This window comes from Jaculus jaculus, chromosome 1 (assembly GCF_020740685.1).
Source record: "Jaculus jaculus isolate mJacJac1 chromosome 1, mJacJac1.mat.Y.cur, whole genome shotgun sequence".
In the NCBI taxonomy this organism is placed as follows: Eukaryota; Metazoa; Chordata; class Mammalia; order Rodentia; family Dipodidae; genus Jaculus; species Jaculus jaculus.
In genome coordinates this window covers 34,391,775-34,534,273 of record NC_059102.1, presented here as the reverse complement: position 1 = coordinate 34,534,273, position 142,499 = coordinate 34,391,775, and the positions used below count along the sequence as shown (strand labels likewise).

Below are 142,499 nucleotides of genomic sequence, written 5' to 3'. Positions count from 1 at the left end.
AGTAACCAACATCAATGGCCAGACATGTCCCTGAGGCCACTTTGGCTATTCAGCCAGCTACTGAGTTTCCAGATGAATGCAGCCATGTGAGAAAACTCAGATGGCACCACTCAGAGCAGAAGAAACACCCATCCTACCCACATAATCATGAAAAATAAAATATTATTGTTTAGCCAGGCATGGTGATGTATTCCTGTAATCCCAACACTTTTTGATGGGGTATCCAGGAGGATCAGGAGTTCAAGTTCATCCCTGGCTACATAGCAACTCTGAGACCATCCTGGGATACATGAGAGCCTGTCTCAAAAACCAAAAAAGGGGGCTCAAGAGATGGTTTAGTGGTTAAAGGCACATGCTTACAAAACTTGACAGCTTGGGTTCAATTCCCCAGTACCCACAAAAATTCAGATGCACAAAGTGGAACATGCATCAGAGCTCATTTGCAGTGGCAAGTTGCCCTATTGTGATCATTTTTTCTTTCTTTCTTTCTCTCTCTGTCTCTCCTTATAAAATTTTTGAGAAATTAGACTACTCATTTTTTTAAAAAAATTATTTATTTATGAGAGAGAGAGAGAGAGAAGGACAGACAGACAGAATGGGCACGCTAGGGCCTCTAGCCACTGCAAACAAACTCCAGGCACATGTGCCATCAAGTGTATCTGACTTATGTGGTTTCTGGAGAATCAAATCTAGGTCCTTAGTCTTCATATGTAAATGCCTTAACTGCTAAGCCATCTCTCCAGCCCCCAAAATATTTTTTTAACACCAAAAATGCTGGGTATGGTGTCATACATCTTTAATCCCAGCACTTGGGAAGCAGAGATACGAGGATCACTGTAAGTTCATGGCCACCTTGAAACTACATAGTGAATTCCAGGTCAGCCTGGGCTAGAACAAGACCCTACTTTTATACCCACCCCCAATAAAAAGGTCTGGAGAAATGGCTTAGCTGTTAAGGTGTTTGCCTGCAAAGCCAAAGGACCCAGGTTCAATTCCCCAAGACCCACATAAGTCAGATGCACAAGGTGGCACATGCATCTGGGGTTTGTCTGCAGTGGATAGAGGCCCTCATCCTTGTGCACCCAGTCTCTCTGTCTCGCAAATAAATAAATAAAAATATTAAAGGAAAAACACCAAAAAAGAGAGCTCATGCCTATAATCCCGGCACTTGGGAGACATCTCTATGAGTTAAAGGCTAGCCTGGGCTACAGAGTGAACGCTAGGTTAGCCTGACCTACAGTGAGATGCTGCCTGAAATAAAAAGAAAAGAAAAAGATTATTGTTTTTCTGGGAATGTAGCTCTATGGTACAGTACTTGCCTACTAATAAAAAAAAAAAAAGTAATCCTTGGCTAGGGGTGGGGGTGCACCCCTTTAACCTCAGCATTTGGGAGGCAGAGGTAGGAGGATCGTCATGAGTTGGAGACCACCCTGAGACTACATAGTGAATTCCAGGTCAGCCTGGACTAGAGCAAGACCCAACCTCAAAAAAAAAAAAAGTAATCCTTATTTACAACCACCAAAATCTTGGGTGATATATCACATAGCAATGGATAACTGAATATGGCACATAATACTATCTCCTTACTCTGCTAACAGGAAAGCTAGTTATAAGGGGTCAATCAAGTCATCCATCGATAATCCACTAATGAGTGACAAAACCAAAGCATTCTGGCTCCAGAAGTCATATCAACCATCAATAGAGAATGTCTGGCTGGGACTGCAGAGATGGCTCAGTGGTTAAAAGCACTTGCTTGCAAAGCCCAATGGTCCGAGTTTAATTCCTCAGTACCCACGTAAAGCCAGATGTACAAGTGGCATGTGCATCTGGAGTCAGAAGAGGCCCTAGTATACTCACTCTGTCTGCCTCTTTCTCTCTGTCTCGCTCTCAAATTTTTATTTATTTATTATTTTAGAAAGAGATAGAGGCAGACACAAGATAGGGTGAGTCTGGTGCACTAGGACCTCTAGCCACTGCAAGTGAACTCCAGATGCATGCACCAGTTTGTGCATCTGGCTTTACGTGGGTACTGGAGAATTGAATCTGGGTCCTTAGGCTTTGCAGGCAAGCACCTTAACTGCTGAGCCAACTCTCCAGCCAATTTTTAAATTTGTTTTTTAATGTAATATTTTTATTTATTTATTTGGGGGGGGAGAGAGAAACAGGCAGGAAGAGAGAGAGAGAGAATGGGTGTGTTAGGGCTTTTGGCCACTAAAAATGAACTCCAGATGCCTTTGTCACCTTATACATCTGGCTTAATGTAGGTCCTAAGGAATTGAACCTGGGTTCTTTGCCTTTGCAAGCAAGCACCTTAACTACTAAGCCATCGCTTCAGCTCACATTTTAAAAATTAAGATATGGGCTGGAGTGATGGCTTAGTGGCTAAGGCCCTTGCCTATGAAGCTTAAAGACCCATGTTTGACTCTCCAGATCCCATGAAAGCCAGATTTACAAAGCACAAGGTCACACATGCTCACTTGGTGGTATAAGCATCTGGAGTTGGATTGCAATGGCTGTGGCCCTGGCATGCCAATTCTCTCTCTCTCTCTCTCTAAAATAAAACAAAATGAGACAGAATTCTAGGCTGAAAATGAACCCCTCAAAGATGCCCATGTCCTATGGGCTGAGGAGATAGCTCAGTGGTTAAACATGTTTGTTTCACCAGCGTGACAATCAGTTCAAACCCTCAGCACCCACATAAAGCTAGCTATGAGTGCCACAGACATCTGTAATCCCACCACACCTCTGACAATGAGAAGGGAAGTCAGGAGAATCTTGAGGCATGTGCAACCAGGCTGACCTTCCTGGCAGCAAGAACAAGATAGAGCCTGTCTCAAAAAAAAAAAAGTAGACGTTGAGGATCAACACTCCAAGATCATCCTCTGATCTCCACACATGCACCATGGCACTCACCCATACACACCTAAGCATATACACACAAATGCAAATATTAAATAAATATAAGATATCCAGGTCCGAGGACCTGAGACTATGTTGGCGATCATGGTGAAAGAAACATTGCAAATGTGATTATGTTAATGGCCTTAAGATGGGGAGATTCCCATGGATTATCTGAGAGTGCACAATGTGAGCGCAACACCTTCACGAAAGGGAGATAGCAAGGTCAGAGTCAGAGCAAAGGGTGATATGACATAGGACCATGAGCCATGGAATGAGGACACCTAAGTGGGACAGACAGAGCAAGGACACAAATTCTCTGCTGTAGCCCAAAAAGGAGCTGGCCCTGGCTGCACTTGACTTTAGCCCAGGGAGACCACAGACTTTGGACTTCCAGCCTCCAGAACTATAAGATAATACATTTTATTGTTTTAAACCCTCGGGTCTGTGGGGATTTGCCCTAGCAGCAACAGGTAACTGAAACACAAGGCCACTCCTACTTAGCAGAAGCTGGATCCTGCCTGAGGCACCACACAGGCCAGTCGCCTTATTGTCTGCTGTGCTTTCTGGTTCTTGGAAACCCCTCTCTGTCTTGTCTTCTCTCCCTTCACTGCCCCCCTATTAGTTTAAGCTTGTTTTTCATTTATAAGAGAGAGGGAGAAATGGTGAGCCAGGGTCTGAGCCACTGCAAACAAACTCCAGATGCACGTACCACCTCTTGTACATATGCCACCTGCGCCACCTGTGCCCATGCATCACTTGTGTATCTGACTTATGTCAGTTCTGGGGAATGGAACCTGGGTCCTTAGGCTTCGCAGACAAGCACCTTAACTGCTAAGCCATCTCTCCAGCCCGGTTTATTTATTTACTTTTATCTGCATGCATGCACTCACACACACATCCACATGTTTGGCAGGGCAGCCAGGGGCAGGGCATCAAGGTCTCTAGGTACTGCATGTCCAACTTTACACAGGTGGTTGGGGAATTGAATCTGGTTGAACCTGGACCATAGGATTTGCAAACAAGTGCCTTTTTAACTGTTGAGCCATCTGCCCAGCCCTTGTTTGTTTGCTTTTAACAGGGTCTTACTGAATAGCCCAGGTGGCTTAGAGCTCACTATGTAGTCCAGGCTGGTCTCCCATTTACGATCCTCTTACCTCTGCCTCCCAAGTGCCAAGAATAGGCTTGCATTGAAAATATCTTTTCTCTCTCTCTCATTTGTCTACCTACCTCTTCCAGGAAGTCTCTGAACATCCTGGCTCATGCTGCTCTGCCGTGCCTCTGCAGCAGGCCATGTTTCACACTTTCTTACTCAGCACTTACTAATATCAGGGCTAATGTGCTGGCAGGCAGCCCAGTGACATCCTTATGAGTATGAGTCATGGAATCCAAGGGCATGCGGCTGCAGAGGGCCCTTGAGAATCTATCCCTTCATTTTATAGATGATGAAACTGAGACCCAGGGAAGAAAAGAAAGCCATGGACCCAAGGTCACATGGCTGAGGCTCAAAGACGGGGCTCCTGGCTTCATACTTATAAGTTCATTCATTCAGCAAGTACTTACCAAGTCCTCATTAAGCTATATGCTGGGGAACCACCTCCATCACAAGCAGGTAAGACGCTTGCTTTCATAAGGAAGTCTCCAATACATGAGAATTGCTATGTCATTATTCACCATGATACATCCCATAAGGCAAGCTGAGGAAATACAAAACATGGGAAGCTATTTGAAGCAAGTCATGTAAAGCTTCTCTGAGGAGGTGGTCATTGCACTGAAACCAACAGTACATAGAGCTAACTAGGGCTTTCTAGGAGCAGAGAAGAGGATAGAAGTCTTGCATGCAAAAGAAATGGTATGTACAAAGGCCCTGGGGTAGGACAGACCAGAAGAAAGGATGAGGAGAGAAAGTCAGAATGTCTGGAGGTCCAAAATGACAGGGAGTGAGGTAAGAGTTGAAGGTTTCAGAATTCCACAGGGCTCAGACCACAATGACATAATCATACTTGACTTTTATGGTTTTTCCTCCCACCAGGGCCTTCACTTATCTCTGTAGGCATGTTAGAGATCATTATTACAGGGAGTTTTATGCCACTCTGTATTCCACTCTGTACACAGCCTTGTACCAAGCAGGTGCTCCATAAATATGTGTTGATTAACCTCCCAGCAGCGGACCATGCTGTAGATCGCTCCCTCCCCCTTGCTCTCGCTTTGGCTTCTGCACTGCCTCTCTTGTGCTTTGACTGCTCCACCATTTCCATTCCCCACTGTCTCACCTTCATCCTCACCCTTCTTTTCACCCCCTACACACACACACACACACACACACACACACACACACACACACACACATCTTGTGGCTTTCAATAGTAGAGACCTCTTCCTCCTGGGATGAGCTTCAGTTCTATGATGGCTGGGACCTTGACTGTTCACTGTTGAGTCCCCAGAGCTATTACAGCACCTGGCACATAGCAAGTACCCCATACACCTTATTTATTTCTGTATTTGTATATTTACTTATTTAAGTACTGGAGGTTGAACCAAGAACCTCACACATGCCAAGTGTATTCTCAAATACTGAGCTACATGACAGGCCCTTATAAACTGTTTGATGTCAGTACATATTGTCTGACTATCCAGAGGAAGATCAAGACCAAGCAAAACTAATCTACGGTTACTGATGTCCAAATAGCACCCATTTACAGGACATAATGACTAGAAAGGAACATGGGGAATTTGGGGAAGAGAATCTTGGTCTATATGGCCCAATGTCAATGTGTGGAACAGTCACAGGATTAATGTTCTCTACTGTGGATATGGTATATCTTTCTTGAAATCTTTATTTATTTATTTAATTTATTTATTTAAGAGAGAGAGAGAGATTGGATGGGCGCACCAGGACCTCTAGCCACTGCAAACGAACTCCAGACACGTGTGCCACCTTGCCCATTTGGCTTATGTGGATCTTGGGGAATCAAACCTAGAGCCTTTGGCTCTGCAGGCAAGTGCCTTAACCACTAAGCCATCTCTCCAACTCTGGATGTGGTATATCTTAAGGGGAAAAGGGGTGCAATGTCATTGCTCTACTGAGAAAGAATGTCTCACTTCTTTATGTGTATGATGGGTGTGTGCGTGCTCATGCATGTGAATGTGAACGCAGGCATACGATGGTGCACATGTGGAGGTTAGAGGACAACCTTGGGTGTCAGTAGTCACTTGTTCAGTTGTTCACTGGGCTGTGCTCACCAGGCTACGTGCCTCACAAACTTCCTACTGAGTCTCCTGTATCTACTTCCCTTCTTGCTCTAGGCACCGGAAAATTACAGACACTAGTACCGTAGGGTTTGGCTTTATATGGTGCTGCAGAGAGGTATTCATGTTGCACAGTGAGCCCTTTAACCACGGAACGATCTCCCCACCCTCGGACTGTCCCATTTCTAGCTGCCTTGAGGCACACGTCACTGAAATGCTCCCAGCTCCCGCGACTGCTTCCCTGTGCCTAATGCTGTCATTGCTCTGTTCCCTTATATCTCAGCTGCCAGAGTCAACCTGATGCCACACACCACACTTCCTTATCTCCCGCCTCACCCAGCTTCCTAAGACATGTGAATGCAAGTGTTCCTGTGCTCACACAGAATTTCAAGATGGCCCCACAATGTCCACTTCCAGCATCACTGATGCAATTATGTGAGGAGGCAAAAGGGAGATGATCTGGGGGTCAAGGCCAATAAAAGCCCTTTATAAGAAGAGTTTTCTCTGGCAGCTGACAGGAGAGGAAGTTAGAGATAGTCAAGGTTTAAGGTGCCACACTGTCTCCAGCTTTGAAGACAGAAGAGGCACACATGAGGACCAGGCAGTGGCATCTATTACTTTCCTGCAGACAGCTATCAAGGACACGGGACCTCACCTCATACAGTAGCGAGGAGTGAAGATCATTGCTCAGTAGGAATAAGTGGGGATGCAATCTTCCCCTGAGAAGAATGCCTACCAGCTAAGGCCTTGATCTCAGCTTTTGAGGCAGAGAGAAATCAGCTGTACCTGCGAGAGTCCTGCCCAGCCTATAAAATTAAATGAGTTCATGTTGAGTCAGGTCTGATGGTGCAGACCTATAATTTTAGCACTTAGAAGGCCAAGGTAGGAAGATCAGGAAGTTCAAGGTCATTCTCAAGGTCATAGTGAGTTTGGAGGTCAGCCTGGGCTACATGAAATGCTGTCTCAAAAAAAAAAAAATCTTTTAATGTAACTACCCAGAGATAATTGCTATTATTCAAGAGTTGTGTGAACTTTATCACCATAAACTCCACTCACATCAAGCTGCTAGGCCCGCCCCCTCATTGAGATTAATCTCCCCATGCTCAAAGGGTAGCTGCAGGGATTAAATGAGATAAACACACCAAAAAAAAAAAAAAAGGCCTTGCTCCAGTTAAGAACTCCATTCTGTCAATGGTGGCTGTTGGTATATTATCACCAGTGGCTCCAAGTGGTGGCTGATTAAATCTTCAGCCTAGCCCACAGTCCCTCCTCCCATAGCTCTCCAGTCTTTTCTTCAAGCCTTCTTCTCTTGCCCCCATCTTCTCCTTCCATCTTCATCACCTTTCCCCTCATTCACATTATCACCTATTCCCAGTGGTCTCCTCACTGATTCACACATTGCCAGTCTCCATGGCTACCAGGGCTGTTGAAAACACAAGCCAGATCATGACATGTGTTGCTTGAAACTGTTTTGTAGCTCTAATTGTTCTCAAGAAAAAAAAAAAAAAATCTTATTTTTAAAAAATATTTTATTTTTATTTATTTATTTATTTGACAGAGGAAGAGGGAGAGAGAATGGGTGCACCAGGGCCTCCAGCCACTGCAAACAAACTCCAGACACGTGCGCCCCCTTGTGCATCTGGCTAACATGGGTCCTGGGGAATCAAACTTGGGTCCTTTGGCTTTGCAGGCAAACGCCTTAACTTCTAAGCCATTCCTCCAGTCCAACTTTTTTTTTGAGACAGGGTTTCATGTAGCCCAGGCTAACCTCAAACTGGTTATGTAGTTGAGGATGGCCTTGAACTTCTGATCCTCCTGCCTCCAGGGTATCAGAATTACAGGTGTGTACCACCATGGCAAGTTTATGTGGTGCGGGGGATGGAATCCAGGACTTCATGCATGCCAGATAAGCACTCTACCAAGTAAACCTCAGGCCCAGCCCCAAAACTCCAAAGTCTTACCACAGCCCTTCCGGAGCCTAGTGAGCCAAGAGCTCCAGCCCCTTTCCTTTGTTGTCTGCATTGATGTTTCCAGGCTTCCTCCTGCCCCCGAGCCACCTACCTGGCTCTTCCCTCTTCCTGGAGCATCTTCCTCTGCTCTCTTGGCCTCCTTAACAATGTGTCCTTCAGCTTGATCTAACTCACAGGAGACTTCCTCTGGGACGTGGTCCCTGGCTTTTCAGACTAGACCAAATGCTTCTTTTACAGGCTTGCAGAAGACTCAGACTGCTTCTGGGTTCACATCTCATAGGATCGATTTACATGTCCTTGTGAACGTTTGCTCTATGAGGCATGGTGTTCCCAAGACCAAGCATGGTCCCTGGCCAGAATCTGTTACTGCTTCAACAATGGGGAGAGGAAGGAGTGACTGGACCTAGTAAAGGACTGCTTCTGCACAGCTGGACCACCATCCCCAGACATCCTGGTCCCCCACTCTGCTTACTCCTGTCCTCCACCTGGCGCACCCTCTTGCCAGCTCTAGTCTTTTGTAGCTCTCACCACCTACCTCTAGAAGTCCCTGCCCAGCAATCATGACCAAATGCCTGGGCTAGCAGTACCTTCTACCTCCATCCTCCTCCCTGCCCACCACAGTCAGCTGCAGTCCGGGTTCTTTCTTTCTAGTTGTGAGCATAACACATGCACATTGTAAAAATTTTAGATAACACAGATAATGCAGAAAATAGAAAAGAAAAAACAAAACATTTCAAACATAACTACCCAGAGATAATTGCTGCTGTTATTGTATGTCTGCCCATTTTCCCATACATAATCATGGAATTTTTTTTTAAACTTTACAACAAATCAATGAGGTTCAAATTATTTCCCCTATTTTCCAAGGGAAAAAGGTACAGGTAAATTTAATAACTTGTGCAAAATCACTAAACTAGTAAGAGCAGAACTAAGGTTGAGTCCCAAGCCTGCGCCTCCCTGCTTGCTCTGGGGTGCCCACCAGGCCTGCGGGCCCTGCTCCCTTGTCATCTCCCCTGACTCTTCTTGTATTGCTTCTCTTTCTCTCTTCAAACCCCCAACTCCAGTTTCCTCTTCCTCATTCTCTCTACCCCAGCAATTCAACTTCAAGGACACCACTTTTTCACTCATTACAAGTGTAAAGGACTTGCAATAATGGAAGAGCGTATCAGTAGTGGCTCAATGAGTAACCATATATACTTACAATGGAATACTACACTGTTATGGGAAGAACTGGAGGGAGCCAGGCATGGTGGCACACGCCTTTAAATCCCAGCACTCAGGGGGCAGTGGTAGGAGTTCAAGGCTATCCTGGCCACCCTGAGACCGCATAGTGAATTCCAGGTCAGCCTGGATTGAGACCCTACCTTGAAAAGCCAAAAAGAAAAAGAAAAAAAGAAGAAAGAAAGAAAAATTACAGGGCTAGAGAGATGGCTCAGCAGTTAAGGGACTTGCCCATAAAACCTAATATGGGAGTTCAATTCCCCAGTATCCACATAAAGCCAGATGCACAAAGTGGTGCATGTCTCTAGATTTTGTTTGCAGCAGATAGAAGCCCTGGTGTTCCCATTCATATTCTCCCCCTCTCTTCCTCCCTCCTTCTTTCTCTCCCTCCCAGCATGGTGGTGCACATTTTTAAACCCAGCACTAGGGAGGCTGAGACAGGAGGATTGCTGTGAACTCAAGGTCTGCCTGAGACTACACAGAGAATTACAGGTCAGCCTGAGCTACAACCTACCTAAGAAAGAAAGAGAGAGAGAGAAAGGAAAGAAGGGGAAAGAGAGAAAAATAAAAGAAAAAGAATTGGAGAGCTCATAAGTTAGTCTAGTCAGTAATAACAGTTTATTAAATTAAGAAAAAAAGCAGGGCTAGAGAGATGGCTTAGCAGTTACGGTATTTGTCTGAGAAGCCTAAGGATCCATATTCAACTCTCCAGGTGCCACTTAAGCCAGACACACAGTGACATAAGCATGCCAGGTCACACATGCACACAAGGCAGTGCATGCATCTGGAATTCAATTGCAGTGGCTGAAGGCCCTGATGCGTCACTTCTCTTGCTCTCACTCTTTCACATAAAAAAAAGACCAGTCTTCTGGGCTTGTCTCAAAAAACAAGAACGACAACAAGATGGTGAACCACATGTACCGTTAGTTGACTATCACTTGTGAATGTAGAGAACACACACACACTACTAGTAACCATTTCTAAGAACTTTTTTAGATTTATTTTGATTTATTTATTAAAGATATCAAGAGAGAGAGAGAATGAGCATGCCAGGGCCTGTAGCCACTGCAAACAAACTCTGGATGCATGTGCCACCATGTGCATCTGGCTTGTGTGGGACCTGGAGAATTGACCCTGGGTCCTTGGGTTTCACAGGCAAGTGCCTAAACTGCTAAGCCATCTCTCCAGCACCTGAAAACATTTTAAAAATATTTTTATTTATTTTATTTATTTGTAAGCAGACACACACATGAAGGGTGTGGGGGGGGGGAGAGAATGGATGCACCAGGGCCTCTGGGCTCTGCAAATGAACTCCTGATGCATGTACCATTTTGTGCATCCAGCTTTATATGGGTACTGGATAATCAAACCCAGGTCATTAGGCTTTTCAGGCAAGTACCTTAGCTTTTGAGCCATCTCTCCAGGCCCTATTTCTGAGAACATTTAAGGACTGAAAGTGAGGAGTAAGGGAACTGAGCTATATTTTCACTCATATATAGTGATTAAATTTTTTCCATATCTTTCCATGTAATGAATTTTAAAAAAGTAAAACAGGCTGGGGACATAGTTCAGTGGCAGAGCACTTGCCTAGCATATATGAGACTCAAAGATTCATCCCCAGCATAAAATAAAATAAAACAAAGTAAAACCCAAATTTTCTCTGACAATTCCTAAACCTATCTTCATTGCATTTATGCATTTCTGTGAGTGTGAGCATGCGTGTGAACATGTGCGTGTACCTACTGTACACAAATGTGCCCTACTTCTTAAAAAGAGGCTCACATATCTACCATTTTCAGAAATTGAAGATCTTGTCTCCTCTATCAAACCAGTACAATTAGTCAAGGTCAATGATTTTCTACTAGCTGTGTAACCTTGGACAAGTCACTGGACCTCTATGAAGGCAGCTTCTGGCTCCTCCTTTGGGAGCAGAACTCTATTAGCCCCCAACTTCCACATTTTCAATTCTGTCCCCTCTGCCTTGGCAGCGCCCATGCATCCTTTAAATTCTGCTTTCCTGTGCCCTCTGAAGGAAGAGCTCTGTTAGGTTGGTCTGCTCCCTTGCTGTTGACTTTGGTCTCATAAACCCAACACCTTGAGTTGAATGATTCCTTCAGGGTTTGCCTTCCTGTTAAGATTACTCTCTGAGAGGACAGGAGTCACATGTTCATCGTATCAGGCACACAAGTGGGCACATGGCTAAGTAAATATTCCAACAGCAGACAGACCGTTACCTCCTTTGTACAGATCATCCTCCCCAGATTGATGGGCGGGCACTAGCAGCCTCCTCCTCCTGGTCGCTCACGAAAGACAAGGGACACTGGGGCACAGATTCCTCTCCTACTAATCTTACCCAGAGTCCCTCAGCCTGCCTGGGGAATCAGAACCTGAGATTTTCCTACATTTGGGTTTCTTTCACAAAGACATGGCAGGCAGGCACATTCTGTCTTCCATCCTCACCCCAACCTCACCAAGTTCCAGGCCAGGTTAAAGCTTCTCCCTCAGGGCATGGCCCCACTCAAGCCAAGGCCAAGCCCCAGCCTGACTCCCTGCCCCCAGCCCTTAGAGAACACCACAGCCCAGCCCAGCCTGGAGGGTCTGGCCCATCAATCCTGCTCCCAGGGGTACAAACCAATTTCTCTTGCTTTCCTGAGCCCGTCTCCCTGGCGGAGCCTGGAGGAGCCTTCAATCGCATTAATCCCAGCCTGGCGGCGGTGACGAAGACGGATTTCTCCACCAAACGATCCATTTGTATCTCTCTCGCACTCACTTGGTTTTTTCTGTGTGGATGTTCAAAATATCATGAAAAAGGCGTTAGCTGGGTAGCTGTGGCGCAGCAAAATAATAGAGTGATCCGGCAATGCGCTCCTGACCTTGCAGGACAGCTAATCCATCCGCACATCTATCTTAATTATTCCTGGTTACAAAAGAGAAACCCCACCATCCATTCACTCCAGGCTGGCAATTCCATTTTCCACCCTCACTCATGCCCCATCCTTTCTCCACCATTCCCCTAGCCAGATAGGCCCATTCACCATGACTATAACACTCTCCCTGCACCCAGCCAAACCTGGGCAGGCCTGAGTCCACCTTGGGGTAGTCCAGCCCACTCCTTGCTCCTTGAGATCAGAAGAGCTCTGTGTGGGTGCTCTCTTCTCCAGAACTCTGTCTAATGTCCACGGAAGGAAAACCAGCTACATTGAGAATCAAAGCTTAGCAGGTGTGTACACGCACATGCACACACACACACACTGAAAACTTCACACAAGCAGCCGCAGCCAGCCTCAACCATCCAGATTTTCACATTCAGGCCCCTTTCACACAGACATGGTAGACAGGTGCCACCTGTCCTCCATCCTCACCCTAATTTCACCATTTGTACTCCTGCTGCCTTGGCACTGACTCTGCCACAGATGTTAGGGTGAGCTTTTTGACTAAGGGCAGGCCCCATGGGGAGTATCTTTGTCTGTCTGTCTGTCTGTCTCTCATCTCTAAAGCCAAAGACCTCATTCACAGAATCCTGTCAGTCCTATTCCTTGATACAACCTAGGGCCCCAGAGCCAGAGGACAAAGATTAGCAGATGGGAGAGGAAGACAGTCAAGGATGTGGAGGGAGTGAAAGGGAAGAGTTTAAGCCAAGACCCTGCAAGCAAGACAAGAAAGAAGAAAGGGAAGGCTGGCAGAATGGTGAGAAGGTCACCAAGACTCTGAAAGTGCCTGCTTGCAAAACACAATTCTAGTTAATTGTACCAGATTCACATTGGGAATGCCTGTGCCAGTCTCTAAAGCCCTTTCTAATTCTGCCCCTTAATGTATGATTTTTCAGATCCTTCATTCTAATGATTTTAATGCAATCAGCAAAACTAGGCATGTAATTGTCTTGGCTCTGTACTTGGCCATGATGGCTCCTGGGATCCCTGGCTCCCAGGTGCCATGTCTTCCCAGCCCTCCCTCTTCTACTCTTCACTTAAGCTTCAGTCAACAAGTATATTGTGAGGCTTCTCCACAGGGGACTTCAGTGCTGGCCTCATGAAGCTCAGACCACTGCGGGAAGCATGCAGGGGGGCCAGGCAGTGGTGTCCTGGCCCAGCCTGGCTAGATTATCCAGGTTAGAGGAGAAGGAGGAGGAGGAGGAGGACACCTTTCTGGAAGGGCTCTATGACCCCTCCCCTTGAAGCAGCAGGCAGCCTGGGCTGGGCCTGCGGAGGCGGTGCGCCGGGGAAAGGCCATTTGTCCGGAGACAATGGCAGAAAAGGGGTCTCCAAGCGGCTGTTGAGAGCCAATTTGTAGTGGTGACGGCCGAGGTTGCTCCAAAGGCTGGGAACAGCTGGAGCTCCGGGTGACTGATGGGTGGGCCCAGGAGAGGGGCCATTGGTCTGGCAGACACAAAGGCCCCGATGGTGCACGGGTGGGGCCCGTCAAAATCATTAAGTGCCGAAGATGGAGCAGGCAGACCTCAGATGCGACCAGTGGGTTGGGGGAGAGGTCAGGAGTTTGCCCCTCCCTCCCTGCTGCCCCTCCTCCATCCTCCTAGCAGGGCTCCGAAAACTGGCCACCCACACCCCTATTATCATCTGATTTGCATAGCCTCCAGGTCCCTCTCCCCGCTCTTCGGAAAGTCCGGGCTCCTATTTGAGCAGCTCCGGCCCTCCTCGGGTAACCGCTCCTCTTTGGGGGTCGTGTCCATTCACAAGCATTGCATTTTCAGCCATGCCCTTCACCACTTTTCGAGGAACAAGACATTCTCAAGGCAGGGCCATGAGAGTCCTTCCTTGCTCCCAGTTCCGAAGGGAAGAAACTGAGGCCTGGGTGCCGCCCCTCCCCGGGGTGGGAAATGTCTTTTCCCCCTTGACCTTCCTCCCCCTGGGGGCGGGGGCGCGGGGAGAAGCCCAAGCTCGGCCCCATCCCTGGGAGCCCTCCCCCCGCTCCCCTGCGCTCCGGGCAGGAGTGCAAAGCAGTGACCCGGCCAGGTGGTGATGATGCGGCCGGCCGCGCTGGTCACTCTTGGCCGCTCCCCGCGCGCGGCTCGACCCCCTTCGCATGGGTCACAGCGCCAGCAAAACTCCCTGACACAGAAACGCCGCGGGGCCTGCGCGTGTCGGGAACAATCCTCCGCCTGATGGGAAGCGACAACTCTGCCCCGCCTCCCTGCCTCCCTCCTTCCCTCCCCGCCTCCCTCCCACGGCCGCCCAGCGCTCCGCAGCCCGCCCGCCCCGCCGGCCGGGGGCGCCCCAGCAGCGGACCGCCGGCCACCAGTTCGCTCCCCACCCCACACCCCCCACCCCCCAGCCCCCAGCTTCCGCACCTAGACTGCGATTGGGACCTGAGATCAAGAGTGTCCCCTGGGCCTGGTGGCTTAGGGTCTGGCGCCTGAGTGGAGGGCTGGAGAGATGGCTTAGCGGTTAAAGCGCTTGCCAGCAAAGCCAAAGGACTCAGGCTCGATTCCCCAGGACCCACGTAAGCCAGATGCACAAGATGGTGATTCTCTCTCTCTGATATATAAATAAATAAATAAATAAATAAATAAATAAATAAATAAATAAATAAAAACTTCAAGGAAGCTAGATGTGGTGGCACACACTTTTGATCCCCGGACTTGGAAGGCAGAGGTAGGAGGATCGCTGTGAGTTCGAGGCCATTCTGAGACTACATAATGAATTCTAGATCAGCCTGGACTACAGCGAGACTCTACCTCAACCAACCAAAACAACAGCAGCAACAACAAAAAGATCAGAAGGAACTAGAAAACCATGGAGGGAGGAGGAGAGAGCCAAGGCCAAAGGCTCTATGAGAGAGCCTCCCTCGCTCTCCACCCCAGGCGCAGGGGCTGCTCCTGCCCTGCAGGCAGAAGGTCTACTGTGGAAGGGCAGTAGGGGTAAGACCAGGCCAAGGACTGACCTGAACTGTCAGGGGATATTGGGTCTGGTCTCCCTTCTCCCACTTCACCCGTAGGGGCCTGGGGAGGGACACTTGCTTTAAGAGAATTGTCCAGAAATGCAAAAGTAGCCCCTCTGCATTTCCTCACACACGAGCACTCAAAGATACTCAAGGTAATGCTCGCTCACATCCACACACACTTTTATACACCTGTAAGTACATCGCAGTCCCATTACCTCCCCAGCGGTGGCCCTCCTGTACTCGGATGAGAGCCCATGGCCCTGACTACACTTCTCATTTTTGGTCCAGGCCAAACCCTTCCCTGACAGAATGCTGCCTCCATCCCTCCTCAGCTTTTTCTCTGCTCACGAGGACCTAGCTTCCCCCTCAGTATGAGAGGATTTGGTATGGAAGGAAAAAGGTGTAATGGAGAAAATGCAGAATCCTCCTCTCCTGACCATTAAACAAGAGGCCTTAGAGAGAGGGGCCGCCCTTCTTCCAGCACACTGCCAACCTGCCCAGCTCCCCCACAGAGCTGCTTCTGCCCTGCCCCACTGCCACCTGTCCTTTATGTCTTGGTCTGAAGCCAGCAGCTCCAGGAACTTCTCCTCCCCTGACTGTACCCCTCCTTCCACTGACATTCCTTTTGTGCCTTCAGCGTTGACTCTTTAAGGCTGTGCACCCTGTGGCCCAAACAAAGCAGTGGCAGTCTCTCATCTTGCCTCCTTCCAGCCCCGTATCTGCACACTCTCTGATGAATAAATGAGCTGAAGGATGCTGGTGAATTTGGCTGGCTACTGAGGAGAGCTGTGTGTGGCTGTCAAGCACAGAAGCCACCCAGTGGAGCTGATGCAGGATAGAAGAGTTGAGGCCAGCTTGGGCTAAGTAGGGAGTTCAAGGCCAGTATGGGTGACATAACATGACCCTGTTTCAAAAAATTAAAAATAAAATAAAGAAAAAATGATCACGCTATTTCTCCAAAGCCACAAAGCTGGACAGACGGTTGGATGTAAAAGCTGAAGACCCTTAGGGTATCTGCCTGAGGTCAGGGCCTCAAGGCCCAGAACCATGCAGTGGGCCAAGGGGCTGCTTTTTGGTAACCATGAGAACCCACCCCACTGCTCCAAAGTGAGGGGCATCTAGTCTTCACTCCAGGAAGGGCCCTACATCTATCTCCCTCTTTGCGACCTCTTCCTTCAGCCATATACCCCTTTCTGCTCTCTGTTCTGTCACCTGCCCAAGACTGCTATGTCCTCAGTGGTCCTTTGGCTTTGCACTCCCAGACCTTGACCCTAGTCATACTGCTGACTAACTGGTGGCCTTGGGCAAATCACTGATCACAAGTCTTCCTTGGCCTCAATTTCCCCAAGTGTGTGAGGTGGGACAGGGCTGGAATAGGTGAACTCTGGGGTTATTACCCCCAACACCCACCCAGCATCCACATTCTGTGCTCCATCACTGGTGAGGGAAAAGGGCAGGAGTACCTGACTCAGCCTAGTGAGCCTCAGGAGTTGAGGCTCAAAGAGGGCTGGGGAATGCTGTGAATTAATTACCATCAGACCTCTGCTGCTGTTCATCTCTGTAAACAAACATTTTAATATGCAGTAATTAATTACATCTGCCACACCGACCCTCCTCTCATTCATCCTTCTTCAGCTTTTCTTCTGCTTACCCCAGACCACCCTCCTCCTCCCAATTGGGGGCCTGAAACCGGCAGGACCCCCTCTGTCTCTCTCCCAAGACTTCTCAACCCCCACCATCAGATGCAGGTACTAGGATCTGCCCAGCAACTCAGGCAACTCCGCAGCTTTTTGTTCCTTTTCTGTCTCCCTAATGTCTTTTTTCCGACAGTCCTTTGTCTCATAATTCTCTTGGTCTGGACTTCTTTCCCCAACAAAGTCTGATGTCATAAACGCATCCTGGAAGGAGAGCAAAACTAGTAGATCTGCTCCAAGTGCCTGAGCACCCCGTTTAGTGAGCTAGGCCCAGGCTAATTTACAAGGATTATCCAATAGCCCCACGGAGCCCTGCTTGATGACCTTCTGACCCCAACCCTCTGCCTGTCCCACCACCGGCTTCAGCAGCTCAGCGTGGAAAAACTAGAGGGGAAACAATTGGTCAGGTGAGCCCACCGGGTTAGGCCACAGTTATTTCTCTACAAACCCAAGAGTTCCATGGTGGGATCCACCTTCCACGCAGTACACTTAGGGGCGGACAGTTGAACACTTTAGGCTTGTGAAATGAAGTGTACCCCTTTTCTGGGGAGGTTTACAGTGACCTGCGTGGAGCGTGGATGCGAGCAGGGAAATGACCACACCGGACCAGAAGTGGAACCCTTGGACGAGAACGAGATGGGGCGCGGGGTGGGGGGTCGTGCGAAGCCCAAGGTTCAGAAGGACCCGTGGGCAGAGGCCTGGGGCCCCAAGGCGTCCGGGCCAGCTTGGCCGCCGCGCAGGGGGAGCCGGGAGCTGGGTGGGCGGGGTAGGGCGGGCGCCACCAGGCGTGGCGCAGGGAACCGAGCAGAATGAAATGCAGATGCAAAACGTGCTCGTAAGAGTTTCCTCTCTCTCCCCATCTGCCAAAGCCGAGATTTTAATCTTTAATCCATGAGCAATCAGCGAGCAGCGGCGAATGGCACATTACAGATGTTTTACTGTCGCGGGCGCTCGCAGACTCCGCGCTCCGCACAGGCGCGGCGCGGGCGCCAGGCCCCTCCCGCGCCCCGCTCCTCCCTCCCCTTCCCGGTTAACCGCACCCTGCTCACCTGCAGGCCCGTTAGCGGAGGTGGAGTGAAGAAGCCGAGCCTTTCAACCTCTTCCTATCGCCCTGGGGCTCAGTCATGGGGTGAACGCTAACGCGGGCGCGGGGTGGGGTGACAGCCAGTATTGGCCTGAGGCGGATTCCTGGCCGGGTCTAAATTGAGGGGCGCGAGGACAGGGCATGAGTGTCCTGATGGACAAGCCCCTCCATTCCTCATTCCCTTCCAGGACCACGCGTCCGTCCGGGGAGGCTGGTGGCTCCTGCGATTAGCGCTCCAGATGTTCAGCTGAGCTGAGACTGCTTTCCAGATGTTGGGTACCTCTGTTACCAAGCGTGGGGCTGCCATCCCCTCTGCCTGGTGAGGGAGAAAAGAGTGCTGTGGTGGTCAGATCCGGGAGTCGCTGGGAAATTCTGATGAGGTGGAATCTTGAGGAGCAGCTGAGATTTAAAAAAAAAAAATCCCATTTGGGGGATGGTAAAAAGGAGAGAGGGGCTATGCCTAGGGAGAAGCCAGCAATGTAACCCTGCAGCCCTTATCAGATCCAGGGATAAATTCAAGCTCAGAAATTCTTAATAGTGGCTATAGCTTGCAAAGCTGCATTTGTATGATTATTATACTTGTCACTTCCGCTTTTCCATGAGGTCAAGAACTCTTGTTTCCACTCACTGTGGTGTTCCTGGGTCTCACACAGGGCCTGATACCAGGTAGGTACGCAAATCCTTGCTGAATGAGTAACTCCAGCAGTCTGCTGTCGTCTTGGATCATGTCTTCTTGAGCCACTAGGAGTCATCATGAAGTCAGTCCCTTCACCCCAGTTTAAAGGCAATCCTCTCCAGTGTCCCTCCATCAAGACCACCGCGAACAGTCGTTCTCACCAGCTCATTCGTTGCCCCCCACCCCTTCTACAGGATCTTTCTCATTAGATAGAAGGGCACACTAGACCAGAGCCCCACTGGCTAGCCGTTTTCTCTCCCTAGGACCCGGTACACCTTTCTCACTTGCTTTCACCCACAATCTTTGGAGCCCCCCCTGCCCCAGCTGATACCAGTGCTCTCTCCTAACCACACTGGTCCAGAGCCAGGGTCCATCCCTTTCCACTCCTCACCGCGAAAGACTTTGGGTCTTCTAAGGGGAGCATGTGGAGGTCTAGAGACTAGAAACACAGGTGACCAAGAGGTGGAAAAGAGGAACGGCTGCAAGGTAAACCAAGCGGAGGGAAAAAAGATCCCAATAGAGGTGGGAGTTTCTGGAAAAGGGGAGAGAGCAAGATGGAGCCTTAAAGACAGGCAGCAACAGAGAGGCCTACACAAACGAGAGAGAGAAAGAGAGACTGAGAGAGACAGAGAGAAACTGCTTGTTGGCCCAGGCATCGGGCCGGAAGGCGCCCGGGGCGCAGGCCGCAGGGTCCACAGGCGGCGAGGGAAGCTGGAGCGAGAGGCAGCGGAGCCGCGTGTGTGTTTTTATTATTATTATTTCTGATTAAAGAGGAATTCATCTCGTATCTGCCTCCTGCCAGGGGCCGAGGCGCCGCCATTGGGGTTAACGGTGCGGAAGAATACAAAAAAATTTCATTGAGGAGGATTATAAAAGTTACTAGCTGGAACATTAACAGAAGAGTAACTTGTAAAAAATGCAATATTACAATATTCACAAGGACGGCAGAGCGTGGTAAAGCTATAAAATTCAACATTAAAATCTTCCACAGCCTAGATAACCTAGTTAACAAACATAGTATTGGAACTACTTTTCTGTTGGAGCTAAGAGATCCCGGGCCGGGGGCTGATCACACCTCCGCAGGGGAGGGGGCGGGGCGGCCCAGGGGTAGCCACGCCCCCTCTGCCTCAGCCTCCGCCCCTGGAAAATGGGCAGAACCTGCAGTCAGTGGCCCTGGAATGCCTCAGGGAAGCGCTTCTCAATCTTGGGCAGGATGGCACACTTGTGAGGTCATTTAAAAATAATTTTTAAAATTATTTATTTATTTATTGAGACAGAAAGGGAGGAAGGGAAGGAAGGACAGAAGGGAGTGCAGGAGGGAGGGGGCAGCACATAGAGAATGGGCACGCCAGGGTCTCCAGCCACTGCAAATGAACTCCAGACGCATGCACCACCTTGTGTACCTGGCTTAGGTGGGTGCTGGAGAATGAATGTGGGTCCTAAGGCTTTGCAGAAAAGCACCTAAACTGCTAAGCCATCTCTCCAGCCCCCCACCCCTTCTTTTTTAATGTAAAGTACTGATCAGCAGGGAATTCAGCGTGGATTTAGAGCTCCTGAATTAGATACACATTTTTTTTTTTTTTTTTTTTTTGGTTTGGTTTTTCGAGGTAGGGTCTCACTCTAGCCCAGGCTGACCTGGAATTCACTCTATATTCTCAGGGTGGCCTCGAACTCACGGCGATTCTCCTACCCCTGTGCTGGGATTAAAGGCGTGCACCACCACGCCTGGCTAGATACACATTTCTATAATGACAAGCGCATAAAATGTATTTTAAAAGAATTTTGTGTGTGCGTTGAGAGTAGGCTGTGTGTGTGTGTGTGTGTGTGTGTGTGTGTAGGAAGATGTACTCAAGGACTTCATATCTGTGTGCATAGTACCTGAAAACACATGTGTGTACTAAGATATGCAGGGCATGATATTTTGAGACTCAGAACATGTGTTTGCAGTATTATGTGAGTTAAGTGAGCCTCTATGTGGAATATATGTATGTTCGCACACAATTTCTGTGTAGATAAGGTATGTGTCTTCACAGTATAGTTACCGACATGCATATTGTGCAGGCATATGATATTTTTGCAAGATGTGTTTGAAAGTGGTTGTGTCTGCATGGTTCTCTATGCTGCGCATGTGTCTATATGCAGGGTGTCTATATTAAAGGACATTATGATGTGGTAAACAGGACGTTAACACAGTGGGCAAAAAGTATTAGAAATATATTGTGCACACTATGCAGTGACTGTGCTTAAGAGAATAGTATGTGAGTGTGTGTGTGCGTGTGTGTGTGTGTGTGGAGCATGTGTACCTCTGTGCAGTAAGTGTAATGAGCAAAGGGAATGATTGTAGGTGTTGGGTGTATATGTTCAGATACTTTGTATATATTCATATGTCTGTTGTATATATGTATTTGAGCAGCATACATGTGCATGAAAAGCATTTGTGTGTGTAGGTACACCGACATGTGACATGCCATAGCATGCACCTGTAGACAAAGAGCATCAATTTCTGTCAGACTTCCACACCTGTGGTGGTTATGAGCATAGACTCAAGAAACCTAGTTTGGGGGGATTGACGTCTGTGTACTTTGCTGTGTTACTTAGTGTATGACCTTAGGCAGATAACCTCACCTCCTACTAGTTTAGCTTCTTCTTTTTTTTCCTTGCAAAATGGTGATAGTGCCTACTTCACAGGGTTGTTCATTAGGGTTAAAGGAGTTGATACTTGCCCATGGTAGGCATAACAATAGTTGGCTCCCTAAAAATGTCCAAAGTCTATGAATATGTTGTTTTGCAGATAAGATTAAGGATTTCAAGATGAGTCGATTATCCTGGCTTCTCTGGCTGGGTCTAATGTCATCCCTTATAAAGAGAAACACACATTATCAAAAGAGAGGCTAGGGGCTAGAGAGATGGCTCAGTGGTTAAAGGTACTTGCTTGAAAGCCTGACAACCTAGGTTTGATTCTTCAGTGCCCATGTAAAGCCACAAGCACAAAGTGGCACATGCATCTGGAGTTCATTTGTAGGGACAAGAGACCCTGGTGCACTCATTCTCATGTTATCTTTCTCTAGCCCAGGCTGACCTGGCATTCACTAGTAGTCTCAGGGTGGCCTTGAACTCACAGAACTCTTCCTACCTCTGCTTCCTGAGTGCTGGGATTAAAGGAGTACACCACCACGGCCAGCTAGCAAAAGCAATTTTCTTTTAATTTAAAAAAAAAAATTTTTGTTCATTTTTTATTTATTTATTTGAGAGTGACAGACAGAGAGAGAAAGAGACAGAGAGAGAGAGAGAAAGAGACAGAGAGAGAGAGAGAAACAACTGCATTGTAAGCACTCCTCCTTCCTAGGGCTCAAATGTGATTTTTTTTTAAGCCATTAAGGTTTTGGTAATTTGTTATAGCAGCAAGAGTAACTTATCACACTTGTACTTAAGACAGTATCAGGTATGTTGTAAGTACTTTATAAGTGTTTGTAAAATTACCTTGGAGGTAAGACTTGAGACCCTAGGAAAGGCCAAGATGGATACTTAGTAGACAGACATACATTTCCATCTAAGGCTACCTCTGGCTGCCCTATGCCCTTTTAGACTCTGGATCTTGCCAATATAAGCCAGAACAGGGGATGGGGTGGGTGATGGAAACTTCCTTAAATATCTCTCTGCTTCTTCTTCAGTCATGAAAGGTGGGGAAGGGTTAACATAGGACCAGGTGGAGAATCACTGGTTATTCCTCTACACTTGGTCTTTAGCTAGGCTTTGCAAAAGGATGAAATTGTTGTGTGTGATGGGAAACTTGCAGGGGAACTCAATGCCTGGAGAGACAATGTAGTATATACAAGTCCCAGTGGACAGAAAGTGACATCTGACCTTATACCACACCAGCCACAATCTTAGCCATAGAACTCCAGCCATCAGTGGGATAAGTTATTGCTCAAAGGCTACAGTTCTGTGGTTACCTCTCTGCCTCTATAAAGGGTGGCTTCCTTCATCTCCAACTTGGGACTTCTCTATAACATTTCCCTCATAGTTCTAGGATAGCAACGGGAACCTGGAGGCATTGCCAGGAAAGGATGGAATGATTGCATTGATTTGAACCACATAACACTTTGAATTCTTACAATATGTATACATGTGTATTATGTGATATATGAGCCCCAGTCACCTCATCCACAAAAGGGGGACACATTTTTCTCCTGCCTTTTTTTAATAGGGTATTAAGAAAATCAAAACAGAATTTGTTCCACATTCATTTGGCACTGTTCATGCCTAGGGTGCTGGAATGCAGCACCCACATTTATTTGGAAAAACATGGATACCTCCCATTGTTCTCAGTCACAAGGCAGTATAAATACATAAGAAATAAGGAAGGGTCACTCATAAAGGGGCAAAACCCTGCATTTTGTCCCAGAACAGAGGGGGGAGAGAGGGATGGTGGGAGGGAGAAAAAGAACATTGAAATGGTGCCACAGTTGGGAATTAGAATACCCAGATAAGGCTTTCCAGTCTACCACTTCCTGGACAGTGTAACCAGGCAGTTTAATTAACCTCTGCTTCAGCTTTCCCATCTATGAAATGGGATCATAATAGTGTGTCATTCGGGCTGGAGAGATGGCTTAGCGGTTAAACGCTGGCCTGTGAAGCCTAAGGACCCCGGTTCGAGGCTCGGTTCCCCAGGTCCCATGTTAGCCAGATGCACAAGGGGGCGCACGCGTCTGGAGTTCGTTTGCAGAGGCTGGAAGCCCTGGCGCGCCCATTCTCTCTCTCTCCCTCTATCTGTCCTTCTCTCTGTGTCTGTCACTCTCAAATAAATAAATAAAAATTAAAAAAAAAATAGTGTGTCATTCATAAGGTTGTTATGAGGACTATATGTGGCCTAAAGTATTCATCCCAATGCCTGGCACATAACCAGTTCTTCATCAGTGTTGCTGGTGACTATCATTCCTCCCTCTTCTGGGCAGCAGCAGTGTGGTGTTTTGGCTGGTGGGTTGAGGTTAGGACCAAAGCTCCCCTGCTAACTAGTGTAAGAGCTTGAGCAGCAATTCTCTCTCTGAAAACGAGTCTCAATTTCTTCATCCATATGATCAGGGGACTTCAGGGGGACACCCGTGAGGATCAGAGTCTAAATGTGTGGCCCCAAATCCATAGCTGGTCTTCAGTTGGGTTTGCCCAGCATGTACTGTAAAACAGTAAATCATGTAGTTAATGCAAAAACTAAAACATGTCACTGGGCATGGTGACACATGCCTTTACTGCCAGCACTTGAAAGGCTGAGGTAAGAGGATCACTGTGAGCTCAAGCCTGAGCTGGAATCAGACCCTGCCTCAAAAAAACAACAACAGGGTCTCAATTTCCTAGCCACCAATGTAAAGCCAGATTGGCATTCATTTACAACACACACACACACAAAGAAATTAAAAACAACAACAAAAACTTACAACAGGGCTGGGGAGGTGACTCAGTGGTTAAAGCACTTGCTTGCAAAGCCTAACAACCCTGGTTTAATTCCCCAGTACCCACATAAAGCCATGTACCACAAAGTGGCACAGACACATGCATCTGGAGTTCATTTGCAGTGGCTGGAGGCCATGGCATGCCCATTCTGTATATGTGTGCATGCATGTGTGTGTGTGTGTGTGTGTGTGTATCTTCTCTCTATCTCTCTTTCGGCTTGCAAATAAATAACTTTTTAAACAGCCAGGTGTGGTAATGCGAGACTTTAATCCTAGCACTCAAGAGGCCAAGGCCTAGGTAGGAAGGTCACTGTGAGTTTGAGACCACCCTGGGACTACATAGTGAATTCCAGGTCACCCTGGGCTAAAGTAATACCCTACCTCAAAAAAAAAAAAAAAAAAAAAAAAGATCCAAAATATTTTAAGACAGTTTAGCATCCTGACTCCCACTTCTGCAGACAGGATTCAGTCTGTCTCTTCTGGGGCTGGTAACCTAGCTGCACTCAGCATCTCATACATGCTAAGCCATTGCTTTCTTTAGCCCAACAGTAGTGTCCCAAATAGTGTCCCAAGAGCCATTTTCATAGTTTTTTTGTTTTGTTTTGTTTTGTTTTTTAATTTGAAAGAGACAGACAGAGAGTATGAGCACACCAGGACCTCTAGCCACTACAAAGGAATGCCAGACACATGTGCCACTTGGAACATCTGGCTTTACATGGGTACTGGGGAATTGAACCCAGGCCATCAGACTTTGCAAACAAGTGCCTTTAACCACTGACCCATCTTTCCAGCCACTAGTTTTCTTTGCTTTTTAATTTATTTCTGTGTGTGTGTGGGGGGGGTACACGTGTGGAGGTCAGAGGAATTGTCTGTGCTGCACCTTCTTTTACGACAAGGTCTTTTGCTGCTCAAGTCTGGCTTGCAAGTGGCTTAATGTGGTGCTGAGGAATACCCGGTGAGTCAGCAGGCCTTGTAACTGCAGAGCCATATCCCAGTCCCAGGAAACACGTCTTTTAAAGATGCCTTTCCAGACTAATGGTGAAGCTCTTTTAGTGGGGAGCACATGTTTAGCATGACCTAGGCTTATGAGTTTCTTCCCCAGCACTACAAAAAAATTAAATGGATTTTCCCTCTCCAGGTGCCCTGTAATTCCTTTCTGTGTTGTTTTCCCCCCAACTCTTCTGGCTACTAGAAGCATCTGCATATTTGAGCCCCAGGTAAGATGTACACAACAGCACATATGTACATAGTGTCTGGTAACAAGCAAATATTCAATAACTATTATTACTCTTTTTTTAAATATTTGTTTATTTTGAGAGAGAGAGCTGGAGATACAGAAATAGTCAGGTAGTCAGGAGAGAGAGAGAGAGAGAGAGAGAGAATGGGCACACCAGGGCCTCCAGCCACTGCAAATGAACTCCAGATGCATGTGTCCCATTGTGCATCTGGCTTTCGTGGGTCCTGGGGAATCAAACCAGGATCCTTTGGCTTTGCAGGTGAATACCTTAACTGCTAAGTCATCTCTCCAGCCCCAACTATGACCACTTTTTTTAAGGGAGTTACTCTTGTATCTTCAGCTTTAGAATGAGCCTGTTTTAGGTACAAGGTTATTGTGTGAATGAGTTTCATGTGCTTGTGGATAGGTTGCATTCTTATGATGTTTAGGAAATTGAGGTACAGAAAGAAGAATCATTGTTCAGAGCCCCTCTCTCATACTCATAGACCTCCCACGGCTCTAGCAGGAGGGAGGGAATTTCTTCAGTTATATCTTCATGAGTTAACACAATGAAGGCTAACCTGCCTATGAGATTTTTACAGTAGCCATTAGCCATCATTGTATTAAATAAATGAATTTAATTAAATGAAATTAAAAAGTTCCCAGGCTGGAGAAATGGCTCAACAGTTAAAGGCACTTGCTTGCAACGCTTGAAGGTCCATGTTCAATTCCCCAGTACCCACATGAAACCAGATGATGCGCAAAGTGGTGCATGCATCTGGAGTTTGTTTGCAGTGACAGAAGTCCCTGACATGCACCCACTCTCTCCCTCTCTCCTTGCAAATAAATTTTTAAAAAATTTAAAGCAGCTCCCCAGCCACACTTGTCACATTTCAGGTGTTCAGTAGCCACAAATGGCTAGTGGGTACTAAACTGAACACTTCATATCATAGGGAGGTGCATTCATGCATACACTGTTCTAGACTCCAATCTCTGTGGAGGCATGGACTTGCTAACTCTTATCCACCACTGTATTTGTCATGCCACATTGATAGTTGGCACACACACGCAGTACTCAGTAATGTGCCTTTTAATTAATACCTACAGAATTAGGCTGGAAAGATTATTCAGTGGTCAAAGGTGCTTGCTGGCAAAGCCTGCTGGCCCATACTTGATTCCACAGTACCCACATAAAGCCAGGTACACAGAATGGTGCATGTGTCTGGAGTTCATTTGCAGCCGCATGAGTCTCTGGCACACCCATGCTCACTCTCTCTCTAATAAATAAAATATTTTTAAAAAAATAACTAAGGAATAAATGAACGAGTTAATGAATGAATGAGTCAACCAATGCCTTACAGGAGATACAGGGTCCTCCACAGCAACCCAGTGGAACAACCTTTGGAAAGGAAACTGAGAAAGGATTAGGTCAAGAGGACTTCAAAATCTGCTGGAGACTGGCTGTTTCCAGGGGAGCTGCAGGGTCACTCCTAGGAATGAGGCCTAGAAAGGAAGCAGTACTTCATGAAGACCGAATCAGAAACCTGTGTTCTGAACTTTCCCCTGTCCCTTTTTGTGATACCTTCCTCCTTCTAACCTAGAGAAGCCTCATTAACTCCTGGATGTCAGGGCAGATCAAGGGGGACTCTTCCAAGGGCTGGATGAGCTTGCTAGCTATAGATGACCCCCCCCCAACACACACACTCAAGGCAGAGTTGTTCCAGGTCTGTGGTGCCTGCACTGTTCCCATTTGAATGGTATCTGTGCGGAGAGAAGGAAGAAGGGGGGAGGGAGGGAGGAAGAAGTAGGGTGAAGGAGGAGAGGGAAAGGTGAAGAGAATCTGGACAAGAGCAGCAGAAGGCAGTGTGCAGATCAGTAACTTGTGTGTTTCTATCTATAGATGTCTGCATATGTTTGTGGAGAATATGTGTTAGCTGTGTGTGTTGGGGAGTTGTGTGCAGTATGTATAGAGCTGTGTGTATGTATAGTTATGAAATTGTGGACACATGTGTACTGGGACTATGTGGCTATTGGGGTCATGCGTATGCATGTAGATACAGTGTGGAGGGGCTGGGGGTGTATAGGTATTATGTTCGCGTGATTGGAGAGAACTGCGTACACTGGGAAGTCGGTGTATGGCGGGATCTTTGTGGTGGTTTTATGTCGTGTGGAGGTTGTGGGTTGTACTTGCTGTGTCTAGTGAGCTGAAGAGCCACCAGGCCCCACTTCCTACACAGCCATAAACATGTCTCTTAGGTGGCTCTGGCTTCATCTCTTTAGGTTCCTGGATGTGGGCCCCAGGTGACAGCTCAGTCAGGAGTTGAGAGCCCCACTTTAGAAGACCTCAGTATTTCCCCTGGAGAATCAGGCAGCTTTGCTGTCATAAAGCGCGTTTCTTGTTTCTTGGTTTTGGTAGTGGACTAGGACAGAAACTATATGAAGATAAAGCAAAACCCCAGGAAGAGAGAAGCAAAGAAAGGAGGGAGGAAGGGAGGAAAGAAGCTGAGCCCTAGAAAGCAGGTGGAGGGGGCTGGCCAGGGGGAGCCTCGGGAGGGGGGAGGGGAAGAGCAAAGAAGAGATCAAAGACCTGGGTGAGAGATAAGAGCCCGAGAAGAGAGTGGAAGAGACTGGTGGGAAGTGAGGACAAGAAAGCGTTGGGACTGGGGGCCATCAAAGGCCAGCGAGGAGGAGGAGGAAGGGCGAGGGGGGAGGGGCGGGGAGGGGGAGGGGCGCGCGGCGGGGGAATTGCCGGGCGGGCGATCCGGCGCTCCGAGCCGCGCGGCTCCCCGGGGAGACGGCAGACACTTTGCGGAGATGTTACTCCGGAGTTGGAGACGATGATAAATATGATAATTTGTATAAAATCTGAATGGGTCTTGTTTTCAGGGAGAATGCCTCGGATGATGAATGGGCCCGGCTCTCAGATAGATGGCTGATAAAAAGTGTATTGGATTGGTGAGAGTGATTTGAATTCTCATTCGGTACCTGCAGATGCCTCCTCCTCCCTCCAGCCCGCGGTGCGGGGCGGCGCGGGGCGGCCGGCGGCCCGGCCGGCCTCGGCGGCTCAGGAGGCTTCTGAAATGACTCTAATTACAGAGTTATTAATTTTAAGAGGAGGGTGAGCCGGGGGTTTATGATTATTAATCGAGCGCTGGCGCTAGGCGAGAGGCACTGAGAAGTGCGTCGGACTCGGGGCCCCCCGGGCGGCTTCCAGCCCAGGGCAGGACCGCAGAGCCCTACCGGGTGCACCCACCCTTCTTCCAGGCCCCATCCACCAGACAGCCGCTGGCCCTAATCTGCGCGCCTGCCTCGTGCTCTGAGCCCCAGAAGCCAGCGAGCCCCCAGCTCCAGGCCCAGGATGCTCTGCAGGAAGAGGTCGGTCCCTGATTCCAGCTCTCACAAGTGTCTAGGAGTACCCCAACTCAGAGCGGGTGACAGGGGCCTCCTTGAAAGCCATATGAGCATGACAGCGACATTGATGGAGGGGGTGGCTATTCAGTACCAGGCACTGAGCCTGGCACTTCAAAGCATTGAATTCCCCAATCTTAGGAAAGAGGCTTCCCACTTCTCAGATAAAGAAACTAAGAAGCAACTTGACCTTGAGAGGAAGGCCTCTACTTCTGGGATGCTGCAGTCTGTACTCCTCTCCCCCAAACATACACGCTTTCCCTCGGCAGAGTTGGGGAGGTGGGACTGAACTGTTAAGAGACACGTGTGTCCTGTTCTCTAATTTACATCCATCCAGTCACCTTCATCCCCTGTGTGGGCTCAGAATGATTTGGCATGTTGCCTAACACCCTGTCCATCTTAAGAGAAGATTTCTTTTTTTAAGTCGGAGCCCTGAAAGGAGTCCATAAATGGTTTCTGCTCCATGGTCCTTGCTCTTTGGGAATATCTATCTGTGCAGTAACTACTTAAAGAACTCAAAGGTTATTTAGAAAAAGGTATTAAGGGCTGGAGGGATGGCATAGTGGTTAAGGCGCCTGCCTACAAAGCCAAAGGACCCAGGTTGCATTGCTCTGGACCCACATAAGCCAGATGCACAAGGTGGCCAACGTGTCTGCAGTTCATTTGCAGCAGCTGGAGGCCCTGACATGCCCATTCTCGATCTCTCTCTCTCTCTCTCAAATAAATAAATAAAATTTTACAAAAGGAAGAGGTATTAAGTGCATGTTGGCCAGGAAATGGATATATATATATATATCTTCTCTTGAAAAGGTCTAGGTCCCTCCTCCCCAGACAGAGTCATTCCTTCTACCTGGATGGGCTCAGGGAAGTCAGGAATGGTCTCCACAGACCTGGACCATTTCCAAGTTGCTTTGAGTTCTCTTTTGTTAAAGGTGACACCTGCCTACAGGGAAGGAAAGACTTCTTATGGCTTAGAGAAAGGACCTGTGGGTCAGTTCTAGGATGAGAGGGGACCGGGAAATCTCACCTCTGTGAGGTCAGTTCTGTTGACACACAAGGCTTTGGAGTGGGATCCTTTGGTCTCCTTGACAATTTCCCCAAGACTTTGGCCAGTTTAGTGGAGGACCAGCATGGGGCCACCCAGGTCAGGCCTGTGTAGGGGCATCAAGAATAGTTTTATCTATGTCTGGTGTTGAGGATCAGGCAGGCCTAATCAGAGGCTGAGCCCAGCTAGAATGATGCCCAGAGATGCCTCCCCCTTATTGAGGCTGCAGACCAAGCCTGAGGGATGGGGGAGGAGTCTGGACAGGACCTGGTTGGGGAAAGCAGTCTCTCCACACAGCAGTTCTTGGAGTGTGAGCTCCTAGCTTCTGAAGGGCTTGGTGAGAGCTGGATAGTCCAACAGCCTCACAGACTTGGCTGTCCTGCTCACAGGAGCAATCTCTGAGCTTTAAAATTTAGGGGTTCTTGGGCAGAGGAGAAAGACTATCAGGGACTGGTATGAAAATCTTGAAGGGAGAACAGAGGAGGTCTCTGGGGTTGCACTGAGTGGAAGCTGTAGAGTCCTCTCAGCCGCAGCCAGAATCTTCCTAGCAGCTTCTATTTGGGGAACTGTGTAGTGTGGTATATGCTAATGCCTGTGGGTTGTGGAAGGGATATTTGGGTACATAGCCTCCCTTTGCAATCAGTTCACTGTGTGAGGAAAAGTCATTAAAACTCTGTGGGGCTGGAGAGATGGCTTAGTGGTTAAGGCCTGTGAAGCCCTAAGGACTCAGGTTCAGTTTCCCAGAACCCACATAAGCCAGATGCACATGGTAGCACATGCATCTGGAGTTTGTTTGCAGTGGCTGGAGGCCCTGGCATGCCCATTCTCTCTCTCTCTTTCTCTGTACCCTAAATAAATAAATGAAAAGAATCAAAAACTCTCTGCACCTCAGTTTCCTCACTAGTAAAATAAAGGTAGATGAAGATGAAAGGAATTGAGGGATAAAAAGCTCTCAAAACAGTGTGTGACTTTCAGTGAGTCCACAGGCATGTTAGTTGTTTTTATTTTCACTCATTTTGTCACCCCAGATCATAAAGCCTTCCCTCTGTATTGAAAACTTTCTCTGCATATTTCTGGTGGGTTTTTTTGTTTGTTTGTTTGTTTTGTTTTGTTTTTGCCTCTGATACTCTGTAAGTATACAAGAGACTGTGCTCAACCAAAACATAAGGAAGTCTGAGGCCAGGCATGGTAGTGCATGCTTAGGATCCCAGCTACTCAGAGGCTGAAGCATAGTGAGACCCACATGTCACACACACACACACACACACACACACACACACACACACAAGTCTGAGGCTAGAATGCCTAGGGAAGGAGTTAACATTTATTGGCCAGGAATATATTAACTTACTTATCTTTCCTGTGTTCTACAGATATGGACAATTGCCCACAGTGTGGTCAAGAGATTCGACCACAAAGCAGATACATTTCCCACCTGAGAAAGGTGGAGTCCACCTGAGAACCACTGGCTCCATGTCCAATTTTTGGTCTCTCTCTCTCTCTCTCTCTCTCTCTCTCTCTCTCTCTCTCTCTCTCATTATGTTGGAATTAATGATAAGATATTCTTTTCAGTAGTGTGTGTTGTTCTGTGAGACTGCCTGGCTCCCCATGAGGCAAGAAGGAAGAACACTATAGATGGGAAGGGGTGAAAGATGCTGGGGACGGATCAGAGTTGAGATTAAAGATGCCCAGTAACCTATGTGGTGGACCTTAACTCAGCAACTCACCAATGCACACATCCAGTCTGTGACCCTCCCGCCTCTGTCTCTCCCTCTAACCTCTGTATCCCATCAAATTGTTTTACTTTAAAACTTCCCATCTTCTGCTCTTTCTCTGTCACCCCAATCCCAGTCCATACCTCCAGAATGTTCTTTCCCCTCCAAATCAGATCTTATCATTCCCCTGTTTAAAATTCCTCAGTGTCTCAACACTCAGGAGGCAGAAGTAGAAGGATCACCATGAGTTTAAGTCCACCCTGAAGCTACATAGTGAATCCCAGGTCAGCCTGGGCTACAGGGAGAACCTACCTACCTTGAAAAACCAAAATAAAAATACTAGAAATAAAATTTCCTCAGTGGCCAAACGGGGGCAAATCAAAACCCCTTAGCAAAAGTGCGGCTCTATCTAGGCCCAGCTATCTCCTTGCCTTCCTTCCCTTGCCTCCTCCACTAGCCCCCACATTGACTTCACAGAATCCCTTTCAGTTTCCCAACTAGGTGGGCTATTGCCCCCTCCCGGCGCCAGTTCTCTTGATACTTCTGCCCAAAGAATACGTCACCCTTCATCCCTTGCATTAGAGTACATCTAACCTTCCTTTCTGGTGCATGCTAGGCAAATGCTCTTCCACTGAGCTAGCCCTTGCCAGGTTACCCAGGCTGGCCTTGAATTTTGGATCTTCCTTCCTCATCCTCCTGTGTGGCTGGACCAAGTCTGGCTCACGTGAAATCACCCTTTCAAGGTCCTATTCCCTTTACCAAATGTTCCCTGGCACCCCTACCGGTGCTCCAGTCATGTTGACAGCCCACATCTTGACACTGAGTTTTTCTTTGCCAAGTAATGTCATTCTGGAAGGGGGTCGGTGTGGGATTTGCCTCTGTCTGATGTCCAGCACAATGAAGACCTAGGTTTTCTTATTACTGTTGCCCTACCTCTCAGAGCTGTCCCAGCTCGCTCCTGCCTTCCTCGTGAACCCAATCTAAAGAATTCCAGTTTCTGTATCAGTCACTATGGCCGCTTTCCTCGCAGAGGCAGGAAGTATCTAAGCCTCCCATCTCCTTCCTAGAGAACCTTTTCCCTTCCCCGCTGCACTCCAGCTCAGAGGCTGACCCACTGAGGAAAGGAGGGGCAGAGAAGAGAGGAGTGATGATTTGGACCCCATCGACCCAGAAGCTGGAAACTTTTCCCAGACTGCCAGGCTGGTAGGGATGACTTCTCTTTATCTCAGTTTTACCTGTACAGAGGTTCTCACAGACCCTGCTGGAGTCTCACGTCTTTAGCGTAGAGGGAGCCAAAGCACTGGAGCGCACAGCGTGGGGTGGCAGGGGACCCGAAAGCAGGAAGCTCCCACCCCTATTATGGAAACCTCCTCAGACTAGAGGCCCTCCTTCCCCTTCAGCCCATTCTTTCCTGCTCTCCACCGCCCTCTGTCCCCTCCCCACCACCTTCTCCCTTTCCCACTTCGCCCCCGCTCCCACCCTGCGGCGGGGGCGCCGGGTGCTGGACTAGGCCCTTAGAGCAGGTGGAGTCTGCGCGGCTCCTCTCCGTGGGTCCTGAGTCGGCTGGGGAAATGCGCCCTCCTCTGGCGCTGTTCTTCCCTGTCCACAGCAATGGCCTGGCGCGCCTGCCTAGGCGCTAGAGATCCGCCACCCGGGAGTTCTCTCTCAGCCTGCTGAAGAGTTGGAGGCTCGAGCTGCAGGGTTGAGCGCCAAGCAGCCCCAGCTCGCCCACACAGGGCCCCCCCACACCCCCTTCACTCCAAAGCCGAAAGTCCCAGACGTCCAAGCCTGAGTCCACCCCGCCCCAAAAAAGAGCCCAGCGCTCTTAATATACCGGTGCTCTCCCTCGCCAGGGACCCCAGATGTCATCGGGGCAGTGCGCCCTGCGCCCTGGAAACTTCACCTTGGACTCCTGCGCGGCGCAGGAGCGTCTAGAGCCTCGAGCGCGCTCCCCAGCCCTGGGGCCACCGCGCACCTCTGGCCGCCGCGGGGCGCTTCTCCCTGCGCGCTTGGCGGGGGCGTTTCTGTATAAAAAAAGCTTGCCTCTTTGCCTTTTCCTAGTCTCTTCTCCTTGATCTTCCTCCTAGCTCTTCTTCTCAACTTTGTTCTCCTCCTCATTTCTTTTCTTTTCTTTCTTTCTTTCTTTCTTTCTTTTTTTTTTGTATACGCTTTTCTTTCTCTCTCTCTCTCTCTCTTCATCCTCTTTCTAGTTCTTCCTATTGTTTCAGCCTCTTCACTGCCTCTGGGCGCCTCCCTTTTTTGAGGGGGGAGTAAGGGGGAAGTATCTCTTCCTGGACCGTGGTCTACGGTAGCACCATCTCCCAGCACCGTCTTTGGGGCAACTCTGCCTCTCTCACTTTTGCGGCTGGTCGGGGTTGGGGGTGGGGGTGCTGCTTGGCGGGCTTGGGCCGCCGGGCTCCCCGGACGCCGCAGTGATTTATTCGCCTCACCGGGCGGAATCAGGTGCTGAACCGAGCCCCGGAACGAGGAAACAGATTTCTCCCAGGCAGGGTTTTGTGAACTAAACGATGCTAATTACAGGGAGAGGGACGCGCCGCCGGAGGAGGGGAGGCCGGGGCCAAGCTCGGGCTTTGGGCAAAGGGAGAGGACCGGGCTGCGGGCGGGCCTCTGAGCAGCCTCCCCTGCGCCCGCCGCCCGGGCTTTCCTACGCCCTTCCCTGGGAACTTTCCTGTCTGAGTTAACTATTAACTGCTAGCGAGAGGCAATTTTCTTCGGAATTCCAGCGATTTCCTTTTCGCGGTGGAGGCAGATTAACATGCAGACGGTGAGGTGCTGGGCTGGAGTCTGCGCGCGCGCCGAGGATGACTCGGTCCCGCCAGTGTCCTGCAGGACAGCGGAAAACTACAGCCCCGACCCCCCGCGCCCGCTTGCGCAGGAAGCCGTGACCGAGCCAGGCCCCGGAGTGAAGATGGAAAAAGCCCAGCGCTCGCACTCGGGCGCGGTTGGGAGGGGCGTTTAACCCGGGCTAGCCAGGGGCCTCAGACGGGCACCAACACACTAGGAGTCCGAACACACAGCTGCATCCCTGCTCCAAGCTTTGCAAGCAGGGATGTTTATGAAGGAACTGGCGAGTTGGAGAAAGCTCTTCCAGGCCTTCAGACCCCTGAACTATCCTTCACTGCCTCCCTGACGCCCATGGCCAGCACTCCAGACCCCATAGGTGCACACACCTTCCCTGCTCTGTGCTGTGACAGCTGCAAACTTGAACCGAGGGGCAAAATCTCTCTTTCCGGACCTGCTTTTCCAGAAGCAGGGGTGGAGAAGGCTCTCTTCCTTCAGTCCTGGAAGAAGACTTTCCAAAAGTTGAAACCGTACTTGGCTGGCCATGGGCCAGACAGCTAGACACTGGAACATTCCTCCCTGGAAGGTGTTGGTGGATGTAGCAGCGGTGAGGCTCAGCAGGGCCCTGGCCACTGCCCCTGGGGCTGCCCTTGTCCGGCCTTCCTACATAGCCACCTGTCACTACCACAGTTGGAAGATCCCCAGTTCAGGACTGTCAGCCACTGGCCAGGGGTCCTCTGCCCGCTCTCAGTCTTTCTAGATTATTTCTCCCCAGACTTAGCCTTGGCTTAGGTCTCTCCCCGCTCTCCAGGCTCTCTCAATCTCTGGTGGATTGCCTCTGTCTCTGTGTCTCTGTCTCTCTTGTTTGTTTCAAGCCCCGGACACTGATTGCGCCTTATGAAGTTCTAACTGGTTTTGTGTCAGGAAGATCTTTCTCGCTGCTACCCAGCCTGGCGTGACGGATTAAACATCAACTAGTTAAATAAAAATTAATATCAACTGCCTCCTAACTTCTAATGTCATGTTGTTTATAACTAATGAACTGATTAGAGGATAAACACATCACAGAGACATTCGGCTGGCTTTCTTGCCTAGGCTCTGCAGCCGCCTGCAGCTGGGTGCGGGTGCTCAATGCTTGGCTTAACCTGCAGGTTGCCAGGCCAGGAAAAGGGCGGGGCTGGGGGCAGGGTGGGCTGCAGCCACTGGAAATTGCCTGGGGCTTACACGTCTGCCTGCCTTTATTATTTTTCGCCCTTCCTCTCTCTTCCTGTGGACATTTCTTTTTCTCCATTTTCTTCCTTGTTTCTATTGCTTTCCCTCCCTTCCTGCCTTCTGTCCTTTACTTCTGTCCATCCCTGTTCATTTCCTATCCTTGGTTCATTTCATCCTCCCCCTCTCCTTTCCTCTTCTCTATCAAAATTTTTGTCTCTCTGCTCTCTTCTTTCTCTTTAATCTTGGTGTCATTGCCCTCTGGCTAGTGTATAGTATAATGATTACCAATTGTCCTTGTGACTTGGCTTCAAACACAGCCTCTCCCCTACCACCTTATAGAAGACGGACACATGCATCCAGCTCGCTAAGGAAGATGGAAAAGAATGAGAACATATGTCTTTACTAATTCCCCATTATTCAGTTCGGAAGTAGAATAAGGAAACAAAAAAAAATGCCTTTAAAAACTTTTACTCCCCCCCCTACCCCGCATCCCAGAAGCAATTAATACAAGTTCTAGTGCTAAATTTAACTTCAAGGAAAGAAAAACTTTTCTGGTGTCTTTCCTCTAAGGGCTTCAGATCCCTCACAAGCCAACTAGCCCTAACCTGACCCAAGCTGCCTCCTCCTACAGAGCCCTTTTCCTAAAGATACTGAAACCCCATCACAGTTGTCACCATGACAAGAAAGGTGGGGAATTACAGGCCCAGCCCTGGTGATTTTTTTTCCCCCTAAGAAGCCACAACATTTAAACTTGGTTTGCCCTGGACCGCAGGGTCTGACAAGACAATAACAACAGAAAAAGCTTTTAAAACCAATTTAGCACACGTGAAAATGTAATTCTAATGAAGAATCAATAGGCTGGCGGATCATTTTTCCTGGGACTCCTTGGAGAACCTGAAAAGAGACTTTCAATCAATGGGGCGGGCAATGAGCAAAAGGGCCCAAGAGACACTGTGGGACAGGGGTGAGGGCCAGGAGACAAAGAGAGGCAGAGCCTGAGGGAAGAGGCTGGGGGGGCTGAAGTACAGGGCTGCACCCTTTGACTGGCACCACTTTGCAGATGGAACACTATCAGAGGCAAAAGCTAGGAAGCCTCCTTCCTCCTTATGGCCCTTCAGTTATGTGACGGGCTACTTAGCACAGTGCCTGAGCCACCTTCCCCAGAACCTAGGCTCCGCCCCTGGCACTGCCTCAGCCCTGGGCTCAGGTTAGGTGACTGTGACTGGCTGATCCAAGAGCTAGAAGGGGACATTAAGATGAGTGTGTGTTCTCAGTTCAAAAGTCTTACTCCCCAGTGGGTGTCTAGGAGGTTGAGTCCCAATTTCTGATATAGAAGTTACCAGCACAAATGATGTGAGGTCATAGTTCCCATCTGATAAATCATATGTGTACCTATTGTCTCTGGAGAAATCTGTGTGAAGGGCTAGGAAACAAACAAGAAAACAAGGAAACAGACACAAAAAACTGTGCAGTGAAGAAAGTGTGACTCAGCAAGCCGCAACCTCTGTGTGGACTGGGTGTGGTCCTGCGTGACAGTGAAAGGCAGCTATGTCATCATCTCATGAGTATGCAAGGAGGTAGCCACATGATAGGTGTGTGTAGGTGTGACTGGCTCCATCTGTACATATTGCCCTCCTGTCCTTGTACTTGGAAATACTGCCCTATGCATGACAAAAGGAAAAACATTTTTACTTTTAACTTTTACTCATTTGGGTTCGAAGATTACTGTCAGATAAAAGAGGGGGGAAACACCAAAGAGCTTTAATACATTAAATTAAAAAAAAAAACACTGGTAAGATAAGATTGGTGTGGTGGATTGGCAATGTAACTAAGTGGTAGAGGGCTTGATTATCATGCAGGCTCTGCATATGACCATTAGGATTTAGCCTTCCTGGAAGAGGAGGGGAAGTAGAAGTAGAAGAAGAGGGATAGGAGGAAGAGAAAGAGGAGCAGGAGGAAGAGGAGGAAAACAGTAATAGAAAATACAAAGAAAAAGTTGGTTAGGTGATGCTTTGCTGTAAAGTCATATTTCTGTGGGAAGATGTAGGTTTGCTGTGGATCCTGGGGCACCTCCTCTTTCCTATTCTTAACTGCAGTCCTTCCAGAGCAAGTTCAGTGGAAGTGGGTGGGGGTCCTATTAGTCAATTTCAAGTTCACAAGAGAAAGGGGACCTATGGACTTGAACCATAATCCTTGCTTTAGAGCCTGTCGCGGGGTGAGAGGGGGCAGGTCAGCTTTAGGCCTCCACCTGCACTCTGTCGCTTTTCTGGATCAAGACTACACTAGAGGGGGAGCCCAGGTTAAATGGGTGGCAGAATAAAGCAAAATAAGAAAATGGACTATTGGAATGGCATTGGAACACGAGTGCTCATGAGGGGTGTGTGTGCACATACGTAAGAAGTAGAAGTCCAACCAGGCCCGTAGAAGAAAAGTGGGAAGCCAGGCATGGCGACGTGCGCACGCGTGCGCACCCCCCCCCCCTTCATCACTGTTGAGGTAGGAGGAATGTAAGGCCAGCCTGGGCTACAGTGTGAGTTCAGGTCAACCTGGGCTAGAATGCGACCTTGCTTCAAACATTAAAAAGTAAAACAAATAAAAATAAAAATACTAGGGTAGGAAAGGGTTGAGGGAGAATTTATGACCAAGGTGTGAGATGAAAATTCCGGATTGGGAATGCATGTTGTGGGATGAGGTAAAATGAGCCTCTGAAGGGGGATGAAGCACTAGCGTGATCACAAGGGAGTGAGTGCAGAGGCCCAAGTGACTTGGGGTGGGGGTGGGGGGTCGGAATGCTGCAGTAGGGTAGTGTGTTCAAGCGGTGGGATGGGTGAATATGGCGACTTGAGCCCTTCTCCATTTCTTCATGGGCAACAACGTCAGGACTTTTCCTTTTTGAGTTTTTAGGGAAGAAAACCCCAGACCAAGAGAGTGTGTAAGGAGCTTGGGGGAACAGCTCCACAAAGAACACACTGGAGATAGGGGACCTCTGGGAACGACAATGTGGTCTGCAAAAGTTGGATGTCTTGGCAGCTGAGCCTGAAACCCCAAAGCCTGTCTGCCAGGCGGACAGGGGCGAGTTGCGGGGAAGGGGAACCTCGCAAAGTTAGGGAACACGCGAGAGGGCGGAAGCCTCTGCGTGTCAGATTGAAAGGGAGCTTGTGACAGTGAAGGAGAGGGGGGTGGGGTGAGAGGGTGTGCCGGCGTCTGGACCCGGGATTCAGTCTGTGGGTGCCTCGGGCAGGGGCGGCGAGGGTGTCGGTTTGCCAGCGGCTAGCTAGGGGTCTTGGTGCGTGTGCGCGCGTGTGCGCGGGCCGCACAGCCCGGGGCTCCGGCGCGGGTGGCCGAGGCTCGGCGGGCGCGGCGCGGCCGGGTGTCTGGGCGCGGGCGCGAGCGGAGCGCAGAGCCGCGGCGGCGGGGGGCTGCGGGTGAGCTGCGCCGCTCGGTCTGGGGTGGCTGCGCCCCGAGCTTTGGGCGGCCGCGGCCAAGGCGAGACTGCGCTGTCGGGCGGCGGAGGAGCGGGGAAGCCAGACCCGGGCCCTGGCGGCATCCTCGGCCGGCCGAGTATGGAACAACGCACGAGTCGCGCAGGTAAGAGCGACAAGGACCCGTCGTCGTCACAGGCCGGGGTGGTGGGGGGGGAGTGCTGGTGCCCCAGTGGCCGTGGGGAACTACGACCCAGGGCAGATTCCCACCCATCCCCTCCCCTACTCCGTATCCAGCGGGCGGTTGTGGGGACTGTGGACAGAGGCGCCGTGGACTGTCCCCACTGGGGCCTCCTGGGCCTTCCCTCCTGGTGTCCTTTAAATCTTCCAGAGGAAACTTTCCACCCAGAAAACGTGAGCTTTACAACTTCTACTGCTCCCTTTGCAAAACTTGGCTTTTTCTTTTTATTGGATGTTTAGGAACTTGATCATTATGATTACTCCAGGGGCATATTTTGCGCAACTTTCTCCAAGTTGGGAGTGCTGAACAGGCCTTAGTTTCGGATGGACAGGGAAGGGGGGGGGGCGATAAGCCTCTGCTAAATGGGTGGGAGCCACCGGTGCATAGTCTGTGTGCAATGTGTGGGTCTTGTGGATTTGATTATGAACAGCAGTGTGAATGTACTTGACCTATGTAGGGAGAGAGCTCTGTCCAAAAAAAAAATCAAGAAAGGTTCATGAAGGCCTAGGGAAAAAGTGGCAGGCGCCAGGAAACCTGGGCAGGAAAGAAAATCTGAAACTGTCTACCCAAAGAGCTAAGGGTTTCTCTTTTCTTTTCTTCCTCCCTCTCTCCTCCAGGCCTGCCAACTCAGCTGTGACTGCCCATTAGGTGTTCTGGTGTAGTGCAAGGTTGGAAAGCCAAATATCCAAGCTTAGTTTGGGACTGGTAGGGAATGAGGGGGTTGGATCAGGTTTCTAGAGTTTTCCATAGAGGTCAAGGCCTAACTCAGGGCCTTTTTCTTCACTCCTCACCTTCCTCAAATCTCATTTCTCTCCTCCGCACTGGCCCTGCTCAGGTTCCAGTTCTTTCAACTGATAACACAGCCCTCCACCCAACACTGTGCTTGCTCTAGCTACTTGACTTAATCTCCACTGCCCTCCAGGGTCTGGTCCCCACCAGGGAACCCAGGCCCCCAGGAGTGTCAGCTGTGGCCTCCAGGGCTTTTAGGTCTCTGGGCAGACCCTCAGCATCAGAGGTTTAAGTAGGGAGATCAATAGCAAACAGTTGTAATGATCTAATTAATTATGGCAAAATTAAAAGCGAGTACAAAATCAATCTCTGATGGTGTTGAAGATGGAATTCAATTGAGAGCCCATCTGTGCACCCCCTCGACCGTATAAATATGCAGCCCAAGGACAGACCTAATGGCTGAGCCTTCCTGGAAACCTCTCTCCCCTTCCTTTCTTGCACAGGGCTTCTCCCTCACTCTGAACTACGTTTATCTCCCAACCTCTCCTGTCCTGCCTTCCTTTCCAGTTCCCCTTGCTCAGGCTCCAGACACTCTAACACTTCAATTTTCTCTCTCTGCATGTGCATATCCCTACCTTGTAGGCCTGAGGTACTTAGGGTGGGTTCCAACTCTCCCAGCAGCCACAAACAGTCCTCCTTTCTAGTGCCTGGAGAGCCTGAGCGCAGCACTTGGGCGTCCCTGGGAGCTTGTCAGGGTTTTCATTTCAAGTCTCTTCAGAAAAGATCAGGGCATTCCCACCTGGGGGGGGGGTGCTGCTCCTGCCTGAAACTGGCAGAGTAGGCTTGTGGGGCACCTGGCATAGCGGCTGGGAGCACAAGGCACATACCATACCCGGCTCTTCTCCCCTCCCCTCCCCTCCTCTCCCCTCCTTTTTTTTTTTTTTTTTTTTTTTTTTTTTTTTTTTTTTTTGGAGTGGGGCTGTTCACACTCCAGATAGGTGCAGCAGGAGCTAGATGGTGAGGAGAGCATAGTTGTACAGGAGTGTTGGAGAAGAGGTGGACATTCATTTCAAGGGGTTCCCCACCAAGCCAAGCCCCAGAATTTTCTGCCTTGTTTGTTACAGTCTCTCTTTTCTCTCTTCCCACTCCCTCTCGCTCCTACTTTCATCCTTTCCACCACACCTAGGACACACCTCCCCTAGGGTCCAGCGTCCCCCTTCCTTCCTGCCTCTATGGCCTTTTTGGTCCTTGTTAGGCTAATTCAAAATGACAATGACAGACGCCTGCTGGACGCAACGGGACTGTGGCCGCTCCAGCGGGGTTTGCGGAGGAGGCGGGTTTTATTTCGCTTCCTTGAGTTTGTTTCTGAGCAGCGGAAAAAGCCACAAGGAAAGGACCAGGGGAAGGAGGAAGGGAAGAGAAGCAGTGACTAGGTGAATTGTGACCCTAAGCTATCGCTGTGTATACCACCAGAACTATGAAAGGATGCGAGGGTACTTCCTTTTTCTCCACAGGCCAGTCCCGACTGACTTTCAGACACCCTGGGGATGGTTTATCCCCTGCCTATCATTCCAGTAGGCCTGGCTGAACTCCTGGGCTCACAGGGAGTCCCCGGTTTCTTAATACCCTGAGACTCCTCCCTCTTACTGTCCACCCTGGGGGGGTGTCCTCAGAGCCTGGGGAAGACACAGCCCGCCGCCTCATGTCCTCTTTTGCCAGGCCTCCTCACCCCATTATTAATTGCTGTGTTGACCTGCAGGATTGATTGGCGGGCCCCCTGGAAGAGGCTACCGAGGCCTTGGCAAGACTAGACTGAGGGCAGAGGGGGAGGGTGCTGGACGTGGGTCCTGAGCTCCTATCTCAGCTCAGCCCGAACACAGCTGTTTGCCTGAACACCCTTCACCGCCCCTCTTACACTGTACACTTCTACAACCCTCTCACACACCCTCATCAGGAGATACTCTGCCTCCAAGAGTACACATCAGGATCTCTCCTTAATTGATTAAGAAGTTGAAAGGGCCTTCCTCCCCTCGTTAGTCAGTTTCATCAATGTATTTGTTAGCAGCAGGTCTAGACCTGCTCACCAGAGACATAGTGGGAGAGCCGGACACCTGAGCCTCCTACTAGCCCAGATTTACTTGGCACCTTTTCTTTTCTAGGAACTTTAAGGAAAGTTAAGAAATAATCCTGGATACAGGTGACCCTTAAAGTATCAAAACAAATCGCGATTTTCCAAGAAGAGAACTTGTCCTGGCTCCTTGAAGGATTAAGTTCAGATCTTTTGTTTCAAGAAAGTTCCGGGGAATGAACGCTCTGGCTCGGGAGAGTGGAGGGTTGAGATTTGCAGTCACTGCCTGAAGAAGTCTAACCCTGAGGAGGGCCCTCCTTCCTTCCCTTCTCCATCCTTTTCCTAACCCATCACCTACACACACACACACACACACACACACACACACACACACACACACACACAGCTGCAGCAACTCCTGGCAACACCCCCTGCCCTACCTGGAGGTGTCTAGGACGCCCGGCCAAGACCCCCTGGTGCGTCCGGGCTCTACACTGGACGAGAGCTAAGAGACAGACACATACCAACCTCAGCCGGTCCCCAGAGAGACCTGGCTCCTTAGGCCTCGCTCCCCTTCCCAGCCCCCTGCCCCCCCCCCCCGTCCTTTGTTTCCGGCAGCCCCTCTCCAGCCCGGGCGGCCCGGCCCCTCGGCCTCCCTGCCTTACCCGCTCCCCGCTCGGGCGCGCGCTCAGCCCGCGGCTCACCTCCACACCGCTGCCGGCGGAGCAGGAGGGCGGGCGGGCGCGCCGCGGAAGGATCCGAGACCGTAGATTTGGTGTCTGCTCGCAACTCCCGGGAAACTCAGCCCCGGTGCTCCCGCCCCCCTCCAACTATTTCTTGGCGCTGCGGAGCCCCGCGCCCTCGTCCGCGTTTGGTCTGGCCCCTTCTTTCCCGGTGTATTGGCCGTGGGTGGTTAGCTCTCCCCGGCTTCCTAGCATCTTTGAGTTGCCCCAGCACTCAGCTGCCTTTCGACAGCCTCTTGCTGCTGGCGGTTCCCTCCCTGCGCAGTCCCGATTGTCGCAGTGGCGGGCGGCGCTGGGGACTTCCCCGGATCCGCCAGCACAGTCTCCCTCGACCGACCGCTGCCCGGTGGGCCGCGGGCTCCGCTAGCTGAGAAGAGAATTAATCATTACTTCCCCGCCAACACTCGGCTTCCCCGCCAACACTCGGCTTCCCTCGGATTCTCTCTCCCTGGCTCTGGGGGAAGGAGGGGCCGCTGGCCCGGTGTAAACCGGTTTTGCTCAAACCAGCCTCTTCAGGCCTTCCAGAGGCAGGTGTATTTTCAGTGGTCTCAGCACCCCTTTCCCATCCTTTTTCTTCCCCTCCTGTGCCTCCCTCTGACTCCTCTTAGGCTGTCTCCACATCTCATCTCCACTCTGGCTTGGCAAGTTGACTGCAGGTTCTGGGAGGACCAATTCTCTTTGTTTGGAACCGGACAGGACAGGATTTCCTTCTCCAGTCTTTGCCAAGGGTTTTGGCCGAGTGGCCCAAAGGGGATTGCGCCTGAGGCCACAATTAACCCGGTTGTTGTGCGTGTGCGTGCGTGCGTGTGTGTATGTGTGTAAGGAATTTAACTGATCCTGCAGCTACAGAAGGCTGGGGCGGGGGTTTCAGGAAGTGGGAATGGAGGAGTGGCAAAAGAGATGAGTAGAGTAAGAAACCTGAATGGGTGTGGTATGGTCTAAAGACAGGGGGTGGGACTCCCGAAAAGAAGGAAAACGGGTGGGGACTGCAGGGTCGAAGCCCATGACCTCTATAGGGCAGGAGTTGGATGTAAAACAGCATCCGGCACCTCCCTCCCTGCCCTACGTGCTCAGATCTTCCTTTCCCACTTTGTGGAAGTTCAACTGTTCAGAAAGCTGAACAATTACTCCTTCGAGTTCTATAGAAATGTTTCTCAACAAGTCTGTTGGTGAGCTCCATAGAGTGGACCGGAACAGCGATTGTCCCCATTTTATAGGCCAGAAAACAAAGGCCTAAAGAAAGCAAAGGTACTGTGCATGCAGTGGCAGCAGTGTAGGCCTTTGGGTGAGTGGACCCTTTTAGCTGTGCAAACCTTTGTGGTTAAGGGAGGGCGCAGGCTGTGTTTAGGTCTAGAACAGGAAGGAGCACCAGGGTCTCCCCTCTTTCTCCCCATCTAGTCCCCCCACCTTGGGGTCATAACCCTACACTCCTACCCTGTGGACCTACTGGCCAGATTACTCTGGGTTTGATTTTTTTTTTTCAGCCCTCTTAGTCCGGAGGCCCACAGGCGGCAGCCACCTGGCTGACCCGTGCCACTAAGAGGCCTCTTTGGTGGCCAAGTGACTTACATTGTCACCGTTCCTCAAAGGGACTGCGAAGGGCCGGGCAGGTCGCTCGGACTTCTGGGGAGGGGAAGCGGGGTTAAAGGGAGGAGGAGCCTGGGAGGATAAAGGCCCTACGCGTGCACTGGCCACCGCAGGACCAACAGAGCAGGCGGGAGGGGCTGGCCGGCAGTCAGGCCCCTCGGGGTTTTACGCGGGGTGCCCAAATATTGGGAACAAAAGCGGGAAAAGAAGAGTGAGAGCGGGAGGGAGGGAGGGAGAGAGCAAGGGAGAGAACGAGGAAGCAGAAATTAGGGGGGTCTTAGATGAAAAAAAAAGTAGCTTTAGGGAGAATGTGCTGTGGAGTGTGAAATTGCAGCCCATGGTGCTCCATATTGTACCAGAAGCTCTTCCAAAAAAAAAAAAAAAATCCTCCAACGTGACCAAAGGGCTAGGCAGGGGGAGGGGCGGGGAGAGGAGAGAATGGGGAGAAGGAGGGGAAGGGCCCGCGGGAACCCGTCAGGCGGGGCAAGAGGGGGGCCCGGCGCGCTCACAGGCTGCCTGGGGTCTGGCTGCCCAGGGTTTGCGCTCCAGGGTGCGCCAGGACTGAGTGGGCTCCCAGCGTGTGGCCAGCAGAGTTTGATTGTCAGAACTTTTTTTATTTTCTTTTTTGGTGATGGTGATGGTGACTTCCAAAAATTGGGACTAATCCAGAAAAAGAGCTCGGCTGCGGAGCAGATGCTCCACCCTAGTCTCTTCCCTCCTTCGACTGTGTTTCTCTTCCCTTCGGACTAGTTTTTTGCCCCTTGATTCGAAACAGCTCTCCCCCCCCCCACAACTTTAATGCATTTAATTTGGTCCGCGCGGTAGGGAGCATTTCCTGGGGAGATACACTTAATTTCGGAATTTCTAATCCCCTCCTTCAGAGCCTGGGCCCTAGCTCCCCTTGCTACGCCCCAGGAGGTGGAGGGAGGCAGGCCAGACCAGGCCACGGGGGAGGGGCTCAGCTGGGATGCTCGGCTGCTGCCCGGCGGACCCGCAGGGCACCCCGCGGCCCAGCCGCCTACGCGAACTTCTTGAGGCTTGGCTCCTGCGCCCGGGGTCAGCGCCCTAGACGCAGGCAAAAGGGAGGCAGCCTCGCCACTGCCCCTTTTTTTTTTTTTTTTTGCCGGGGCACAAAGGTCTCGGCCAGAGAACGGCAAACCGGAAACCTAGCAAAGGGTCCCCAAAGAAGCTTGTGCGGACAGACAGGACGTACGTGCGCATTTCACTTCTGCTCAATCTGCCCAGAAACTCACTGAGAACTGAAGAAACAAGTCGCTCTTGGCTTGGGACACCTATGCTTAAGTGTATTTCAGGAGGTCTTATCATGGACCCCAACCCCCTGGCCAACCTCCACGCACGCAGAGCAGCCTTGGCCCGGTAGGCCTAACTCTACCTGATCCGAAAGGGAGGAAGCCAGAGTGGGGCCGCTAGGCGCCAGGCTCTCCTGGCAGGGAAGGAGCGGAGAAGGCGAAGGAGCTGAGATCCACAAGGAAGATTTATTGGGCAGATCAGATGCACAGAGGCGGCTAATGAAGCAAATCCCGAGATGGGTATCAGAGCAACTCCCCAAAAGTTTATTTGCCTTTAAATTTCCGCAGGGAGGCGGGCGCCTTGTTTGAAGTGTAAATGCCCCTAGGTTGGGGAGGGGGATGGAAGGGCCGCTTTGAAAACACCAGGGAGAAAAGGTTCATTTAGAGGCGGCCGGGAAAGCAACCAACCCTGACAGGTCGGAGCCCTGCCTGTGTTTGGGGTTGGGTTGTTTTCTTTCTTTTTTTCTTTTCTCCTATCCTCTTCTTTTTTTCTTTTCTTTTCCTACCCTTTCCCCCCTCCACTAGACTCTATAGAAGAAGAAAAAGAACAGGAAAGGAGAGAGAGAAAGAAAGAGAGAGACCAGTGGGCAGAGAAGTCAGCCTTCCATTCTGAAGGCCAAGAAGAAGGTGGAACAGAGGCTAACAGGGTTTCCAAATCATCAGGGCTCATTGCCTTTTGACTTTCTAGACCCAGAGACCCGTTGGAGCTAAGGAGAAAACTGCCAGGGACTGGCTGGGCAAGAGGGTGAGTGTCTGAATAGTGTAGTACTGGAAAGAGGGTTCACAGGGCCAAAAGACATACCAGGGTACTCAGGGGCTACCTGTGAACTGAACTGTATCACCTGCCTTTATTCCCAAGAGGGTGTATAGGTGTGTGAGCACACTTTGTGCTTTGTTAGTCCTTTATTTCTTCTTCTTTTTTTTTTCGTAAAATGAGAAAACCAATCTCTGCCACTATGTGAAAATACCTATTGTCCACGCCCATACTTCATAGTATGTGAAACACAAGAACATACTAAATTCTAGAAAAACCTGAATCGATGCGTGGAGCAAGGGATTCTACTCAGTTTCATTCTTCCAATAGTTCAGACTTCTCAAACTTAACTTATGAGATCACCAACATGTGGAGGCCTGTGGCAAGGTCTCTTTAATTTTCAGCTTTTCTCCGTAGGATCCCTTTTCAATGCTCCCCACCTCTCTTTCTGGGCTAATTACCTCCCCAAAGGATGCCCAACACTTTACCAGGTAGTACCACTTGAGATCCTCTTGCTCTTGCTCCGGGGCCTGGAAGCTCTTTCCTTTAGGCAGCAAGAACTCTGTTTCCCCTTTTCGTTCCCTTCACGAAGTTAATGCGTGTTCGTGGGGTTGTGAGGCCAAAGCAAACCCCGGAGCGCCATCTGCAGGTCTTGAGAGGAAAACACTGACCTTTGAGACTGGACCCCCAGGAGCCTTTAGCATCCTGCCCAAAGGAACCTGCGCCAGTACTCAAGGGAAGTGGGGGCAGGGATTGAGGAGTGGATGGGGAGTTTGTTTGGGGGGTGTCGGTGTTTCAAAATTTCCAGAAATTACTCTGGATTAATAGGATTGGGCTCAGGAATATCCAGGAGGGAGGACAAATGCCGGGATCCCAGCGGACATCCTCCCCCCACCCCGCCAATGGGAGACGTAGAACCCAGTGCAGCTGAACCTGGCCTGAACCCCACCCCGGAGTAAGGGCATCCAGAAAACCAGGGTTCAAGGTGTCCAGTAGGCGTCAGTCTGAGTCGGACCGAGCCAGCCGGGGGCTGCCCGGGATCCCATCTTCTACCAAGGCTTAGAGGCTTTCACTAAAGGAGCAGGGACATGAATCTTCTGCCCTTTCCCAGGGGCCTCAGGGGTTGCAGATAGCGTCCGAAGAATCTCGAGTTCGGGCCGCCAGAGCTCCGCGCAGCTCGAGCTTCGCCGAGCCGCCCTTTCGCAGACCCAAGGAGGGGGGGGGGGAGAGGGAGAGAAGGAGGGAGAGAGTTAAAACATCAGCTGAAGTGCCAAGATGATTTATGAGACGGGGGAAAATATTTCATAAAGATCTCCCGGATATTCTGTACTTAACCAGTTAGGAGACAAAGGGCTCCTCTTGCCTGGTGCGTACGAGCGGACCCCAGCAAGCCGGGGAACGAGTGCGGGCCAGGGCTGCGGAGGCCGGGCGGGCGGCGGGGAGCGGATCGGAGCGGGGCCAGACCGGCCTGCTGCGCGGACTGCGCTCGCACGGGATCCGCAGAGCCCGCAGCCTGCCGCGCTCAGCCGCATTCGCGGCCTCTGCTTCTCCCCAGCCGGGAGAACGAGCCCGGGTCCTGCCCGGCTCTTCCGCATCCACTGCCGCCAGCCAGCCTCAGCCGCTGCGCACTGTCTCCCTTCCCCGCTCCCTCCCCGGCTACCCGGGGCTCCAAGAGCCAAGTTCCCGGGCGAGATCTCTGAGCATCCTTGGGGTCCCACCAAGGCAGGTGGGTCCTGGCCAGAGGCCTCTAGACAGATTCGAAACCAAGCGTTCTGGACAGTCCGGGTGGCGTGGGGTGGTGGGGGGCGCAGAGGGCCGAGGGTCCCGGTCCGCAACTGCGCGTGGGACGGGAGGGGGCATACTGCTGGGCACTTGGCCGGGGGAACGAAAAGCGGGTGTTTGTGGTTGGGAAGGTGCACAGGAGGGAAAGGCGAAAGGGAAGAACCGAGTGGGAAAGAGGGGAGAGAGAGAGAAGGAAGGAAAGAGGGAGAAAGGATAGGAAGAAATGGAAGGGAACTCAGATCTAAGTGGAGCCGGATTAGGACCTAGGGATGCGGACCGGGTTGCGGGCAGCTGGGCTCCTGCGGGCACTGGCCGGTGGATGGCAGGGCCGGGCGAGTTGGGACTGAAAAGCCCAGCTTCGGTGCGCGGCGCGCTCGCAGGCCCTCTGTCGTAGCCTGAATATTCATTCGACTGGCCGCTCTTTATCCTTATCTAACGTTTATCTTATCGGCGAGTTTCGTTTCTCAGTGTAGTTTTAATCCAGGGCTCCCATTCCTCCTCCCCCTGCCTCGCATCTCTCCCCACCCTCTTCCTTCGCCCGCCGCTCCCTCCCGTTTCCCCCTCCCTCACCCTCCCCTCGCCGGCACCGGAGTGACAGGCGCGGGGCCCTCCTCGCCGAAGCTCGGGGCTCCGGCGCTGGCGAATCACAGAGTGGTGGAATCTATTGCCTTTGTCTGACAAGTCATCCATCTCCCGGCGCGGGGAGGAGGAGGGGGTCTGGAGGGGGCTTTGCAGCTTTTAGAGAGACACACACCGGGAGCCCAGGCTCCAGTCTCCGGCCGAGCCTTCTGGCAGCCGCAACCCACCTGGGGTCAGCTCAGTGTCGCCTGCGCCGCCGGGCTCGGTGGCTCCCTCCCTCTTGCCGGCCCTTCGGCCGCCGCAGAGCGCTCCGGCATTTTCCGGGGGGCGGGGACCCGCTCGCGCGCTCCCCTCCCGCAGGCGCCCGCTTGGACATCCCGGGGATTGCTACTTCTCTGCCAACTTCACCAACTCGCCGGGCACTTGAAGCAGTCCCCGATCCCCCTCTCGGCGCCCTCGGGCCGTCCCTGCCCCGCTCCTCCGACCGACGCCTCTCGGATGACCGGGTTCCCAGGGAGCTGAGCTAGCCTCCTCCCCCAACCCGGCCTCAACCCTGGCCGCAGCTGGCCCGCCAGCCATGCGCCCCCAGTACCCCCTGGCCCGGCCCGTCGCCCCAGGGCTGCTTTACTGACTGCGCATCCGCGCGCCCCAACAGTGGCAAGTTGCAGCCACTGCCGTCACCAGCCCCGGCGACCCCCGGAGGAGTCCCGGCGGGGTGCGCGGCGCGGCGCCCCCAGCCCCGGTGCGCCCCGCTGCAGCCGGGCGCCCGCTCACCCTCCCTCCCCCATCGTCCCTCCCTTTTCTCCTCAAGTCCTGAAGTTGAGTTTGCGTGGCGACACGGCGGCGGCGGCCGCGCTGCTCCCGCTCCTCTGCCTCCCCATGGATATGCACTGCAAAGCAGACCCCTTCTCCGCGATGCACCGTGAGTACCGGCGCCCGGCTCTTGTCCCCGTTTCAACCCTACCTAGTCCCAGTGTGGCCCGGCCCCCAGCGCTCAGGTTCCCGTCTGAGAAGCCACACTGTCTTTTCCGGTTCCCTTCTTTCCTTCTACCCTCCACTCTTACCTGGTGTTTCTAACCCTCCCACCACTCTCCCTTCGGCTTTTCGTCACCCGCGCTGATCTTTGTGCCCACCTCCGTGCCTTCCCCAGTGCTCACCACCGGCCTTCCCCCTGCTCTGCTCCTTCCACCTGCTCCGGTACATCATGGCATTCAAAACCCTGCACCCCGGATTCCAGCTACCCATTCCCTAGTCAGCTTTTGCCCTGGACTAGAGGAATTCTTCTTCTTCTCTCGGTCCCTGTCTTTTTCTCTCCTCCGTCTCTCTCTCTCCTGCTTCCCCGCATCATCTCTGCCTTTCTCAAACTTAAGAGTGTGTGGTTTCCAGGATGAGGCTCCTAGCTGGGTAACTGTGAGGACGTGTAGGCAGAAGAGTGCAGGGGTGACGTGTCCCCCTTGTGATTCTCAGTTCTCGGCATTTTTGATCCCTTCTAGCTATGTCAAAAAGCTTCTTGGGGGCTAATTTGAAATCCTCTTTCTTTTCTTCTTTTTTTCTTTCTTTCTTCCCACCTCCTTCCTTCCTCTTCCCTTCTCTTTCAGTTGGGAATGTGAGGTTGGCAGGAGATGGTGGTCCTCCTTCCTCAACTCTGTCCTAGGAATACTCGCCTTAAAAACAAAGAGGGGTCGTAAGAAGAAATCAAAGTCAGGGACTAAGCGAGGAGCCGAGCGTTGGGAGCCGGCCCTCTTTGCTCTGGAGGTTCCGGTTTTGCCCTCCTCTCCCTGCCGGGACCACGCAGCCAGAGCCCTAGCCGAAGGGTCAGCAAAGAGTGAAAAAACGAGGAGAAAAGAACAAAAGGAAGGGGAATACCAAAGATGAAGAAAAAGGAAAGAGAAATCAAATCGAAGTGGAGGGATGCTTTTTAATATATATATATATTTTGAAAGAACGTTGAAGAAAGAAAGAGAAGGGAAGAAAAATAGGAAAATGGAAATAATGGAAATTGAATTTATCTAATCCATGGCATGCCTTTAGCTAGGAAACTATCCATGAGATTTCTTTTAAGCCTGTTTTTTAAAAAAAGATAAATAAGATTCTAAATTTAAAAAACCCTTCTCATCTGTAGCTTAATAATTAAGGATAATTTGTAACTTTTCACAAGGAAACTTTTTAGACGTGGCTTGAATCTGTGCTTAAAACAAGTGATCCTAGCAGAGAGCCGCGTTTTTAAATTTTTCACCTAAGTATATATTTAGCTTTACAGGGGGGGGATCTTTAAATTTTATTCCTGGAATAAAATATAGTTCCCTAAATAATTTTCAGGGAAAGGAAACTCAAGCTGGCCTCCAGGCGGCCGAGGCTCTCCTAGCCTGTTGGGAATCCTTGCTGTTTTTCCGGGGGAGTGAAACAGGGTCCACACTCCCTGTTCACCCATGTTGTCTGCGGGCTGGCCAGACCGCCGCGGCGCTCGCTCTTGTCTCCCGCGGAGTGCTTCCGGGGAACGGCCGAGTCCAGGCCTCCTTGCTGGGAGACCCTTTAAAACCCAATGGGAAGCCTGGCCAGCAAAAGGTGGTCCAGGGAAGTGAGAAAGCCGCAGCGCAGCGCAGCGCGGGCCAGCCAGAGGGCCGAGCAGCCCGCCGGGAGCCGCAGCCTACGTTAGCGCTGGCGGCGGTGGTGCGCTCCAGGCCCGGACGCAGCGCCCATCTCACCCAACCTGGCCCTGGACTCTGGCGTGCCCGGTTCCATTCCGCATCCCATAGATTGGGGCGAGGGGCCCGCCCAGAGACTGGTGAGGCTGAATTATTCATCTTTAATCTGCCTGCAGCTGCCGCCTTTTCATACCGGTAACGCGAGTTCTCCCGGGGCCTAAATTATTGATGGTCCGGGTTTGGAGGGAGGGGAAGGTGAGGAGTGGGACTAGAGATGGGGACACTACAAAGATGGGGAGGCGGGTAAAATAAGAGGTTACAGCCTCCCAGAGCCACCCAGTTAAAAGGCCTCTGCTTAGAGATTTTGTATAAGCTTGCTTTTGGTCTCCCCGGAAAGACAGCAGCGAAAGGAAGGGGTCCTAAGATGTCCCCGCTTTCTCCGAACCTCACTGGAGACTATGGCGTAGGGACTGCAGGTTGCTGGCCGGCCTGGCCTGGCTCTGCCGCTGAAAATCTGAGCTTGTATTGCTTAGTAACAGCGGCTGAAGCTCGATGGCTCTTAGGTACAGGATTCCCAGGTCGCTTTAGGCCAGGAAGATTGGGACACCGGGCAGGGCCCTTGGCCTTGGCACCCAGTGGCCTCCTCAGCTTCCAGGTTGGGAGCACTAGCCCAGTTGGATGGGAAGCCCAGGGCTCGAGGCTAGGGGAGCAATATGCCCTTGCTCGGATTCCTGGGCGGCTGCCGAGGTCTGTGAGGTCAGAGAGACTCGAACTGGCTTAGACCGGCTATACAGGGTGCCCAGGGAGTCCAAAACCCGCTTGGACAGCCTTTGCCATTCGACCTGGGGGAGATAGTGGGTTCCCATCGCGGTGCGGCGCGGCTGGCAGGCCAACGCCAGCTGTGTTCTGCGGCCTCCGGAACCGCCGAGCGGCCCGCTCGCTGCCTCCCCGGCTCTGAGCTAAGCAAATCCGGGCCACTACCTCGCCAGCCTTCCCCTCTGTACCTGAACTGATTTCCGCTGCAGACACTAGGGAGGTAGGGGGAAATCTGGCTCCCCTGTATCTAAAGATAAACAACATAAAGAAAATCTCCCGGTCAGAGCAAAAACAAAACAAAAGGTAAATAGGTAGCAGGATTCCAATAAAAAAAAAAAAACAGGGGAAGAAGTAGGGAGCAAAGGTGTGTGTGTGTGTGTGTGTGTGTGTGCGTGTGCGTGTGCGCGCGGGCGCGCGCTTGAGGGTCTGCAGGACCCCGACCCTCCAAACCATCTGCCTCCAAGCTTTGGCACACACCGGCGCTGCACCTGGCCTGCGGCGCAGGCGGGATGTAACCCCGCGCCGGTTTTGTCCTCTGCTGCGCCCTCTTTCACCTCACTTCCTTACATCCATTACCATTATTTCCCTTTTGCCACTTTCCCCCTCTGTCTTTCTCCTTTCTCTCTCCTGGCTTCTTCGTTCTTCCCGCACTTTCTCCCTTGCGTTGCACTTGTCTGAGAGTCGCGCTCCTCCCCAGCCCTCGGCCCGCCCAGCGTCGGAGCGTCGGCTGCTCCGCGCCTCCCCCGGCCAGTTCCCGACGCTCACAACCCTCCGGGGTTGCGATCTTTAATCCCCGCTCTGGTGGCCGGACCCCCCTGCCACTTCTCCTTCGCGAGTTCAGGGACATGCCTGCTCCCTTCGCTTATCCCGGGCCTCGGACCCTGACTAATGGTCGGTCCCTGCTGTGTGTGGGGTGTTGTGTTTTTTTTTTCTTGTCTCTCCCCAGCAGGGCACGGGGGTGTGAACCAGCTTGGGGGGGTGTTTGTGAACGGCCGGCCCCTACCTGACGTGGTGAGGCAGCGCATCGTGGAGCTGGCCCACCAGGGTGTGCGACCCTGTGACATCTCCCGGCAGCTCCGGGTCAGCCATGGCTGTGTCAGCAAAATCCTGGGCAGGTGAGGGCCGGTGCATCTGGGAGACATCCAGCCTCCTTCCCTTCCCAGGACTTGGCTAAAGTTGACCACATGTAGCTTGAGAGAAAGGGGTGCAGAGAGAGAGCCAGCTGCCCCACTGGGCACTCAAGTGGTGACCTGGGGCAAGGTTGGGATAGGGTCTACTCAGTGCCTACCTGCTCCAGGGCTCTCTAGAGGAGGCACCCTCATTCGGAAAGCCCGGGAGTTTTCCCCAGCTAGTTAATGTAATGTGGACTGGGGTTGGAGGAACCGGGTGGGGAGCCAAAGGGGGCCCCAAGATGAGAAAAGCTAGCATTTGGGAGGCAGAAGGAGGGTTCTGGTTCTCCCAGTACCCTGGCACTCAGAAGGAAAGGGCTGGAGATGGTACTTAGCCTCAGCCTTTCCAGCACTGTTCCTTCTCAGCTCCCCAAATGAAAAGCCAAACAGACTGAACTTTTCACCCACAAGAGTGCCTACTCTGGCCTGTGTACTCCGGCCCTTATGGTGGCTGTATCCCAGGGGGAAGCATCCTCTAGTTCTCCCAAGTTGGCCCTAGCCAAGCACCCTCTGGAAGTCTGCTCAGCCACACAGGGCCTTTTCTTTCCACCCTGCTGTTCTGGGAGGGAGAGTGGCTTTGGAACCTGCAGCCCCCCCTGGCCCTACCACCACCAGCTTCGTGCTGACCTGGCTGGGCCTTCCGGGGGCAGGTACTATGAGACTGGCAGCATCAAGCCTGGAGTGATTGGTGGCTCTAAGCCCAAGGTGGCAACGCCCAAAGTGGTGGACAAGATTGCTGAATACAAGCGACAGAATCCAACTATGTTCGCCTGGGAGATTCGAGACCGGCTGTTAGCTGAAGGCATTTGCGACAATGACACAGTGCCCAGCGTCTCCTCCATCAACAGGTGAGCACACCCCCTGGGCCTTCGGGCAGGACTTCAGCTTCCCACTCCTGCCTGCTGGGCCATTTCCCAGAACCAGCTCTCTACTCTTTATCGGCCTCCATCCTTCCTTCAGGCTCTCAGCCTGAAATCCTTTGGGCAGGAAGGGTGGACCTAGGAGGCACAGACAGACAGATAGACAAGGCTACCTCTAGTTCAGAGCATGGGTTTTCTCTGCCAGGCTTCTCCTGCCGGTGTCCTGGAAATGAATCCAAGTGTTTGTGGTAATTAAGACTCCAAGATTACCCGCCTCGGGATCTAGAGACAATCACAGCCCCTAGCAAAGCCTTTAAAATGACCACTGTCTATTCATGGCCTCCAAACAGACTTCCCTTTCTAAAGGCATGTGCCCTTCCCTAGGGGCAGCCACTGGTCTTGGCTCCCTCACCAGCCCAGCCAACTCCCACAAAGCTTGCCTCCCAGGAGCCCAGGTCTTACTAGCCAGCTCCACACAAATTTCCGGCCTAGAAGCACTGGCATCCAGGACTGTGGCACAAATGCCAGCCACCAGCCAGCAATTGGCAGAGATTAGAGGAGCCTGACAAGGACTGGGATACCAGGCAAAGAGTGAGAGCTGGGACACTGTGGCTGACCCTTGGGAGATGTCCCAACTGCCAAGTGTTTCTATCTTGAGGTTGAAGTCTTTGCACTGATGACAGGCTCAGGTACACGGGGACCAAAGAGGCTGCAGTCACCTCAACTTATAGGATAGTTGGGTCTCCTAACCCCCAGACCACTCCAGTGTGCTACCTGGGAGACTACATGAGCATGCTCCATGCATGCGCACCCCAACCCTATCTGGGACAGCTAAAGAACACTCAAGTAGCAATTGGACTGGAAGCTTTGGCTTCAGAATTGCAGAGCTGCACAACTTGACAGTTGCCCGCAGAAACTCAGCCCAAGTCATACACCAGCCAGAAGCAACACCCCTATTCTACAAATAAGAGGGCTAAGAGCGTCATACCCCATAATTCTTTATATTCTTCACAGACCCATTCTTAAGACAACTAATAATCCAGTTGGTGCTTTTTCTAAAACTGGCATCACTTACCACTTTTTAAAAAATATTTTGCAAATGATATGGAATTATCCCAAATCATCCTTAAAACAGCAGGTAAAATATGCTGGTAGAATGTACCTTGGCTAAAGCAGATTCCCTCTGCCACACTTGTGCTGTAATGCACTGCAAGGCGACCCCAGAAATTATCCCAGTGTGTGCCATCTGTATTAAAATGGTTATTCAGTTATGAACAGGGTAACATAATACTGATCAGCTAATTATACACCCTCCGAAACTCTCTAGCTCCCTGGACCTGGCTCAGCCAGGTACAGCCAACGTGGCTGTCTGACATTCAGACACTTTCCAAAGAATGGGAGAAAAACACTGGGTGGCTTGGGAATACAGTAAGCATTTGAAAGTCAAGAGGAGGCTGAGGAAGTATGAGGGCTGAGGCTGGAGTGGCAGTAAAGGAGGGCAAGGGGACAAAGCATCATTTTCAGAGCCTTTAGAAGACTTTGCCACAAACTAGACTGGCTGAGAGCTAGAACTGAGGTCGCGAGAGGAGAGCGGCTGGACAGAGAGGGCCCGGTGGAGGGCAGATGAGCAGCGGCACTCTGGAGAACCTTTGAGAGATGTGCTTGCTGTCAGTGAAGGGACCTGCAAGCCTTCAGAGGAGCCCAAAGCATAAGTGCTTGAGGTGATCTGTTGGTCTTAAATGAAGCAGAGGAATGGAGAAGCCAGAGAGGTGTGGTGGTAGTCCTGCCTAGTGCCTTCCTCCTTTCCCTGTCCCCTCCAGCACATACCTCTTGTTGGCTGAGATCATGGTGGAGGCTGATTTAGGCACAGGTTTGAGATGTTTCATTCTGGAAAGCCATAGAGAAAGAGGGACAGGTAACCCCATGATCAAACTCCAGAGAAATGGGAGAGCCTAGACCAGCTGCCAGTGGGACGATCATGGGGGAAGAGTATGGCCTCCGCTTGGTAGCTCTGACACACAGAATCTGCCCAGCAGGGAGTCTTGTCATCAGAGGGGCACAGAAGGCTCCTTGGCTTGTGGAGGAACAGGCATTTATCTCTGGGTAGACATTGCTGAAAGAGGACAAGGAGTGGGGGCCGAGGGCCAGGTAGCCAGTGGCTGCATGTGTAGGCAACTCTGGCTCCATCCATAGTTGGGCTTCATGCCTTAGTCACCATTAACTATCAGGCTATTCTCAGGTTTGCTAGTGGAAGAATCCTCCTATGGCTCTTTTATTTTGGAAGGACTTCTGGGTGCCTCCAGGATGCATCTGGGTAGTCCAACCTGGAGCCTCATTCCTGTAGGAGCTCTGCACTGAAGGGAAGGTGTATGAGAGAAGTGTTTCGTGCAAAGGCCTGATAAAGGCAGAACCTTTCTGCTTGGGCTGGTCGTGTGAGGAACGTTGCCTTTCTCAGCTCTGAGAATTCTAACAGAATTCTGAGGAATTCTAGGAGAACCTGGAACTTTTCCTTTGCACAGAAAGTGGTGTGCACTGGGGAGCATAGAGTTCTTGAGTTCAGAGCTTTATTGTTTGTGGGTGTCTGTGTTTTTTTAAATAAGTTATGAGTAAGGGTGTTCAGGAGCCAGCCTTGGCAAGAAAAGAAGCCCACACCTGCTCACCCACCTGAGCCAAAGGTTTTCATCTTCTCCTCCCCAAAACAGATGCTGTCGCCGCACTTGAAATATGCTGTTATGGCTATAAACTAAATTGCTTTTCATGCTTTAAAAATGGTTTTGGCATTCTCTGATCCTGTTGCGATAAAGGCTTGGCTGTCCAACCTGAATTCTCCACTAGCGAATCCTTATAGACAAGACTCTGAGCCAATGGCATGGGTCAGGTAGCCCTCCCTGTTTCCAGAGACCACTGTCTGGAATCCTGAACATTGACTGTGTTGCTTAGCACATGGAATTTATCTGAATCATTCTAAATGCTGAAGTTACTGATTGTTGAGTGAAGAGTTGCCAGCTCATCAGCATATATAGCACTGCTGTGGAGAGCAAACGTTTATAAACAGGTGACTTCAGATTGAAACCTGGTGTGGAAAGTGATCTGGAGGTAGGGAGAAATAGAGTGAGATCCGTGTACAGAAAAGGGGGAAGTTACCTCATTACCAGGCTGAGCTGTTAACTAGCAGGAAGGATTTTCCTGATCATATGCCTGAGCCTTCAGGTTCAACTATTGCTCTGGGCGGGGACCACAGCTTCTTTCAAAGAGCAGCTCCAACTCTAGCCAGAGTCTACTTACTGAAAGTCCTTGAAGGGTGCTGCGGGCTCTGAGCAATCTCATCCTAAATGCATGGCTTTTTAACTTTTGAGGCTGGTTTATGTTCTTTGAGGCCAGGAACTTTGCACCCTTAGGTCCTTACAGTGGACCCCTTGCAGAGTGTGTGACTAGCACACCACCCACCACAGGTGCTCTTCCCTAGCCTGTTCAGCCGGAGAGAACACAGTCCTGCTGGCACTGGCAGCCCTGGCTTCTGGTGGGCTGCAGCCACAGTGCTGCACTAAGTGACGCGAGCTTGCGCCGTGCAGGGGCTCTGGCTGGGTGATTCCCGGCTCTTTGTCACTGGCAGGGCTGTAGGGTTTACAGCGATCTTCCACTTGTCTTTCCAAGTAAACTGATAGCCACTAATGATGGTCATGGGAAGGATGGAGACATGTCTTAGACTTCAGGATCTGTTTTTGCTTTTCTGATACTCAGGTCTAGAATGTTACATGTTTGACTCTTGGGCCTAGTTTGGCATGAAGCTGGGACAGAGGTGTGGCATCGCCTGTCACGGCTCCAGATTCTTGCAGCTGTTTGCCAACACTGCTATCTCAGGAAAGAGAGCCAGGACAAGTTGGCGAAATGAGAAGAAGACTTCTATCCACAGAGCAGTGGGAAAAATAAGGACAGAGAATGTGCCTTGTGGATCCTTGTGAGCTTAGAAGATCGGGGGAAGGGACACAAACAGGTGTCTTTTTTTCTGTTCTCCTGCAGAGGCAGTCCCTGCTGTGAAGGACACCCATCCTTAGGGCAGCTGGTGAAATAGACATGACTGTGGGTCTGACTCCGACAAGCCCATCTATGTCGCCTCAGTCATCTTCCTAGTCTGGGCTTCTTGAACAGTGGTGGTTTGGGTCTGTTTGCTAGCGTGTGGGTATCGGGCCCAATATGGCCTTCAATGGCTGGTTGTCCCGAGTTTCTATCTCAGCTGGCAACTTTTGAGAAGAGGCAGGCATGAGGGATTGTTCTAACTGAAGCTCCAGATAGATTATAGAGAGTGATGCCAAGAAGAAAAGAGAGGGAGAAACCCCTAAATAAACAAATAAATAAATACTGTCTCAATATTCTGTGAACTCAATAAAACAATCACATCAGCTATGAAGCAGCATAAATCTTGTGTCTGCACAGGTAACCTACTCAATTGCTTTTATGATTGTTCAGGCTGCCTCCATTTATTGCCATCCTTGGCTTGGGCAGAGGAGGCTGCATGGAGGGTGGTCTCTAGTGCAATCCTACTCCCCAAGAGGCAACAATCAGTTCATATAGCCAGGGATTTCGATGGGAGCCCAGGAAGGGCCCATCTGTCTGCATGAAAACCAATCAATAACTGTGTAACCAGAGCCCTTGTCACAAGGAAATGGACAACACAACAGTTCAATAGAGGGGCCACAAGGGGAATTAGCCAAGTAGAGATAGGACCAGGCAGGAGTGGCTCCTTCAGAAGGAGAATGGGGCATGCTCAGAGAAGGGAAGATTGGGGAGGCAGGGAAAGCAGGGGCTTTGTGTGTTCATTGGCATGAGATGGGATATTGCTGTGAAAAGTCAACCCAGGGAAGGAGAGGCAGCACCAGAAGTTGAGGTGATGGGAACGTGTGTCTGGAAGGCAAATGGGGAACAGATTTGTGGTGTACATGGGATAGAGTGGTTATACATGTGATGGAATGTGCTTATGGGTTAGAACATCATAGCTTCTATACAAAGAACATAATATAGCAACTAGTGTGTAGGGTTAGTCACCCCCTCACTGCACGTGCTTTGGAAACAGGGACATTATAGCCTACAGGAATAGAGGTCCCGCTTTCCAGTCCTCTTAGCAGGACTTATGGAGGAGTATCTTAACCCAGGCACACAATTATCTATTCCTAGCTTTCTTCCAGCTGGGCCTTAGTGCTCAGGGCTGCTCTGAGCTTCCCCTTGGTACTACATGGAGTTGCAGTTCATACATTAAGAGGAAAGTGTATGTTTGGAAAGAAATCTTTTCTCATGTCCAGTTTCTTAGAAGAATCCGGTAGAAGGTGCCCATCTGCCCTCCCAATTATTTCAATACCTGTTGTGCCTTTTCACATCTTCTGCCCCACCAGGCCACATGTCGAGAGCTCAGATTTATAAAGGGGAGGCAGCCACAGGTGCAGCTATGGTGACTGCAGTGTCCAGAGAAGGTAGAAGGGTTCTTATAACCCAAGGATTGGTATTTCTCAACTCTGCTCAAACACCAAGAGAAATTCTCAGCAGGAGAAAAATTGAGTCACCTGGCATTATCTGCCACTGAGTCACTGGGCAGAGATTTTTTTTTTCCTTTTCTTTTTCCTGTTGCTGCTGGAATACCACACTGTATTAGACATGTGGGGGTTGTGTGCATTCGCATGTCTACTTGTATCTGTTCTTAGGTGAAGAGTTCTGAAGCTAAGAGGAGAACAGGGAGGAAGGTTCCAGAATGTGACCTGAAGTTATAGGCAAAGACTAGGCATCCTGTCCTTGGCCCAGAATGCCAATCAGTAAGTCAGTCACTGGGCCATTGGGTCAATTCACAGCAATTAAAGGGTTGGGCCAAAGGTGGCCCATTTCACAATTTAGGCAAACAGTGGCCAAATTTTCCTTCAAGTTTTATTTGCATCCTAACACCCCATGGTCTTTAGCCCCTATAAGAGGAGCTTTGCTGTAACAGTGCCGCATTTGTGGTGGTAACGTTTGTGAGCGTCTGGGCATCTTCATATTCCACTTGAGCACCAGTCCTACTGGTGAGGCTACTTAGGGCACATCCAAGAAAATGTTCTTCATGGTGCAACTCTTCCTCCAAAACTGTGATCCAAGGACGCACAGGTGCCCCGTCAGGAGGCATGGCAGTAGCCATGCAAAACAGCTGTGGGCAGAGCTTTGCGACAGGCCCAGGTCTAGCCTCCAGAGCCTTTCCAAGTGATAGGGGAGGAAAGAAGAGGCTCTGGGTGACAGACACATGGTGGAACTGGAGAAGGTTTGGAAGCCAGGTGGAGCTCAGTAGCAGAAGCAGCTGCCACGGGGCCTCTTGAGGAAAGCTGGGCAGGGAAGCTGCTGGCTTATAGGCAGCAAAAGGAAAGTGGCCTGGCTTGGAGGAGGAGGAGAAGGCTGTGTATCCAGGAGCTATCCAGTAAGAGAGGAAGGAAGGGAAGGAGATTGGGAGTGGTCCTTGAGCCAGATTCTACTCCCTTCAACCATGGGGACAGCTGGACACTTTGTTGTGTGTCTTGAGCAATAATATAATGAGATAATATTTTGTGCTTATATATGAAGAGAAACAGGTGAAGTGGCTCTATTCCAGGGTGGTTCCACTTTATTACAGAAATATGGGGGCGAGGAAAGTAGGTCCCTAAAGTCCAAACAGGTGTTTGCCAAGGGCAATGATGGAGGTGCATGCAGCTACAGGGACCAGCAAACAAATGTTTCCCTGGGTTCTGACACTGAGGTACATGGCTGGCTGTGGGAGCTGGAGCATAAGCTCAAGCTATGGGCACTAACACAAAAAGGCAATTTTACTGATTTATTTATTTGGCGGTGGGGGGGGGTGGAGAATGGGTGCACCAGGGCCTTCAGCTGCTGCAAATGAATCCAGACATGTGCGCCCCCTTGTGTGCATTTGCGACTTTGCGCACTTGTGTCACTGTGCATCTGGCTTATGTGGGACCTGAAGATTCAAACATGAGTTCTTAGGCTTCGCAGGCAGGTGCCTTAACCGCTAAGCCATCTCCATCCCAAAAGACAATTTTTAACAACTCTGTGTTGGCTAGATAAAACACAGCTTTAGGCCTGATTCCATCCTGGCCAGCAGTTGGCAGCCTCTGGTCTGTGTCTGCTTTAGGCAAGAGCAGTGACTCAGTGCAAGTGCAAGGGGACCAGGTGTTTCCTGAGTTTCTTAGTCTGGAAGCTCCTGAGGAGGAAGATGGTGTGAGAGAGCATAACTCTTTTTAGCCGAGAGGAGGTATGATGTAGACCATAAGCATGAGGTAAGAGGTGAGAGGCTGAGAGGTGATAGCGGCTCTTGGAGGTGGCTTGGTTTAGACAGCATTGCTCAGATTGGAGCGCAAAGCATGCAGCTACAGTTTTGAGAAAGGGGCCTCTGGTCCCCTGCAGGGTCTTAGAGGTGGATGGAGGGAGCTAATGTCCCAAGTAGCTGGTAGCTCAGGCTGGTGAGGTTCAGAGGTGATTAAGGAGAAAAGGGAAAGCTAGCTGGGGAGGAGAAAGATGGTCAAGTTTCTGAGATGAAAGTGGAGGAAGGGGAGTGGCAGAGTGGGATGAAGTCGCAGAGCCGGGAGCTAGGGCGATGGTTCAGGGGGAAGAATGCTTGCTGCACAAGCATGAGGACCTGAGTTCAATACCCAGCCCCCACACTTTTGTGGGCTGGCTATGGCTGCACATTTGTGCGACCCCCACCTGACATCCCCCAGTATTGAGGGAGAGTAGAGACAGGAAAATTGCTGAGGTTCGCTGCCAGCCAGTTTAAGTGAAAAATGGTGAGTTCCAGGTTCAGTGAAAGACTCCTTCAGAGTAATAAGACAGAAGACCTCCTCTGGCCTCCACACACATGCACATGGGCACCTGAATCCACCCACATATATGCATGTACCACCTACACATACACGGTTGTAGGGCAAGAAGCTGGGCAGACCTTTCTTGAGAGGGAGCAGAGGGAGCATGAGCATGGCCATGACCACCTGCCCCTCAGTACGCTGCAAATCCTTGGCAATGGCAGTGACCGTGGGACTACTGCAATGCAGGTGCTCCAGCCTGGTCCTTGGCAGGTCTAAAAAGAGATTAAAAATGAGGCCAAAAGAAGGCATGGAAGTCCCTACTTCCTGGAATTCTGTACTGGAGGCCTTCTTCCTGAAGCCCATAGCCTCTTTGCTACAGACTTCTTGCTCTGCTTGTCTTCAGCCCTCCCTAATCACAAGAAGCTCCCTCTGCAGTGGCCACAAAGCAGAGAAAGCCAGAGGATATTGCAGGCAGCTTCTGGCAGGACATGCCCAGGTCAGCTGGCTGGAAAGAGATCTGTATTCACCTTGCAGGTGTCGTGCAGAGGCAAGACAGCACAGAGGAGGGATGGAGAGACATAAGAGAGAGGGCAGACAGCAAAGGGACTCCAGAGCTCAGTCAAGTGACAGTGAGCACTGGGGGTGTCCTCCTGGATTCTGGCTTTCCCTGTCGGCTCTGAGGTCTCTGCTGAGCCCAGATTCCAAGTCCATATCTGGCTGGTAAGGGTAGGAAACTGAAGGAGATCAAGAGCCTTGTATGGGACTTGATGGACCCGGAAGATGGTCAGGCATGAGTCCCCCACGGTGCTCCTTGTCCTGCCAGGCTTTGTCCTAATTCTCAGGGTTCAGTGTGCTGCCCCAAGGGAAGTTGGTAAATCGGCACTCCTGCTTCAGAAAGAGTATGTGGGCTGGTGGCATCTGGCTGAGCCTGGCTTTCCTGCCCTGAAAAGCTGGCTACATTGTCCTGGCATTGCTGGGGACTCTTAGAAGGAACCAAACTTATCAAGCCAGGAGCTAGTAGTTTGCTATGCAGAAGGCTTCTGACTGAAAGGTCAGTATCCTTGCCATCACTTGGGTCGCCTGCTTGTTCAGGGTGTTAATGAATATTATCCAGAGAGTGCAGGGTCAAAAGGACGGTAGATATCTTAATGGGTCAATAGGTAAAGGGCAGGGCAGGTCCACAAAGGCTTCCAGCAATCTTCGAGCACACCTGTGCCGGAGAATTGTGGGCCCTTGTGAGCAGAGTGTATTTGCTCTACTGGGGGCCAGTCAAGCTGTGTGCGAGACACGAGAACTGGTAGTGGCTGCTTTGGTTGTGTCTAGCAGGCCTCAAAGGGAGCATTAGTTTGGATGGGGCCAAAGGCCAAGACAGTTATCTGCTATCATCTGCAGAGGGGACACCCCTAGGTCCCTTATCCTTCTTCCTTTTTCCCTTCTTCCTCCTCCCTTGGGTTAGCTGGATGGGTAGGAAGCTAATCTCAGTTGGCTCTAATTGAAGAATGAAGAGAAGCTGATAAGATAAGGAAGGCCATCTATTCTCCAGGGACCAATGGCGGTGTCATGTTCCTCCCTCCCCTCCTCTTCTGGAAGGCAGGCGGCCTTCCACTCCCAGTGACTTTCTGGGTCTGGCAGAGTGAGAGCGAAGGAGGTGCTTTGCTGTATGGTGTTGGGAGGGCAAGCCTGGCAGACTCCCAGGTGAAAGAGAAAAGGGGCAGAAAGTAGACAGCAGAAGACGACAGGAAGAGAGGAGAGCGCTCGGTAGGATGACACGGGCCAGCAGCCCTTGCTCAAGCCTGGTTTGAGGCCACAGCCAGGAACTGCAGAGTGCAGTATCAGGAGGCTGTGAAGCCTTGCAGCCAGGCTGTGGGGCTGGGCGCTCAGCCGCCTACAGAATGCATAGCCCTGGCTCTAGTCCAGGTCCTCCCAGGAACAGGGGTCACCCTCACTGTGCCTCCCCTGCCTTCCCATCCAGAATGTAACATCTGCTTGTTCCTCTGCCTTCCCTTTCTCTGAACCTAGCTTCAAGGACCAGGTAACTCTTGGGCCCCAGGGAAACAGCCCCGAAGGTCATCCAAACTCTTTAAGAAGAGATGACCTCCCAGGGTGGGTACAAAAAAAGTTGAGAGAAATTCATTTCATGGCCAGTGGCTGCTTAGAAAAGGCGGTTCCAGTATACGAATGTGATAAATGTTAACTGAGCATTAATCGCATTAAAGAGGGCCCTATAAACTTTTCATTTCTAATTAAATTCGTCCAGTGATGCTGCCCAAGCGAGTACTCTGAGCCTTTGTTTATGTGGAAAATTAAAATGCAAATACAATGGGATTTATTTCTAGGAGTGGAGTGATGGGCTAGCCCTTGTGGCGACTGGTCTCCTGGCTTGTAAGTCCAGGCAAGTGCTTCCTTGGAGGTACTGTGCCTCTTGTAACAGATTCTTGTGTGAAGGGAAAAGCCAAAGTTCAAGGTCAAACAGAGTTAGGCATGGGGAGAAGGCATGGAAAAAAATTAAAAGAGAAGGAGGAAAAGCAATAGGTGACTCATGTCAGGAAGCATTGTCCAGAGTTCCCACCCCTCCTCACCTTCTCACAACTCCAGAAGAATAGACCCCTCTACTGCAAAAAAAAAAAAAAAAAAAAAAGCTTGCGAATAATATGATCATAAACCTTCCTTGCAGCTCAGAGATGAAGGGTTGCATGGGAGGGGTATCTGGAGGAAGCAGCCCCGCCAGGTATATATGTGCCTGCTCCTAAAAGCACTAGATGGTCATCAAGAGGGAGAGCCCACTGCCTGGATTTATCTCCAGTACTTCAAGGATCAGCTGCTGTCCACATCATGGCTTTTCTGGGCTCTTCCTGCCAGTGCCAAGTGGCATTGACACAGGGCAGTGGAGCATAGAGGCATACACTGAGGAGGACATTGTGCATGCACGCCTGCACACACGCAGCCTCTTACACGTAGGGAGAGCCGGTTGCTCATAAGAATAAACAAATGGCCCTTGCAAGGAGTCTTTTAGTGCCATGATTCCTTTGATAAAAGCAGTAACCCTTAATGCTATTGAACAGAGCGATGTAAAGTTCCTACTTACTAACACATAAATTAAGTTGAGAGGAGAGAGAAACCTAGGTAAGGAAAATCATTTGGGTATATCATTTAGAGACACTGAAAAATAGCCGTGCTGCTCTATGAGTAAGGAAGTTGTAAATAGCATTAAAACGCAGAGAGGGAAAGAAAATAGAGGCAGGAGAGATGAGAGAAGGCAGAGCGCTAAATCACAAATAGGGGTGCACGTACAAAGTCACAAAGCAGATTTACACCAAGCTTTGTAAAATCTACAGCCTGGACTGACAATAAGCAGAGAGCCGGAGTGCGCAGGTCTGCAGGCATCCAGACAGTGTCAGTGTGGAGAGAGTGGGTTGGCCACATCGTGGGCAGACTGCTGTCTGTGCGGGATACTGGGATTGATCCATCAGCTCCCTGTGCAGGAAGCTGATTGGTCCGGTTCTGTAGCCAGTCAAGGACACAGCTGCACGAGGGTATTAAAGGTGTTTAATCACATGAGTCTCTTGTAAGTTGGATCCACGTTCCAGTGGATCTCCAAGGTAGCAACCCATTCTGGGAACACCATCTGCTTGACTGATTTTACAAATAGCTGTTGCCCCTGTCCTCTTTAGTCTGGTTTTTTCTGGGCTATTCTTCTCCTCTTTAGTGTTGCACCTGTGTGTCTGAGAAATGCATGTGCACTTGCTGACAAACAGGGTAACGACCATGGCAACTCCCAAATATCTGCATGAAAACTAAAACTTTAGTCCATCCTCTATAAAAGTTGTCCAGGCTGGGCATGGTGGCACATGCCTTTAATCCTAGCACTCAGGAGGCAGAGGTACAAGGATCACCATGAGTTCAAGGCCACCCTGAGACTACATAGTGAATTCCAGGTCAGCCTGGGCCAGAGTGAGACCCTACCTTGAAAAAAAAAAAATTGTCCTATAGGATGCCAAAGATCTGGTGATCTAGAAATGTCCTCCTGGTTGATTGGATTTCTCAGGTTTTATCTAGCCGCAGAATCAACACATTAGGAAACACATCTATTTTCAAAGAAAAATATTTTAGGGAACAAAGTGTGGTAAGAGCATCTTGGATGCAATTGGGTCTGATTTCTGGATTGAGAGGAAGATGGACAGGGCCTGGCGATGACAATAGTTAGTGTCAGAACAAACACAGCCATTAGGCACTTTTCCTTCCTTGACCACTGATGGTCAGAAGCAAGATTGCTTCATCGAAATAGGCTTCATCTGTCTGTTAGCCTGGCTTCCATTAGGGAATCTCTTCTACCATCTGATGGGAGAATATCAAGTTCTTAGATATTCATCTATTCAGAAATGCCTTGCTAAGCACCTACTGTGTGCTAAGCAAATCACACAATGCTATGTAATATAGTGAAAGAAGGGACTCTGGAGAGAAACTTGCCAATCTCTTGTCCTTTTTGGACCTGGGATTCCGCAGTCATGTAACATGGGGTTAATCACATAGGTCTCTTTGAGGCTTTCATGAGACTTAGGCCAATATTAAGATCTCAATAAATGTTAATTGTTCTTATTGTAACAATCATTAAGTGTGCATTTCCTGTCATGTGTCCATGTCAATATGTGTGCTTTCTGGTTTATGCGCGCACTGACGTTCAGTCTTTAAAATCGAAGGCTCAGGTGTTCTGACTCACACTGTATTCCCAGCAGTCAGGAAGCCGAGGCAGTAAGATCTTGAATTCAAGGCCAGCTTGGGCTTGGGCTATGTAGTGAAACTATGTTTGAAAAAAAGAAAAGGTTGGGGAGATAGCTCCGTTGGTAAAGTGTTTGCCTTGCAAGCATGAGGACCTGAGTAAAATGCCATGTGCCTACACTGTCCTCCCAGTGCTGGGAAGGCAGACCAAGTGGATCCCTGGGGCTCGCTGGCCACCAGTCTAGCCTAATTGGTGACCTCCAGGCCAGTGAGAGATCCTGTCTCAAAGAAGGTAGACAGCGTACCTGAGAGACAGCATCTAAGGTTGTCCTCTGGCCTACACACACACACACACATACACACACACACACTCCTTTAGAAAAAAAGAAAAACAAACAAACAGAAAGAATGCTTAACGGCTGAGAAGATGACTGAGCACATGTGAGGACTGGAGTTTGGATCCCCATTACTCACATTAGTGCTGAGTGGGGCGTGGCAGCTGCCCATCCATAATGCCAGTGCTTGGAAAGCAGAGAACAGGGATCCCCCGGGCTGGCTACCTGGCTAGACTAGCTAAATCGGAGAGCACCAGGTTCAAGCGAGAGACCCTGCCTCAGTAAAGAAAGTGGAGAAGCGATTGAGGAAGACAACCAGTGTCAACTTCTGGTCTTCACGTGGAGAGGTGCACCCACATCCTTATGAACATACATTCTCTCCCCCACAGCACACACACAGAAAAAAAGCTTGAAGGATCCAAAGGATATGCTGTGAGCAGGCTTGCATATCATGAGCACCAATGAGAATTAGTGTGTGTTGTGAGCTGAAATGAGTCTGTTTTATACGTTTTCCAGGAGGTAAAAATCTCCATGAATCAGTTCTCTGACCATTAAATAGAATGATTTAGGTAACTGGCCCCTTTAGGAACACAGTCTCTGTGTGTGCATGTGTGTGTGTATGTGTGTGTGTGAGAGAGAGAGAGCACGTGTGTATACAAGCACACATTCCTCCTCTGGGATGAGCCTGCTATTGTTTGAAGAGTTGAAGGTTGGCATTTTCCAGACTTCATGGCATTTTCGTGGGTTGTAGTGCTTTGCATTAGTAGGGTTTTTTTTTTTTTTAAAGATAAAACAAAATAGTAGTGAGGGAAATCCTTATGTGATGGGTTTTAAGGGTTCCCCTGATTCTTAAATGCCATAGAGGGGAGAGAGAAGGGAGGCTGACAGGAAGAAGAGGAGAGAGAAGGAGAGGAAATGGAGATCAAACAAAGGATCAGGAGGAAAGGGAGCAGTGAACAGATATTTGATAAATTCAGGCAAATCTGCTAATTGCTGTCCTGCTTACCTGAATACTTCTGGAAAAGCATGGTACCTTTCTGGAAAAGTGCTTTGCTACCTGACTATAGATTTTACACTTCTCACCCACACACATATATGCATCTGGAATGATTTTAGCGTTTTATGCACACCAGCACACTTGCATACATTTGTATCTGGTCAATATTATGGCTGCTGTACCCAGTAAGTCCTATATGTTCATCACCATCATCAGTATAACCATAGCTGGCCAGATTTTTCTGCAATAGGTGAAGTATAAGTGTGTTACACATATTAATTGATTTTAAGCCTTCTGAGCAACCCCATAGGACTTCATAGCAATGTTTGTAGATGGAGTACAGAGAAGTTAAGTCACTTGCTCAAGGTCACAGGCTAAGTACCAGAACGAGGTTTCAAACTCATGCAGTACTTACTAGTGCTAAGGCCCATGTGTTTATCTGCTGTGACACAGTTCCTATCAAAGAAAATGCAAGCCTGAGTTACCTCTTGAAAACTGTATTTTAAAGGCTCATGCCTTGCTGTGATTTCATACATTCACTTAGAAGTTTAGAACAAGGACCTTGCAGCCTGACAGAAGGTCATGCTTTGCATGACCATGGCCAGTGCCCCTCAATGCAGGCTGCTGTAAACAGCTGGAGAGGAAGTGTGCCACAGAGTGGGGTGGAATGGAGAGTCTTGGAGCTATAATTCATACTGTCACTCCACTGGGACTGGGGAGTTTCTCCCAGCCATCCTCCCCATGCCCCACTGGGATCTAGACTTTGCACAGAGCTTTAGTCTCTAGACTAAGCAGATGTGAGGAGGGCGGCTCGCGGACCTGAGCCAGTGTGGTGAAGTCAAAACTGTTCACTCCAAGGACAGAAATCCATTTTTGTTCATCAGGAAGACACTGTCCTGCATCCTAGAATATTTTCTCTGGAAAGAAGCAGTGCAAATGGCCAGGATAGATTAAGGTTAAGAAAAAGCCAAAGAAGCCGGGCGTGGTGATGCATGCCTTTAATCCCAGCACTCGGGAGGCAGAGGTAGGAAGATCATCATGAGTTCGAGGCTACCCTGAGACTACATAGTGAATTCCAGGTCAGCCTGAGCTAGTGTGAGATCCTGCCTCAAAAAAAAAAAAAAAAAAAAAAGAGGAAAGAAAAGAGAAAGCCAAAGGATTGGCCCTTTCACCCACAGCCACATAAAGAAAGCTATTAAAGCAATTACCGAATCACCCAACTACCACCCAGATCCAACATCATTACTCAACCCACATCACCAAGGAGACACCCATTAACCTAATCTCTGAGACATACATTACGAATAAAGGGATGCAGATATGATCAATGAACACAATAATTCAAAGTAGAAACACAGACACTGCCACCAAACAATACTCAAATTCCTCCAAGTCAGTGTTACACAAAGTGCCGTCACCTCCACACAATACCACAAAACAAGTCACAGGCTGTAGCTAGCTGCTGGAATGTATCAACACAATGCCACCCATCATAACCCACTACACAATTCAAACTCTCCATCCCACAGGCCACTCATACGCAAAGGCTAACATCAGGCAGTCCCTGTAGTAAGTGGTACACATTGGTCAGACGTATACAGAAGCAGTAGGCATTGCAAACACCCAAGCTTCTGCACACCTCGCAGAAAGAGATCATAGCTGCAGTGTCCCCAAGCTCAGCCCAGCTGCAGGGAAGCTGCAGCACTGTCCCCTGTCTCCAGCAGGTGGATGTATCTAGACCATCACCTCTGATAATGCCTCCAGGCTCTGGTGGCTAGTAGAGAGTAAACTGTCCCCTGAGCCTGCTTGCTGAGACAGGACAAATCAGCTCCATCCTGGTTGGGGTTTAATAAGACCTTGCTGTTACTGAAAATGACAGGGCTCCAGGGATGGAGAGAAATGTGGGGGTTGTGGGGGAGCTCGCTAAGCTGGGTGCAGGAATCCCCCTCCGTCTCCTGCCTCTGTGGCCGTTCAGAGCTGAAGCCCTCTTGCTGGGTGTTCACTGAGTATCGATTCAGTCTGCAAGCAATTTTAATATTTCTTCAGGGACTTTCCAGCAACAGCACAAGTCATTAATTCACCCTCCCAAATTGCTTATTCAATAGCAGGAACATGGCTCCTGAATAAAGTCCCAGAATTTATGTGACTTGCACGAGTCAGGAGGTCAAACAACTGTTATGGAGCGAAGTTAAAAATCCAAATAAAATATTGACACTTTTTTGGGGAGGGGAAGGAGGGAAAGCCAAGGTATTTAAAATAGGTTTTTGTTGCAATGCCCCCAGGATAAAGAATGGAAGGAGACTGAAGACAAGTTGGAGTTTATAAAATCAATGGAATTTATTGCACATCTACTTGGCATTTAATAATTCTCTCATTTCCACCTCCTCTACCCCCATCCCATCCTGGCCATAGACAGAGAGATACATAGGTATACAACTGCACATTTATGCACATCAGTACTGCTCTGTGGACAAATATACAGACACGGTTGTGATGTGAGAATCTCAAATGCCCTGAGGAGGGAAAGGTGATGGGTCTCACTGTGGCGTACGTAGTTAACAGAAATTGGCATAACCTGGCAGATGGATATACACGAAGTAGGTTTTGGTAAATGTCTTCACCGTTATAAATTCTGGCTCAACATATTAGAACAAATATGAATATAAAGATACACTCATCATAGAAGTAGTTTCTAGAAGCTGAGAAACATCTATATGTGGAATCATCCCAAGATTGTGTACATGGTTCGCCAATTATAGTTGGTTTGTAACACGGGCACGATGCTTATCAAGTAAACTATGGCACATGCACGGAAAGGGAAAACCTGCTCAGAGTCCTGACCACACGCCTTATCTGCCAGCTGCCCACGGGGCTATTTGCTCAGTTGTCCAAATCATGGATGTGAAAAGACTTAAGAAAATTATTCATGTTTACATGGGTAAGAAACTCAAAGGAATATCAATTGAGAAACTTCCAGAGGAGACTATATTACTCAGCCCTCAGCTGTAGGAGTCACAGGCTTGGGAGCCGAAGTCCAGTGCTGTTAAGTATGTGACCTTGGGCTTGTTGTTTAGCCTCTCTGTTGGCTCTTAAATAGAATAGGAAACACACCTATTTGATTGAGTTGAGGTTGGGACTTGAAGGAGAAAACACATCTGTTACAATGCCTGCTACGTAGTGAATGTAAAATAAATGATAGTTATTGCTTATACAGTGATTATTTGTGGCTGTTCACTTACTGAGGTTTAGCCTTTCAAGATTCTACCATCTCTTCTTCACAGGACTAACTTACCCTATCTATTGGTTAGCAGCATGTATTCTGGAATGAGACATTCAGCTTTAAATTTTGGCTCTGTTAGTGAACAGTTGTGTTACCCTAAGCAAGTTACTTAACCTTTGGAGCCCCGAGTCTCCATACTGTATAACAAGAATAATCTTCATGTGTACTTGTGAGAATCAAATTTAAAACTCCATGTAAAGTACACAGCACAATGCCTGGTACACAGAAAGCACCCATCAGCCCACAGTATCACTTAAGCTTCTGTTGTTAATAATAATGCCCATTTGTCATTCAACAAATACTTATTAAGTTGTTATGTGATGCCAGGCCTTGTTTGTTGCTATATGGCAAGAAAAATAGGCATGACATCTGCCTTTGTAGAGCTTGAAATCCCTGGGAGGACTCAGTAAGAAAAGAAAGGATTCAGCACTGTGCTAGGCCCTGAGGGAAAGAGGGGAACAGTGAGAGAGAGAGAGAGAAAGAGAGAGATCAATTGGAAATGGGTGGGGAAGATGTTGAAAGCCAGGCTGAGGAATTCTGAGTTTATCCCATCCACAACAGGAAGCAAACGTGGTGTTTAGCCACATCCCTTTCTCCCAGGAGGAGACATCCACAGGCTGATGGATTGTTTTTGAACCTTGATTGAGTAGCTGAGGTGGCAAGGACTGGAGACAGGAAGGCCAGGCAGTCACGTGCAGGCCCTAATCTCTGCAGGATTCTTGTGCTTGCGAGAGGAAGGTGGCCATGCCTGTGGAGAAGCAAAGGTTGGACAGGTACAGAGTGGGAACCTGGGTCCAAGAGGGAACTTGGCCAGGTATAGTGGCTCACACCTTTAATCCCAGCACTGGGGAGACCTTTGTAAATTCAAGGCCAGCCAGGGCTCTAGCCTGGGGTAGAGTGAGACCCTACCTAAAAGCAGAAGAGAGAAAGAAAGAAGAGAAAGAGAGAAAGGAAGAGGGCTGGAGAGATATCTCAGTGGTTAGAGGCACTTGCTTGCAAAGCCTTCCTGCACTGGTTTGATTTCCAGTACCTACATAAAGTCAGATGCACAAAGTCCAACATGCACCTGGAGTTCATTTGCAGTGGCAAGAGGCCATGGCGAACTCATGTTCTCTCTCTCTTTCTTCTCTCTCTCCTTGAAAATAACTAAAAAATTTTTTTTAAAGAAAATTAATCTATAAGCAGCACCTATTCACTATTATAATGGACAATGCCCAAGGCACCAGAGTCACCCAAGCAGTACTGTAGGGTGAACAGCTGGTAGACCCCAACTCTAGCCAGAAGCCCTGACAGATGAGGGCAGGGCCTGTGGCAAGAGGAGCTAGTCTGGTCACGCTCTGGGCTTGGCACACACTGCAGACTGGTTTCCAAATGGTTAGTTAAACACATTGCCCCTTAATTTTTAAACCTATGCATATCTTGAAGTTAAATCAATCCATATGCTTATCATTCATCATATAAACCATCACGATTGCCCCCTTGGGCCAGCCCCATGGCCCATCTAGCCTGGTAAATTGTGTCTGGCCTGGGCTCTCAGGGACACGTGGCAGAAGGATTATCGCCTTCAATGCCAGTCTTCAAAGCCTAAGTTGATACAGGAAATAGGCATGGTATCTAGGAAACCACTCATTCTGGAATGTACAAAAACTCTTTTGAAATGATTTTTACTTTTAACCTGAAGCTCAGTTTCCACAGAGGAAATGAGAGCATCCTCAGTTTGGGTGCCCACATTGGTCAGAGTTAAGATGAACAGATGGTGAGAAACGTGGAAAGATGAGGGACCAGTAAGGAGCTCTCTTCATGCCCTGAGACTTGTTCCCAACTCTCGCAAGAGTTTCCTTACATCCTGGCTTAAGTCTGTCTTCTCAAAAAGTGGAGTTCAGAAATTCTACCTCTTAGGAAGATCAAGGAGGGCCCCAGGGAATTGCATTTTAGTATATACCTTAGGGGATTCTAATTCTAATACCCTGGTAGCTCAAGGCAGTTGTTTGAAGACATCCTTCTGTAAACTCTCTGGTTGGATGTTCTCATGTATTGGAGTTTAATTATGACTTTTAGCTGTGCATAGTGGCGTATGCCTGTAATCCCAGCACCAGGGAGGTGGAAGCAGGGGGATTAGGACTATAAGGTCACCCTGAGTTATATGAGACCTTGTCTCCCGTGTATGTGTGTGTGTGAGTGTGAGTGTGTGTGTGTGTGTATCCCCTTCTGGGCTGAGGAGATGCCTCAGAAGTTAAACTCATAACCTGAAACCAATGTGTTCTAGCTCTAGTCAGAAAGGAAGGGCCTGCTCCCAGTTCTGAACAATGGCCTGGCCCTTCCTTCTCGCTGGCATTCTTATTGTTCAAACTGAAACCTGTGTAGCCCAAGGGTGACCCTGGGCAACACCCCTAAACCACACAAACTGCACAGCCTGAGCTTAGGAGAAGAATGTGATTGGAACCCATGGGGCAGACAGTGAAGAAGGCCATGTGCAGAGTGATGGCTGTTTCCTAAGGTTCCTATGTGGAGAAGAAAGTAAATGTCCTGCTCCTAGGATGGGTGGAAGGTAGAGTCAGGCCCTTAGAGTTCTCGGAATGGGCACGGCTGTCAGGAGAGGAACTGACGCACTCCAGGACCTGCTAGGAAAACTCTGCAGCTGCTTGTGTTGCTGAATCGCCCCAGGGCCCAGCCAGGGAGACATGCCTGACAGAGACTTGAGTTGAGCAATTACCTGCATTCACTGGGTGGAATATCCTTTGCTGAAGCAAGTGTAGTTTTGTTCTCTAGAATGATCTTACAATAGCTAGGCAGCTTGAAGTCACTGACAGAAGCCCCACCCACTTACCACTTGTCTGGCTCAGTGGCCAAGGGAGCAGCTAGTCTGAGATATTCTCTCCCCTTGAATACCTTTTGTTTACCAGATCAGGAATGACTTCCCCCATGCAAGGAATTCAGAATGAGTTTCAGACTGTGCAGTGGCAGTTTGCTGCAGAGCAATATAATACGATGGTTTATACGTGTATAGAGCACACTTTCGTAGAGACTTTACATCTTATTCCTAAGGCTCTTCGAGCAAACCAGTGACCAAGTTTGGGGACCAGCTTGCTGCGTCCTTGAGGAAGTGATTCCAAAGGTGGGAGGTCATTGTGTTCCAGGTAGTGAGCAGGATTCCACAGAGACACGCCTGGAGATCCCGTGTACATATATTATCAGCATCTGGTTCCAGCAAATGTTATTATTCCCATGTTCCTGTGAGGATGGCTGAGGTCCAAGGGAGCCCCTATCCTTCATTTCTCAGAGCATCCTACTGGACATGAGAGTTTGAATTCTGGGTCTTTGAAGGTCTCTCTCTCTGTCTCTCTGTAAACAGTAGAACTTGATTGTTGAGGCTATAGGTACTGGAGTTAATGTCCTGCAATTCAAATCCCAGATTTGTCTTTTATACAGTGGATGACCTTGAACAAGTTATAACATGCACCATCTACAAAATAGGTTCCTGTGAGAATGATGCAAACAGCTTGTATGAATACTTAGGATGTTGTCTAGCACACAGGCCATACTCTGTAGCTAGTGGATTTTACTACTTCAGCCTCAGCTGAAGCCACTCCTAGAAACCCTAAGTGGCACCGTCCTGGAAATACTGCCACCTTATTGTCTCCAAGGGGAGCTGCATGAGGTCACCTCAATGCTAATAAGACCTCTTCTTGTCTCTACCTGAGGGAGAATTTTTGCACACCATTTATTATCATATAACACAATGCAATATAGCATCATATATAACGTACCATAGCATGGTGGGTAGGTTAACTTGGAAACCCTGAGGCAGACTGTGGATGGATGGATAGATGAATAGATACATTTGTACTAAGTATACATACATTATATCATTCTATTGATTTGTAAAAAGTTCCCGGTCTGCCTGGCTGTAATGAGATTTTTGAACTTTGCGTGGCGATCAATGAGAGGAATATTATTGGCCTGGAGAATTGATATACCTCCTCTTGGTGGCTTGTTCTGCTCCCAGGCTGCCCCGGCCCCCCAGGTGTATGATTCCAGCAGACACTTAACCTTTTTTACAGTGTCATCAGGCTAAAAGGAATCTAATAGTGACACAGGACTTGTGCTCAGCACTGCCACTATTGCTTTCCTGTCACAAATAATTTATAGCCTTCTATTTCCATCCTTGAGCCTGCACCCCAGCCCTGCCTCCCACTTTCCCCCAGCTCCCAGGAATCAATAAGCTCACAAAGCCACCGTGGGACTTCAGGGTGCAAGGAGATGGACAGATGGACAAAAAGAGGGCGAGAGGAAGACAGGGCAAAAGAGACACAGAAGAAAACTAAAGTGATGGGAGAAGGAGGAGGAAGGGGAAGGGTAGAAGTCTGAGACCCCAGGACTGTCTTGGGAGGTTGAGAGCCCCTCTCTTCACCAGTTTACCAGACCTTCTGGGAGACTCACTCAGGCCTCCATTCTCACAGAGATTGTTTGGATCTCCGAGGTAATGGAAAGTAGGGGCCACTTAAGACGTTAGCCAAAGAGGAAGTAACCTCACAGTCTGCCCTGTCATCCTTTGCTCTAAAGTCCTCCCACCACGATGGCGACTTCTTGGGTCTTCTCTTGGTCCTTTCTCGAAGTCCCCAGCAGAGCTCTGTCCTATCCCACCTGTCTTCCTAGAGCCGATCTGATTTATAGCCTCGTTGGGAATCTGCCCGTGGCCCCTGCTGCAGGTCTTCTCTGTACTCTTCCCAGGGTCTTGGTTGTACCTGTATTGCCTAAGCTAGAACATCCTGGGTAGAGAGGCCTCCTGCCTGCACCCGGCGCAGCCCCTAAATTGAAAGCAGCTGGGCATAGGGGTCACCCACAGGGATAATAATACAAGTGAGCATTATTATTATTGCTAGCACTGATGGAGCCAACTATCGTACTAATCACTTTACATGAATTATCCTACCTAATCCCCACCCCAGTCCTAGGAAGTGCATGGGAGTATTACCTTCCTTTACAGATAAGGGAATGAGAAACTGCCAAGCTAGTGCAAAGTAGAGCTGGGATTCTGACGCAGGCAGACTGAGCCTGGAGTCCGCAACTACATTTCCTTCACTAGACCAGGTATGGTGGCATACATCTGTAATGCCAGCCCTCAGAAGAGAAGAAAATCATGCGTTCAAGGCATGTCTGAGCTACATAGTGAAACCCTTCCTCAACTAAAACAAAACAAAAGCCCTAGCTATACTTACAGTCTACCCCTGTGAGTATGAGAAACTAAAAGAGCCTGGAAGGGGGAGGCTAGATTCACCCTGGGAAGGGCGAGCTCTCATCGAAAGTGGGAGAGGAGAGAGCACCCTGTGTAGGAAAGCCTGCTCAGGTGGAAAATGGGGAGCAGCAGCCTGTCTCTCATGAAAATGGAAAATGACACCCCCTAGCTTTCATGTAGAGACGTGCCAACTGAGCATGGATGTCTGGCTGACTTGTGAGGCAAAGAATGAAAAAGCCTTGGGGGTAAGGGAGCCATCCTCAGGCAGTCATCCCGAGACGCTCTGCTTCATGCTTAACCCCAGGAGTATTCTCTGTAGTTGTTGGGTGTGTACAGGAGGCAGGAGGGCTCTGGGTGGCTGTCAGGTTTCCACAGCCTGAGTTCTTCAATTTCCTGCCCGCTGCCTGGGGTCGTGGACGGACACTAGGAGCATTAGTAACTCATAGCAGGACCCCTGCCCGGCTCCTCTCCCATGCACCACCAAGCTGCTGTCAGGGTGTAGTGATTTTCTATCACTTGCTGCCTCAGCTAAATCTGTACCATTGCCCTAGGGGTCAGAGGCTCTGGGTAACAAAGACAGAAACTCCACCAGGCTGCCCAGTTATCTGTCTCCCTCAGCCCTGGCCCTGGAGTTCTTTGGTCCAGAGCCCATCAGCCTTTCAGCCATCTCAGGCCCACGAGTCCCTGGAAGCTGGTGCTGCAACCAGTCAGGAGCAGCCACTTTGAACTGCTCCGCCCCTTTCTTGACTTGTCTTATAGGTGAGCCAACCCTGCTCCCAAGTACTGTGTATTCTTGCTCACAGCGATCAGGCCCCAGCTATCTCCCAGCTCTTCCGAGATGGCCTTACCTTCTGATCGCTGAGAGCTCAAGGCCAAAAAAAAAGGTCTTTTCTGAAACATTTACAGCATGTGGCTAACTTCCCACTTACTCTGCTCTGTTCTGTCCTCCCTGGCAACTTTAATCTCGCCCTTTTCACTGATTCTCCTACCTGAGCCCACAAGATATCCAGATCTTTCCTACCCTGATTTGCCCTTCCTGTACTCTGTGACTAGGGCCATCCTCTGACTTCCACACTGCCCTCATATTTTAGTGCCTTCCTCTTCCCTGCCAATTCCCGCCCTTCTTCTACTGGCTCCTGCTCCAGCCACTAGCTCAGACGCTTCTCCCCAAGGTCACCAATGGCCACCCAGATCCCCAAGTGTGTGCCTCTTCTTATTCCCAGTCACCCTCACTCTCTAATGTCATGATGGCACTGCAAATTATGTCCTTAAAACATTCTTCTCCATCAGTTAAGAAAGACCCTGCTCAGCACCACTTATACCTGTGTCTGCTCCTGAGGCCTCCTGTCCCCCTCCATGATCCTTTCCTCGTAGTCTCTTAACTCTCTTCCTGCTGGGACAGCTCAGACCTCATATGCTGCAGGTAGGAAACCAACATCACACTTTCCTCCTGAGCCAAGTCACCTCCCTACAGCCCTATTCTCCACAATGACACATGCTGCCAAGCTGCCAGTAACACAGAATGTTCGCTAGCCATGACTGACCCCACTTAGATGCTCAATCCTGGCCATTCCTCCACTGAAGAGTCTTACCTTTCTTTTCTGAGACCAACTCATTACCACCTCATGCCTCAGTATTGCCTTTTGAGTATTAATCAGTTTGACCATATCTGCTCTAATTTGATCAGTTCTCATGGCTCGAGACCCTCTAAGCCGTAGTTTTTACATACTGGGGAAGGATGTCAAATTAGCAAAAAGCACAGGTTTTGGAGACTGATTTTTAATTCTGACCCAAGTGACAGTGTGAACTTAAGGAAGCTGCAAGGACTTGAGAGATGGCTCAGCAGATAAGGCACTTGCCTGCAAAGCCTAAAGACTGAGGTTCAATTCTCCAGGACCCACATAAGCCAGATGCACAAGGTGGCACACATGTCTGGAGTTCATTTGCAGTGGGTAAAGCCCCTGGTGTGCCCATTCTCTCTCTATCTCTCTCTGTCTCTCAAATAATAATTTTTTTTAAAGCTAGGCATGATAGTGCATGCCTTTAATCCAAGCACTCGGGAGGCAGAGGTAGGAGGATCAATGTGAGTTCTAGGCCACCCCGAGACTATTGAATGAATTCCAGGTCAGCCTGGACTAGAGTGAACCCTACCTTGGAAAAAAAAAAAAAGAGAGAGAGTGATCTTAAGGAAGCGGCATAACCCCTGTCAGCTTAGGTCTTCAATCTGCAAAGTAAAGATAATAGCATCTACTTCAGAGGTCGTTCTGAAAACTAACAGGAGTACACGCAAGTCGTGTAGATTATATGATCATATGATAGTTTAATAAGTGGAAAATAGCTGTTTGGCCATCAATTGCAGGTTTTTAGTCGTCTTCTTTTGCCCTCCTGTGCATACCTCCCCTGCTCCTGGCTGCAGGTCTAGGCCTCAACCACAGCCTCAAGCCCAGGCTCCCGGGCCTCCACACTGCTGTCGTGCTCCTCCAGCACCTGTGTATAATGAGTGCTGTCCCCTCCATTTGCTTGTTCCCCTTATGATCATGTCATTTTTTTTTTCCCTGGGGAGAAGCCTGAGAGGTGCTATGGTCCTATAACCCCTTTATAGCTGGAGAAACTGAGGCATATATAGAAGCTGGATGATGATATTGGGACTATGTGACCTCTTTTATTTAAGATTGCAAATTTATTTATTTATTTGCAAGGAATGAGAGACGCAGAGAGAGATAATGGGCATACCAGGGCCTGCAGCCTCTGCAAACGAACTCCAGATGCATGTGCCACTTCGTGCATCTGGCTTTGGGATAGAACCTGGGTTCTTAGGCTTTGCAGGCAAGCATCTTAACCACTATGCAATCTCTCCAGCCCTATATGGCCTCTTAATGGCAGAGGTGTGGCCAGAACCTGGCCCTGGTAGGCATTTCTATGCCCGGTCTGTTACCTTCTGTGTCCCTGCACAGAACCCGCCTTGTTTTAAAGATCTGCATCAAGCTCCACCCTCAGTCACTTCTTTCCCTGCTTCCCACCTCTAAGGGGTGGTTCTTCCTCTATCATCGACTTCCTTGTCTCCTTGGGTTACCTGGTATCCTTTAAATATAAATCCCTTCCCTCCCAACTTTTTTTTAATTTTAATTTTTAGACAGGGAGAGAGAGAGAGAATTGGTGTGCCAGGGCCTCAGCCACTGCACTAGTACTCCAGGCACTTGCACCACCTAGTGGACATGTGTGACCTTGCGTTTGCCTCACCTTTTGTGGGTCTGGCTAATGTGGGATCTGGAGAGTTGAACATGGGTCTTTCGGCTTTGCAGGCAAGCACCTTAACCACTAAGCCATCTCTCCAGCCCACTCTCAACTTTCCAACACTGTAAGGCAGGGCCCTCATTCCTGTGGCCTGCAAGAGCTCACTCAGTTATAGTCAGTTAAAACAGTGGCTCCTGGTTTTCAGCTCACCTGGCTGGTGTAGATGAGCTTGACTTTCTGTGGGGAGAGGCACTGATTTTGGAAAAGTTGCTTTCCAAGACCCCTTACTGTACCAGTGGGTTCAGTACCCAGGCTTGGCATCTTGCATCCTTAAGCCCTGTGTTTTCTGGATCACTGGCAGGTGGGCACATGCCTCCTGGGAGGGTTTAGTTTGCTCCTGTACCTCCTGAGATACACCAGGAGGGCACAGCTTCTCAAACAGTTTATTAAAGAAGCTATGACACCCCCTGCCAAAAAAAGAAGCCATGATCCAAGTAAGACCATCAGAAATGAAAAGGAGGCATCAAGCCTACCATCCCCATGAGGAAGAGGTATGTAGGACCTGACATCTGGCAAAGGGGCCCATGTGCTGTTGTGAAATCCAGGGACCAAAGGATAATTTGTGGCCCAGCCTTTTCCTGCCTTCTTTCCTTAGCTCAGGACATGCTGAAGCATCCTCTCCTCCATCCCCTGACTGCACAGGATTATGATATAGATAGCTCCAAAATTACCTCCATGCCTGAGGGGTCTTGGTCCAGAAGCTGCATGTATGTGGATAAGGAAGGAAGGTTGGACCACCAGCCACCAGTGCAGTCCCCACCCCTGAGAAAGAGAAAAGATGCTGTAGCCCACTTGATTTGGGCCTGATCCTTGCTACCCAAACTCAAGCAAGCTTAAGTTCAGATGGTGCAAGCCAGAATGCAGACGACCTCCACCCAGAGCTGCTCTAGGTTGGATCACAGAGCTGGCAGGAGGGAAGCCTCTTGCTTTGCGGCAGTGGTGAGGACAGGAGCACAGAGGGGATGGGTGAGGATGGAGATGAGGCATCCAGGAGGGCTCCTCTGCAGGGCAGGGCAGGGCAGGCACAGTCCAGCACAGTGTGATGTATGATGCTATTTGATGCTGTTGCAGGATCATTCGGACCAAAGTACAGCAGCCTTTCCACCCAACGCCGGATGGGGCAGGGACGGGAGTGACTGCCCCTGGCCACACCATCGGTAAGAGGGCTCAGGGTAAGGGGGAAACCAGCCTGGCTTAAGGAGAGCCAGGAAGCTCAGGTCACTCTGGAGATTGCCAAGTTCAGTGAGGTCCAGGTCTTGTGATGTTCCCCAATGTTGTCTGCTTTCGCTGAGCTAGAAGTGTGGGAGTTCCTTACCTGTCCTCCAGCTACCTTTGTCCGTCCTCTGTTCTCTCTTTCCTCCCCTCTCTCACTACCTCTCATTTTTCATCGAGCATTTCTCCTTCTGTTCCATCACCTTTTGTTTTTATCTGATTCTAACTTTGTGTTCCTCTTTCTTTTTACTGATACTTTTCATTTACATATATAAAGTATTTTGATCATAACCCCCCTCCTGTTATTTCCCCTACCCCTTCCTTCTCCCTTCCACTGACCCTTTCTTCTCACCAGTTGGTACCTATTCTACTTTGATAACTTTTCTTGCCCTTTTCTACCATCTACGAAGGAATGTTGATGAGCCCAACATTGTTCAGATCTTATACAGATGACGACAGTTACTGTGAGGTCATGAATGAAATGGCCACTTCATGTCCAGAAAATACAGTTCCACAGCACTCCTCCCCATCCTTTGGCTCTCACATTCTTTCTCCTCTTCTTCCTCAATGTCCCCCGGGTATTGGAAGATGTGCATATCTACTTATAGCCCGCAGACTTGACAAGCACTCTGCCACTGAGCTGTATCTGCAGCCTTTCTTTTGCCCTTCTCTTCCCTCCTTTCCAGTCCCTCTTTCTTCCCTTCCCTCTCCTTCTCTGTCCTCATGTGCATGATTCTGGATTCATCCTTCTGTCTCTCTCTCTTTTCTTACTCATGGCTTCTTTCTTTGGGCCTGTCTCCCCTAATCTCTTTGTCTCTGCCTCATATACACTGTAGCTTCTTTCAAGCCAACTTAGTCCTCAACCTCAGCATCTCCTAGAGACATGGTCCAAGTTATCTAGAATGCCGGCTATCGCTGTCCCATCCCTGCACTCAAACACACTGGCTTCTCTTTGGTCCCTTTCCCTCTTGAATAGTAAGAAGTGGAAATGGCTAGTCCCGACTCTCCAGGAGTTGGCAGAAGACCTTGTCTACTAGGCCTGGGTTACAGCTTGCACTGGATGGACTGTTGAACTGGTTCCTCCTAGTGAATGAGTTCACCAGTCTGTCCCATGAAGGGGAACATAGGAACTTCTCAAGTTATTCCAAGACCAGCAACAACTGGGAACCCCTGGGGTGAATCCAGACCACCTTTGTGCTTCCCAAATTGTCACACACTGACCTCAGGAAGCATCACAGTCTAAGTCAGGGCTGGTAACAATTCTGCCCAGGAGGAACGATGAGCTAGAGCTTATGGAGAAAGATTGGGCAGGGATTAAAAGAGCTGCTCCAAGAAGCACCCTTGGAGCTGTGCTCCCTGGAAGGCCGCTGAAGCCAGCCTTAGTAGTTCCTCTGTGTGCAGTCCACTCACGTGAAGGGAGGGTATGTGAAGGCCAGGGGAAACTGGGTTGCAGCAAAGGCCTGGGTGGATCAGTCACCACTTACCACCGGCTGGGCAGAAGTCATAACAGTCTGAGTTTGTGCCCCGAACATGAGCTCCTTGTCGCTTCTGTCCTCTCCCGCCCTCTGCCCCAGCCTTCTGGCTTTGGCCTATGATCACAACTGCTGTCCTGATGGCGTTTCCTCCTTCCTCTCATCCAGTTCCCAGCACAGCCTCCCCTCCCGTTTCCAGCGCCTCCAATGACCCAGTGGGATCCTACTCCATCAATGGGATCCTGGGGATCCCTCGCTCCAATGGTGAGAAGAGGAAACGTGATGAAGGTAGGGAGGAGGGAAGAGCTCGGCTCCCCCTTTTGCGTGTGCTTTGTCCTGGGCCTCAGAGCTCCGGTTTCCGCTGGCCTCGCAGCTGCTCTGCCGTGAGATCAGTTTTAGTGGTGAAGCCCAGGTACCCCCCACTGCCCTGCTGCCTCCCGGAGAGAGGGAGGGAGGGAGGCTGCTGGTGCGGCCACCAGCTTCACCATCTGCTCAGCCCCGATGGCTTCACCTTCTGTTGGGACTCACTGCAGCCCTCCCTGTGGGATGCCAGGAGGGTGGCATAAGCCATTTACCTTGGGAGGGTTGTGAGGTTGGGGAACAGTTGGTCTCTGACCCAAGGATAAAAGACCAGTCTACTTTGGCCTCACTTGACCTCAGCCCCTCAGAAGGTTGGGGGTGATGTCACGTGCAGGGAGCCTGGAGCCCTTTCTCTAGAAGACGTGGTCACTGCTTCCATTTGGACAGCTGGACTTGGATCCTCTCTGTACTCTTGTCCATGGCAGTGGACACCACTCTGGCTCCCGCTAGCTCTTCCCTTCTTCCCCTGAGCTCTCAGAGTGCATCCAACTCTTAGGCTATAAGTTCAAGGGAATGAGAAGAGAGGAGGATATGGCTGCAAGAAAATGAGGGGAGAGACTGATGGGAATGAGTATGGGACAAAGTATTTTCCAGATCCTGTGGCACTAGGGGGTGTCATGGTGACCAGCTAGTTCTCTGCTGATGCATGAGGTCAGAGCATTGAGATGAACAGATACCAGGTTCTCAGAGCTGCTTCCTGGGCCAGTTCTCTCAGGGCCGGCTAAGGAAGGGATAACCACCTGCCTTTGCAGGGTATAGGATTGTAAAGATACTTCCCCTAAAGCAGACAGAATCCCCCAAAGGCAAACATAGCGGGGGTGACCTTATATGTTGTTAGCCAGGTCGCTCCCCATTTATGCCTTTTGCCTCTGCACCTTTGCTCAATAGTGTCTTCTTTTTCTCTCAGGAATGTCCTACTTAGACAATAATTTTTAAAATATTTTATTTATTTGAGAGAGAGAAAAAGGGAGGGAGAGAGAGAGAATGGGTACACCAGGGCCTCCAGCCACAGCAAAGGAACTCCAGATGCGTGTGCCACCTTGTGCCTCTGGCTTACGTGAGTCCTGGGGAATCGAACCTGGGTCTCTATGGCTTTGCAGGCAAGCGCCTTAACCGCTAAGCCATCTCTCCAACGCTTGGATAATAATTTCTGTGGTCATCCTGAGCAAATAAGCGTTTGTTGGGAAAGTGGGAGGGGATGGAGAATAGCGAGGGACAAAGCTAACATCTCCTGAGCTGCAGTCTGGCTTCTCCAGACCCAGACAGAGGGAAAAGAACACGAGAGCCCTGGCCTCCAGCAGAAGGGACAGAGTGTCAGGAAGGCCTAGGTCTGGCAAGACAGTGATGACCTGGGGCTGGCCTCCTTCCAGAAGCCCTAATGGCCTCGTTTCACAGGAAAACAGCTTGTCTGGCTCTATTTCTCCTTCTTCCAAAATATCCAAACCGATTTGGCTGCCACGGCCTTTGCCACTCACTAAATTTCATGGTGGTTGTTTTGGCGGCAGCCCCTGATAGGCAGGGGGGTGGACTGTGAGAGAGGCCCCAGGGCGCAGTTCTCCTTGGGGCTTCTTGCACACAGGCTTTGGCCAGGCTTCCTAGCACCCTGAGGACCTGGGTCGAATCTGCCTCAAGCCCCAAAGGCTTCTCTTTAGCCACTTGCCTTGTTTATAGAGTGAGGTGTCCAGGGGGCCCGGGAGGCCACACAGCACTTCTGTCCTCTCCCCTTCTGGGTTGAGGTTGAGGCTGTGGACGCCCTCTGCTGCCTGGGCTCTGATGGGCCGTGAAGGGAGGCCGAGGGGAGAGAGACTGTGGCCACCCAGGGCTGGGCCAGGTGAGCCTAGAACATAGCGCTCTCCTCTCTCACGCATTCATTGTTTTGAGTCGATTCAACTCAGTGACCCTTTCTGCCCATCAGCTGCAAGAATGGCTTGGTACAGAGAGTTCCCAGGCAAAACACAGTGTGCTTCTTGTCCTTAGGGAGCTTACATTCTAGTGAACGATGTAAAGCACTGATCCCAGAGAACAGAAAGTTCACCAGATACAATGCTGGGGAGTCTTGTCAGGCCCTGGAAGCTGGGTGTGGGCAGGAAGGTGAGGAGAGAGCACAGTGCCAGGAAGGGCTGGTTGTTGAGGAGGGGCCTGGGTGATGGCTGAGAAGGAAGTTCAGGACAATTGTAACCTGATGGAGTGAGCAATAAAAGCAGGTGGCTTGGACAGGAGTGAGCTGAGTGGACAAGAAGGGAATGGTGGAAGACGTGTCCTAGTAGGTTGTTAGGATCACAGGGATCCACCAAGATTTAGCTATGTAAGGAAGTGTTTGTTGTCGTTGTTGTTCTGAAGGGAGAAATAGCCCCTGAACCAAAAGGCATAGGAACCAGACTGGGTTGGGGACTGCTGTCCTCTAGCAATGTGACAACAGTGGCAAGAAGCAGACAGCGCAGCAGGAAGTGGCTGAAATCTTTAGTTGAGGGAGAGTTGGGACTTTAACCTGCTGGGCCTAGCCACGGAGCCAGGTGGCAAGAAGCATGAGGGGCTGTGCCCTGTGTTGTGGCGGCTCCCTTGCCCTTACCCCTTCTCCTTCTTGACCAATCCCAGGCCAGATGGTACTGTCCTTTCCCTGGAGGCCGGAACTGGGGCGGTGGCCATCTCTCCCTAACTGTGATGCCACTGTTGATCCATGGGACCTAGGTGGAAGGCGAGGAGAGAGCAGAGCCAGACCAGCAGCCCTCCGCCCCTCCCCCGCTCCAGAGGCCTGCAAGCAGCAGAGCCCCGCTTGCATTAGGGAGCAGCTCAGATGATTAAGAACAGGGGAGATAATTATGTGTCAAGATGATGTAGCCCAACTCTGCAGTCAGGCCAAGGTAGCAAAGCAGCTGGCAGGCCAGAGGCAAGAAGAGCCTCAGGCACAGGCCAGGCCGCCAGACACTCAGGTAGGTGTGTCCTGCAGCTCTTGGTCCAGGACTGGGGGAAAGAGGAACACTGACTCGAGGGGACTGCAGGGTGTTGGCATGGGACCAGGAATGCCTGTGAGGGACTAGACCCCAGAGGAAGTGGAGGACCAGGTACGTCCCCCTCCACTGGACCTTCTTTAGCCTCAGACATAGCAACGTCTCCCTAAGAAGTGTCATCTGGAGGTCAAGCTGGGCCCAGTCCTCCAGAAAATTCTTAGGGCACACTGTGGCCCATTCTTCACCCCAACCATGTCACAGAGATGGGCATAGTGAGGGAACTACAGGGTGTGCTGGCGTTAGTGGAAATAACTTCAGCAATAGTTGCTGGTGTTCACAGTATTAATACCCACAACATTGCCACATTGGACCCAGGAATATGGATGGCATTATTAGTATGGGCAGCAATCATGTCCATCCGGACATTTGTAAGGGGAAGATCAGCTTGGACCTGTTGGAGTGGTGAGGCAACAGTGACTGTGAGCTCACCCAGGCCTGAGGGAATGTGGAAAAGCCCAGACTTTCTTTAGAGAAGTGTGCTATTCAAGAAGTGTGAACACTCTCCATTGGGGTCCAGTGCAGACAGGTCAGGGAGAACTAAAGAAGTTATGGCGTGGTGGCGCACACCTTTAACCCCAGCACTCAGGAGGCAGAGGGAGGAGGATCACTGTGAGTTCGAGGCCACCCTGACACTACATAGTGAATTCCAGCCTGGGCTAGAGGGAGGCCCTGCCTCAAAAACAACAGCAACAACAAAGAAGTTTTGGCATGAGGCACCCAGAAAGCAGGCTGTGAGTCAGTCAGGGAGGGAAGAATGCCCGTGCAGTGCTCTCTGTAACACTTACTTGCTAGCTACAGCTATGGGGGGATATTAGAGCTGGCTTCCCAGGGACATTTAAGAGACAGGAAGTCCTTGAATGGGGCATGTCTTGGTTCCTGTGGCTGGGAGACAAAGTTGTACCAACCTACTTGTAATCATACTGAGAAACTGAAGTCCAGGCTAGGGAGGTCGCTGCGTGGTGCGGTGCTCGCCTGGCATGCGCAAGGTCCCGGATGGCATCCCCAGCACTGATACAAAACAAAACCAACAAAAATCCTGAAGTCCTTTATTTTCTCCCCACTGCTTTCAGCATTTCTGTCCATTGTGACAGGGTTGAAGCCCAGATCAATTATGTAATTCCTTTAAGAGCCTAATGAAGTTATCTGGGACGAGTCTGGTGACCTGGGTGTGTTGGTAGCGTCCTTCGGTGTGGCGCTGTAAGAAGAGGCCATGATTCTGCGCTCCTTTAGTTAGGCGCGCCATGACTTGTGCAGTGAGCGGTGTCAAGATGGTGTAGTTGTGCATTTGTGGGCAAGACACGTTGCATGGCTGCAAATAGTCAAGTCCTGTCATAGCCATCACATGTCTCTTCTGCTCTGGATGAAGCTGTGACTAGAAAATAACACAGATTATTTCCTTAGTAGTTTCCCTCCTAGAAATCCCCAACCATGCTGCTCAGGTTATACTTAGAGCAAACGAGGGGCCTAAACTATAGAGATGGTTATTAGCACCTACTATAAAACTATTTTATTTTATTTATTGATTTGAGAGAAAGGGGGAGGCAGATAGAGAAAGAATGAATGCCGCAGGAGGGCCTCTGGCCACTGCAAATGAACTCCAGACATGTGTGTCACCCTGTGCATCTGGCTTATGTGAATACTGGGGAATCAAAGCGGGCTCCTTAGACTTTACAGACAAGCACCTTAACTGCTAAGCCATCTCTGCAGCCCAGTACCTACTTTTGATTAGAGGAAAGAAAAGTCTGCAAAGGAAAAACGGTGCAGGGGTGAGGTTCACATGCAGGCCAGGCACCCAGCCTAGCTGGGTGGAGTAGCTCATTGGGGAAGAATATGAGCTCTGGATTCAAATTGTACAGCCACGCACTAGCTGTGTGATCTTAGGAAGTTACATAACCTACATCAGCTTCTGGGTAAAATAGAGATGGCAGCAATCCTTGCCAGTTCTTGACTATAGAGAGGTTTCTATAAGATCATGGATCTAGGGCTGGGGAAACGGCTTAGCAGTTAAGGCGTTTGCCTGCTAAGCCTAAGGACCCTGGTTCAATTCCCCAGGACCCACGTAAGCCAGATGCACAAGGGGGCACATGCATCTGGAGTTTGTTTGCAGTGGCTGAAGGCACTGGTGTGCCCATTCTCTCTTTCTCTCTATCTGTCTCTTCCTCTCTTAAAAATAAATAAATATTGTTTTAAAAAAGATCATGGATCTAGAATGTCATCTCTACTCTGGAAGATGGGGCATTGTGCATCTGGGCAAAATGTCTGATTAGCAGGTATAGATGTCATGGGGAAATGAAGATGTTTAGAATCAAAGTTATTTGGGCCTCGGCTCACTAACTTAGGTGCAGCTCCTTGTTACTTTGTAAATTTTTAATTTTTTATTATTTATTTATTTTTATTTTTTGGCTTTTTGGGGTAGGGTTTCACTCTAGTCTAGGCTGACCTGGAATTCACTCTGTATTCTCAGAGTTGCCTCTAACTCATGGTGACTCCTACCTCTGCCTCCCGAGTGCTGGGGTTGAAGGCGTGCACCACCACACCAGGCTTCACTAGAGTTTCTTATGTGTGTAAATAAATATAAGACTGCATTCTTGTTCTAATATGGGAACATTACTCTCTCTATTCATCTATGTGCATTTCTGCTTCCCATGTGCAAGTTTATTTATTTACCTTGAGAAATATATGCTTGTTTTCTGGACCATATATATTTCTTCCATGGTTTATGCAACTGTGATTGTGTATGTATAGTCTGTCGCTCTGAGGTCTGTGGAAGTGAAGGGGTGTGGAATGCCATGTGTTGAGAAGGCATGAAGTTTTCTAGGTAATGCACATGCTTGGAGAGTACCGGTGTAACCAGAAGCATACTGGCCAGTACCAATAGCCAAGGAGAGCCCCGAGCCAGGCCTGAGCATGTTGAGTGTCCATGGGCCTGGGCACACGCCTGCATATAGTCTGGCCCCAAGGGCCCATCAGTATTACCCTTGACCTATTGGCAAGTGGATGGGCCTTTGTGAGCCTACTTCCCCGGGTGGCTGGGTCCCGAAGATAGGAAGACTGAAACTGGGAACCAGCCCTTCCCTCTCAGACTGTGTGGGGGTTGTTGCTCAGAACCCTCCTAGCCCTTTGAAGAGGAGCCTGGTTTCCCAGTCTCAGGGTCTGGCCCTCGTCTCCTGCCTGCCTGTCTTTTGGGATCTCTCAGTGTTTGTCTGTCTCTTATTTGCTCTAGTTGAGGTATGCACTGATCCTGCCCACATTAGAGGAGGTGGAGGTTTGCATCTGGTCTGGACTTTAAGAGGTATGAGGGCCAGAGGGAACATGGTGTGGGGGTTATGGGGATAGCACGGGGTGGCGGCTAGAGACCATTCAGAGAATGGGTCTTAAGGGCAGAGAGTGGACTGGAGGCAGAGGCTCAGGCTTCTACTGGGAACCCTAGAAGCTAACAGTCTCTAGGCCTGGATCACTTCCATGGGCCGCCAAGGGGGCTTGGGGCTGAGGCCTGGAGGCCCAGAGGGTCAGACGCTCAGTGGATGAGGGCAGTTTTTCCAGCCCTTGGAAAAACAAAGAGCAGATCGGGTAGTAAAACAAAAGCAAAGGAGACCTGGAAGCACCTGACAGCCCTAATTCATCACGGCCCAAGTTTTTTCCTGTGTTCCCATTATATTTGTTTGTAAAAGTGGAAATCAATTTTGAAGGTAATTTTCTGGAAAGAATGGAAGGGAGGTGGGAGGGCCGGATAAGGCAGAGATGGTAAAAGGAAAAATTTAGGCCAGGCACAGCCCAGGGGCAGCTCTTGGCAAGGTGAAAGAAAATTGCATATTCAATCTCCATCCATGAATCTCCCTCACTGCTGCCCGCCTCCTGCTTGAAAACAATGAAGGCTTTTTCCCAGTGCTGGGCAGGGCCTCGGTATCAGCCTCACTTTAACTCCAGGGTCATTAATTCCCTGATTATTGAAGGAGAAGAGAGGGTTGCAGCATCGTCAATTCCAAAGGCACCCCCCCCATGTGATCAGGCATTGGCTGGGGTGAGTGGGGGCAGTGGGGTGAGGTGTTCCAGAAGAGGTAGGGAGAGGGGAAATAGGGGAGCCACCTGGACTGGGGGGCAGGAAGGCAAGAGGAGGGTGGAAGAGGAGTCATTACTGCATACCTCTGTTGTGTTGTTATTGCAAATTAAAAGTAGCATGTTCCACTCCACAGCTATCTTTGGGGAGGGAGGGGCACTGAGGGAGGTGGGGGATCTTATCATTGCTTCTTCAGCAGACCAGCCGTGGTGTCACCGTGTGAGGTGACATTTGAATTTACAATTCCGCTGAGAAAAGCCATTAATTCACAAATTAACATTTCTCCCTCTCCCTCTCTCTTTAACACTCTCTCCCTCTCTCACATGGATGTGCAAGCAATTGAAAAGACAAAGGAAATAGCCTTAAGGAAGAGACTTTACTGCTAGTCTGTCTGTGCTGAGATTGCTCCCCCTGCTTCCAGATAGATAAACCAATTACCTGAGCAGCTCGGCTCCTGGCCGCCCGCGATCTGATCTGATCGCCTCCTTTTGTAGGCTGCCTCCATGGCTGGCTTACACTTGGTGTATCTCATTAATGGAAACCAGGCATGCCCTGGTCACCAAGCTCTCTTCCCTGCTGTCCTTTGGAGGGACGGTGGGAGGAAAGCCAGTTTCAGAAGAGGAGGACCCTAGAGAAGAGGAGAAATTGCCCTTGCCCAGGCCCTGGGTCTCTGGGTATAACCTGTTGTGTCAGCAGACTGGGGTATGTGTGTGTGCGTGTGTGTGTGTGCGCACGCACGCGTGTGTGTGCATGTGGTGAGAGTGCTGGGTAGGCAGGCTTGCTCTGACCTGCGGGGCAGGCCAATAGGCTGACCTTCAGAGGCGGTGGCTGTAACCTGAGCGACCCTCTTTTGGTCCTGGTGCAAGGGGCTGGTGGACCCAACAAGGGACCTGAGTTTGTCCTGCATGGGAAGAGCTTGGGGAAGTTTTGCTGAGTATGCATTGTTTCAGCGGGACAAGAAGCAGCCTGAAGGAGCTGCGAAGGAGGGATGATGCTGAGTAGGTACAGATTACATAATGAGGCTTCACCATGCTGGGCCAGAAAAGAAAGATGAGGTTTTACTGATTTCTTAACCTAAACTCAACACCTGGACACAGTCATGTCTGTTTATTGCCTGATCATACACACACACACACACACACACAGAGAGAAAGGTATAATTCTCTTCTTAAAGAACTTAATAGTGTCCTCCTCCATAAGAAATGCATTTCAGGACTCCCAGAGGACACTTGAAATCATGGACACACCCTATACACCTAAACCTATACATACTTTGGTTTTTTCCTAATGTGTACATATGCAAGTTTAATTTCTAGATTAGGCATGGTGAGAAACTGATGACAACAATAATAAAGCAGAAAAATATAGCAACACATTGAAACTGCGACAGTTGATCTGGGAACCAAGGCAGCTACTAAGTGATTCCCGAGTAGGGCCTGGATGTGCTGAAGCGAAGAGTGACTCATAGACCGGGTGGGACCGAGCACAGCAGCTCCGATTTCATCATGTTACTCAGAAAAGTGTGAGAATGAAAAGTTATGAATTGTTTACTTCTGGAATTTTCCACCTGATATTTTTAAGCTACACTTGACTGCAGGTGACTAAAACCAGAGAAAACAAAACCTAGGATGAAGAGAGACTAAGGTGTCTTAGGGGTTACTGCTGGGGTTGCCTGGCTTCAGGCGCACTAGAGGACCTAGCACGTGCCGTGGGCTCTGTGCCTCAGTGCAACAGGTTCTGTACAAATAGCTGAAAAGTAGCAACCAACTGCCTAGACAAGGGTGGTAATCAACTGCATTAAAAAGTTCCCAGCTGGGTGTGGTGGCGCACACCTTTAATCCCAGCACTCGGGAGGCAGAGGTAGGAGGATTGCCGTGAGTTCAAGGCCACCCTGAGACTACATAGTGAATTCCAGGTCAGCCAGAGACCCTAGCTTGAAAAACAAAACAAAACAAAAAGTTCCTTATGTTCACATCCAGCAAATATTCAAAACCTGGCTAAGGTCCAGGTGCAGAAAGAGTTAAAGTTCAAAGGTCAGCATTCACTAAGACTTCAGGGAAAGAAACCCACTTATTAACATACATTCATGGTTTTGATTATATCTTCCTGCTAACCAGGGGAATTTAACTATTCATACCTGAGCGGGAGGTGGGGGGTGGGGTGGGGGGGCACTTTCTATCTTAGTTGAATCGCATATTTTAGCCAAACTCTGGGCAATGTTGGCTAGGAGCCTGCTGCGCACTGACCTGAGATTCTACAGCTGTGGGCTATGTCGATGGTTCATGAAGTCCTTTCCTATGGGCCTTGTGCAGAAGTAACTTGTGTTTTTCAGTGGGAAAATACCAGGGTTTAGCAATGGTTGTGAAGGACTAACATAGGCACGTAAATTTGTCCATAAATCTTTGCACTTATACTAGAAATGGGAGCCACATTATTATCTTTGTTTTCCAACTAGTTCATGCTATTGTGGATGAAGAGTGGGTTGGTCAAGGAAGTATTCGGAAGCTTATCCAAAAAGTATATATTTTTCTTTTTTGATATATTTTATTTTTTATATATTATTTATTTGAGAAAGAAAGATGCAGAGAGAGAGGGAGAGAATGGGCATGCCAGGGCCTCCAGCCACTGCAAATGAACGCCAGATGCCTGCGCCCCTTGTGCCTCAGGCTTACATGGGTCCTGGGGAATTGAACCTGGGTCCTTTGCAGGCAAATGCCTTAACCACTAAGCCATCACTCTAGCCTCAGTGAGACTATGTTTTTCTATACAGAGCTAGAAAGTCAGTGTGGATAGGTCCCAAGCGAGAGCTCGCTGTGTCGCAGAGGGGGTGTCTGTGTCCCTCTGCTCCCACACAATCCGTGCAGATCAAGATTCCTCTTCAGAGGTTCTCCATGCCTCTCCCATATTTGCATCCTCATGGGAGGCTGCTTCCTGTCAGCATGTCTTCTACTCCCCTCCTTCCCCTCTCTGCAGGTTGGTTGGGCTTCTTCTTCCCCCTGCCAGGCAAGAAACCCACAGCCTAGGCTCTGCCCTTCTCCCCCAGCTCAGGCTCTGCATGCAGGAGGGAGGAGCCAGGCAAGGTCCTGCTGCTCCGGGGTCCACACCCCTGGGGGCTTCATCCTCTGCAGACCCACATGCGGCAGGGAAGGACAAGCAAATGGCATGGAATCCTCAGAATGACACGCAGGGTCATTGCAATCTCCTCCACGATGGAGATCCGGGACAGGCCCTTTCCCATCTTGCCTTCCTCAGGACTACCAGGGCCTGGGGGCTGGCTGGCCTTTCCTCTTCTGCCCCATGGGGATGTCACAGGCCTGCAGGCTGGGAGAGGGCGGGGCCTGGCACACAGGCTGGAGACAGTCACGAGCCTCAGAGCAGAGTTGCAGCAGAGCCAGTAATTCAAACCATCCTGACCCTTCAATGAACCTGAACCTGCTGACCTTGACAGCACCAGACAGGAGGCCTCGCAAACCTCAGCCTGACTTCTCTCCCTCCCTGCCCGGAGCTCCCGGGCCCAGCCTCCAGGTGGTTCCTCATTCGGCCATCCCCATGCCATGTCAGCATCCCTCCCTCTGTCCCCGAGGCCAGCCTCTTTCAAAGCACCCTTTGTGCTCACCTCCACTGGAGACAGGGTCTGAGCATCCCCTGGGGCCTTTCCAGGACTCCAGCTGTGGCATTCTCCCATGAGGCCTCACCCCTTCCCTTCTGTTTGACCCCAGGTTTCTTCATCTCTCCATGACTGGTTATTGTGTGTGTGTGTGTGTGTGTGTGTGTGTGTGTGTGTGTACACAAACCTGGTTGTGCACAGACAGGGTCAGGGATAGAATGATAGAGCAAGTGGAGAAGAGAAGCTGGAGAAAAGCCCCAGGAACCTGCATTAAAAGTAAATGCAGTTTATGAAGTTTATGCTTTCTTCCTCAGGAGAGCTGGATTTCATCCAACAGCCTCTCCAAGCCTGCCAAGTGGCTCCTGAAGCAGAAAGTGTGGGCAGGAGAGCGAGTAAGCCAGCGACAGAGGGAAAGATGCGCAGACACCATGCACATGCACCAACCCAACACACACACACACACACACACACACACACACACACACACACATTCCCCTAGGCTGTGGCAACCTGGGAAGCCAGGACACAGGGGTACAGATGGTGTGCTTGGGAGGAGTGGCTCCAGGAGCTCCTCTTTCCTCCCCTCTTCCTGCCCACCTGCTGTCTCCATTCCCTTGGGCAGTGTTGCCAACCCAGACACTTGGACAGTGTGGGCACTGGGTGGCCTGGCCGGATGGTAAGTTAAGTGGAGGGTAGTATGGACCCCTTGGGGTAGCCAGGTTATGGGAACTGGCCTCAGTGAGGGAAAGTGTGGGTGGTCTTGACAGTCAAAGGGACTGGCATGTGGTACCACTGTCTTTTTGAAATCTGCCCTTGCTTCTGATACTAGGTGTGCAAACGGGCTCCCCGTAACTACTAAAGATAGACTTTCTCTGAGAACTCAAAGTAAATAAATGAGTGACCAGGCTAGGCCATGGGAGCTCTCAGAAGGAATTACTGGTGTTTGTTTTTTTAAATATTTATTTATTTGCGAGAGAGAGAGAGAGAGAGAGAGAGAGAGAGGGAGGGAGAGAATGGGCATGCTAGGACCTCCTGAAGCTGTAAATGAACTCTGGATATATGCACCACTTTGTGCATCTGACTTTGTATGGGTACTAGGGAACTGAACCTGGGCCATTAAGCTTTGCAAGCAAGTGCCTTTAACCACTGATCCATCTCTCCAGCCCTCAGAAGAACTTATAAGCAAATTAGATTCTCTTCTGTTTGTGCATGGGTAAACCAGGGATATGTGAGTGGGCCAGGACCCTTCACTTTTGAGGAAAGGGGCTGTCGAGAAGAAAGGGGCTGAAAGGGAAGTGTGCAGTGGAGCCCTTTATTCGGGCCTGTGGGTGTAAGTAACACCAGATCACCAGCCATACATCTCTGTTTAAGTTCTTCCAGGAGCTGGGACAGGACAGAGGTAGAGTCCTGAACAGGTGGAGAAGGGAGAGAAGTGGGCAGGAAGGAGGGAAGGTGACAGTGAACAAAAAGTGCTGATTGTGGAGGAACCCTTGGGCAGTCAGCAATTGCCAGGCATAGAATGAGGCAGAGACTGGCCAGGGATGGCCTTGGCCCTTTCTGTCCCCTGCTCTCTCTTCCGTTCTCCCTCCTCAGCTCTCCTCTCCTCCCTCCACACATCTTTATTGGTTCTGGTAATAGTGTTGATTTGCATGTCAGGCAAAGCCTTGCTACACACACAGAAAGAAAGCCGTGGCGGTGTGGCAGTGGCAGTGTCAGCTCTCGCTGTTGTTCGACAGTGTAAAATTAAATTAATAAAGCCCCCAACACAGGAAAACATAACAGGAAATTAATGGCCTTTACTGTCGCTCTGATGCAGTCATTTGCAACCCTGCTTTCCGCACCAAAGGCTTCATAAATGCAAGCAGTTTCTCTAAACAAGCATACTTAGGGCGGCCTGGTATGTAATTTTTCGCCTTGCTTGTGTCCTTTGAGCTAACAAAGCCCCCTTCCCTCCTAGCTCCAGAGAGGTTTCTAACCAGTTCTGGCCCCAGATGGAGCCCAGTGGGGGCTGTACCGGGCAGAAGGCCCCAACCTCTTCTTGAGGGGGCGGAAGGAGGGCTGAGGCTCCGGCAAGGGTGTTGCTCACCCTGCAATCTCTCCCTGCCCACCAGCTCTGTGGGCAGGCCGCCAGCATCACACAGCAAGTGCTCCCAGGTGGGAAACCACATCCCCCAGGGAATCCCCCCACTCCCACCCAGAGCCCACCGCTCTGCCTCCCAGGGGCCTGTCTGCTCTCCCTCACCACCCGTGTGCTCCTTTCCCCATTGCTTCTGGATCTCGCCCTCCTTGTCTCCATTGGCACCACGTAGAGCTCACAGCTTGGGGCTGGCTGCGCCATGGCAGCAAGTACCCTGGGGCGCTCCCTCTGGGGAGGAAGAGGAAGATAGTTTATTCAAAATGCTACTATAACTCCCTGGGATTCGAGGTTTCCCCCATCCCCTCTCTTCTCTGTAGAGTGGTTAGGAACTATGGGGGCCTTAATGGTCATTCCGACTGTCCCCCTGTCCATGATCAGGTCCTTGATCAGATTCAGAGCTGACGGTCTGACTTGCTGCGGTGTGCCCATAAGCAGGATACTGAGGACACAGCTGTCTTCTTTGAGGATCTTTGTTGGTGTGGCCCAAGTGTCCATTGTGTTCAGGAGGCCGAACACTCTACTGTGGAAGGCAAGACTTCACATAGCACGCAGCTGGCTGGACTGTGGCGCTGCGTGCTCAGGAGGAGTGTGGGGAGGCGGTGGGAAGAGCAAGCGGGCAGTGAAGCTGGCTGTGGGAATGGCTGTCTCCACGTGGAAGGAGGCCAGGGGCTAGGCTAATAGAGACAACAAGGCAGAGGCTCGGATTCTTGAGGGTCATTAGTTTTGCCTGCCACTCACCATAGAACTCTCCCTTCCAGCCAGAACACAGCCCCTGCCTGGACACAGGACATAGTTAGACAGCTACCCTTGAGTGGGAATGAGGGAAGAGCTCAGGACTTGGAGTTCAAATATCTGGATGTTGACTCCACGTCTGCTCTGGGACCTTTGTGCATTTACATAATCTCTCAGAATCTAGTTTCATTGTCTGTAAACTACTTATAGATCATGGTGTTACCACCAGAGTGGTGGATGGTGGTAAAAGCTCTCCATTTGAAATCTCTTCTTCTTCCCTCCTTCCTGTTCTCCTCCCTTCCCTCCCCCCTTAACTTCGACCATATTTACTGAGCACCTGGCAAGCTCTAGGCTAAGCCCTGGGTGGATTTCAGCTTCTCTTATGATACTGCTGCCACCCTTGAAGGCGTTCCCTCGCCATCCTGGTTGCCCATCTCTGAATTTAGTCTTGAAGGTTAAAGTCCCTCTCCAATGAACACTGAACCCTAGAGACAGTCCAGCCAATGTCAAGTATGTACAGTGGAGCCATTGCCCCTCTCCTGTCTGGAGACTCCACATTCATAATGTAGCCTAAGATTACATTCGATTTTTTAGCAGCCGTGTCAGACTCAAGCTCATATTGAGCTCGTGGTCAACTAAAACCTTGAGATCTTTTTCACATCAATTGCTACGAAGCCAGTTCTACCCCATTCTGTACTTGTGTAATTGATTTTTTTTTAACCTAAACATAGGGCATTCCATTTATCCCTGTTGAATTTAATCTTGTTGGTTTAGGTCCTTAATTCTATCAGATTAAGGTCATAAGGATGTCTTCTATATTATCATCTAGTAGTTTCTTCTTTTTCTTTTCCTCTTCCTCGTCCTCCTTTCAGTTGTTATTTTCCTTTAAAATGAAGGAAAGCACACGGAGGTGGAGCCCTCCCCACTGCTTGCAATAACTAAATGATTTTAGGTATGACTAAGCCCAACAGTCATCAACTATTTTGCTTTTTCTCACCCTGGCTATACAACTAGGAAGGAGACTCTGCCAAATGTTAATATTTACTATATCTTATCGATTATTTTAATCGATCAATTTAAAAAATCCCAGTTTAAGATGATGAGCATACTGAATGCCTGTTATGTGAAGTGCGCTGCCACGCTCATCTACAGAGGCAAAACGAACAGTCCTTGCCCTCAAGGAACTTCTCATCTAGTGGGGAGGCAGATGTGCACATCATTCAACAAGCAGAGTGTGAGCAAGACTGGGACCAAGTCCTGGGAGGCCGTGATGAATGTAGTTTTTAAAACGGAGCAGGGTGTAGACATGGCGTATCAGTTAAGGTGCTTGCCTGCAAAACCTAAGGATTCATGTTCAACTCTCCAGGACCCACATAAGCCAGACGCACAGTGATGCAACTGTGCAAGGTTGCACATGCCCACTAGGTGGTGCATGCTTCTAGAGTTCAATTGCAGTGACTGGAGGCCCTGGCATGACAATATTCTCCCTCCCCCCACCCTCTCTTTTTCTCTCCCACTGAAAAGGAAAGGCCAGGGGACTGAAGAGATGGTTTTGTGGTTAAGGTGCTTGTCTGCAAAGTCAAAGGACCCAGGTTTGATTCCCCAGGACGCATGCACATGGAGTTCATTTGCAGTGGCTAGATGCTCTGGCATGTCCATTCTCTCTCTCTTCCTCTCTCTCTCCCTCTCTCTGCCACTTTCTCTTTCTCTCTCTCTCAAATAAAGAAATAAAAATTGTTTTTAAAAAGGCCAGTCTGTTGGGCTTGCCTCAAAAAAAAAAAAAAAAAATGGAGCAGTTTCTTCCCACCAGGACAATTGGGAAAGCCCTCATGGGGGGTGGCATTTGATCTAAGTGTTGATATCAAGTTAATGCGCCACAATTATTCTTGCTGAGTGTGTGGAGGCTCTGGAGTATCACATTTCTTTTTTAGTAGTCATATCAATGGTGTAATAATTTCTTTCAAAAGATATCCAGTCTGTTTTTGCATAATCTTACCAAAACTTCCCTTTCTGCAATTCAGCATGGCATTAGGATTGTTTTTTGTTGTTGTTGCTGCTGCTGCCGCCTCAATCTTTTTACTTCCGTATATATACAATATGCACATGTGTATACATGTTTGTGTGCAGATGTGTGCGCCCTGCACGCACATATTCAGAGGCTAGCTCTTCCGCCTTATTTCCTTAAGAAATAACCCTCACCAAACCTGTAGCTATCTAGCTAGCAAGCCCAAACTATCCTACTGCCCACCCCCAACACCCACCAGGCCCCAGCCTCCTCAGCCCTGAGGTTTTAGGTGTGCACTCTAGATTTTTATGTGAGAGCTGAGCCCTCTCCCCCGCCATTACTTCCTCCCTCTTGCCTTGTGACGTCTTAGCTCAAGGACCAGCAACAGCAAGTCTAGGATCCTAAATTCCTCCCAGGCTCCTGATGTATAAGTGATTTGGGAAAGTGAGCCCCAGAGCAAAATGGCTCAGGGTGACCTGCTCACCCCACCCCAACCCAAGCAGCCACTCAGTCTCCTGCTGGGCACAGGCTAAAATTCTTTTCTTTGGGGAAGAAGACAAAAAGCAAGCCAAGGATATGGAAGTTCTGCCGTCTTCCTCTCTCAGGGTTTTCTCTTCTTCCCAAGGACAGAGCTTCAATCTGCGTTCCTAAAGGGTTCATTTTCCAAACAGGGCAGCCAGGGCCTGGTGATGTCCTCAGCTTCTTGGGAGCTTTTGTCTTCCTGACAGGCGCATGTTCCTCTCATGCCCCTCCTTGGTCATGGCACCTCCTTCCATCTGCTCTGTGCCCTTTAGAAGGGGAGGGGGACCTTTTGTTTGATCGCAAGAACAATGCAAGTTCATTGTCAAATGTTTGAAAGAGATGGTAAATTTCTGAAAACTCACTTAAAATCTCATCTCTAAGTGATAACTACTGTTGAAATTTGGCATATATTTCTGGAGTCTTTTTTCCTATTCATATAATACTTAGTATATATATTTAATCAAAATCGAACCGATAGTATACGAAAAGCTTCATGTCTTGCTATTTTTATGTGATATTATATTTTTCACATATCATTGCATATTCCCTGAAAACATGATTTTTAATGGCTGCATAATCTTCCACTGTTGGGTGTACATGTCCTTTTAAATTCTGGGCTCATCATATTTTAAAGCTTAGCTGTGTGCAACAACGGTGATTTTCCTTAAATGTCCTTCTCTTTCTACCCTTCCCCCTCAGCCCCATTCCTCTGTCAGGTTGATTAGTTAAGCTTATGGAGGCAGAATTTCATTTCTCAGACCATCTTCTCATGTCTTTAGAATCTCCATGTGGGGTCGCACACCCATTCTTTCCCTTTACACAGGGAAGTGGGATTCTGCCAGGGTCCTTGTCCTTTCTGACTGTCAGCTCTGGTCAGGGTTGCTTCCTCCCCAGGTCCACCGTTTCCTTTTCTCTATTTTTCTTTCTTGGTCAGCATTAAACCCCCTCAGTAGGGAAAGGACAGTGAGCCAGAAGCCTCAGTTCAAATTCTAGCAAGAACTCTGGGACATGGAAACACCACCTAACATCTCTGAAAGCATTTTTATTGTTTATTTTTGAGACCATTTTTAATATATTATTTTTATTTATTTAAGAGAGAGAGAGAGGCAGAAAGAAAGAGACAGAGATAATGGGCATGCCAGGGCCTCCAGCCTCTGCAAAGGAACTCCAGACGCATGTGCCACCTTGTGCATCTGGCTCATGTGGGTCCTGGCTTTGCAGACAAATTTCTTAACCACTAAGCAATCTTTCCAGCCCGAACCCATTTCTTAAAGTTGTTTTTAAAGTATTTCATTTGCTCTTGCATGCATGCATGCATGTGTATGGGCATACCAGGGTCTCCTGTCACTACTGCAAATGAACTCAAGATGCACACACCACTTTGCATCCAGCTTTACGTGTGTGTTGAGGAATTGAACCCAGGCCAGCAGGATCTGCAAGCAAGTACCTTTAGCTGCTGAGCCATCTTCCCAGCTATCTGTTCTTTGTTTTGTTCTGTTTTGCTTCGAGCTGAAATCTTTGAGGGAATCACATTAAATTATCTCCATGACATACTTTTCAGCTACAACATATGAGCAACAGTGAGTGCACAGTAGCACACTGTATGGCTGCCTCCTTTTCCTTCTGAGAGGTCAAGTGTGGCGCAAAGGCAGTTAAGAATTCATCAAGCTTTGTTTTGAGAGTTGAACTCAACAAATCAGCAAGCATGTGTGACCCGTGTATCAGGCCCGAACACAGTTCATGATCCCAGAAGCAAGAGGACGTGAATACATACAGCAAACCTGAGGCTAGGTCTAGATGTTAGGTTTACAAAGATGAAAAACAAGGCATCTTTGATTTCAAAGTCAGTGTAATAAAGAAAATAAACATTTTAAAGTAAGCATAAAGCCGGGTATGGTAGTACACGCTTTTTTTTTTTTTTTTTTCGGTTTTTCGAGGTAGAGTCTCACTCTGTTCCAGGCTGACCTGGAATTAACTCTGTAGTCTCAGGGTGGCCTTGAACTCATGGCCATCCTCCTACCTCTGCCTCCCGAGTGCTGGGATTAAAGGTGTGCGCCACCACGCCCAGCAGTAGTGCACGTTTTTAATCCCACCACTCGGTAGGCAGATTTAGGAGGATTGCTGTGAGTTCAAGGACAGCCTGAGACTATAGAGTGAGTTCCAGGTCATCCTGGGCTAGAGCGAGGCCCTACCTCAAAAATAAATAAATAAATATAAGCACAAGACTTGTAGAGTTTACATTTGGCTTTGACACTGCTTGACTGTGGTAAGTAGCTTTGGGCAAGTCACCTATCCTCAATAGTCCCCAGTTTCCACACATTTTAAGCTCAGCTGCTGAAGACACATGGCTAGGGTTTGTCTCTGGCTCTTTTGTCACTCATTAGCTGCACCTGTGTGACCTTTAGAAAGTCCCTTAACCTTAGCATTTCTATTTGCTCATCCACAACACAGATGTGGGAGCTTTCTGTTCAAGTTCTTGATGAAAAAATGAAAGGAGTTAAAATATCAAAACTTCTTACATGAGCACCTGACATACAGTAGGAGCTTAATAAATGCTAGTTACTATTATTCTAAAGATTCAATCAGGGTCTGCATGTTAAGTAGTATCTGGTACTATAATAGGAACTGGGTTCATTTTAGTTACTACTATTGTTATTGGTTTTATGAGGCAGGGTCTCGCTCTAGCCCAGGCTGACCTGGAGTGCACTATGTAGTCTCAGGGTGGCCTCGAACTCATGGCAATCCTCCTAGCTCTGCCTCCCAAGGGGATTAAAGGTGTGCAGTTACTATTATTTCTGTAGCAGAGGGTTTGGATAGATAGCATTGGAAAACAGAGAAAGGAAAACTTAATGTTGCTGATGGAGGAGACATCATCCTTCTTGTGTATATCTGAAGAAACGCAATCCAGACAAACTCATAGGATTTGTCCAAGGTCATGCAGAAAGTGAGCAAAAAAGCCCTGGGGGTATTGCTCCTGGTCCCTAACACTATTCATGTTCCCGGAGGCGAGTCTACGTGAATATGTACCACGGCCCGAGGCTGGGCAGGCTGTGAGTCACCTCCAGCCTTTCACCCTACAATGAACACAGTGAGTGTTTAGAAGCTGGGCTTGGTCAAGGGTAGCAAGCAGCTTTCCAAGGCTAGTGGACTGGACGGACCTGATCTTTGGGGGCAGATTTCCAAGGGCTAAATTTGGCTTGGGGTTCGTGGCCAGACCAGACTCAAAGTTATCAATGTTAAAGTGGAGAGGCAGTGAGGTATGTTATCCAACTCTGTGAACAAGCAGTATTCTAGAACTTTTACCCCAGTCAGGCTCTCTGGTGCCCCATCGAGGCAACTAGAGCATCAAGGCAATCCCTTATCTCTCTGCTTTCCTTCCTCTTTCTCTCTTGCTCTAGGCATCTCCCATCTTTCTTCCTTCTTTCGTTCTTTCTTTCTTTCTTTCTTTTTTTCTTTCTTTCTTTCTTTCTTTTTCTTTCTTCTGCCTTTCCTCTATCCATTTTTTTTTTCATTTCCCTCCCTTCCTACCTCGTTCCCTCATACTCCTTACCTTTCTTTTCTCCTTCCCCCTTCCTCCCCACTCCCTGTCTCACTCTGACATCTACCCATCAATCTTCACCCTGTTCTCATACTCCGGAGCACCCAGCCCTAGGTAGCAGTCCCATTTCTAAATCCTATCAGATGGGAAGCCCCGAGTGGCAGCCCAGATCTCCTCTGCCATGCCCCCGCTGTGGGGGTGGGGCCGGGGCTGCGCTGGCGGCTGCCCTGAATGACAAGCGGGGATATTGATCGCATTCTGAACTCAGCCCAGCCGATAGAAGGTAATTAATGACTCCATTTGCCTCAGTACCGGGAAGAACAATTGAGTTTGAAACTGCAACAACTGGCGGCTGGGGAGACTGGGGTGAGCCCCTCTGAGGGGGAAAGTAGGGTGTGGAGGAGCGAAGGGGCAGAGTAGGGGTCAGGGCCCCCCACCCTGACTACTGCTTCCATTTCCTTCATGTTTCTCCTTCCCTCTTCTTCCCATGCCAGTATTTGGGGTCATTTTCTGCCTGTGGATAAACATTGACTTTCCTCCAGGATTGCTTCTTGACAATGGTGTGATCTTGTGCATGTTTTGGACTTTCTCTGAGCTTGTTTCCTCATTTGTAAAATGGAGCACATGGTCTCTCTGTCTCTCTCTCTCCCTCTCTCTCTCTCTCTCTTCCTCTCTCCCTCTGTCCCGTGCTCTGTGAGGGCTAGATGAAATGTATGGCAAGCACCTCTGCCCCGCCCAGCACAGGCGGGAAGGTGGCAGCTATAAGGAGGATGACAATGAGAGAAAGGTGGATAGGTAGGGATAGACTCTCTTGACTTCAGATTTAGGCTTTCTTACTTACTAGATGTATGATATTTTGGCAAACAATTTCACTCCTCTGAGACTATTTTTTAATCTGAAAAATGGTAATATTAAATACCAGGTAAGGCTGAATAGAGGGTTCAGCAGTTAAAGGCACTCGCTTGCAAAGTCTCCTGGACTAGGTTTAATTCCCCAACACCCCTGTAAAACCAGATGCACAGAGTGGCACATATATCTGGAGTTCATTTGCTGTGGCAGGAGGTCCTGGCATGCCCATTTTCTCCCTCTCTCTCCTTCCTCTCTCTCACTAATGTTAAATATTTAAATATTTTACATTATTTAAATTTACATTATTTAAATTATTTTAAATACTTAAATATTTTTTAAAAGAAGTACCTGATAAAGTTGAACAGATTTCATAAGTATGGATGAAAGCTCTACCAGTATTAGATTCCCCAAAGACCAGTGTATCTTTGTATTTGGGCTTAGAAAACTGAAGATAAGAACTGGAGACTGTAGCTCAGTGGTAGACTGCTTGCCTAGCAAGTACAAAGCCAGCACCAGAAAAAAAAATTCAAGTCAATATACAGGTTCTTTTTATATTTTATATATTTATTGATTGATTTAAGAGAAAGGAAGAGAGAAAGAGGCAGATAGAAAGAGAATGGGTACACCAGAGCCCCTAGCCACTGCAAACAAACTCCAGACACATGCACTACCTTGTGCATCTGTCTTCCATGGGTACTAGGGAATCAAACCTGCGTCCTTAGGCTTTGCAGGCAAGTGCCTTAACTGCTAAGCCATCTCTCCAGCCCCGGTATTTTGTTTTTAGTTTTTTGCTACACTTTAAAAAAATATTCTTCTCTAATGACTAAGCTTGTTTCCTAAGACTTAGTAGGCAGCCCCAGCTCATCTCATCCTGACTTTTTAGATGTTATGGAGCCCGCCCCCCCCATCCACACCATGCCTTCTGACCATGGAAAATGCCACCATTTCATCACCATTTCATTGTGTCTTTCCCATCACCCTACCTCCCCTTTTGGTGAATGCACAATCCTCCTTATTATTGTTATTAAAATAATATTATTTAGGGCTGGAGAGATGTCCTAGTGACTAAGGCATTTGTCTGCAAAACCAAAGGATCCCAGTTCGACCTCTCCAGGACCCACACAAGCCAGATGCACAAGGGGGCGCATGTGTCTGGAGTTCATTTGCAGTGGCTGGAGGCCCTGGCGCGTCCATTCTCTCTCTCCCTCTCCCTCTCCCTCTCTGTCTGTCTGTCTGTCTCAAATAAATAAATAAAAATAAAGTTTAAAAATGTTAAAAAAAAAAACAAAAAAACGGGCATGGTGGTGCATGCCTTTAATCCCAGCACTCGGGAGGCAGAGCTAGGAGGATCGCTAAGAGTTCAAGGCCACCCTGAGACTACATAGTAAATTCCAGGTCAGCCTGAGCTAGAGTGAGACCCTACCTCGAGAAACAAAAAAAAGTTAAAAAATAATATTATTATTTAAAATAATTATTAACTTAGCCTAGACAGAAGATTGTTAATAACTCCACTTGCCTCAGCACTAAAGAAAACAATTGTTCTCTTGTCATTTGTGGTCACCATTCCAGAAATCCAAATAAAGAGATGGTGAAGTGTCTCTTGCCCCAACCCAAGGGGTGGTGCTCAGTGGATATCCATTCCCCAGGCTGCTGAGGCCTCTCTTGACAAGCCTTTTGTGACTGTCCACATTGAAGGTGGTAGCCTGGGTTCAGAGGTGTGAGGTGGAGCTCTGTTTCAGAGCAGCCCAGAAATAGGTGGGGAATGACAGTTTTTGGCAACCAAGTAGTTGGATTAAGGAGTAAAAAGCATTTTTCTTTTCTTTTTTTTTTTTTTCTTGCACACACACACAAATTAAAACTTGGGGTCTTGAGCATGCCTAAGCATGTGCTCCATCACTAAATTTTACTCCCAGACCCAAGACATTCTATTTATTTGATTTTGTTTTTCAAGGTAGAGTCTCTCTTTAGCCCAGGCTGACCTGGAATTCACTATGTAGTCTTAGGGTGGCCTCGAATTCATAGTGATCTTCCTACCTCTGTCTTCCAAGTGCTGGGATTAAAGGTATGAGCCACCATGCCCAGCTGCCAAGATGCTGTTGTTGTTGTTTGTTTGTGTTTTGATTTTCGAGGTAGGGTTTCACTCTAGTCTGGGATGACCCTGGAATTCACTATGTAATCTCAGGGTGGCCTCAAACTCACAGTGATCCTCCTACTTCTGCCTCCCAAGTGCTGAGATTAAAGGCGTCTGCCATCACGCCCAGCTCCCAAGACATTAAAAAAAAATTTTTTTGTTTATTTTTACTTACTTATTTGAGAACAATAGACACAGAGAGAAAGGCAGAGGAGAGAAAGAATGGGCATGCTAGGGCCTCCAGCGGCTGCAAAGGAACTCCAGACACGTGCGACCCCTGGTGCATCTGGCTAATGTGGGTCCTGGGGAATCGAGCCTCAAACCGGAGTCCTTAGGCTTCACAGGCAAGCGCTTAACCACTATGCTATCTCTCCAGCCCCCAAGACATTGTTGATAATGAATATAGAAGTAGGGCACAATATGGAAAAACTGAGACCAGAAGAAGGTAAAAATGGCTCATGTTCTCAGGGGAGCCACTGTGACCATGTTGGTGGCAGTCTTTCCAGTCATGATGATCTCTGCTTTCAAAGCTGACTTTGTTTAAAGGTCTCTCTGCCATGAGGTGAGGTGGGCAGCCCTATGCCTACAGACTTAGCCTATAGCTGTGTACTGTGCCCTGTGCCAGGCTCCCTAGAGGAGGCTATGTCCTAGAGCTGGCTATCACCCTCACCTAACTTGCACGTCAGTGACTCTAAGCCTCAGTTTCCTCCCTGGTAGAATGAAGATTAGAATTCCTACTTATGTTGGAGAATGGTTAGAAAGCCCAAATAACCTAAGATCCACGAAGACTTCATGCTAGGTGCTGAGAAAGGAGGAAGCAGCCAGAGAAGACCATATGAGCTTTGTTCCTCTTGAAAGAATAAGACACATCAAAGCTTTAGTATAGCAGCAATTAATGTGATTAATCTATCTATATCCTGTCCATGCACCAAAGAGGACTGGTAGACCATGGGTTATTGTCTACAATTATGGAAGTTGTTAAAAAAATAAAAAAGGACTGGTAGTGGCTCATTCTCCTTGAGTATGCTCACACTATAGTGGACAGAGCCCCTGGAATGGCCGCAGTTGAAAAAGTGCTATTAGTGACCCTGGGCAAGTGGCCCTCTGACATTCCCCATCCATCCAGCTAGTTTTCCTGACTCCAATATGATGAGTTTAGTGCCTTAATCATATGGGAAGTTTGCACTCAACCAGTATCCACCACAGATTTTAACCTCACTATAGAGAGGGTGCAAGCAGAGAACTGGAGATGTGGCCCTCAGGTGGATTTGGCACCAAGGCCACAGGGTAAAATGATTTAGGAGGGAGGCTCTGATGTCAGACAGATCTGAATTCAAATCCTGCTTGTCATTTATGAGCTACATGGCTGTTAACAAGATACTTACTTTCTCTTTGTCTTGGTGCCCTTATATGTGAAATGTGTACACAGTACTTACCACCTCACAGGTGCTTTTGTTTTGCTTTGTTCTTTGGTTGTTGTTGTTTTGGAGACAGGCTTTCACTCACCTGGCCTGAAATTCGAAATCCTCCCGCCTTAGCCTCCCAAGTGCTAGAATAACAGGCCTGCACTGCTTTGTCTAGATTTAGAATTCTTTTTGTTATTGTCTGTTTGGTGGTGCTGGGATGGGACCCAGGGCCTAACATGTTCTCCTCTGAGCCATATCCCAGTTCAAGGGGATCTTAATCCTTGCATGCTACTCATATATTGGGCAGGGGACAAAGCAGGGCTGAATTTTCCATCAGTAGAAACCGTTAGACCAGCACATGGTCCTTTCCTAGCCCTGAGGGTCTTCTAAGCCCTAAAAATGTGGCCCGAGTGGCAAGAATACTGGAACTGGGGATTGCTTCAGAAAGTTTAGGACATACAGATATTATACTCTAGCCTTCTTGGTACAGAGAGGATAAATGTAGAGGCTTGCTCTGAACACTTGTTCTTTTTTTTTTGTAATATTTATTTATGTATTTATTTGCAATCAGAGGGAGATAGAAGAGAGACACACAGAGAGAATGGGTGCACCAGGGCTTCTAGCCGCTGCATATGAACTCCAGATGCATGTGCCACTCGGTGCATCTGGCTGTATGTGGGTAGTGGGGAATTGAACCTGGGTCACTAGGCTTTGCAGGCATGTACCTTAGCTGCTGAGCAACCTCTCCAGCCCCTGGACCTGTGTTCTTAAGTAGCCTCGGCCACCTGTTTGGGGTGGCAGATCTGCAGGTGCAAGGCTATGCTCCCTCCTAACAGGGGACACCGTGTTTTCTGTTGTCTTGAGGCATGATAGGTGGCTGAGATGATATTGCTGAGGGTGAGAAAGACCTCTAGGAGAAGCTAATAGGCAGAGGGACTCCCTGACAAATGACTGAATGTCTTAGGTGCCAAGCCAACCAGGTGATTAATCTAGAATTTTTCTGCTAAGGGATCTGGTTGAGAATACCACCCAGGAGAATCCCATTCATCCAGTCACCCACTCATTCAGTCACTCAGTCATGGAGTACCTGCCGTGTGCCATGGCTGGCACTGGGGCTGTAGAAACACATCATTCAAGGTTCCTTATCCACAAGTAGCCCACAGCCCGGCTCCCTGGGTGAGGCATATTCTTTGGGTTGGACGCTACTTAACTACCCACACATTCCTTCCCCCTCACCCAAAACCCTAGACCAGAAGCCATTTCTGTTTTTGCCCTTAGTCAGCCCAGCTTTTCTAGAGAGCCCTTCAACCTCGAGACCCAGCGATGATCTCGTCCCCTCCCTTCCTGTCACCTCTGAGCCTCCCCGCTGGAAGCGTCTTCAGAGCATTCTCTCCCTGTCCTCTGGGAGGGCCCTCCAGGGATGAGCATTGCCAACTGCTTAGTTTCCCTTTTCTGTTCTCTTCTTCCCTGTTTTCATTTCTTTCCTGCTTCGCCTCTGCTATTTTCTTCTCTTTTTTTCTTCCTCCTCCTTCCTGTACTCTCCCAGCCAGCTCCCAGCCAGGCCTTGGGCTGCATTCTCCATAGCTGGACACCAGGCAGCAGTGACAGCAGGTTTCGTTTTGGTGCCAAGTGTCCTCGCCCCTGCCAGCGCCTCCTGGCTTCTGGTGTGGGAGACATCTTCCTTTTCCTGCTCCCTCTTTCTGCCCTTCTTCTGCTTCTGGGCCTCCTTCTGGATGGTTCTCTCATCTTCTCATCCAAGGACCCTCCCATCTTTCTCTCTTCGCTTGCTTTTATCCTTTCCCTGCCTTTATTCCTCCCAAAGGAAGGGCATCACCCTTGCTCTGGGGCGGGCCAGTGACAGCCTAGGAAACCTGCCGCCAAGCTGGGAGGGTGGCCTCCCTCCACCCCCGCCAGCAGCGCCCCTGTCTTCCCCCTGCCCTGTGGCTCACTTCCTTGTCCCCCCTTAACTTCTGTGCTCCCATGTCATTCGTCATGACTGTTGCCTCTCCAGATGACGATGCTGCTTTGTGACCTTCCTTGCCTGTTGGGGATGACCCCAGGCCTCCTCCAGCCGAGAGTAGGGGATCTCTGCACACTTCCATCAGCCACCTTGATGGCCTGCTCCACCAGCGCCCGCCCTTCCTTCTTTCCTTCCTTCCTTCCTTCCTTCCTTCCTTCCTTCCTTCCTTCCTTCCCTCCCTCCCTCCCTCCCTCCTTCCTTCCCTCCCTCTCTCCCTCCCTCCCTCCCTTCCTTCCTTCCTTCCTTCTCCTCTTCTTCCAGTCTCCACCTCCCACCACCACCTCTTCCAGTAGCAGGCTTCCTTTCCACCTTCCCCTCCAGCCCTCCCCAGCTCTCCACTGCCTCCTCTGTAACCTGTCTTACCACCAGGGCCCGAGTGTACAAAAAAATAAATAAATAAATAAAAAGGTCAGTGAGTGGAGGGAGCAGCAATAACCCCTAAAACAGTACTATCAGTGGAACATGATTGATCAATTGAATTCCATAGCGGCTGAAAAATGTGGGATTAAGTAGTGTATTATACGCACAATGAGTTGAGGCATGATGTTCATTTCAAGTTCATTTCGCCGGCCTCTGCCACCAGATCAGGCAATCAATAGGGGCAGCAGATATCATATATCACCTCTCTGCGGGCTGGGGAGAGAGCACCATAATCTCTCGCAAATTTAGAGTGACAGATTTGTCAAGATCTGAAGGGCCCCTGAATAAATGAAGGCAAAGAGACTCCTCCAGCCAGTGACCTGAGGACAAAGCTTCAGTTCAGTCTACACACACACACACACACACACACACACACACACACACACACACGGTGAGGCAAGCCACACACAGGCATATACACAAGTCTACACAGAGAGATGATATGCATCCTGCTGCACACATGCATGCACACACTTGCACACGTAGTTGGTGAATGCATGCTCCCAGACAAATGTACCTTCTGTCCCTCAGGACCCATTTGGTGACACAGCAATAACTGGACACAAAGACCCTCAATGCTTTCTTTTTCCAGCCCTGACAGCAGGAATGTCCTAACAGGCTGGAGGTCCTACAGGAAGCCAGCATTAGACACAGTGGAGCGTGCAGGTGACAAGAGATAGTGGGACTGGGGAGATGTGCCTTACAGGAAAAGAAGGCACCTGTAGGAGGACAGGGACCATGAGTCACACTTCTTGTGCAAGCACACGCACCTTCAGAAAGGCTCTTAACCTGTCACACACAGACCCTTATTTAGCCCGATGTTTGTCATGTACAAGTGAATATGAGCAGAGACTAGTCACACAAAAGGAAAAAATAAATAAACCACACCCCAGCTCCCACATGGCGCTACATCCTGAAAATGGTTCAAGATTCTTATAGAGAAAAAACACAAAACTGCCTAGGCTGCCTCTGCCTGCCTGAGGCTGGAGCTGTTCTTCCACCGCCCCCATTTCCCTCTCTCTCTCCCTCTCTCTCTCCCTCTCTCTCTCTCTCTCTCTCTCTCTCTCTCTCTCTCTCTCTCTCTCACACACACACACACACACACACACTCTTTCTTTGCTTCCCCACCCCCTTCTAAACAGGGTGGCGGGAAGATGAGAGATCCTTTAGGAGCTCCGAGCTCCATGCTCTAAGAGGCCAGCGAAGGAGGACGGCTGCAGGTTGAGGTTAATCAATATGTAATACTTTCTATGGTCTCCCAAATGATACTGTACAGTGTTACTGTATATAATGCAATATTGATTATATCATATCGTATAATCACCTATAAACTGATATATATAACAGTCCCAGAGGAATACCCCAGGCTCAAGACTCTCTTACTAGTCTTAGGCTGAAGGAAGCCAAGGCTGAGGCTGGGGGCCCAGGGGGGTTCAGAGAGAGGCAGTAGAGCGGAAATTTTGCTCTCTGTGTGCTCTAAAACCTCCGTGGGAACCAAGGCAACATACCTGGGGGAGCCTGACAAGGAGACAGGCTTGTGCTGTAGCTCTAAGGGAACAGGCACTTGGGACACCACGAGGTCCTTCCTTCATGGAGCAAGCCTTGGTCCTCTGTGGAAACCCACGGTAAGAATCAGTTTTCTCAGGAGCAGACTCTTGATGGAGGCCTGAGCCAGAGCCCTCCAGGGGAGAAGGGCGGCCTGGGCACAGCAGCGTGCATGCTTCCTGAAGTTGTCCACGCTGGTGTCCAGCAGCAGAAGAAACTCCTTGTTCTTCCTGCTTCATCCCAGCCTAGCCCAACCTCAGCTGAGCTGTTCAGCTTTGTTCTCAGGGCCCCTTTGCTCTCAGAGGTGACTTAATTACTTCACCCAGTCTCCGTGTTACCCTCAGCCTTGGAGATTGGATGATTTTCAACCCTTGGAATCCGTGGAACCAAAATTTATCTCAGAGCCTAGTTCAATTCTCCACAGGTTCAGAAACAACAGTCTGAAAGCCCAGATCCTGACCAAGGCTTGGGGACAGGAAGGTCTTTAGGGAGAAATGCCCTTGGGAGGCAGCCTCAAGGAGCACCTCTCCCCCTCGCCCCATGCTGTGAGTCCCTTCTCTTTCTTTCCTTCTTCCTCTCTTAGGTATTTTATTTATTTATTTATAAGACAGAGAGAGAAAGAGGCAGATAGAGAGAATGGGCACACCAGAGCCTCTAGCCACTGCATACGAAATCCAAATGCATGCACCACCTTGAGCATCTGGTTTACATGGGTACTGGGGAGTAGAACCTGGGTCCTTGGGCTTTGCAGGCAAGCACCTTAACCACTAAGCCATCTCTCCAGCCCCACCCCCTTCTCTTTCTCTTGCAAGCTTCTTTGAGGTTCTGGCCTCTTCAGCCAGGTCTCTGAGGAAGGGCTGGTCTCCTGGGCCACCTTCTAGCTCATGGGTTGTGATTAAGGATTCCTGGCAGGGGTGCAAGTTCCTAGAGCCAGAACCAAGTACCCATGTTTTTGTCCACTGCCTTGTTCCTGTACCTCTGCTGGTCTGGCACTCATAGCCCAAGTGTTCCTGTGTTCCCTAGATGTGTCTGAGGGCTCAGTCCCCAACGGAGACTCCCAGAGTGGTGTGGACAGTTTGCGAAAGCACTTGCGCGCTGACACCTTCACCCAGCAGCAACTGGAAGCTTTAGATCGGGTCTTTGAGCGTCCTTCCTATCCTGATGTCTTCCAGGCATCCGAGCACATCAAATCAGAACAGGTAAGAAAGGAGCTTCCTGCTCACCCCAAAAGTAGAAAGGACCTGGGCAAACCAAAGCCACTTGAGGTGAAAACTTGTACACCAAACACCCAGCACTGCATGTTCATGTGGAGTCCGTGTGTGCACTGTGTGATCATGCTGGCTCAGACCAATGTTGGGACATAGTTTTAAAAACATCATTGTGTTATAATCATTAGAAATGATCAAATCTGGATGCACATTTCTGGTCTTGGATAAATCTTATCCAAGATAAGATTTGGATCTTCTGTGTTCATGCTTACAAAATGCAAGGCTTCAGCGTGTGCTCCACCAGGTCCCTTCCAGCTCTGTCATTCTGTGGCCCTGGTGTGGGGTGCTCAGGAATGTCCTCTTGCTGGGTCCCTTGCCCTCACCCCACCACGTCCTACAGAAAGTCTGTGGAGCTCCGCCTGTCCATTGTCAGAAGGAGAGCCCATCTGTGTCTGTCTCCTTCTCCCCAGTGCAGCTGTCCAGGGTGACTAGACACCCAATACTTCCTATAAACACACAAAGCAGAAATATATCACCAAGGCCTTACATTTCCAATCACCACTGGTACCTGCTCCCTCCACCCCCACACAGCCCACAGTCCTCGCTGCACAGCTCAGCAGCCCTATGAGCCGGTAGAAATACACTGTTCCCAGATCAGCAGCTTAGCACCCCTCTAGCACATGCCTCCACCCACACATCACTGTGGCCCCCAGATCATGCACACACATCAAGGGGCACACTCCCAACCATCCCACGCGTATGGCCTAGGTCAGGCCTCCAATGGCAGCCCAGCACCGCCTGCTGTGCTGACTCTTGCACATGCACACACACCCACACACGTTTATACCAGCCAAGCCCCTCAGGGTTCGCGGAGTACAGTTCTACTCTAAGACTTCAACAGCTCTTAGCCACTCGCCTTTCTCCCCGCCCGTCCTTTTATCCCATAAGCTGTTTGTCTTCATAAAACAAAAATCAAAAGTCTTTTTAAGGTGCCCTGAGCCATAAACCAACAAAGGAGGAGCTGGCCGAGGCGGGCGGCTCAGTGCGCCCTCCCCAAGTCCCCGGCTGTATTACAATGAGTAACCTTTATTTACTTTCATTAGACTATTAAACACCAGCACAGTCATTTTTCCCCCTGAAACTCGGAGCAGGGCCCATAAAGCAAATCCGAAGCCTAATTGAGTTCATTTTAATTTCTCTCCGATCACAGCGAATTACTCTGGTGATAAATCAGGGGGCAGCTTCACCCCCAGTAGAAGGCCTAATTTGCAGCTAATTACAAAACTGATTTCTACAGGAAGATCAATACGAGAAGGAATTGGAAATGACGAGGCAATCCCGTCCAGCCAGGGATGGGAGGGGGTCCTCTGGGGGGGCCAGGAAGCGGAAGGGAAAAAAACGGACCCGAAAGAGCAGAAAATCAGTTTTAATTTAACGTAATATTAATCAGAGCAACTTTCCCTGCTTTTGTGCGGCCTCCTAGGCTGCCCAGCTCCTGGGTCTGGCTTGGTGGTGGCTGCAATAAAAAGGCAATTACCCGAGTGTTTCGGGCAGGACACCCTTTCAGAGTCAATGACTGGCCCCCTCCCACCCTTCTGTTAGCCATGTGGACTCTCCCCCTCCCCAATTTCATACCCCAGTGCACAGGCAGAGACCAAGGGGCCCATGGGGCTGTCTTTGTTTGTTTTTAAAAAAGGGGAGCCCATATCCGATCAGCCAGCCCAGCAGTGCCAGGCTGGAGGCCTCCCAAGGCCCTTCCCCCAACTACTACCTCTGCCATGTGTTGAGGCTCACTCATGCTCCCCAAAACTCCCCATGCAGAGACATGAGTACCTCATACCTCTCAGCAAGGGGACACTCACTGCTACACTTCTCCTTACCCCTGGGGCTTCTTAGGCAAGAGTTACTGCAGAAGCTTCAGGGTACTGGGAAAACACTCTCATCAAGCTCACCATGTCAAGTCTACCCCACCCCCACCAAAACCAGACTCTCCCTCACCACCCAACCAGCCCTCCTCACATCCCCACCCTCTCCAGCCATATCCTTCCACCCCATCTGGGAGGGCTCCCCGTTCCTCCTCCCCATCTGCACACCGTGCCTTTCTCTATACACGCATCAATAGAGAGCTGTCGCTTTTCTCTCTCCTCCCAGGGGAATGAGTACTCCCTCCCAGCCCTGACCCCTGGGCTTGATGAAGTCAAGTCGAGTCTATCTGCATCTACCAACCCCGAGCTGGGCAGCAACGTGTCAGGCACACAGACGTACCCCGTCGTGACCGGTAAGGGGGCTTCTGGGAGGGTGAGAAGTGTGCTTTCAATGGGATGCCTCAGCTCATGCCATCTGGGGCTCAGTGTGACAAGTTGGTCCCCTGCCATGGTATCCACAGAGGGCCCCTCAAACTCAGGATGCTTCCAGAGCAGACATGTGCAGATGAGGAGAGGAAACACTGTGGTCAAGGGTCTGGGCTGTAGCCTGTAAAGGTGGCAGCTAGAGAGCTGCTGCCGTCTGTCTCTGCGGTCATCTTGCTTCTCCCCACTGCATCTCCTCCTTCTCCTAAGGCACCCAGACTTCCCAGTCTCTGGTTAGGATAGCAAAGAATGCCTAGGGCAAACAGGCCAGCCTGGTGAGAGTGGCTTCGAGGTGCCCAGTCTCCAGTTTCCTCAGGGTGACTGCTTGGCTTATGTCCCCACGGGTCCTGAGGGACCTGTTTTCCTTCCGGCAGCTCTTGGATGGCTGAGGCTTAGGGGTTGAGGACATGGCACCAGCTTTGTGGAGTTAGAGAGATGCACACTTGCTGTAGTCTTTCTCCTGCTTTCTGGAGAAGTCATGAAGAACAAGGTTGGACTTCAAGGTCGGATGGGGTCAAATGCAAGGGAAGGGCACCCTAGCCGTCCACCCCCTCCTGCGGATCAGAAGCTGCAGAGGTAGCTGGAGCAGCCATGCAAGGGAGGGCCAATGCTCCAGGGTGGAGAGTTGCATGCAGGCTTTGGAAGGCCCTTGGTACCATGGAAAGGGGTCCGGGCCAGAAGAGTATCCAAGTGAGAGCGACACACATGGAAATGTTGTTAAAATTCACCCAATTGTTGTGGAGACACTTAAGCCAATGTGGAGTTTGTACCTTGGGAGACAGGATGATTGAGAAGGATCTCGGAGGGGATTAGGAGACACTGAGGCATTACCTGCCAAAAGAGTGGAGGCAGCCTAGGGACATAGCAGCAAAGCTGCAGGCAGCCAGCATCACAGCCAGTGACAAAGACGGAATAGGCACGGGGCCTGCTGTAGGACAGGGCTCTTAGTAGTGACTAGTGTATTTGAACATGGCTCAGGTTGAGATAGGGGTCAAAGTAGCCACTCAGCCTCCAGGGGGCGCTAGGGAGCCCTGTCCTTAGCTTTCCTGGCTTCTGTTAGGGGGATGTCCCAGTACCACTGTGTCCAGCCTAGATGGAGTTGCATGGCTTGAGACTCAGCTGGCCTTTGGCATGTGCCCTCTGAAGCCCAACTTGGTGGTTGTTCTCAGACTTGCTAGATCTTCTGACCCAGGCCAGGCTACCTTTCTAGTGTAGTGGCCACTTCCCAAAGGTGGCCAACCCAAGGCAACTGGCAAATGAGAGTACAAGACACTTTTCCCTTTAGTTGGGACCAACTAGTCCAGAAGCCAGGGACTTCCTGGAGATGGACATGTGGCTCATGGGTAGGACTCCTGCTGCAAGGGACAATGGAGGCTGGTGCAGAAAAGTGCCTCCACCTTGAGCAACCCCCACCAACTTCCCCCCTATGGCCCTGGAACAGTCCCAGCTCAGCCTGGGAACATCTCCGGCTGATCCATCTGGATCCAAGTGTGAGAAAAGTTCATTTCAGACCCAGCTTGACATTCCCAGGTGGCAAGTTAGCACTAACATCTCAATCTGTATGCGACATTTCAATCAAGCGAGGAGTAACAAAAGCAGAACCATTAACATTCGGAGCTGTTCACCAGTGGTAATGACGGGGAAACTCGCTCAGAAACTGGAAATTACCAAAAAGAGAGAAGTGTGTGGAGGGGGGGGCGGGGAGGGGAAGGATGGGGGTAGGGAATGATTTTTCCACACTTAGGCCGCAATCCAATGTTTGGATTAATAGTGCCATTACTTGAGAAAGGGCTGCAGATTATACTCATTCTTAAAATGTTTTTGCTGGCAATTAAACGGCTGCAGCTATTGATCTTTGTTGATTTTATGTCCTACTAATTTGCATAATCTATTAAAGATGAATGATTCATGATGTGTTTATTATGGGGACCAAACAGAATTTGCTGGAGGTATTGTCAAGGTGAGGAACGGGCATTACTCAGACACTTCATGGGCCATTTTGGGAACAAGTCCAGTAATGTTGGCCTTTGGGCCAGGACTTTGAGGGTAGTGATGAGCAATGTGGTGAGGACAGGAGCCAGGAGAGGTGGACTTTGGGTGAGTTCTTCCAGAGATGTTGGTACATGTGAGAACCAGGAGGCACCAAGGAGGGCCTGCATGGTGGGAAGGGCTCTTGATGTAGTTGCAGAAATTCCTCTCAAAGACTTTCTTTTTTAAAGAAATATTTAATTTTTATTTATTTATTTGAGATATATAGGGAGAGAGAGAGAGAAAGAGGCAGAGAGAGAGAGAATGGATGCATCAGGGCCTGCAGCTGCTGCAAACGAATTCCAGACACATGTGCCACCTTGTACATCTGGCTTACATGGGTCCTGGGGAGTTGAACCTGGGTCCTTTGGTTTTGCAGGCAAGTGCCTTAAGCACTAAGCCATCTCTCTAGCTCTCAAATTTTGTTTGTTTTTGTTGTTGTTGTTTTGTTTGTTTTTGTTTTTCAAGAGGGACTCTAGCACAGGCTGACCTGGAATTCACTCTGTATTCTCAGGGTGGCCTTGAACTCATGGCGATTCTCCTACATCTGCCTCCCAAGTGCTGGGATTAAAAGCATGCACCACCATGCCCAGCTCTTTTTTTAAGTTGGTTTTTGTTTTTTTGTTTTTTTTTTTTTTTAATTTAACAAGGTCTTACTCTATAGCTTAGGCTAATTTCTAACTCACATCAATCCTTCTGCCACAGCCTCTTGAGTGCTGCTATTATAGGCACTATATCTGTGCCTTAAACGTTCCTTAAAAGCTTATTTTGGCCAGATGTGGTGACACATACCTTTAATCTAGAGGCCGAGGCAGGAGGAGTACCGTAAGTTCAAGGCCAGCCTGAGACTACAGAGTGAATTCCTCAAGAACAAACAAACAAACAAAAACCCCAAATGAACAAAGAGCTTATTTCACTTGAGAATAATCAGGACTTTGGTAGAGGAGGAGGAAGGGAGGTTCCTGGCAGGTAGGAAGGTGACTGCGGCCAGGTGGTGCTAACTGAGGGAGCAGAAAGGCCAGGCTGTGCTTGCAGTCAGCCTTGGGCATGTTGAGATGTTCAAGGAGTCCTCTCCATCCCACACATCACAGACGCTCAGCTCACTCCACTTCCTGAGAAAACCAGCAAACACCACGGGTGGGTCCTGAGGAAGCTGGCGCAGGAAGGCCCTGGCCCAACCTGACAAGCCCAGACCTTATTGATATTCCTGCCACCTCCTGGCACTGGAGGCTGATTTCAAACTTCACCAGCCACTTGATGCAGCTGTTCCACAAGGTCAGGACTGAGAGGAGACAGGAGCCTGGACTATTGTGTGGAGGGGCGAGTGGGACCCAGTGGGCCAGGACACAGCTAATCACATTGCAAGCAAGGGTGGCTGCTAGAGACCAGGACTCAGTCCGATAGCCTCCCCAGCCCCCTCCCAGCATGCAACCGAGGCAAGAGACAGATTTCTCTGGGTGGTGTTTGCAAGTTCTGCCGAGATTTTAATTTCACTGCATCACAACTCAGCAAGCTGCCAAGTCAAGCTGGTTATTTAAATTTATCACCCACTCTCCTTTCCGCCGCTGGGCTGCTCTAGCTCAGCAGCATCTCTTCTCTCCAGCCCACTGCTCTAGGCTGCTGGTCTGGAACGGAGCCGAGAGTCTCTCCTAAGTGATAAGGAAAAGAACCCACTAGATGGGAGAATGAGCCAGGGGTATTATTGCCTCGGGCTTCCTGGGGTGGCTGCTTTCAGCTGCCTTCTACCACCTCCTTACCTCTCCAAAGGTCTGTGCGTCTGGGCCTCTACACAGAGGACCCTTACAGCTGCATACTGGAGCCGTTCTTCCCTACAGCCTCCCATCCCCAGTAACAAGAAAAGCCCTTGCTCCCTAGGGCGACTTCCCTGGCCCTGGCCAGGGTTGCAGTGGTGGGATATCTGCAGAACCCCTGATAGTGACGTGCATGTGGGAGAAGATGAGAACCAGCTCCTGGCTACCCAAAGTTCCTGAAGATGCTTTGGAACATTCAAAGTCTCTTGGGGACATGACAGTCTGGAGGAATAGGCCCAGCTTCCTCCACTCGCCCACATGGGTGGAGATGGTGCCGAAGGGAGTTGGTGATTACACGGCTCCTTGCAGTCTGCAAAAGCTGAGGGACACACCTGTCCCCAGAGCCACTGCACAGAGCAGGCTTCACTGGCCTCCAGTGGGCATCACTGCCTAGTACGGGGGTGGGGGAGAGTCTTGTGCCAGAGCAGCTCTCCTCAGCCTCACCCTCACTGAAGTCTAGCAGAGGTGTCGGAAGGATACTGAAATCCAGAAGCAAGGAAGGCCAGTCTTAGCAGGACAGAGATGGGTGAAACAGAACAACAAAATAACTAATTCATAGCCAGCCAGGCCTCTCTGTGGTGCCAGCAACAGAAAACGTCAGAGCTAGAGGGGATATGAGACCCCACTGGTTTCATACTGGCGGTAAACCACAGTGAGGAAAGGTTGAGGTGGTAACACATCAGAAAGGAGATATTATTTGGGGGTCAAGAGAAGTAGGTACAGGACAGGGACAACACTATTCAGGAAATTGAGACACCCAAACTTCTCCCAATGGCTCTGGGAGACAAGGGAGAGGGGACCATGTCATCATGGGGGATGGAGACCCCCCTTCAAACCCAAACCTGGATCAGAGTCCAAATGTATGCTGTGAGTACTTACCCAAACCCCAAGCCAAGAGCTCTCATAAAATTTTATACAGGATAGCAGCCCCTTCTGATGTCCCAACAGAAACAATGACAAGCCTTTGTAGAGACACTTGACAATGCAAGGTATAAGGACTCCCATGGTGTGGGGAAGAAGAACGCATCCCCATTAAAAATGATCTCACCACAAAAATGACACACCCTGTGTGAAAGTGAACCATTATGAGGGAGAGTTAGCAGAAGCAATACATAGGACAGTCAATATCCCAAGAACTAGCAATCACAGAATAATCCAAAAGTGAAGATAAATTAGACATGGCCAATATTCAAAACAAGACCAAAGAGCAGTATCAGAGCCTTTCGCACAGATCAGGGTCCAGGAGCCCTCCACAGCCAATTCTTAGAAGATTGACAGATAATAGAGACTCAAAAGAACAGAAAATGAAGACAACAGTTTATTGTTTGGAGGTGTCACAAGGAAAGGGGAAAAAAAGACCTAGAGAGAGAGAGAGAGAGAGAGAGAGATCCCAGGCAACTCTAAAAGTAGAGCCTGTCTCTCTAGGATCCAAACTCCTACACTGCTCTTAGAGAATCTTGCCTTTTCTTTGAGAAAATGTTTGAACATTGAATATTTGGGGATAAACACAGCACTTTCCTGTGGGGGAGTGGGTGTTAACTCCCTAGTCCTGGCAGGAAGGAGGTGGTTTTATTCAAAAGCAATGGTAAACCGGGCATGGTGGCGCACGCCTTTAATCCCAGCACTCGGGAGGCAGAGGTAGGAGGATCAACATGAGTTCGAGGCCACCCGAGACTGCATAGTGAATTCCAGGTCAGCCTGAGCCAGAGTGAGACCCTACCTCAAAAAACAAAAAACAAACAAACAAAAAAAAGCAATGGTAGAAACTTCTCTGAATGCCTAGAGAAGGTAGTGTTGAAGGCAGCTCTAACTCCAGTTCAAAAGGAGAGTGCCCAAAGCAGGGAGAGGGGTCTGAAGTAATGATCTCCCTCAACTTGGCAAGCCTGAGCGGAAGTGGGGAGGCTGGAGAGCCCAAGTTCATAGCTGAGCAGCAGGGTTAGTCCCAGAATCCTCCAGGCCAGGAAGAACAATGTTGGTGCCACCTCAGCAGCTTGGGCTCCTTGCCCACATCTGCAGTGAGCAACAGAGCAGCCCTTTAGCAGATGGAGGTGTGGACCCTGGGAAACCTCCTCCTACTGCTCAGGGAGTCCTGAGCACCTCCAGGGACCGCCTCTTTCCTGTAGTTAACAACCCCTTCCAGTGCAACCGCATTTCCCTCCATAAAACCAACACTTAGCCCTTGGTCAGCCCCTGGGGGAGGGGAGGGCAATAAAGGGCGAACAGTGTTTCTGAAGGAGGCTGGGAGTCTCCTACTCTTGTCTGTTGGTTCAAAGCTCCTCATTAGCTGGAGGAATTTAGGGCGCAGACATCAGAGTTTCCTTCCAACCTTGCAAGAAGAGGGTGAGGGCAACTTCAGACAGCCAGGGAGTACTTTATTACAGCGACCTAGCCGAACCATAGGGCTTCCCCCTATTCTCACCAGCTTCAGAGCTTTCATTTAGGCTGAGAAGGCCCAAAGAGAAGAGGTTAGCCCCTTCCAGACGTCTCCAAAGGCCTCTCTAGCCACATCCCCAAGGACCTGCAGGCCCCAGACCTCACTCTGATTGAATTAGGGCGGCATTTCCATAGCAATGAGACATTGACAGATATGCAGGTACCCTGAGTCTGCAGCCTAGGGAATCACTGGATAGGGCTCTTTCCCTCCTTCCTTTATTCACTCTACCTCTAGAGGGAAAGGATGTTGGAAAGAAGAGGCACTGGCCCACTCCAGGGCTGAGAGGCAGGCCAACTTGGAACCAATCTGAAGCAGTGCCTCCACAGCCCCTCCCCCATCGTCCATGCCTGTGCCTTCTAGGCATCCCAGCCTGGTGGGCTATTCTCCCCAGGAGGGTCCCTGGGCAGAAGCATGCTGGCTGACAGTGGACCACACAGGGGAGGAGTATGAGGAGTGAGTAGGGTTGAAGGCATCTTAGCAAAGATGCAGTTCTGGGGCTTTCTTTCTTTTTTTTTTTTTTTAATTTTATTTATTTATTTGAGAGCAACAGACACAGAGAGAGAGACAGATAGAGGGAGAGAGAGAGAATGGGCGCACCAGGGCTTCCAGCCTCTGCAAACGAACTCCAGACGCGTGCGCCCCCTTGTGCATCTGGCTAACGTGGGACCTGGGGAACCGAGCCTCGAACCGGGGTCCTTAGGCTTCACAGGCAAGCGCTTAACCACTAAGCCATCTCTCCAGCCCAGTTCTGGGGCTTTCTATGCTGAGTCTACATTTGGCAAATATCCAGGGTGTTTCTCCTACTTCTTCCCATCCACTCTTCCCTTTATCTGTGAGACAAACCCTAAAGGCTGAACACAGTAAATACACCATGCTTTCCCTTCACAGCACAATTTCCCTAATTCATAGAGCAATAAGGGAGAGGGGCCAGTCTGAATTTGCATCAAAATGTTTTCACAAGCTCAGTGATTCTTACTTCAAGTGCATATAGCCACCAACTCAGGCAAGTGGAGGTTGCCTAGTCTAGCAGCTTGAGTTCACAATTAGCCAGGCGAAAAGAACCTCCCAGCTACCGGATGTTGTTTAGCGATGTTTAAGGTGTCTCAAAGAGTTCCCCCACATAGGGATCCCCCAACACTAAGTTCCTTTACTTGATTCTTTGGCATTTTCTAAGAAGAAAAGATTGGCTCGGTTGAAGTCTGCCAACCTGGCTTCTCCTGAATAACCAGAAATTCTTAGTAGTGGTGTCCAAAGGAATGCTTCAGGTGTGTTGAGACCAAGGCTCCAGCAACGTCTTGGTGGCCTTAAAGCCACCTAGGCAAGATTTGAAAACCTGTTTTCCAGCCCCCCAAGGTGACTGGAAGACTCTCCTCCTCCTCCTCATCAGGGGGATCAGATCCCCTGCCCCACATAGCTGTAGCCTGAGGACAAATGAGCCAGTGCTTCTTTTAACGCCAAGCTTTGGAAGGCAGCACTGCCACTATTGTCATTTCAGAGGGGGCTTTGCCTGCCTTCAGTCTGGAATCCTCTGCAGAGGCAGCTGGGCTGGGAGGAGGAAATCCTGAGGCAGGCTCCAAGAGCAGCCTAATGCTCCAGCAGCTTAAGTGGCCGTTTTCCTTGGGATTAGGGTTTCACTTACACAGAGTGCCTGAAAAACGCTGCACTTTCAGGAGGATTAGAGTTGACAATTCAGTGCTTTCAGGGAGCAAAATAAAGCCGGAGAGGAACTGGGAGACCTAGAGTATCAGGAGACTGTGCAAACAGGCTTAACCTCTGCCCACCCAGCACGAGGGTCTCACAGGCGCAGAGTCCACCAGCAAGCCCTGGCCTAAACTCCTGGGTGCCAACACCCACCCAGCTCTGCTCTCCATGTGAGACTTTCTCCTAGAGCCAGAGAAGACGGCTTTGGGAAGAGAACCGAGAAAAGCGCTAGAGCGCTGTCCCTGCACCACGCCTCAGTTTCTGCCCCTGGAAATGAGGGAGTGAGACTAAACCATAGCCAATTTTCCTTTCAGTCCCTTGAAAATGGGATTCTCACCGGCACTCCCCAGTCTTCTCTCAGGTTCTGAGGCTGCAGGTCTATCCCCGGTCCAGCCAAGTTTAGAAGGCAACCACCTCCCGTTGGGCCCTGGGCTACAGACTGCACAGCTCTACAAAGGCAATGTACTGGGGAAAGAGGGATGGGAACAGCATCACTAGCTGTATCCAGATGTTTTGTGGCCTAGGAGCAGAACTTAAAGGCACCATCCCCGCCTCCAGCGCTCCAGGGACTGAAAGTCTAGCTGTCAGTAGACAGCAGATGAGCTGTGGGCACAGCCCCCTCTGCTGGAACCTGGAGCCGGTGAGCCGAGGGCTGTGTGGGCCCGAGAAGGTGGTCCCAGGCGGGGTCCTCCTGCAACCACCTCTGCTCCAGAAGACAAACCTTGGGAGAAAAAAATCTCCCACTCTTTAAAAGCATAGTTTGCCAATTCAAGGATTTTTACTTTCATATATTATGTTTAACTTGAAAATGTAAAATTTACAATATATTTAGGCAGCAACTATAAATTTCATAACTATGTTGTATGTTATGTCAGATGCAGGGACAGACTGCCAACCTTGAAGAAATCTAATGTCTTCATTTTCACCACCTTATGAGAGGCAGACAAAACTTGAGGATAGGATAGTAAAACAAAGAGTTATGTTTTCTGGCCTTAGGGCCCTCCACAGTGTCAAATGGATACCAAACGTGCTCATTTTCAGAGAAAGATGCCAAGAAAACACATCTCTAAACTCATTGGATATAACTTTTGCTGTATAAATCTGTGTCTAATAAGTGGTGTTGCAAAAGCCATCACCTGCAGCAGTTCCTCTTCCTGGGTGACTTCCTTTTTTATTATTTCTTTGGTCTTCCGAACACTGGCATTTGCCTGGACTGTAGATAAGCTTTTCTGATATGTCACATCTTGCTATTTCCTGTGTCGATATTATTCAAGTGGTTGCAAACAAATTCATTTCTTATACCAAAGAACAGAGGTTCCCTTAGTTTTGAACTAAAACTTCTTAGCTTATAGACCTATAGACAATTGGCATTTTCCCTCCTGGTTTTTTTTTAAATAAATAGCACATATTAATCTTTGAGTTGTGAGTATTTTTGAGAATATGATAAAAAACCATGTACCATTTACTCAGAAATGGGTATATACAGCAGGTTGTATACAGCTCTCTGTGGACCTCTTGAAGTACATCTGTGGGCTCTGATTAAATCAACGAACCCCACTTTAAGCTAGGCATGGTGATGCACGCCTTTAATCCCAGCACTTGGGAGATGAGGTAGGAGGATCACTGTGAATTCGGGGCCAGCCTAGTCTACAGAGTGAGTTTTGGTCAGTTTGGGCTACAGTGAGGCCCTGCCTAAAAAAAAAAAAAAAAAGACAAGCCGAAACATGTAAGAAACATGTAGCAACAAGATGTTCTATTACAGGAAGGATTTGCTTAGCATGACCCTAGGCTACTTTCCTGGACCAAATAACTCTATTTTCTAGATCTGCTGTGTTTGAGAAAATTTCCCAAAATCAGTTCCAAAATGTGCTGTTTGTTCTATAGTCCAGAATCTGCCATCACTGTGAAATACTTGGCCTCTCTGAGTTTCAGTTTGGGAATTAAACAAGTAGGTCAACTGGTAGAGTTGATAGAAGGATTAAATGAGGTAACACATATGAAATATTAGAGGAATGCCTCACATATGGTAGTTGATCCGTTAATGCTAGAAAGACCAGGAATAAGGAGATAAATAACTGATCTTATACCTGACAAAGTGGCACAAATTATCTGATGACTATAACTTTCCAGTTTCTCAATAAGTTCTCTCACTTTGCCTGTCTCTGTACTTGTAAGAGAGGCTGCACTTACATCCTCCAAAACAGTTGATTTGCTCTGGCCCATTTGCTCAGGAATGTCTGACAAAAGTGCGCTGTCTGATTCAGATGTAGTGATTGCTGCAGAAATTGGCTTTAGAATCTTCAGGGACTTCTGCGGTTGCTCTGAGAAGGCGCCCTCATCAAGTACAGTACTGCTAACGCTTCTGGTAACTTTAAGATTCTCCACTACTGCTGTGTCTTGGAGAGGCTGTGTGCTTCAGCAAACTCTCAAAGGAGATGAATACTCCACCCCATGGAGTTTTACTACAGACCTTTCATGTCACTTGTTTATTCCTATGTTCCTTTTTTTTTCTTTCTTGTATTGTCTTAATGATAGCACGATGGTATGAGATTTTGCTTGTCAGATAACTTCTTTTCCTTTTCTTTGGCTCTTTTGGGGAGTATCAGGCTCCACGTTGTCATTAAAAGCAGTGTGGCATGGACATGGCTTCTAACTTTGGCTCTATCATTTACTAGCCATGTGGCCACAAGAGAGTTGTTAAGACTCTGTCTCCATCCTCTCACCTTTAAAATACAGACATTAGGCTAATCACCTGGAAGGCCTTTTTCATCCTTAAAAGCTTTGTAACCTTAGGGCTAGGGAGATGGCTCAGTGGATAAAGTGCTTCTCACACAAGTGTGAGTACCTGAGTTCAGATTCTCAAAACCCACGTAAAGCTGGGTGCAATAGCAAGCATTGTCTGTAATGCAGTGTACCTCCAGTGAGATGGGAGGCAAAGACGGAATTCCCGGGAGCTCTCCACTCAGCTAACCTAGCGAGCACAGCAATGGGCTCAGCAGTGAGCAACAAAAGACCCCACCTCAAAACAAGGTGGAAGTTGAACAGACCCCTGAGGTTGGCCGTGGCACACGTGTGTCTATACTCATGCACGTGAACACCCAGGCCACACATCATGCACACACAAAAGCTCTGGAACCTTAGAAAGCAGCCAACATGAAAGGTCCACTTTTTCACAGCAGCACGTGAGTTTCTATCCAGTTGTGATCCCCAGGCTGTTGTCATGTTACTGGTACAGTCAGGGAGCAAGACATCAACTTTGATGCTTCTGTCCACCGTTGGATGGCCCATGTTTCATTGGAGATATGTTCTGCTGTGTAGCTGTTTTCTCCTGTTTCTGTGCTTCAGCTTGTGCGTGTAAAGGGGATGGCTGTGCCATCTTATCATTTGAGTCGTCTTGACTCCCATCTGTCCATCTCTGCAAAACTGCAGCACCCGGTGCCTCATCAGTTCTTCCTTGCACCAGTTCCATTCCCCATTGATATTCCCTCACTAAAGGAGACTTGTTCAAAAAACGCTTCTGGGCAAATGGTATGACAGTCTCAGTAATTCGAAAACTTCCTGCAGTATGCGTTTTCCATTATTGACAGTGGTGTTTTAGAAGAATATATGGCCCTGGTAAGAGTTTGGTCAATTTTTTTCTTGCTCTTCAGGTGTCACCTGTGTACTAATGAAGCCATTGAGCATGCTTTGTATGCAAGCTTGTACCTTGTTGGCTCAGAGGTCCTGAGCAGGCATCTTTCTGTGGTGAGACTGGTGCTCCGGAACAGAGCACAGCTGTATGTTTAGCAACAGGAAATTTGAATGCTTCTTCCTCATCATGGCCTTTCTCTCACATTTAAAAAAATTAACTTTTAAATTTTTTTATATTTATTTATTTGAGGGAGAAAGAGGCTGATAGAAAGAGAATGGAGATGCCAAGGCCTCTAGCCACTGCAAAAGAATTTCAAATACATGCGCCACCTTGTGCATTTGGCTTATGTGGGTACTAGGGAATTGAACCTGGGTCCTTTGGCTTTGCAGACAAGTGCCTTAACCACTAAGCCATCTCTCTAGCTCATAGTTATATTTTAAGAAACAGATTCAGGGCTGGAGAGATGGCTTAGAGGTTAAGCACTTGCCTGTGAAGCCTAAGGACTTCAGTTCGAGGCTTGATTCCCCAGAACCCACATTAGCCAGATGCACAGGGGGGCACATGCGTCTGGAGTTCATTTGCAGTGGCTGGAAGTCCTGGCATGCCCACTCTCCCCTCTCTCTCTTTCTCTCTCTCTTGCCTCATTCTCCCTCTGTATGTCACTCTCAAATAAATAACTAAAAATAAAAATAAATAAGAAACAGATTCAGATAGAGAGAATGGGCGCACCAAAGACTTTAGCCACTGCAAATGAACTCAGATGCATGTACCACCTTGTGTATCTGGCTTACATGGATACTGAGGAATCAAACCTTGATCCTTAGGCTTCACAGGCAAGTGCCTTAACCATTAAGCAATGTCTCCAGCTCTCTCTCACATCTTTAAAATACTGCATACGGGTTTCATGTTTCAAAAACAAACCAACCAACCAACCTATTTTCTTATATGTGTTTATATGTACAGATTCTAATTTTTTATTTTGTTTTATGAGGTAGGGTCTCACTTTAGCCCAGGCTGACCTGGAATTCACTATGTAGTCTCAGGGTGGCCTCAAACTCACAGTGATCCTCCTACCTCTGCCTCCCGAGTGCTGGGATTAAAGGCATGCACCACCATGCCCATCTGATTCTAATTTTTTTTTAAATAGAATTTGCAAATGTGCCTTCCAGTCAACAGTTCAGTGGTTCAGTGGGGTGGCTTTCAGCAAAAAGCTTTCTACCTGCTGAAAGTTAGCCATATTATTTTGCAAGCAAGAAAGGTGTAGTAATAAATTTTCCAACAGAAGTGCCTCCAAGTTAACTAGAGACAACTTTCTAGTCACTAGCCTTCTGTCTTCTGAATCTAGGCAGTGTGTGTGTGTGTGTGTGTTTGTAAACCTTAGGTTTCAAGAACTCCTGTTCACCTGTTTGTAGGAACCATGCTGCTAAGGACCACAATACAGATGCATTTAAATTTAAAGAGGCATGGGGCTAGGGAGATGGCTCAGCTGTTAAAGGCACTTGCTTGCAAAGCCTGTCAGGCTAGGTTTAATTCCCCAGTGCCCACATAAAACTGATTTTCACATATGGGCATGACATGCCCATACAAATAAATAATTTCAAAATGAAAGAGGCATGGTCCAGCATGAAGAAAAGAGAGATAGAGAAGGGGAAAAAAAAAAAAGCTGAGAGGTAATTCACTTGGTAAATTCCTGCCTAGCATGCAGGAAGCCATAGGTTTGATCGATAGCACCAAATAAAATCAGATGTGGTGGCACATATCTGTAATCTCAGCTATATAGTTTGAAGCCAGTCTGCACTACATGTGATATTGTCTCAAAAAGGAAAGAAGGAAGGAAAGAGAGGAGGAGGCACACTTCTTTTTCTGGCTGTTTTATAGACAATAAGATCACAGGGCCAAGAAAAATTGGTTTCCTATGTCTAACTGCAAAACCTTCCCATCTTCCCCAATCTCACTCTATCATGGTACCTTTTTGACCAACAGATGACATGTGATTCAATCTAGATATTGTTCTCATTGTCTACGTCAGGTCCTTTTCACTGAGAACTGGTCAGGATATGTGTAAATATCAACAGTCAAAGAAAACCCACAAAAGAAAATACAGATTCTTCTATTACTTCTGCTCTCTTGCTTGAATGTCAGGAGATGTAAGATATTAGCTGCATTAGACAGGTATATGAGAAAATCATTCTGTTGTGTAATAAAGTTGAGTCATGACAAGCCCAGGCGTGGTGGCGCATGCCTTTAATTCCAGCACTTGGGAGGCAGAGGTAGAAGGATCGCCATGAGTTCAAGGCCACCCTGAGACTCCATAGTGAATTCCAGGTCAGCCTGGGCTAGAGTGAGACCCTACCTCAAAAAACTAAAACAATTTAAAAAATAATTTTGAGTCATGACAGATAATTCTCTCATTCTATAAAAAATTCATCAACTATTGTTCCAATAAGTTGTTTAGAAAAAGCAGATTAAAACACACTTTTAAGTTTTATTTATTTATTTGAGATAGAAAAAGATAGAGTGTGTATGTGTGTTTGGACAACAGGGCTTCCTGCTACTGTAAATGAACTCCAGATGTCTTCACCACTTTGTGCATCTGGCTTTATGGAACCAAGCCCGTGTGCCAGGGTTTGCAAGCAAAAGCCACCTTTGCCACTGAGCCATCTCTTCAGCCTTCAAACACATTTTGTCCTTGCTTACTTCTTTGTAGTAAGTGAACACATATGAAACAATTAGAAAACAATTATAATCCAAAAGGAATTGGCTGTAAGTGCAATTGAGAGATTGTGGGACTTCGTCAACAACAGTTTATTGTTTACTGGGTTCTCAACTATGCAGCATAAATTAGAAGAAAGGCCCTGCCTTCTGGTGGCTTAGAGTCTGCTTGAAGAAGCAAAACCCTGACATGAAACAACAGGACTGATGTGTGTTATGCTGCGTGCTTGCTAAATCACAGAGCACAAGTGCTGCAGAAGTTTAAAAGAAACTTCCCTAGTGAGAGCAATAGGAATTTTGAGGCTTGAGCTAGAAAAAAAAAAAAAAAAAAAAACAGTAAGGCAGAAGATATGGTCATAGGAACACACAGGCATTTCACATCACATGACTAAAACAAACTAACCCAAGAGGTGAGAATCAGAGCTAAAAAAGTTGAGTAGAACATGTACCTGGAAGTTCTGAATGTCTGCAGAGCTTCCATTGCAACTGTAGCCTACAGGGAATCACTGGTGGTGCATATAAGGAAATTGTGTACTCGAAGCAATGTGTCCTAAGAGCAAGCCACCAGCTATATTTGGAGTGATGAATGGGGGCAGGGGGAATGGGGAGGCACAGAAGACAGGCTTGAAAGCCAAAGTATAAAGATGGCAGAGAAACCAAAATGAACATAACATAAAAGGCTGAGGAGAATCGACTCGGTGACTTACTTCCTATGGGAAAGGAGGCAGAAGGCTGAATCCAGGACTCCAGAGCTGTTGGTCTATCTTCAAAAGGATTGGTAGGGCTGGCGGAGGAGGGGGAGATGCGTCTGCTGTTATTATTAGGCTTGAGGTGACAGAGGGACAACTAATGAAAATGTTCAGTGGGCCGCTGGGAAATGGAAAACCTGAGCTGTAGTTGCAGTTACTTAAACAAGGATGAAATCTCTCAGATGTGTCTAGGTAGGGGTGAGGAAGACATGTCTGAAGAATGTGTGAGGTGAGGTCCTCTTCACAGGGACAGTGGTGAGGAAACAAAAAATGCTTTGGAATAGCCTTGAGGAGGAGGATGACCAGGGCCCAGCTGAGGAAAAGAAAGTGAATGCCAGGTCAGCTTGAGCTAGGGTGAGACCCTACCTTAAAAAAAAAAAAGAAGAAGAAATAAAGAAAGAGAATTTGGTGAGGTATGGGTACCTTCCCAGGGTTGGACAGGGACATGAGGAGAAGCAAGGCACTGACTGATTAGAAGGCTAAGGGGAAGAAGACATTTGCAGGGGATCCGTGACCCCCAGTAGAGTATAGTTTCTAATGTGTGGGGAAAACAGCAATTATTGTCATTAGAGTATGCTGAATTACAAAAGGAAGTGGTGTCACCCCTTCACAGAAATGGAGGGGGCAAAGAAGGGAAGTTAGTCACATGCAGCTGTGTTCCAGAGGAAAGATCTGTGGACCAAGAATATCTCCCTAACATCGACTCACTTTAGCTCTACTTCCTAACCCTGACAAAGAGAGCCCTGTTTCCCTATCTCAGGCCTAGCTAATAGAAGTTTCCAGAGAGGCCATTATAGGGGCAATAGATTTTGCTCACTGGAACTTGATCTGAACCACTTGCACTTCTGGTTCACTTCCGGGTGGCTTTCTATGACTGAGATGCTGCAATCAATAGCAGAAAAATAGCCCGCTTGTTGGTTCTCTGCCTTCTACACCTGCCAAGTCCAGCACCTGCAGCTCCACTTGGAGAGAATGAAGGATGCCTGTCAGGCCCTATAGGGGTGGTAGTGGGATGCCCTGAAAAGACAGATGGGGTGGTAGGAAAGGGAGAAGTAGGCAAGATGATAGAGGTCCATTTGGTTCCTGGAATGACCATGGCTGAGTATCTGTGCAGAAGGAGGAGTAAAGTCAGGTCATCTCTACCCAACTCCATCTGGGAATGCAGAAAAAGGCAGAAACATAGGCACACGGAGACACAAAGGGCCACACAGAACAGGCGTGCACACACATGACTGGTGGTAGCCACAGGCATTTAGGTAACAAGCTTAGACCTGTGCCAAGGCACTCAGGGACCTGTTTGTTCAGGGTACAACTGCACACACCTCCTTCCTGAGAGTGACTTCTCCCTGAAGCACACAGATGTGAGCTGAGGCAGGCCCCTCTCTTCCAGGCCTCAACCCTTCCCCTTTGTGTTTTTCCAGGTCGTGATATGGCGAGCACCACTCTACCTGGTTATCCCCCTCATGTGCCCCCCACTGGCCAGGGAAGCTACCCTACCTCCACCCTGGCAGGAATGGTACCTGGTAGGTGACAACGCTGTAGCAGCCTAATCTAGATGGGGGTAACTAAACTGTGGGTGAGCTGCTGAGTGGTCTATAATCTGAGGCTGGGAGTGAAGGGAGACCCACCATCCCCTCCCTGAAAAACCACTGTCCTTCTGTCCCATTCTTCCCCTAGAGACTTCAGTTGGCAAAGAGGAAGTGCCCCCTTATATGCATGGCTTTATGCCATGGCTCTTCCCTGGCATCCCTACCCACCTGAGCCTGTGCCCCAGGAGCACTCAGCCTCAGTTCCACCCGCAGTACCCCAGCCCACCCCAGCCAGCTGACACTGCTTGGAAGAGCCTGCCATGGTTTCCATGGAAACTTGGAGCCAAGAACCATTTCCAGGGGCATGTCAGTCACTCAGACAAAGCCACCCTGGTCCACACCAAACTAGAGGAGGAGACCAGTGTGGAGAAACAACCCTGATCCAGAGAAAAGAGGAAGATAGTCTCAAAGAAGAGCTAAGGATACAGGCTATGGTAGGAATTAGAGACCCTGGCTTCAGGAAGACAGGCTAGAACACCTCCACATATGTTCAGGGGACACCTTGCTCCTCCAGGCATTGGGCTTGGGCTGTGTAGATCACAGAGACAGAGGCTACATTTCGAGTCTGGTGGTTGCAGCTGGAGGGTGTGTTGTCTCCACCCTTCACTACAGAAGGGGAATGGCTTGAAGCCAAAAAGAGTTATTTGCAAAAACACCAAAAATCTCTTCTTTTAAAGAGGGCAAGACCCACCCACTCAGCTGCAACACTCTGCTTCTGAAGGCCTTTTGGTGCGCCCTATCCCTGAAGTTCAACTGTCAATGGTGGTGGTGGGGAGGGGTACTGAAGAATAGAAGATGATGACTGAACAGGAACACCCCTGGCTAAGCAAAGCTGTGAGGGGGGGTGGTGGAGGAAAAGGAGTCTGTTGCAAGATGTTACAGTACAGAGGATGAAAGGATTTGGAGGTGTGGGTGAAGAGCTTCTTGCTCACACTTTGGGGAGGGAAAGTAGAAGCGTTGCTGGGGTGGCAGAGTTTCTTTGGGGGAAGGTGCTAGCATTGAGCATGTGAAAGCTGGAGATCTTAGAGAGGTGAGGGTGAGGGAAGAACGGGGTGGTGGGGGTGGGGAGTCTGCAGGGGGGTGGGGATGAGGGGAGCCGCAGAGAGCTCATGGTGGCAAGGGGGGAGTCGTTAAACAGAATCTAGTGCTGATGAGGAAATTACACTTGTTTCATTAGCGATGGGGAAGGAGATAGCTCAGTTCCTCTTGGTCACAGTTGAGCTCAGAAGCTCATTATCCTGCTGCACGCATGCTTTCCCTCCTCGTCAATAAACAGGCTTTCCAGTGGCTGCATCCCCCCACCCCCACCCCAGCTCCCTCTCAGAGAGGGGCCCCTTCTCCTCTACTTAACCCGCGGTTAGGGATCACTGTAAACAGTCTGGGGTCATCACACAGGAGAAAGGGCGAGGGGGAAACCCGGAGGCCTGGCCTTTCTCCCCCGAAGGGAGGGAGGCAGCTCCTGAAGGCTCCCAGCCCATGGAGTCCTCCACTGGCTGTTCCTGGAGCAGCGGGCAGTCCACCTGCCTTCTGCGGTCTCTTTCCCCTGCCGCGTAGCCCACCTATCAAACCTCTTGGGGGAAAGGCGGAAGGGGGTATTTCCCAGCAGAGATCCCCCCCCCTTCCCGCCCACCTTGCTTTGGCACGGCACTCAGACGCCATTCTTAGGACTTTCTGGGACAAAGTGTCCCGAGGGCACCCCTACGCCACCCTCCCCCGCTTCCATCCTCTAGAGCTATGGTTCCTAGAGCTGGAATGTCCATATAAAAGCTCTTGGCCCCCAAGTTACCAGGGTGGACCAGCCTGGACCCTTCCTGGGTGGCCCACCAGCCTCGGCAGGGGAGCACAGGCTCGCACCTCCCCGCAGATTTCGTCCTCCACGCCTGTGCCTGTGTGCAAGGTGGCGCGTTTGGGTGCATTTCGTCTCCCCGGGGCCGTTCCCACGCGGATGTGGATTGCCCTGCGTCTGACCTGCCCACGGTCACCATGGCCTTGCCTGCGACGTCCACTCCAGGGCCTAGGGGTGCAGGGGGCAGAAGCTGCCGGTCGGGCTCGTGGAGCCCGCGTCTAATCTCGGTTCCCCGGCCCTCCTGCAGGGAGCGAGTTCTCGGGCAACCCGTACAGCCACCCCCAGTACACTGCCTACAACGAGGCTTGGAGATTCAGCAACCCCGCCTTACTAAGTGAGTACGCCACCTGGCTGGCCGGCCGGCGGCTGCTGCTGCTTCGGAGTCCCGTGCCGGGTGACCTGACTCCGAGTACCCGGGTGGACCAGGGAAGACTAGGCTCATGGGTGCAGCTCTGAGGCCCGGGAACCCCTCGAGGAAGCCTGCGTGTCCGGCTTCCTCCTCCCCCGCCTCTCCCTCCTGGGGCACTGGAAGGCTCTTGGCCCGAGGTCACCCTCGAAGGGCTGCGGCCCTGGTTCCTCCCCGATCGGGGGTCCCTCTCCCGCAGCTCTCCCCCTGGGCCTGATGGTCTCCCAGCCCTGAACCCACTGGACCCGGGGAGGTCTCTGCTTTGCTTTGCTTTCCTTTTTTGTTCTCCTGTTTGTCCTCTCACCCAGCCCATTCTTCTCCTGTGTTAACTTCCAGGTTCCCCTTATTATTATAGTGCCGCCCCCCGGGGCTCCGCCCCTGCCGCTGCTGCCGCTGCCTATGACCGCCACTAGTTACCGCGGGGACCACATCAAGCTTCAGGCCGACAGCTTCGGCCTCCACATCGTCCCCGTCTGACCGCCCACCCCGGAGGGAGGGGAGGACCGAAGCGACGCCGTGCCTCTCGGCCACCGTCCCAGCCCCAGCCCCACCTCTCGAGACGTCCCCCCTACTCCAGCCCCACCGCAGCCCTCCACGTCACCCCGTCGAAAGCCGGACAGGACCCGGTGGAGCCCGCGGGCGGGACCCTCAGGCCCGGGCCCGCCGCCCTCAACCCCGCCCGCCCGCCCGCCGGCCTGGACAGCGCGGAGCCGCCGGGAGCGCCCGGCCCAGGCCGCCCGGAAGCCGTCCCGGCACGCTGTCCGACTCGGCCCGGCCCGCCCCTGCGCGCGCGCGCGCTCGCCGGACACATTTCCGTGACACACAATCAGCGCGGCCGGCGGCGCGGTCCGGCCTCGGAGCCTCGGAGCTGCGGGCCGCGGGCCTGAGGGAGGCTGCGCTGGAGGGGCTGAGCGAAGGAGATCCGTGGAACGACCTTGCCACCGGAGGAGGAGTCCCGGGTCGAAGCCTGCAGGGAAAAGCCGCGGCCAGACTGCCCCCGCCTTCTGGGTGTGCCTCGCCCCAGAGGGTGGGGATGGGGGCATGGGTGGTGGTGGTGGGGTCGCCCTCTTAAGGGGTGGCGTTTAGGGTGTCAAGGTCTTTCCAACGTTGGGGACCCAAAGAGGAGCAGATACCAACGGGGAACCTGTCCACCTGGACTGCCCAGCTCCGCAGGGTCTAAGCCTAAAACACCTACTGTGTGACTGCCCTCCTCTCGGCCTGGCCTCGCTCCCCCGCCCCGCCTCAGCGTCTCGTCCATCTGCTGGCCGCTTGCCCTCCCCTCCCGCCCGTCCTTGGCTCAGCCCTGACACCCCGGGTCTCTGGGCCCCAGCACCGCCCCCCCCAACATCGGGCCCCACCACAGGACCAGTGGCCATGGGATGCCAGCACGGTCCACCCGAGCAGTGACTTGCTGCTCCCTTTTCTGGACCTGCGGTGGGAGCGGGCTGGAAGTTGACCAAGCAAGCTGCCTCAGGGTGGAAGTAGGGGCTCTGCTCATCCATCACCTCCAATCCCCCCAGCCTTCCTCCCAAGCCTCCCCTCCAGCGGGGAACTGAACAGGACCGAAAAAAAAAAAAAAGTCTACACTTATTTAACACGATGGTCTCTGCGACAAGGAACAAAACACAACCCCAACAGGCTGCATTGTAGACGGTGCGTGTCGTGTGGAGGCGAACCCTCGTGTACATAACTCCAAGCCCCGCGCCCCGCCCCGCCCGGTTCCGTAGACGCCCTAGTCGCCCGCCGGCCCTGCCTGTAGATACGCCCTGCTGTCCGCGCGCCCCGAGAGTCGCCGCTCGCTGGGGGGAGGGGGGCACAGCCACACGCCCACTCAAGCCCGGCACGTCCTGGGGGAGGGGGGACTTTTTTTATGTTACAAAAAATTATGAAAAAAAATATCTCTATGCAAAATGACAAACATGGTCCCGTGGACTCCCTCCTCTTGCCTCTGTTTTGTTGGCTGTTTCTCTGTAATTCCGTGTTTTCTCCGCTCTCTCCCTGCATCGCTCTCCTCCTCATCGCCTTCCTCTGTGCCGCTCCCCTCCCAGCCCCAACGTCTCTCGCTCTCGCTCTGTCTCGGCCTCACTTGTCTCTCTGTCTAGGTCCCGGCCACCCTGCCCCTTGCCTTGGCAGCCCACATCAGAGGTGGCAGCTCCAGCACCCGGGCTGGCCCCTAGTGGCCGTGGCCCGCGTGTCCCGGCCGGGTCTCCCCACCCCGCCCCACCCCGTAGTTGCTCTCTCAGTAGCGGCGATGCGCCCTGCATGTCTCCTCACCCGTGGATCGTGACGACTCGAAATAACAGAAACAAAGTCAATAAAAGTGAAAAGTAAATAAGTAAATAAATAAATAAAAATCCTTGAACAAATCCGAAAAGGTTTGGAGTCCTCGCCCAGATCTCTCTCCCCATTCGAGCCTTTTTGTTTGAAATGGAAAGCGAGAAAAGAGAACAGTTTAAGTGAACTCCAGTGGCCCGAGTGGGGTGCCCAGGGCGCCAAGGTCCCAACACCGAAGGCCGGCGCATCCCAGTCCGGTGGGGCTGGCGGCGCAGGAGCCCCAGGCCCAGAATCAGGCCTAACCTTCGAAAGCAAGCTCCCCGAACGGTTCTGGTCTCCTCAGCCACGCTCAAAGCGACGGTTCGTTTTGATTATTTTTTTTCTTTTTCTTTTTTTTTTTTTGTGCACATGAGAAATAAATAAATAATGATAATAATAAATAATAAAATTTTGTATGTCGTTCCCCATGGCTCCAGGTTTGTCTCTCCCTGGCTTTGGGATGGGCCTCCCCTCGCACTGGCACTGGATGAGTCTCGATAATTCTGACAATGATCCTTCCCATACTGATCCTTCCCACTGAGACCTGCTCCAGACTCCTGGCCTAGACTGCTGAACTCTGACAATGGCCTGAAAAAGCTTGCCCCTCCCTCCAACACACAACATATTCCCTCCCCAACCTACCAGGACTGGGGCAAGGAATCTTAGCATTCTGTAAGTTCACGATAACTTGGGTGACGCCGCACATTGATACCGCCAACCTTGCCATACTGTCACTGTCCAGGTACCCACATCTGGGGCGCAGGATTCCTGAATGTGACATCTGAGGTCCTCTCCACCTGGCTAATGGTAATTTGCAGTCTTTGGGAGCAATCTATAGGTCCTGACTCCTCTCTCTGCTCCCCAGGGGAGCCAAGTTGCGCCTAGGCTAAATCACAGCTTTATCCAGAGGAGAGTCCCTAGCAGACCCACACACGCTGAAGGCAAATTTACTTGCTCAGCATTTACTTCTAGACCCCAAGAATGCCAGCTCAGCCACCGACACTCCAAAAGCAGCCTGGGAGAATCTCGCTAGCACTGAGCTCGTTTCAGAGTCCCACCCTGGACCTGGCAATAGCTGCTAGGACTGGTGGTCCAATGTTGGGGGGTTCTGAGTGTGTGTCAGAGAGCAAAGCGAATCCCTGGCTGTGTGGGTGGACGTGTCAGTAGCTCCCTGCCTGCGAATGGATTTCTGTTCCTCTGTGTGGACCTACATGTCCTAGAGAGGTCTGAGGATGGAGGAGGAAGAGAACTATTTGTCTTTTAAACACCCTTGGTCTTAGACTCGAGTGAAAATGCAGGATCTGTTTGTGTGTCTTTATGTCTTCTCCTGCTTGGCAGAGAGATGTCATGGTTTTCCAAGACTGACTTACTGCATCAGAGCTGCTTGGAGCTATCTCCCCTGTCCATCTCTTCACCAGCCCCCAGCTCAGCCACCTCAGTTTCCCTCACCCACACAGCGGTGCCTGCTTCACCTGCTTTCCACCCTGAGAGACTTTCCTTCTCAACTCCAGGAAGCTTTCCTAGCTCAGTTCCCCTCTCAGCCTTGAAAGCTTGTTGTTGAAGCTCTGATCTACCAGGAATGGCTGCAAGCAGGGTCTGCAATACAGTAAAGAGTAACCTTCCTCTAAACAAGGACAATGTCTTCCAGACATGTCCTTCTCACCCAGATGCCAGGCACCTTTCTTTCCCCAAACTGACTTACCTAGACTCACCCATATCATGCCATTACGGGTGTATACAGGACTTCCCCAACCTTCTCCCCTCTACCTCCTCACCTATGTCTCCTCCCTATTCTCCATCTCAGCAAATGGCAGTCCTACCTCACCCTGCCTGGTCTGCCTCTCTTGACCACCAGCGTCCTGAGAGAATGGTCTTCAAACCTCTCTAGTCATACATCTTCTCTGGAAAAAGACTGTGCATTGCCAATTTAGGTATATCTACTTCTACGCATCCCACAAATGGACCAGCACACTATGAACGATACCAGAATACATAGACATAGAAGTTCTAATGTCTTCTTCTCACATCCAAACTGGTGGTCTTGCATCCCTTAGAAGGTGCACGGTACTTTGGAGTGACTGCTCAGAACTTCCAGAAACCTAGCATAGAACTTCAGGTCATTACCTGATAAAGGCGCTACTGAAAGCTGCCAGGGCACTGGTTTGGCAAGGGGCCAGTGGTTTTAGTAGAACACTCCCCTCATCAAGCGCAGAAGTCACCTGCCCACCGTTGCCTCCAGCTCCCCCAAGACAGGGAGCCCTGCTCTGCTCGCCATCAAGCTGGGACCCAGAGACAATTGTGTAGACCCCCTTCAAGCTTCCTATCTATGGATAGCAAGAGTCACACTGTAGTAGTCACCTCTGAGCATAAATCTTCAGCTTCAAATCAGACCAAGGACCTCAAAACACGCTCTGGAGACCTTGCCAGTTGCTCTAACTGCACCACTTTCACCCATCCAAACACCAAGAGAGTCTGTTGTCAGGTTCAGTTTGCTTTGCCCAGAATTCCTTTTGCTAGCTCTGCCCTCATCTCACCCATAAAGTTCCTAAGTGAGAAAAACAAGTATGATAGTGTGATGGGGGGAATAAAGTGTTCCAGGTTGGAGGCAACGATATGAAAATATGAAACTATACTGAAATGACTGGTGTATCAGGTGTCTGGTAGGGACAGGGGTAAGCAATGGCAGATGATGTTAAAAAGTAGTTGGTTGGGCTGGAGGGATGGTTTAGTCGTTAAGTCATTCGCCTCCAAAGCCAAAGGACCCTGGTTCAATTCCCCAGGACCCACGTTAGCCAGATGCAGAAGGGAGTGCACATGTCTGGAGCTTGTTTGCAGTGGCTGGAGACCCTGCTGTGCCCATTTTTTTTTCTCTCTCTCTCAATCCCTCTCCCTCTTTCTCTGTCAAATGATAATAATAACAATAATAGTAGTAGTAGTAGTAGTAGTAGTAAAGTAGTTGGTTGGGGCTAGAGAAGTGGCATAGCAGTTAAGGCACTTGCCTGCAAAAGCCAAAGGACACAGGTTCCATTTCCTAGGACCCACGTAAGCCAGATGCACAAGTGTCTGGAGTTCATTTGCAGTGGCTGGAGGCCGTGGTGCACCCATTTTCTCTCTCTCTGTCTCTCTTAAATAAATAAATACATATATTTAAAAATAAAAGTAGTTGGTTGGAGCCAGATGTGGTGGTGCACACCTTTAATCCTAGCACTCAGAAGGCAGAGGTAGGAGGATCACTGTGAGTTCGAGGCCAGCCTCAGACTACAGAGTGAGTTTCAGGTCAGTGTGGGCTAGATTGAAGCCCTACTTCAAAAAAAGAAAGAAAGAAAAAGAAGAAGTAAAAGTAGTTGGTGGGGGCTGGAAAGATAGCTCAGTCAGTAAGATGCTTGCCATGCTAGTTGTGAGGACTTGTGATCCCCAGAAATCACATTTAAAAAGCCAGCCATGGTGATGAACACTTCAAAACAAAGCGCTGGGAAGCAGATGCAGGAGGATTCCTAGGGCTTCTGGCCTTTTAGTGGCAAGCTCCCAGCCAATGAGAGAGACCCTGTCTCAAAAATGGTAATACCTGAAGAGTGACACCTGAGGCTGTCCTCTGGTCTCCGCACACACTTGCACTGACATGCAAACTCACCTGTCCAAGCACATGCCCCCGCACACATACGAACATGCACACGTACACAAAAAGTAGTTGCTAGCCAGCACATGTCAAAATGACACTTGCCATTTAAGGAAGCTGTTCCACCCACAATCACTCTGTCCATGTGGACAGCATGTTTGTACTAATGATTCTTCCTGTGGTATAACATTGGACTTATGCACAAATCCACACCGAGCCAATCCATCTTCTTCTGGGAATCAGATTTAGTAAGTATGGTGGGGAGGAATGTCTGTCCCCCAAGAGAGGCAAAGCCCATGGAGATCCTGGAATGTGGGCAAGATCCTTAGTCTTTCTTGGGCTAAAGAAAAGACAGTTTCAGGGCTGGAGAGATGGCTTAGTGGTTAAACGCTTGCCTGTGAAGCCTAAGGACCCTGGTTCCAGGCTCAGCTCCCCAGGACCCACGTTAGCCAGATGCCCAAGGGGCGCACATGTCTGGAGTTCGTTTGCAGTGGCTGGAAGCCCTGGCACACCATTCTCTCTCTGTCCCTATCTGCCTCTTTATCTCTCTGTCACTTTCAAATAAATAAATAAAAATAATTTAAAAAAAAAGACAGTTTCATTCTACCAGATGCTCAAGCTCCAAACTCAAATCTTCCCAGAATCTTGACTTTTGCACCCCACATTTGTTCCATCAGCAAAACCAGATAGCTCTCCATTTCAAATAAGCCCAGGATATGTCCACTTCCTATTCTCTGCTCTGTAGCATTCCTGTCCAAGCCACCTCAACTTGGAAAAGAAAAATAAAGTTTTGCTTGGTCTTCCTGTTTCCATATTTGCCTTTCTCTAGCAGCAAGAATGAGAGAAAGGCCAGGCATGGTGGCCCACGCCTTTAGTTCCAGCACTCAAGAGGCAGAGGTAGGAGGATCATAGTGAGTTCAAAGCCAACCTGAGACTACATAGTGAATTCCAGGTCAGTCTGGGCTACAGGGAGACCCTACCTCAGAAAACAAAATATAAAAATAAAAAAGTAATAACAAACGAGAGAAAGAGTGATGAAATGTACAGTAGATCTGCTTAGAACATTCAGAGTAAATCCTAACCCACCTACCAGGCTCTAAAAGTCCTGACTATTCACCCAAACTCCCGCCCTTCAACCTTACCTCACCTCCCATTTCTACCCTTGGCTTACTGATAGCCTCTGGGTTGTGCTTCATTCTACCAAACATGTACTTCCTGAAGATACTTAGACTTGATGTGCCTGTTACCTAGCAAAGATTTCCCCTTGAACAAAACCATAACCATGTCTCTCACTTCCTCACAGTTTCTACTCCAGTGTCACCTACCAGAGAGGCTTTCCTAAACACCTTGGATAAAATAGCAGACAGGGGCTGAGGATGCAGCTTGCTGTCAGAGCATCTGCTTAACATGCCATGCATGCAGCCCAGGGTTTAATCCCCAGCATAACAAGAGAGAGAGAGAGAGAGAGAGAGAGAGAGAGAGAGAGAGAGAGAGAGAGAGAGAGAGAGAGAGAAAGAAAGAAAGAAAGAAAGAAAGAAAGAAAGAAAGAAAGAAAGGAAAGAAGGAAAGAAAGAAAGAACAGACAACACCCCATCCCTGTCTATTTCCTTTCCCTATTTCTCCATGACCTGGCGGCTATGGATTTCATTCGTTAATCTCCTGTCCTCCGCAGTTAGAGTATAAGTAAACATGAGAGCAATGTTTTGGTTGTTTTGTGACTGCTGTATCCTAGATGCCTGGGACAGTCTTTGGCACACAGTAGCTTTTCAACAATCATATGAGGTAAACAGACAAAGGAGTGATGAAGGAAGGAAGAAGCAAGTATGAGTGAGCAGGGCAACATGAGGTAGGGGAGGCACGTGGGGTAGAGGAGAGAGCTGGTGGTCCTTGCTCACAGGAAGGGAGAAAATGACCATACAGGGGGAGCTGGGTAAGTAGAAGAAGGCTCCAGGTGGCACTGCCATTTCTGTCCCCTCCCCCCACCCACACAGTCCAGTGGTTTGAGGTCTGTAAGTACCAAACCCCTTGAATAACTCTCATCATTGCCTGAGCAACTGTTCCTCCACAACCCAAAACAGCCCATGAGGTTCCCATGAGGTTCACTGGGATAGACTTCTACTTCTACGGGGACACTGTCCCTCTGCCATCCTGACTGACAGAGGGATCCACCAGCTCCCAACCACACATGTGGGCCTGCGACCCCCTGTTTGTCCGATGAAGACACATGTCCCTGGCTACAAGGCAAAGATCTAAAGTTGTAAACAATAGGAACTATCTCAGAACTGTCACTGAGTACCAGAGGAGTGAAAGTCTCCCCTTTGGGGCTGTACACTGCAATGACAAGGGTCTAAAATACCCTCTAGTACGTCACTAGGTGGAGAGCGCCTGCCTGGGAGACGCCCTGATCAAGCACACGCAAGCAGAGCGGAGGGACACGGGGCAGTGCTGGCGGCATTACTCCACCCTACAGCCAGCGACACCTGAAGCAAGGACTAATTTGGGGATTTTCAGGGTCAGGAGCCATTACATCCTCCCTTTGGGGGGCTTAATAAAAAGTGTCAATTGTCACTTGCAAATCATGAAGTTCTGACCTAAGCAGTTCTGAGAATATGAATGACCCATTAAAGGTTTGCTGTTGTTTCTACAAACAATGAGAGCTAGGGTAAATTTTTAGGAACGAGAGCACGGTTTGACAGGTCTGCACTTTAGAAGGGTGGTCAGCCTATAGCATGAGGAGGACACAAGGAAATACTCAGTGCAAGGAGGGTTGTGTGAGACCTTTGCTGTGGCACGGCCAGGAGCGATGGGGGCCCACAGAAATGTTTACATGGGTTCTGGAAGAAAACAAATGCGGGAACATGACAAGGTTAAATTTTTAAATAAAAAATATAGAACAGAGGACACATTGTGTAAGAAATGTAGGAAGCAAGAATCTTTTCACATTTGCTTAGAAAACTAATAATCTATTTAAAAAGAAAAAGCAGTTGTTTCTGAACAGGGAGCAGTGTGGATAGGAACCAGTCAAGAAGATGATTTCTTTTTTAAAAATATTTTATTTGTTTATTTATTAGAGAGAGAGAGGGAGAGGCGTACCAGGACCTCCAGGCACTGCAAATCAACTCCAGACACATGTGCCCCCTTGTGCATCTGGCTTACATGGGTCCTGGGAAATCCAACCAG

The 142,499-nt window shown here is 49.6% G+C and overlaps 1 protein-coding gene across 12 annotated transcripts; it reads left to right on the top strand.

The window, feature by feature from the left end:
• Positions 1-39,105: 39,105 nt before the first annotated feature.
• Positions 39,106-134,064, top strand: Pax2 (paired box 2). 12 transcript variants are annotated; one of them, XM_045139433.1, is made up of 12 exons: positions 39,106-39,123; positions 49,562-49,672; positions 53,161-53,326; positions 54,031-54,228; positions 80,978-81,063; positions 82,759-82,878; positions 89,182-89,250; positions 111,951-112,126; positions 114,287-114,413; positions 130,971-131,072; positions 133,232-133,318; positions 133,746-134,064. In XM_045139433.1, exons 2-12 carry the CDS (start codon positions 49,630-49,632, stop codon positions 133,865-133,867), a joined length of 1,296 nt encoding a protein of 431 aa, XP_044995368.1. In that variant the 5' UTR covers positions 39,106-39,123; positions 49,562-49,629; the 3' UTR covers positions 133,868-134,064. The 12 variants fall into 12 exon arrangements, with proteins under 12 accessions (XP_044995368.1, XP_044995376.1, XP_044995408.1 ...); XM_045139441.1 differs by having other exon boundaries at positions 133,727-134,064; XM_004659442.2 differs by having other exon boundaries at positions 39,107-39,123; positions 53,158-53,326.
• The last annotated feature ends 8,435 nt before the right edge of the window (positions 134,065-142,499 follow it).

Bases quoted from the DNA above. Each gene is read 5' to 3' on its own strand.
- Pax2 (XM_004659442.2), top strand. From the start codon at position 49,630: ATGGATATGCACTGCAAAGCAGACCCCTTCTCCGCGATGCACC. The intron at 82,879-89,181 runs GTAGGGAGGAGG...TATTTGCTCTAG, and splicing joins GAAGAGGAAACGTGATGAAG to TTGAGGTATGCACTGATCCT. The intron at 114,414-130,970 runs GTAAGGGGGCTT...GTGTTTTTCCAG, and splicing joins GACGTACCCCGTCGTGACCG to GTCGTGATATGGCGAGCACC.